The sequence below is a fragment of the Mesocricetus auratus genome, unplaced genomic scaffold (assembly GCF_017639785.1).
Source record: "Mesocricetus auratus isolate SY011 unplaced genomic scaffold, BCM_Maur_2.0 Super-Scaffold_100004, whole genome shotgun sequence".
Lineage (NCBI taxonomy): Eukaryota > Metazoa > Chordata > Mammalia > Rodentia > Cricetidae > Mesocricetus > Mesocricetus auratus.
Genome location: NW_024429189.1, coordinates 6,273,947 through 6,414,960, shown reverse-complemented (window position 1 = coordinate 6,414,960; position 141,014 = coordinate 6,273,947). Strand labels below are relative to the sequence as shown.

General features: G+C 50.8%; 2 protein-coding genes and 1 pseudogene across 3 annotated transcripts; 1 reads left to right on the top strand and 2 right to left on the bottom strand.

Moving 5' to 3' along the window:
• Window positions 1–2,179: 2,179 nt before the first annotated feature.
• On the top strand, window positions 2,180–5,570 carry LOC101841490 (annotated as a pseudogene).
• A 5,758-nt stretch (window positions 5,571–11,328) lies between these two features.
• Window positions 11,329–33,451, bottom strand: Ubac1 (UBA domain containing 1). Its single transcript, XM_005083666.4, has 10 exons — window positions 33,053–33,451; window positions 28,265–28,385; window positions 27,082–27,155; window positions 22,902–23,009; window positions 21,726–21,828; window positions 21,349–21,457; window positions 20,448–20,679; window positions 19,438–19,524; window positions 18,543–18,681; window positions 11,329–11,848 (listed from the first exon to the last, which is right to left on the bottom strand). Exons 1-10 carry the CDS (start codon window positions 33,188–33,190, stop codon window positions 11,733–11,735), a joined length of 1,227 nt encoding a protein of 408 aa, XP_005083723.1. The 5' UTR covers window positions 33,191–33,451; the 3' UTR covers window positions 11,329–11,732.
• Window positions 33,452–70,666: 37,215 nt separating this feature from the next.
• Window positions 70,667–134,280, bottom strand: Nacc2 (NACC family member 2). Of its 2 annotated transcripts, none has more exons than XM_040745223.1 (6): window positions 134,163–134,280; window positions 101,975–102,914; window positions 75,495–75,659; window positions 73,093–73,198; window positions 72,458–72,555; window positions 70,667–71,345 (listed from the first exon to the last, which is right to left on the bottom strand). In XM_040745223.1, exons 2-6 carry the CDS (start codon window positions 102,852–102,854, stop codon window positions 70,828–70,830), a joined length of 1,767 nt encoding a protein of 588 aa, XP_040601157.1. In that variant the 5' UTR covers window positions 102,855–102,914; window positions 134,163–134,280; the 3' UTR covers window positions 70,667–70,827. The 2 variants fall into 2 exon arrangements, with proteins under 2 accessions (XP_040601157.1, XP_005083722.1); XM_005083665.4 differs by lacking the exon at window positions 134,163–134,280 and adding an exon at window positions 104,163–104,458.
• Between the last annotated feature and the right edge of the window lie 6,734 nt (window positions 134,281–141,014).

Below are 141,014 nucleotides of genomic sequence, written 5' to 3'. Positions count from 1 at the left end.
AGGTGGCCCATAGAGAGCAGGCTCCCTTTCCCCCTCCTGGGCTCATTCTTGTTAAATCTGGGCAGAGTTGAGAGGTGAATCCGGAGGGAGGCTGCTCCAGACCCCAGTGCAGACCCCTCTGAGGTCTCCAACCAAAACCCTCGTGATAATTCCATATGCAAAGCCAGATAGAAGCTGGATGAGGTGGTACAACCTAGGTGATCTCAGCACCTAGGAGACTGATGCAGGAGGATGACAAATTCAAGGCTAGCCTCTGTTACATAGCCAAAAGCAAAACAAACAGACAAAAAGTCCGGCAGACACCAGCTTGGATACCGAACTCAGAAGTGCTTCCTGTCACCCGTTCTAAGGACGATTTCCTGTTTACACGTATTTACTGGATAGAGTTTGAGCATCACTAAGTTTATACAGTCATTTCTTCTTGTGAGGGCACAGTGAAACTGGGTTAAATGGGCAAGCTGGGTTGGATGAGAGACCTTGTCTCATAAACGAAGGCGGAAGGGCCGAAGAGATGACTCAGTGGTTAAGAGCTACACTGGCTTAGTTTTATGTCAACTTGACACAAACCAGGGTCATCTGAGAGAGGGGAACCTAAGTTGAAAAACTTCCCCCATTTTCTCCTGTAAGGCATCTCCTTAATTAGTGATCAACAGGGAAGGACACAGCCCATTGTGGGTGGTGCCATCCTTGGGCTGGTGGTCCTGGGTTCTATAAGAAAGCAGAGTGAGCAAGCCATGGAGAGCAAGCCAGTAAGCAGCACCCCTCCATGGCCTCTGCATCAGCTCCTGCATTCGGGATCCTGTCCTATTTGAGTTCCTGTCTCCCTTCAGTGATAATCAGTAATGTGGAAGCATAAGCCAAATAAACCCATTCTAGCCCCAGGTTGCTTCTGGTCAAGTTGTTTTGTCACCACAACAGTAACCCTAACTAAGACAAGAGCAATGGCTTAAGTGACCCGGCTTCAATTCTTCAGCACCCACATAGTAGCTCACAACTGTCTTTGACTCCAGTTCCAGGGAATCCAGTGCCCTCTTCTGACTTCCACAGGTACCAGGAACACATGTACACATGTGTACATGAAAAGCACCCATACACATATAAAAGTAATGAGTGGTTTTTTAAAATAAGGTGAATGATTGAGGAAGACACCCAGCATTGCCCTCTGGCCCTGTGCTTGTGTATACACATACACTGACAAGAAATGAGACAGCAGCACATCTTTATGCTATTTTGATTTTGTTTGTTTTGAGCCAGGGTCTCTATTGTGTCTGATCTTAAACTAACAGAGATCCACCTGCCCCTGCCTCCAAAGTACTGAGATCAGAGGTGTATACCACCACACCAGGCCCTATTTTGACAGTTCTTTGTTTTGCTTTGTTTTAATGTGGGGCTGGCATAGGCTAGTAAGATAGGTCAGTGGTTAAAAGCACTTATTGCTCCTACAGAGGACCCAGATTAATTCTCAGAACCCACATAACAGCTCAAAACCACCTGTAACTCCAGTTCCAGGAGACCCAACTTTCTCAGTGTCCTGCACATACATACACTCAGATGGCTCACACAGGCACACACACATAAATCTTTAGAAAGGGAGGGCTGTACAGGTGGTGGTGGTGCACATCTTTAATCCCAGCACTCCAGAGGCAGAGGCAGGTGGATCTCTGTGAGCTTGAGACCAGACTGGTCTACAGATCGAGTTCCAGGACAACCAGAGATACCTAGAGAAACCTTATCTCGAAAAACCAAATAAATAAATGCAAAAGAGGCCGGGCGTTGGTGGCACACGCCTTTAATCCCAGCACTCGGGAGGCAGAGGCAGGCGGATCTCTTGAGTTCGAGGCCAGCCTGGTCTACAGAGTGAGTTCCAGGACAGCCTCCAAAGCCACAGAGAAACCTTGTCTCACAAAACCAAAAAAAAAAAGCAAAAGAAAGAAAAACAGGGCTAGGGATATGACTCTGTAGCACACTTGTCTAGCATGTGTAAGGCCCTAAATTCCATCTCTATTGTGGCAAAGGAAGAGAAAAAGAAAAATTTTTTTTGTTTTTTCGAGATCGGGTTTCTCTGCATTGTTTTGGAGGCTGTCCTGGAACTTGCTCTGTAGACCAGGCTGGCCTCGAACTCACAGAGATCCACCTGCCTCTGCCTCCCGAGTGCTGGGATTAAAGGTGTGTGCCACCAACGCCCGACAAGGAAAAGAAATTTAAAACAGTGAACTGTCTTTTAATTTGTTAGGTATAATGACATATACCCGTAATCCCGACTGAGGCTGGAGGACTCAGAGTTTAAGGCTAGCCTGTGCCATATAGCATGACCCTGTCTCAAAATAGGGGTGGCGGGGCTGGAGAGATGGCTCAATGGCTAAGAGCACTGGCTTTTCTTCCAGAGGACCCGGGTTCATTTCCCAGCACCCACATGGCAGCTCACAACTGTCTGTAACTCCAGTTCCCTAGGATTTGGCACCTTCACACCAGTGCATATAAAATAAAGTTAAACTATTTTAAAAACAAAAGCATGGAGTAGCATTCTCTCAGAACAGGTCTGGGTTTTACCAGATTATCCAAAGGGTACATAGCACAGAAAGGACTAGTTGTGGTCACTTGTGCCTAGTAGGAATGTGGAAGGAACCCCACATACCAGCAGCATTATTCCCCGCAGCCAAGAGACAATATAGTCAGTTGTCCACCAATGGATGAAGGATAAACACTGGGATCCAACTGTCCAATGGTCTGTGACACAAAGGGTATCGGCTTAGTGAAAAATTGCTGAACTCCTATAGAGAATGAAGCACTGGGCCACGCTAAGTGCTGATGCTAAGTGAGAGAAGCCAGAGCAGAAACTGCACTTTGACTCAGCAGATCCAGAGTAGCTGAAGTGCTGCAGCCTGGTGAGCATGCAGTGGGAATGCCCTGCTAGACAGATGTGCCAAGCATGCTAAAACAAAATAAAACCAAAAAAAAAAAAAAAACAAGTCTGGTGATGGTGGTGCATGCCTTTAATCCCAGCACTCGGGAGGCAGAGGCAGGCAGATCTCTGTGAGTTTGAGATCAGCCTGGTCTACAAGAGTTAGTTCCAGGACAGCCTCCAAAGCCACAGAGAAACCCTGTCTGGAAAAAACAAAAAACAAAAGAAACCAAATCGCACACTTCAAAATAGTGAATTGTATGACGCAATAGTATATCTCCTCAAACATGTTTTTTTAAATTTTTGGGTATAAGGATGTGCATGTACCACACTGTGCATGCGGAGATTAGAGGACAACTTCAGGCGTCATTTTCCTCCTTCCACCCTGTGGGGTCTGGGGATTGAACTCAGGTCATCTGGCTTAGTGCAAGCACCTGTATCCACTGAGCCATCTTGCTGGCCCTATTTCAAAGAAGTTGTTAGAAAACAGATAAACAATTCTATGCATCAACCAAATAGGACTGACCAAGAGAACCAACAGACTTGAGGATGATGCCTTCAACATAATGGAACTGCAGACCATTCCCAGGACAGATCTTAGGGTTCTAGGTTGAGTACTGTGTGTTAAGAATCTGATGAGACCCTACAGCAGGCCAACTTCGTTTATCCAGGAAAAGTTCTCCATGTTTTGGATGCCTAGGAGTTTTTCCCAGGGCCATGGCTGACTCAAAGGTTCTGGCCTCGGCGCTAAGAGACACCGAGTCGATGGTGATGAGACTGTGGTTTTAGGAGGTGCTGCTGCCGGCTTCCAAGGAGCTCCAGCAAGCCCGGATAGCCAGGCCAGAATCTGCAGAACTAGCCCCAGCCTGGTTTCTGCTATCTGCCCCTCTACCACTCCCACAATGGATGTGACTGAGGGCAAACTGCTTCAGAGGCTGGAGGACCACCAAGCTGGCTTCCAACTCCCTATGAGCCTGGGAAAGCACACAGTGAGCTGGATACAAAGGCGGGGTTTGTGCTGCCTGTGATGTTGCTGTCAATAGGAACTTCTACCCAAGGATGCAGAACAGGCAGTTTGGGGGCGGGGAGCTGGTGGTTACCATTGCCAGGGAGGAACTTGGGGATGAGGATGACTTATAGCTAAATCCAGGATGGCAGTGGCTTAGGTTGAAGTACCAGCTTTCCTGGGCTCCATCTCACAGCAGCTCATCTATTCCTGGCAGTGATCCAGGAGCTGGGGACCCTGGATGTGAATGACTCACTGCAAACCCCATCAAAGCCCAGAGTGGCCTCACTGGAACCTTTGGCTGGAATCCCCTAACCTCTTCTTGGCTGACGTTGACCTCCCAAACTGGACAGAGCCCATGGGCTGACAGGAAAGAACTGCCTGGTGACAGGAGTTCCCCAGCAACTATGTCACCTCCATGTCTCCCTTCCCCTGCTGATCAACACTGAGGTGAGCAGGCTGCTTTCTGCCACAGGAGAAAGCAACTGATGATGTCCATGTCCCTCTTGTCAGTGACTGCTTGACCAGAATCCCCTTGTATTTCCAGATGTGGAGATGTTGGTGTGTCCTCTAAAAGTGAAATAAAGTTTTTTCCAGTTTAAAAAAAAACTGAACAAAACGATGCTGCTGAGGGAGAGATGATATTGGGGCCATGTCTGGGTGGACAGCAGGTGCTGGGCCATGTAGAAGACTTCGGTGCTAAGTAAATCCTGCCCGTAGTAAGATGCACAGCCTTGGAAGCATGTTTAGAATCAAAGGTTTACAATGTTATAACCCTTCATCCTGACTCCCAAATGAGGATGACTCCTCATTAGTTCCTATGGTGGCACGATTTTCATTTTATTCACTGTCGGGGGAAGAAATGGAGTTGGTCCTGCTTATAGCTTATAGTCGGCCCAGCATGGGGTGAAGACCAGAATGTCATTTCTCAGCAGTAAAGGGCCCAGTGCACACACACACACACACACACACACACAGAAAACCCATCATCTGTTTACTGTAAACACAGGCCACTTCTGTATCTACTTCCAAAACAAGAGGAACTGAATTTTAAATATTCTTAGAAGTTAAGGGAATTATTTCCTCAACACAAACATTTAAAAAATCAAAGTTTTTGTTTTTGTTTTTTGCTCTTTGAGACTGCGTCTCACCATGTATCCCATACTAGCTTTGATCTATAAGCTGAAATGCAAACTACAGACATAAACACAAAACAGCAAACAAGCTTCCAGAGGTGACATTCAGCTGGTGGTTCGAGGTGACAGACCTTGCAACTTAGACAATGGCTCAGTTCATCAGTAACCTCTCAGAGAAGACCCAGCACTGATAAACTCAAAGCCATGATTGGCCACATTTTGGTAGTACACCAAGGTTGACCTGATTCTCCCAACCCCTGCTTCCTATAGGTATGCAGAGCTTGAAAAAAAAAAATTCCAAGTGCTAAAGCTGGTAGCTTCAACAGTTAACAGTTAAAGAAGATGTGCTGAATAGTTTGTTGGCCACGGAAGTGTGGCTGTGATTATATTGGAGAGATAGTAGGATCACTGGCTATAACATCTGGATTGATTTGGGTTCGTGTTTGAATGTTCTTGACCACTTATGGCGAGACTGCTATCCAAATAAAAGAAGAGCTATAAATAAAAATCAAAACCCTAAAAACCATCACCTGCACCCAGCTTCACTTGATGTGTGGAGTCTCATCTGGGTGACTGAGGAATGCTTTATTGAAGCACTAACGGGACTCTACAATGGGACACGTATGGAAGGGGCCAGAGCCTCTCACCCAGCACAGGGTACCAGCAGAGCCCAGTGAGCATGAGCACAAGGCTGCCTCTCTGCTCCCCCAAAGAGAAAATGCTATTTAATATTTAGCTTATTGCTAAAGTTAGCAAACTCATTAAATTCAAGTTATCCCTCTCAGAAACTAAACAGTAGGAGTGCCTGTTAGTTGGGCAGGACTAAACACTGGACAGTCATAAACCATAGTATCAGCTAAGATTTCTGAGCCACCCAGGAGTTCCAGCTTGTGCCCAGCCTCAACTTCCTTAGGGTAACCATCTGTTCCTAAATCCTACAGGATGCAGCCCATAAGCTCCAGAGGATGTCCAGTTGTCCTCTGCTTAGATGTCTGCTACACATTTACTGACTAAAGCTCCTTGTATAGCCACTAGGCCTCCAGAGACAAGTGAGCCTGCCCTGGTTTTTGTGCAGCTGGGGTTATAGTTCCTGACCTCCTGAGACAGCATGGCCCTTTCCCAGCTCTGGGCCTACTGTGAAGCCCCTGGCATGTCTGCCCTCCTGGAACATGTATCTGTCCCCCACCCTACCCCCACCCAGTACACGCTGTGCTACCAGCATCTGCACAATGGACTCAGTGGCCCGGATGCTGTCTCTTTATTAGTCAGCTATCTGTGAATTGCAGTGCAAACCAAGGATGTAGCTGTGTTTTCACCCTTGCCAGCCCAGGATTCCAGTCTTGTGGTGAATCAGAACACTGGTCTGGTCAGTAGCAAGTAGAAAAACTCCATGATACCCCAAGTCCAAGTCTGGGGTCTGCCAAGTCCACGGTCAAGTGCCTCTGGTCCCACCATTCCTGAGTGGTCTTCATACAAGCCCAACTGCTTCTGGGACATAAGCACTGTTTACCTGTTGTCATCTTTGGATCCTCTGAATTCTGGAGCCGGGGTTAGTGCTGAAGAACATACCCCAGGCTTGACTTTGTGTGGCCATGAGTAATTGTATCTCTGCACACTGGAGATGTCTGGGACCCACATTAAAAATATGTGTGAAGAGGCAGGGCAATGGTGGCACACACCTCTAGTCACAACACTCCGGAGGCAGACACAGATGGATCTCTGTGAGTTTGAGGTCAGCTTGGTCTACAGAGTTAGCTCCAGGACAGTCGGGGCTACACAGAGAAACCCTGTCTCAGAAAAACAAAAGTAAAATACAATAGAATAAAACAGGTGTGAAGGAAGATAGGACTCAGCCCAGCAGAGGCCACCAGCAGTTTCCAAACTCCTGTCCATGTAAAGGAAGAAAGTGAGACATGGCCTCAAGGTAGGGAGGACAAAGTCCTCACACACAGTGCCCTTGGTTCCAAATGATAAGACCATGCCTGGAGCCTGGCCAGCAGTGGCAGCACATGCCTTTAATCCCAGCACTTGGGAGGCAGAGGCAGAGAGGCAGAGGCAGGTAGATCTCTTGAGTTCGAGGCCAACTTGGTCTACAGAGTGAGTTCCAGGATAGCCAGAGCTAAACAGAGAAACCAGTCTCAAAAAACAAAAAACCAAACCAAACCAAACCAATCAACAACAACAACAAAAAAAGGCCATGCCTGGAAAGAGGTTCTGAGCAGCCAAGGAGACAGCTGGTGTGATCAAGGGTCTTACCTTGTCTGGGGACAGTGAAGTCCATGGGGTGGAGGGACTCCCTAGGAAAAAACTAGGTCTTATCTGTCCCTGTGTGGCCAATGGTGGGGGTGGGGAGACCTCACACGTGGCATCACACTTCTTTATTTTATTTATTATTTATTTATTTATTTATTTATTTATTTATTTTTTGGTTTTTCGAGACAGGGTTTCTCTGTGGCTTTGGAGGCTGTCCTGGAACTCGCTCTTGTAGACCAGGCTGGTCTCGAACTCACAGAGATTCTCCTGCCTCTGCCTCCCGAGTGCTGGGATTAAAGGCATGCCACCAACGCCCGCTGGCATCACACTTCTTAACTGGAAAACATACCCACAAGGGACACTGGCCAGGGCAACAGTACATACCAGAACAAAGCTGTGCCCCCAAAGCCAGGACAGAAGGCAAGCCACAGTCCTGTGTGGAAACCACACTTGGCAGACCTGGCTGCTGTCATCCAGGAGCTGGCTGGCCAGAAGCAAAAAATGTAACAAAAAGAACTGAATCCAAGGCGCTGGCTGGCCTGCACAAGCCAGACACCACCAGAAAGAAGCTAGAACCAGGGACAGGCAACTAGGGGTTTCTTCCAGGGCACCCACCTGTGCAGGTTTTTAGACAGGGTTTCTGTGTAGCTTTGGAGGCTGTCCTGGAACTCGCTTTGTAGACCAGGCTGGTCTCGAACTCACAGAGATCCACCTGCCTCTGCTGGGATTAAAGGCGTGCACCACCACCTGGCCTTCAGGCCCATCCCCCTCCCCAGTCCCTTCCTCTGCAACCCCTCATGCCAATTCTCCACTCAAGATCTTCACCTTTCACAACTTACAATGGTTCTCTGCCTCCCTCTGTGCAGACAGCTCTGCAGCTGACGGGCACCTCCCACTGGGCTCCCATGGCACCCTGCTGACAGGAACATGTAGGTACTCCAGGCCTTCTACAACCAAGCAGGGGGCAAAACCCCAAAGGACCAGTCTCAACATCACCATGTTGGGGTCAGAGGGTATGTATGGAGGTCAAGGCATCCTAGGAGAAGGTGGCAAGGGTCTAGAAAGGATGGAGAGCCAACAGGACAGCTGACAAAGGAGGATATGGTTCATGCTCTTGCCTTAGCACAGCATGCACGCCTTCTGACCCACCCCTTTTCCTGGTCCACAACCCACAGCTGCCCAGAGAAACCTCTAAGTCTGGCCTTGAGTGCCCTGGCCACTACTCATTCTGCCCCATGGCATGCCAGAGACAGGGTTTCTTTGTGTGTAGACTTGGCTGTCCTGGAACTCCCTCTGTGGATCAAGCTAACCTAGAACTCACAAAAATCCATCTGCTTCTGCTTTCCGAGCGCTGGGATTAAAGATGTGTGCCACCACCACCCACTGTACCTGGGAGTCTTAAAGGCCATAGTTAGAAACATGCCATTAAGGCAGATCTCTGTGAGTTAGAGAAACTCTGTCCAGGGAGGATAAAAAAAAAATTAAAAAAAAAAAGGGAGAGAAGGAGGGAGGGAGGGAGATGCCATTAAATACAAGTATTTTACAATGAAACAGTGAAGTCATTTGATCACAGCAGAGCTTCAAGCCCAGTGTGGAAATTTGGCAAGTAAATTCTGGGAACAGGATCTACAGCTGGCTGAGAAACTACCTCCCACCCACCCATCCCATTAAGTATTTATCTATTATCTATCTATTGCTTGCTGCTGCTATAGCCTGCCAGGCCTGATCCTGGGATCTCAGCACAGGTCCTGCCCTCAAGAAGGTTGTGGGCCATGGACCCCATGGCCTTCCCTGTATCTAGTTCCTCCACTAGAGTTCCCATGCCCCCCCCCTTAAGTGTCACCATGGATCTGCACAGAGACTCATTCTACAAGTTCCCTAAGAGACACAGATGTGCAGAAGTTGAAATGACACAATTGCCCTGTGTTCAATAGAATGAATGCCCTACCTAGGCCAACTGGGCAAGTGTCAAGCCTCAGTGTCGCTAGACCTATGTCCATACCTCATCAATAATGGCTACAACTCAAGAGTCTCAAAACCTACTGGCTGAAGTCACTTAGCTATCAACAGTTGAGACATAAGCTGAGCTTAAAGCCAGATCAAGGCACAGATGTTTTTATTCTCTCTGGGTCCCAGATTTCAAATCTACATATAGAATGACAAAGTCCATGCTTTGCCAGCCATGCAACACCAGCCCTAAACAATGACTACCAGACAGTGTTCACCCAAAAGGCTCCACAAGAGGCTGTGTATCAAGCAGCAGGCAGCACGATGCCTCCTGCACTCCCCAGTAGCCAAAGCAGGAGTGGAAATCTGGCACTAGTACCCTAGTTACTCTCTGAGGCCCCAGGGCAGCCAGTGGTTACCATCATTGTGGTTCTTTCCAGAACCCCATGGTGTATTACAACTACCACCCAGAGCTGGGGCAGGGGATTGGTTCAGCAAGTGAAATGTTTGCAGGTGGACTTGATGACCTGAGTTAGACACCTGGAACCCATATAAGGGTGAAGGAGAAAATGGACTCCACTAAGCATCCTCTGACCTTCATACATGCACGGTGGCTTACAAACACTCTCACACACATACCATTAACAACTCGACATTCTTTTTAACATCTAAAACCTACAACCCAATAGAAACACTGTTCTATGCATACCAGAGGCTGGGATTAAAGAAAGTGTGCTTCCAACCTCAGGCCTTGGGCTAATAGTGGGCCACATAAGGCAACACTAACGGGAAACAGTCACATCAGTTGGCGGTGGCGTACACCTTTAATCTCAGCACTCAGGAGGCAGAGTCCAGAGTTCCAGGCCAGCTTGGTCTACTGAGTGAGTTCTAGGACAGCTAGGGCTACACAGAGAAACCCTGTTTCTAAAAAAACAAAAAACAAAAACAACAAAAAACCAGGAAGTCCATTCTCTCCAAATGAAGACCCCATTGCAGAGCCAGTTTATGTTAGTTTCTCAAGCTGTCACATGGACACAGAGGATTGTCTACTTGGTCACTCTGAGGGCACCAGTGTTGTAGAAAACACACACAGAGAGATCCTGGACAATAGCGCAGAGCATCAGGACCTATCCCCAAGTACAAGGCACTCCCATGGACTCCATAGCCCCTTTATTTATATTTGGATGTGTGTGCAGAAGCTACAAGAGGGACCCAGATCTCCTGGAGCTGGGGTTGGAGTCAAACAGGTGGCTGTGAGCCACCCAACAGAGATGCTGGGAATTAAACTTGAGTTCCAGGCCAGAACAGCAAGTGCTCTTAGGCACTGAGTCATCTCTCTACCCTCCCGAGGAGCTTCTGATCCCTGGCTCTTCAACTCACCAAGCAGATAGGCAGATCCCCCTGGGATGGGACTGGCAGCAGTAATGTCTTTGTTGTGTCTTCCTCTATCACTTTCCAGCTTATTGTTAGCCACCAGGATCAAAACTCCACTAACCATCTCCAAACACTGGGATTACAGGCATGTACACCACACCTGGCTTTTTACCTGGGTGCTGGGGATTCAAATCCAGTTCCTCACACTTTCATAGCAAGTACTTCACCCACTGAGCTACTTCTCCAGCACCTAGAAACATGGTCTTAGAGCTTAATGGCTCGGCTGCAACAAGGTGAGCACCAAGGCTGTGGCTATGTCTACCTGGGAGGTGTAGGTCAGGCAGGTGCAGCTGCTGCATTGATACTTAAACACACTTGAGAGTTTTACACAGTAATGCTGAGCAAGGGACTTCTTCATGGCCAGCAAAATGAGTCAGAAGGTGTTTTAAAAAGTTACAGCCAGGCGTCAGTGGCGCACGCCTTTAATCCCAGCACTCGAGAGGCAGAGGCAGGAGGATCTCTGTGAGTTCAAGGCCAGCCTGGTCTACAGAGTGAGTTCCAGGACAGCCTCCAAAGCTACACAGAGAAACCCTGCCTCCAGAAAAAAAGAAGAAGCGGCTACGACACCTGCTCTGGGCAAAGGTGGCATGCAAACAGCCTAGAGGAATACATATGATGTCCTTACTGCCATGGAGTAACACAACTGAAAATAGGAAAAGGGTTTATTTATTAAAGTCATCTGTGAGTCACTCTGGTTAAATTAGCACACTTGACATAACACTTTGGATCAGAACATGCCTTCTTTAAAACACAGTGGGCTCCACAAGCAAACACCTAAGGGTCAATTCAAGTAGCACTTCAGGAGCCCAGCAGAGCATCTGGAGGGGATGGGGCAGCAATCATTCACCTTCCCAGTGCAACAGCCACTCCCTGTAAACACCTGGCAGAAGCTAGGACTGCGGCTTTCAAACCACGTGGCAGGAGTTGATAAGCAGTAAGGTCAGGGAAAGAGAGTCACTGTAGCTGTGATCCAGGCAAGGTCCTGGCTGGGCCCTGTGCCCAATGCCTCGGAAGCTGCTGAGGCTGCACAGCCAAGGAGCACAGTAGGCACCACCTACGTGCGATTCAGTGTCTGGAAGATTCTAGAGATCTGCAGCATGACAGGGCCGGTCTCTGGGTCGTTCATCCACTGTGTGCTGTTGAGTGGGTTCTCCAGCATGTCTTCAAATGCTGTGGAAAGACAACAGAGCTGAGTGGCGGCACCCAAACACCAACGAGCACACTGAGCCTTTCTCAGTGGTCCTGTAGTGAAAGGCGGCAGGGACACAAAGAGCTCACGGCTGACCCTGGCACCCACCCTTAAGAGCCAACCACAGTGCCTGAGCCGTTGACCAAATAGATCTGAGAACAAAAGACAGACCTCAGGGGCCATCATCAGGGAGGTAAATTGTGATCACAGCATCCCCAACCTATGGTCCATCAGCAGGATGGTCAGCTGCCTTTGCTTACACCTTTGACAAAGCCATGGACTACCTGTGTGCTCACAGGACTCCAGCTCATAGACCATCTGTGAGGCAGTCAACAGTCTGGTCACACAACACCTCAACTCTGGAAAGCCACCAGCAAGACTCAAAAGTCAAGTCTGCAGCCCTCTTTTCCAGACACCCCAGGAAATGGCCATGTGCAAGGACCATGTGCCTTTGCACAAATATGCTCCAGAAGATTTAACACCATCAGCTTGGAAAACCGGCATGTTCAAGCTATCTATGACTGGAGTACAGCTTAACAGTAACGATTTGCTCAGCACGCACAGGCCCAAGGCCCATCACTAGACCACAAAAATAAAAATGTAACAAAGCATTTCTTCAAAATGCAAACTTACTTTTTTTCCTCCTGATTTTTTGAGACAGGGTTTTTCTGTGTAGTCCTAGCTATCCTGGAACTCACTCTGTAGACCAGGCTGGCTTCCACCTTAGATCTGCCTGCCTCTGCCACCCAGAGTGCTGGGATTAAAGGTGTGCACCAACACACCCAACAAACTTTGATTTTCTAGAGTCTTACAACATTAGGACTGGGGAGATGGCTCAGTGGATAAAAGCACTTGCCATGCAAGCATGAGGACCTGATTTACTTGACAGCACCCATGTTCAAAGCAGGCCATGAGAGCACATATTTGTAATCCCAGGACTGGAGAGGTAGAGACAGGAGGATCCTGGGGCTCACTGGCTAGTCAGCCTAACCTACTTAGCAACTGCCATGTAAATGAAGGACCTTGTCTCAGAAAACAAAATGGTTTAGCAGGTAAAGGAATTTGTCACTAAGTCTGATGACCTGAGTTCAATCCCAAGGATACACAAGGTGGAAGGAAAACCCAACTCTGAAAACTGTCCTCCAACCTCCACACGCCCATGCATGCCCGCCACACACACATGAATAATGTTAACAAACATGGTGGGCGGCGAGGAATGACACCCCAGGCTGACCTCCAGCATCACAGGCACAGACACATGTTCATCTGCACATACAGGAATGCATACACATGTAAACAGGGGCAATACATAAAAGAAGTAATGCAGGAACTGGAGAGATGGCTCAGTGGTTAAGAGCACTGGCTGTTTTTCTAGAGGTCCTGAGTTCAATTCCCAGAAACCACATGGTGGCTCACAACCATGGGACCTGTTGCCCTCTTTTGGAATGCAGTGCAGGTGTACATGTAGGTAGAACACTATGTACATAATAAGTAAAAAAAATTATTAAAAAACTGATGCTTGCCAGGGTTGGTGGTGCACGCCTTTAATCCCAGCACTCGGGAGACAGAGGCAGGCTGATCTTTGTGAGTGTGAGGCCAGCCTGGTCTACAGAGCGAGTTCCAGGACAGCCTCCAAAACAATACAGAGAAACCCCGTCTCAAAAAAACCAAAAAACAAACAAACAAAAAAAAACTGATGCTTGCCGGGCAGTGATGGTGCATGTCTTTCTTTAATCCCAGCATTCTGGAGGCAGAGGCAGGTGGATCTCTGTGAGTTCCAGGCTAGCCTGGTCTACAGAGCAAGTTCCAGGACAGCTAGGGCTATTACACATAGAAACCCTGTTTCAGAAAGAAAAAAAAAAGTGATTCAGACAGCCAACAGAAAGTATTCCGCAATGCTAAGACACAATTCTTAGATGGTTAGTTAAGCAATCAGGCCTTTGACAATGGAGGAAGTAGGTGTTTTCATGGTTGGTGGTGATGGTAGAGGGAGAGCATGCAGACAAGACAAGCAAGAGCTCAGATGCCCAGCCTCTGACTTGGTCATCTGATGCCGTTCATCCTTGGGAAATACGAGCTGCACCAAGTATAGGTCACGAGAAAAGCTTGCTGCCACAGCAGGTCCTACAATAGCCAGACAGAAAGCAACTTAAGTGGCCAGAAACAGGAATCACATTGCCAAAAGAAGACAGTTGTCTCCACAAAGGGTAAGGACAAAAGAGAAGAGCAGAGTGTGATGTGTTAGTGAGAGTCACACAAGCAGCACTGCAGGACCACTGTCCCACTAGCACAGATGCCCAGTGCCCAGGAGCCAGACACAGCGGCACACCTAGCACATGGGAGGCTAAGGTGGGAGGAGCCAGCCCAAGCCTCATAGCGAACAGATCAGCAGGACCTGGTAAACAGCAGCAGCACAATGACACACACCACAGCAGGGTCAAGATGGCTTCTACTTACACATTTTCTAAAATAAACATTTCTGGTAAAACATAACGGTCATGGGTTTGGGGATTTCTTAATTTTTAAAGTAAATTTCTTTACCTATTGGGAGGGCAGGCCCAGTGTGCAGAGAGCTCAGAGGGCAATTTGAAGAAGCTGGTTCTCTCCTACTCTTGAGTTCCGGGAATTGGTCTCAAGTTGTCAGATTTGGTGGCAAGGATCTTTATTTCCTGAGCCATCTTGCCAGCCCGAGGTAGTTGTTTTAATTTTATTATTAAACACTATCAAAAAATACCTAATTGGAGCTTTAGAGAGGTGTGTGATCCCTGCAGAGGATGACGCAAGCAGGCCATCCTGGCTGCTGTGCACTCCGCAGGAACACTGTGTGGATAGCCCCACCCTGCGGTGCAGATGCGGCACAGCCACGTGCCAGAGCTGCACACAACTCAGCCCTGGTACGAAGGGTGCTGCTTCCCCGCCCTGTGAACAGGCTGCTCAATCTACGCATCTGGGTTCTGTCCTACCGGCCCAGACCCCACCAGGTACAGACTAAGGTGCTCACTCTGGGAGGGTTATTTCAGAAAAGGAGGAAAGGGGTGACACTAGCTAAATATATATGTGATGGTCTAAAAAAGACAAGACTAACACCCAGTGCCTAAAATGAAGGATTGCTGCTTTTATCTACCAAATACACCTGAAAACACACTAGCCTCCACGCAGCAAGATCCACAGTGGCATGTGAAAAGAAGGCTGTCAGAGTATGTACTTAGCGTGCCAGGCCCTGGATCCCCAGCACACACATAAAAAGTCCTCTGGTCGGCCGGGCGTTGGTGGCGCATGCCTTTAATCCCAGCACTCGGGAGGCAGAGGCAGGCAGATCTCTGTGAGTTCGAGGCCAGCCTGGTCTACCGAGCGAGTTCCAAGACAGCCTCCAAAACAATACAGAGAAACCCTGTCTTGAAAACAAACAAACAAACAAAAAAAAGTCCTCTGGTCAGATCCCAAGACAGTACCTATTAATTTCTTAAGATCTGCAAACAGCCTGGCAAGGTTTGGGAGGGTGATGCTGTGAGAGGACCAGTGACAATAACACCAAAGACACAGCCACAAATACACAAGGGAAAACTCTGTACCTCACACCCTGAGTGCTATAACCACACACCTGCGTGTGCACAGGAGAGACACAGGAGTCACGATGGAGGACGCTGGAGAAGTAACATGCCTGGACCCTTCCTTCGGTAAGAGTAGACCACATGGAAACACTTAGATTAGCAATTATGGGCTAATACTTATGTCAGAGCTAGCCAGTAAGAAACCAAGCAACGGCCAACATCTTCATAATTAATATACCGTCCTGTGAGTTATTTGGGGGCTAAAGCGGCAGTGGGACCTAAGCAGTTGGCAGGAAGACACATTACATATGGTGACAGAGGTGGGACATGAAATTTCAACGTAGAATGACAAGAGCTTAAAAGGGATTTTAGAAACAAAAAAACAGAGAGAAGCACGGCTTCTTAGTAGCAGCATTTTTCTCAGGTGGGCTCTGTTTTGCTAGAGACAAGTAGAGACTTGCACTACCAGTGCTGGCAGTAAACTTACACCCGCCATCTTGGGAAGACAGCAGGTAAAAAAGCCATGGCTGTTAACAAATAACAGACACGTGGCCAGAAAAACAAAGATTTACAGTAAAGTCAGATTCAGATGCAGTAAAACTTCTAAAAGGTTTGCAGTGTGTTTAAAAATATATGTAGGCTTGGGAGAAAAAAAAAAACAAGATAAAGTGGTTAAGAGAGAGAGAGAGAGAGAGAGAGAGAGAGAGAGAGAGAGAGAGAGAGAGAGAGAGAGAGAGAGAGAGAGAGAGAGAGAGAATGGTTGGGTGGTGGTGGAGCACACGCCTTTAATCCCAACACTCCAGAGGCAGAGGCAGGCAGATTTCCACAGAGAAATAAATAAATAAATAAATAAATAAATAAAAGTAAAAGAAATAGAGTAATAAAAAAGTCACACAACGATGGCAATCCAGCACCTGAGACAGCTGAGATGATGCAGCTTTGCAGACTACAAAAACAAGGACTTGGCCAGGTTTCTGTATTTTGTCATGATCCCCATGGTATGGATAGCACCCCATCCAGCAGGAAGCAGTTTGGAATGAACAATGCCCAAATTCCCAAATATTGTTTAAATGTTTGTTTTCATTTATACAGGGTTGGTTATAAATGATAATGATCACAGTCAATTTCTTTCTAAAGGGAAAAAAAGGAATATATATAGTAATGAATACATTGTATTGGAATGGATTTTCATTTATTGATACAAATTTAAGGTAAATATTATGATATGTATATTTCTCCTCTTGTTTAGGTATTGTGTCTGTATAACTCACTTAAAAATTTAATGCATAAGTAAACACAGATTGTAGATAGTTACCTATTCAAAACTTAAGTTAGTTAATTATTCTAGATATACAGAGATATATTTGAGAGAGAGAGATAGTCTTCAAACCTTTTAAAGACCTTCAGAAAATGGCATTGAAATGATTTAGGGTTTTTCTTGACAATGGGAAATGTCTGCTCCTAGCAGTACCAATTATCTCTGAGAGGAAGATGGGCATCGAAGAAACTCATTATGGAGTTTGCTTTCAACATGGCAAGATTAGCCATTTGGGCAAGAAACTGCCTTTGCCTGGACTGTTTGACCATTGCTGTAGAAACTGGACGTGCAGGACCCACAGGAAAGTGACTGCTGAACTTGGGACAGTCCTACAGGGTTCCTGCTTCATAGAAGAGTCTGCCAGACATTCTGCAGGACACAGAAAAATTACTGATAAACTGCCAATGCAGATGGACAGTTTAAAATTTCCTGCTTTGCTGAGAAATCTGTCAGGCACACTGTGGCCTATGGGCTAAAGATAGATGACCCCAATGTTACAGAAGAACTTCAGGTAACTGTCCAGGAAGCAAGATGTCTCTGTCATATCTAGTGTTTATCTGTGGTCTTTGATGGAGTTGAAGACAGATAGTTATAGTTTTCCTGCCTAAGATTTATCTATTATGTATATAATGTTCTGCCTGCATGTATACCTGCACACCAGAAGAGGGCACCAGATCCCATTATTGATGGTTGTGACCCACCTTGTGGTTGCTGGGAATTGAACTCAGGGTCTCTGGAAGAGCAGCCAGTGATCTTAACCTCTGAGCCATCTCTCCAGCTCTCTATTGCTTTTTAAAGGTACAAACTTAGATTTTATTTATGTTTGGGCATTTATTTATTTTTATTTGGGGGGCATGCACATACCACAATATATAAGCAGAAGTCAGTTCTCACTTTCCACTATGTGATTTCCAGAGGTCAAACTCAAACTTGACAGCAAATATTCTTATCCACTAAGCTATCTTACTAGCCCCATTATGTGAATTTTTTTTTTCTTAGTTTTTCAAGACAGGGTTTCTTTGCTAGCCCTGTCTGTCCTGGAACTAACTCTGTAGACCAGCTTGGCATCAAACTCATAAAGATCTGTCTACCTCTGCATCCCAAATGCAGGGATTATAGGTGTGTGCCACCACCACCTGGCAGATTTTTAATGTACATCACAAGTGAAAATAATTATCAGAGAAATGTCTTATAAATAATAAGCAAAAGCCTAATGTAAAGGGAAGCTTTTTCCTTGAGAGAAGCCTTCCCGCCAGCCTGGTTCTAGAGCCGCATCAGTCCCAAATAAACACACAGGAGGCTATATTAATTATGAAGCTGTTGGCCTTGCTTGTTTCTTACTGGCTAGCTCTGACTTAAGTAATTACCCCATAATTGTTATTTCTCTTACCGGAGAATAGTTCCAGGCTTCCTACCCCATGGCGTTACATCTTGACTCTCTGTCTTTTTTCCTTCCCAGAGTTCTCCTGGACTCCTAGTCCCACCTATCTTGGTTCCCTATTGGCCCAACAGTGCTTTATTGACATATACATAGGACTTCCCCCATCAGCCTAACCACACCATCTCCTCATCCACTATCCCCATGTAGGCCACCACTCTGCAAAAACCATCCCACCAAGACAGAACCCAACTTCCAGGGACCAGGCTTTAAGCAGCATAGCTAAAATGCCTAAAAATGCCTTGCAGAAGCCAACCTGCATGGCATATTAGCATTGCCCAAACCATCTCACTAGCACCTGTGTCTTGTATGAGGGGGCCCAGCCACCATGTGCCCCTACCCAAGCTGGCCTAAGTAGACACACGTACCTAGCAATGTCTTAGGGTTCGTCAAGCCCAGCTGCACCACCGGGTTGTCCAGGATGGCCTGGAAGAGAGGGCTATTGGGATCGATGCCCTGGTCCAGCTCCTCAGGGGATGGCTTCCGGTCTCCTAGCAGCCATTCACACTAAAACCCAACAACATCAGAGGAACTGTTAGTCCCTTCTCAAGTGCCTGAGGCCTACCTGTCCTTCTCTGTGGTCCTCCGCAAGCCTCCACTGCTGCAATACCAGGAAGGGGCCCTAACATGAACAAACCCGGTCCACATTCAGCCAGGACAGAAACAGAAAGAAGTATCAACCTGGCTTTTTTAGCAGACCTGGCAATGCAATTCAACTTGATCACTAACATGGTCTTGGTCACAACGCAGTCCCTAACACTGGCTTTACTTGAGGGAACCCCAGTATGACAATCTCTCTCCACAGCCAATGAGCTTGGAAAGTCTGGATCCAGAACTGTGTCTCAGTTATCTGAGCCTCAACTCCACACACAAGTGAGGAGGTCACAGGCCCATCACACAGTCCTCCCTGGACAGAGCCTGGCAGCAGCTGCTGCTGTGTGTTCAGGGCATGGTTTTCAATCTTTTCTGTTTGAGACAAGGTTTTTCTGTATAGCCCTGGAGACCTGCCTCCAAGCGCTGAGACTGGAGGTGTGAGCCAACAAACCCATCCTATGGAATTCATAACAGTTAAGAACCCACACAAAAGGCATTGTGGGTCCAGGATTTTCTCAGTTTCTGTTTGAAACATCTGCCCTAGTATTTCACATGAGAAGTGCCATCACCAACTATGTGTGGAAATCCCAACACAAGGGACGTTCCCACCGCATGCCGCATGAGGTAAAGGCGACATCAGATGCTCAGAGTGCATTGGCTGGCACTCACAGCAGCATTCTGCTGGTTGTTGTTCACTCGGAGTGCATCAATCACTTCCTTCTCATCAAAGCCCATCTCCATCAGCGAAATGACAGCCTAAGAGGGAAGAGCAAGCTGGTCAGCACTCACCAGAGGACACTGCCCCTCCGAGGAGCACACCACATGCAGTACAGGTTTGCTTCAGTCAGTCACCGGCGGTGGACAACACTTAGCACACATGAGGTAGGAAAGGGCACTGGGGCCCTTGCTTATAGCAAGGGCAAAGCAGGGAAATGTTTTGTCTTCACAGTCAAGGGTAGAAGCCAGAGTCTTGAAGTGCAGTTATACTGCACATGACTGCAGCAGGACAACTGACTAAACACTGGCCCTGGCTGACAGTTTCCCTCAGTCCTGCAGAAGTCAGGTCCCCATTTATCTCTAGACCCTCTCAACCTGACAACGGATTGCTAAGGAAAACACAAGCCTCAGATGACGCCCTGAGAAAACCATTTATTCAGCATCCAAAATGTGGAGAGCAAGCAGCATGAGCCCCGAGTGGGCATACCTATAACCTGAGGGCAAGTGAGAGGCCAAAGGAGGAATGAAAACTCCAGCGCAGAACAGGAGAGGGAATAAAGAACACAAAGACAAGGAAGTACCAGCCTGTGGTAAAGATGGGGTGGGGTCCTAAGTGTGCATGTGTGGCAACTGAGGGAGAGCAGACAAATCCTGGATCCTGAGTCCTTATCCCGTAGCCAGCCGGCATGACGCCCTCCCACTCCCCTGCCAGCCCACAAGATGCTCCTCCAGCTCTCTGGATACTGCCCGCCCAGCCCAAAGGCCACAGCAACAGGTGCAGGAGCACACTGGCAGACAGAAGCTTGCACACTCAGCTTTTCAGGAGATGTCACTGAGCAGAAAGAAGCCAACTGGACCCAAAGCTTAAAATGGGAACTCCCACCCAGACTCCTGGCCGCCCAGCTTCCCCTTGCACAACACAACCACAAAGTCAACCTCATGCTGAGGCCCCCATCACTTACCCGAGCGTCAGCTCGAAATTCCCTTTTCCTGCGGATCTTCTTGAAGATTTCTGTGAGCTCATCCCGGACCTCCTCATCTCCAGCACTAGTTCCCACAGCAGCTTCGGGGGAGGCAGAGGTGGTAGCTGCAGCGCCTGCCCCTGCTTGGGGGACATGGCCTGGAAGAGGTGTGTCAATAGACGGATCTTCTGAGTGTTCAATTAACCACTCCATGGCCTGAGGCACTGACATGCTGAAAGGGGACAAGAGAGATTCTTCTCAACTCCCCCAGGACAGTCATTAGAGACTTCCTGATCCCATGTGCTCCAACATGTTTCAACAGAGATAGCAAGAGGAGCAGCAGCAACAGTGGCGGACCATCTCTTGGGATGGAAACCTCCACACAGCCCTTGCCTCAAACTCCCAAGACCCAACAGAGCCAGCACAGACATGTGCCCAAAACAGAGACAAAGGAGTCTAGGTCTACAGCACAAAGAACACAGGGGTTAACCAGCTCTGGTCTACAGCATTCATACGGGATCTGAGTAACTGAAACCAGAAGTGCAAGAAGACTATGAAAGAACTCCTGTCCACACCAGGGGCAAGTTTGGCTTAGAGCTCTCCCAACTTGAGGGTGCAGGGCACATTAACAGATTGATTTTTAGCTCTCTTAACAGCCAGGTATGGTGGTTCATACCTTCAGTCCCGAATACTCAGGAGCCTGAGGCAAAAGGATTGCATGAGTCCAGAAGTTCAAGAGGGTAACAGAGACCATACACACACACACACACGCACGCACGCACGCACGCACTCTTAAATAATAAAAAAAAAGTATGACTCCATCAGAGTCTGAGAGGAGGGAATCGCATCGCAGGGAAGCCCAGGCCAAGCTCCAAAGAGGGAAGAAAGAGAGCATACTGACTGGTTCAACCGAAGGGCCTTTGAGGCTCTGCTCTCAGGAAAGCCCATTTCTGTGAGCTGCCGCAAGGCAGTCTCATCCACTCGCTCATCCTCATCTTCATCCAGCATAGCTGAGAAACAAGAGAAGACCTGTCATGAGGGGATTCCTAACTCCATAGTCTCGTCTGCAAAGGCTCTTGACAATTACTGATGCCACAGAAAACTCGGGCCCTAACACCAGCTCTTACACACTGGGAATGGCCACACAACAGGCCAGGAGCCACACCCCCAACCCGTATCAACAGAAAGCAGAACCTGCTTTCAGTGTGAGGGAGGGCTGGGGACACTTCTGAGGTTTGGGCAGACAGTTGGCGGGTACAGGCTAGGACCCACTCATACCATTGGCCTTCTTGAACAATTCAACTGCATCAGGATTCAGTGCTAACAGCTTCTGTGCCACTTCAATGAGAGACACCAGGATCTTCCGGAGTTCGGTCTGGAACTGCAGTAGAATGAAGAAAGAGATCATGCCTGCACAGTGATGCACACCTGTAATTCCTGCTCTTGCAAGGCTGAGGCAGGAAGAGTGCTGGGAGTTTGAGGCCAACCTAAGCTATGCGGTGAAACCCTGTCTCAAAAAGAAAGAAAGAAAGAAAACATCATTTCTCTGAATGTTCAAACCTAATTAGATCTGCAACTCCACCCCTGGACATAGCCCTCCAAATCTATGACAGCCTTTGCCCTTCACCTTTGCTCCCAGCGCCTGGCTGGCAGAGGCAGACAGATCTTTGTGAGTTCAAGGTCACCCTGACCATAATTAGACTCTGTCTCAGAAACAAACACAAACCCTAGACTGGTGATATCAGAGACCCCTCACCCCCACCCTGCCATCAGCTCCCTTCCTGAGCCTGGAAATGGGACTTTACAAGCCTAAAGCCTCCTGAGATCCTATCCAGGGTTGGACCTACAGAAACCAGGGAGGGACACATGTGCCAGTCACTGCAGAAGAATTACAAAGCTCTTATGAAATGGAACTCTTCAAAAAAAGATCCCAGAGAGGTTTGGCTCTCAGCAGTACCAGTATGGATCCAGAACTGATAAAGTTTAATGCTGGCCACTTTCCCCAATTCCTGCATACACAAGCATACTTTGTCATGGACTAGCCCACATAAGCATGCTATAGGCTTCTGACTTTAACTTTTCTTATCCAAAGTAATTGGGAAACTCAGACTCCTCCCTGAAAGCTTTCTTGAATTCAGAGCAAAGTCACTGCGTTTCCCTATAGCTATCTGTCTGTCCAGTGCTATTGATATGTCATCAACTTTGCAGTTTGAAAAAAAAGTGTAATTTAGGGAACAGTTCAAAAGTAGTAAAGAGTTCCTGAATATTCCTTTTTTTGGGGGGGGGGGGGGGTGACTATAACATCCATGCTATTCGCCTCTAACCTGAGCTCAAGCCATCCTCCTGCCTCAGCATCCTGAATCGTCAGTCACCACACCAACCCCAAGCACTTTTAAAAAGCTTCTTGTTATCCCACAGCACATGCCCCCAGTTCCACAGCAGGCAGGTACTCACGTCTCTCATGGTGGTCTGGACTGCAGTCCGGTCTGTGCTACAGGCAGGCAGGTTGGCTGTCGCCCGGAGGATAGCATCTTTGTCTGGAGCCTTTTGTTCTTGTTTCTTCTGAAGAGAAAATGATTCAAGTCAGAAAGGAAGAACCCAAGAACATGAGGAGTATGACAACCAACTTGGACCAACAGGCCACAGGGAGAACAGTAACCTCCTAACCTTTAGCTGTGATGCCCTTGGGGCAGAAGATTCTGGAAAGTTTTGGGCACAGCATTGGAAGCAGAAGCCTAAAAAGATGCTTAGGACATGACCGCATCCGCTATAAACCATACGCAGTGAAGGCAGAGGCTGGGGCTGTGGAGTGGCAGTCCTGTAGTACTTTGGTGGGGCTGGGGCACAGGCCTCCAGAGGAAGCACATGCTGTAGTGAAGCCTCCCAAGCCTCCATGAATGCAAGTAAAGGACGAAGGTGGCAGCTCACAGATAAGGAGGACAGGAAAGAAAATCAAACCAGCAGAGGAAGCAGCACTTGGCACGTTCAGAAGGTACGGGAAGACACACAAAGGATGGGTTAGGGCCATAGCTGCCGCTGAGAGCCCACAGGACACAACCTATTAAGAGCAAGGCCATACCAACCTACTGAAGGGCACTGGGATACTGGTGCCAGAAAAGACAGGCTGGGATCCAAGAGCCAGAATGATACTCTACCTGCTGGCCTTGGCCAACAACAGTCCGGAGAAACCTGAGAGCCCAGAGGGAGAGGCTGTTCTGAAGAGAGGGAGGGGAGAGGGGGAAGGGGAGAGTCTTCCTGCACCTTGCTACTGCTTTGCTTCTGTTCACTTCAGCTACTCACAAAGTCATCAAACCAACCAGAATAGGTGAGACTGAGGGTAGGATGGGAGCAAGACGTTCTCTACCCCAGAGAGCTCAGCAGCTGGCACAAAGCACCAACAAGCTTGCAGGGCTCTCAGCGGCTAGGCATGTAAGTAGTGAGGAGGAGGAAGAGGAGGTAAGGGAGGTGGGCACCTCACTACCTGCAAACAGAAGCACAACAACCCAGCTTGTGCACACCAGGCAAGAGCCAAAACAGCAAGGTAAAGGGGCTACAGAGTAGTTAAAAGATACAGTCAAGGAAATCCACAGGCTGCAAGCCCAACAGGCCAGCCAACAAAGCTGCAGAGAAAGAAATTATCAAGAACAATCAGAAAACAAAACAAACAAACAAACAAACAAAAACAGGTGTGGTGGCACGTATCAGTATTACCAGCACTTGGGAGCTGGAGTAGGAAGATCTCCAACAGTTCAAAGTCAGCCTAGTCTACACAGAAGTACAAGCTAGCAAGAGCTATATAGCAAGGCCTGTCTCAAATATACAAAAGATCCAGAAGTAGGCCAGGCGGTGGTAGCACACGCCTTTAATCCCAGCAGAGGCAGAGGCAGGCAGATCTCTATGAGTTCAAGACCAGCCTGGTCTACAAGAACTCAAGAACTAGTTCTAGGACAGCCTCCAAAGCCACAGAGAAACCCTGTCTTGAAAAACCAAAAAAAAAGATCCAGAAGTAAATTTCTAGAAATCAAACATCTGAATCTCCAGAACCTGGGAAAAGTCTGCTTCAGAGTCCAGAATGAAATTCCACAACTCCTCAGGGCACAGGGACCCGAGGTTTCAGACAGCCAGACAAAGCGGAGAAAGGAGGTGATTACTGACGGCCATAAGTGAAACTGTCAGTTCCGGTGAGATGTGGGACCCCAAGCCTGAAGATGAAGTCACGTTTCACCTACCCCTGTGAAATGATTACTCTTCAGTGTCAACTGTGGGTTGAGAGAAGTTAATATGTCTGAGAGGCTGTTTCCAGTGAGAATTAGCTCTCGAGGGCTATGACCTAACCAATGATTTAATCTACTGACGGGTTCAAAGTGTAAGTAGGGAGATAGCAGAACTGTGGAAGGCAAGGCTGGCTAAAGGAGTAGCTGAAGATGTATCTTTTTTGTTTTGCTTTGTTTTTTGATAAAGGGTTTCTCTGCATAACCCTGGCAGTCCTGAAACTCACTCTGTAGACCAGGCTGGCCTTGAACTAGAAATCTGCCTGCCTCTGCCTCCTGAATGCTTGGACTAAAGGCAGGTGCCACAACTGCCCAGCTGAAGACATGTTTAGTCTTTTTTTTTTTTTTTTTTTTTTTTTTGCATTATATGACTATAAGCCTTTGGGGGCCAAGAGAGTGGAACGTGGTAGTTTGAAAGAAAATGGCCCCCAAGGGGAGTGGCACTGTTAGAATATGGCTTGTTGAAGTGTGTCACTATGGGGGCGGGCTTTGAGGTCTCTGGGAGGGAGGACTGTCAGTTGACTTCCTGTTGCCTGTAAGATGTAGCACTCAGCCCCACCACATCTGCCTGCATGCCACCATGCTCCCCATCATGATGAAAATGGACGGAACCTCTGAAACTGTAAGCGAGCCACCCCAAATTAAAAGTTTTATCTATAAGAGCTGCCATAGTCATGGTGTCTCTTCACAGCAATAAAAACCCAAACTAAGACAGTGAGTAAACACTAAACAGACTTCACCCAATCTTCCATTATCACTGAAGGGAAGCCACAAGCTAACATTGGTAATGGCAGACAGAGAATGAATGCAGAGTATGTAGAAAGCAGGGAGAGAACTGCCAGAGGTAACAGCTGGAAGACTAGAGGTGGGTTGGAGTGGGTTTCAGTGGCAAGCATAAGACAGCCAGATCTATCCCCAACACTTATAAATAGTTGTGAACGACTTCCTTTAGGAAACTTTTTTTTTTTAGATTTGTAGTACTCTTTGACTCTTCATAATTGCATTGTTTTTACTTAGAATTTTCAATAATGCTATGGTGTTTCACTTTGCAGTTATGTATTATGTCAAGGCAGCTCTAGCAAGTAACTAGGTAGGTACTCTGAGTAAGTACCCTAAGCCAGCAGCAGGCCACATAGTTTGTAGCCAGAACTATGTTCTTAATAGTTACAGGAACTTCAAGTCCAAACACCAGAACTGTAATCTGAGCTCTGCCATCAGCTCTGGAAAGCAGGGGGTGGCCCAGGATCTGTCTTGTGAAGATGGATGGAGCAGCCTGCCCATGTGCTGCCTGACTGTACCCACACCCACACCACCATGGCCAGGTGGCCAAAGATAAGGAGGGCGTGAAGCCCAGGCGCTCTCCTATATCCCTGACCCCAGAAGAGACTCCAAAATAACTAACTCATCTGCCATCAGGCCATGGATCCAGCCCAAGAGTTGACCTGATCCTTCCCTGAGATCAACACTCTCCCTGGCATTTCAAAGCACACACTAGAAAGTCCAGACCCCTGAGACAGGAAAAGGTGTCAAACAAAGGTGATTGCCCTTTAAAAGAGCACATCCTGGAACTGACAGCTCAGCAGCTAAGAGTGCTTGCTGCTCTTCCACAGCACCTAAGCCCAGTTCCCAGCACCCACTTCAGGAGGCTCACAACCATCTGAAACTCTAGCTCTAGGGCGTCAGATGTCTTCTTTGGCCTCTGCAGGCATAGAAACACAGACTCACACAAATACACAAATAAAAGTTTAAAAACTCATCTTTAAGATATCCTTTCTGCCCACCAGGCACAGGTGTGTGACCTGGCGTTGAGACAGGCTACTCAAGGATGCATCTTGCACTGCGGAAGAGAACCTTGCTGGAGGATGGGCTCTGGAGCAGCCCCTACACAAGTAACAAAGTGGGTAGTTTTCTGAAGGCCCCAGATAAAGGGAAGGTGCAAGGCGCTGATCATCCTCTAACACGGACCCCAGGACATCGACGTTGACGTTCACTGCAAGAACACACACAGGTCTATCCCGGTGCACAGCTGCTTGCCACCTCTGCATGCCTGCTCTTTATGTGCAGACATCTAGCTACAGCTGTCGCTACTACTCTTCTGGGAGGAGGGGAATGACGGGAGCAGAGGAGGGAGCACCCACAAAGGACGATGTCCTCACTCTCCTCTGCTTCCAGACCAGTGGCAGTGCTTCTGTCACTAGACACCCATCACAAACACACTCAAAGCAGAACAGGCTCGGCTCAGAGCACACACACTGTGAAGGGACTATATAGGCCCAGGAAGTACATCAAGCACTTTGAAGTCTGAAGCACAGAAACACCTAGCAGTGAAGAGAAGAGCGCTAGTTCCAACCTTTGAAGCTTACCTTTTCTTCTGCTGAGACATCAGCCATCTTAGGAAGTGGAGAAGGAGCACGCTTTTTTATCAATAACAAGACATCTAGAAAAAAATGTAACAATTATCTCTATGAAGTCAAATTATCACTTCATAGCCATAACTGACATAAAAGGTATCAGATAGTGTGGTTAGGGGAGATAGCTCAGTGGGTTAAGGGCTTTCTATACAAGAGTGATGACTGGAGTTCATCCCCAGGACCACATGAATGACAGGCGGGCATGGCAGCCAATTGAAGTACTTGGGAGGCAGAGACAAGAAGTACCCAAAGCAAACTGGCTAGCCAGGTTCAGAAAGACGCCCTGCCTCAATGAATAAAGTAATGTCAACCCCAGACCTCCACATGCATATTTATACATGTATACACATCTTTGCATGAATGCACACATGTACATACCCCACAAGAATGTGCTAGATGCTTCATGTCAGAAAGCAGGAGTTTTCTCTGGTCCCCTCCTAAGCCAAGCTCTCCCTCTTCAGCTCTCAAGTGACTGGTGGGTCACCACAGATACCCTGTGGCTTCAGAGGTTGCCACAGTACATTCCTGACTACCATACAGAGCACTGGTGGACATCTCACACAAGGACTCAGTCCTAAAAATCTGTGAGTCTAACCCTAACCCTGAACACCCAGAACTAAGCCAGTCCATAGTTCACCTTGGGCGTGTGTGTGTGTGTGTGTGTGTGTGTGTGTGTGTGTGTGTGTGTGTGACCTCCTGCTCCATTTTGAGCTTTGGTTATAGCTCATCATAAAGGATGATAGTCTGAAGTCCTCATCTGCATGATGTACAGAAAACAAAATTTCTCCCAGAGCCAAGCATGAATGAAGAGGGTTCGCAGAAAGAAGTATCTCACTCAGACCCTGAAACAGCCACTGGGATGAGCACTTCCAACACTAAAGTAAAGCCACCGAAGCTTCAGAGTCGGCTTTGTTCTGAAACATGATTAAACATAACACTCTCATTTGGCTTCTCGGATGTCTGTCAGGTTTCTGCTACTTTCACAAGTACACCAATACCATTAATAATAAATAAATAAACAAAACCAGAGTCATTCTGGTTCTCCTGCTCTTGTCTAATTCCAGAAAAGCACCATGTGGGTGGCACTGGGACACAGACTCCCTGCTCTGGGTACTGTCTCTCAAGGCCTTCTTACCTTGGTCCTGGATGTTTTCTTCCAAGATAGTTTTGGTGTCACTCAGCACCCTTTCTGAAGCTGCATGTATTAACTTATGGTGAGTCACACTCTTGGGGTCTTCTACGCTCCCATGAGCACCCTGGAGGAAGAATTAAGCCATAGATATATAAATAGGAATTAAACTGTGATAGGAGTAACAGAGCCTAACACCTCAAGCCACACCTGAAATTATCTAGGCTTCTTCTGTCTCTGTGTCTGTCTATCTGTGTCTCTTCCTGTGTGTGTGTGTGTGTGTGTGTGTGTGTGTGTGTGTGTAGTTTATATGTGCCGTGAATACATGTTTTCATGTGGGTATATATATGTGTGTGTCCACAAGCACATGACAGACAGAGGCTAATGTTGGGGGTCTTCTTCAACTTCTCTCCACTTTATTTTTGAGACAGCGTCTCTTATTGAACCTGCCTCATCAATTCAACTATAGTGACTGGCCAATGAGATCCAGAGATCCTCCAGTCTTTGCCCTGCCCCTACCCCAAGTCAATGCCCAGATTAAATGTGCTGCTGCCGCTGGTTTTTACATGGGTCCTGGGGATCCAAACCAAAGTTCTCATGCTTGTACGGCAGACATTTTAGTGACTGAGTCATCGCCCCAACTCATGGAATTATTGTGTTTTCTTATTAGCCCAGACGTTAAAGCATAAGTGGCAGTAAAGAATCCCCACAAGTGAGTTTAAAAAAAAAAGCTGAGTGAAATGTCAGCAAGCATTGATCCCTCCAGGCCTTCAAGCTTATCACCAGTTCACAGTAGACTCCTGGGATGGCTAAGGCCTTGGAAACACAAGATCCTACTGACAAGCACTTGCAACCCAAATCACTTTAGTTTGCAAAGATCTGGAAAATGAATTTTAGATGGAAATATGTCTGTGATCTCCTAAGAATCTGAAGATCCAGTTACTTTATGCATTTGCTTTTCCTTCTTCAGCAGACACAGGAAAATTAGAGGAAGTGCACAGACAGAAGACTGCTTTCCAGCAAAGACGACTCCTGCCCAAGGAATACCACAGAGTCCTCAGTGGAGCACAGAGCACAATTGGCCTCAGCTTTGCCTTGGGTCCAAGGAATGCAGCTTACAGTGGACCAGGGGACTCACAGCTGCATCTGTGTCCCCAGGGCCCTAGAAACCTGGTAACAGTGTCAGTCAGAGGAGGCAGCCAAGAATGAGAAAGCAAACATCAGCAGTACTGCGGAAGACAGCATCTGCAAAAGGACCTGCAGGTGACCAGAGCAGCTGCCTAAGTGGAAGCTGGTGCAACCCCTTCTAATCTTCCACCACAGACTGTAGGCAGAGGCGTGGCAAACATAGCTCATGGTCTCAGCCAGGCTCCAGCACTCACCATACAGAATGCAAACATACAAATCTCCAACAATAGAGTCCTGCTTGCCTCTCGGCTGTACCTGACCATCAAGCAGACAAAGACCAAGAACACACTGTCGGTGCCACATGACAAAGACGGTGATTCCCTTTGCCTATGTGTACTCACCTGAGTTTGTACAAGTTTCCACAAGTTCACTACCACTGCCCAGCATCATACAGCCTTCCCAGGCCTGGGTACCACATCATGCTAAGTCAGCTGCAGGCTCTCCCCAAACTCAGAACAAAGCAAAGGGCTAAATCTGTTTCTTGATGCTATAGGTCCCTTGCTGTTATATTAAGAAAGGAAGAAGCCCAAGAAACCTAATGAGATGGCTCACTAGTGCTTTGGCCCACCCCTGAATAGGTCACTTAGCACATTTGGGACACAGAGTTCTTCAGGCCCTTCCTGGATGTTCTGGAAGGCATCTCTGATACCATGATACACACAATCAACAAAGGGCCTCTATACATATGGCTGCTAACCAGAAGAAAAAACTGAAGCATGTGTCTCTCCTTAGATCCTCGCATTTTTGAACACTAGACTCTTCCATCAGTCTCAGATTGAAAACAATCTGTGCCTAACCCCACCCCCACACCCCGACCAGAGGACAGGATTTCTCTATGTAACAGCCCTAGCTATCTGGACCTAGCTAGCTCTATAGGCAAAGCTGGCCTCGAACTCACAGAGATCCACCTGCCTCTGCCCACCGAGTGCTGGGATTAAAGGCATGCGCCATCATCACCTGGCTGAAAACAGTTTTGAAAAATGGGCCATGACACACAAACAAAGCTGTCAAGGCTAAGGCTAAGGGACATATAAGACGAAACCAACCTTACATCAACTACATACTCAACATTGTGAAAAGGCAGAGAATCCCAACTTCCCTTGACCCTAGAAATGGCTGTTTGATAATTAATTCCAATGTTTGAATTAAGAAGGCTAGCTGGGCGGTGGTGATGCACGCCTTTAGTTCCAGCACTTGGGAGGCAGAGGCAGGCAGATCTCTGAGTTCCAGGACAGCCTACAAAGATACGCAGAGAAATCCTGTCTCAAAAAAATCAAAAAAAAAAAAAAGAAGGAAGGAAGGAAGGAAGGAAGGAAGGAAGAAAGAAAGAAAGAAAGAAAGAAAGAAAGAAAGGAAGAAAGGAAGGAAGAAAGAAAGAGAAAGAAAGAAAAAGAAATGTCTAAGTTCTGGGTGACTTCGAGGGATTTTCCACAGTAAATTAGGTGAGGGGGAAGAAAACCAATCCTGAATGTGATGGCTTGGGAGGCAGAGGCAGGCAGATCTCTCAGTTCGAGGCCAGCCTGGTCTACAAGAGCGAGTTCCAGGACAGCCTCCAAAGCCACAGAGGAAACCCTGTCTCATGTGCCTATCCATTCTGCTTCCAGAAACACTAAGTGCACTGCTTTGAAATTCTAAAATCTGTAGCTAATTCTAGTGGATTTGTCAGGTTCAGAATACGGTCTGAAACACAATTTAAAAAATAAAATAGAAATAACCATATTCTGAAGCATGTCACCAGCACACCAGAAACAAGACACAAACGCAGATCATCACACTACAGACCACCACAAACCATATGTTCACACACACATATCCCAGAGGTGTGGCTTCTGCTCATGTCTGATACTGTACAGCACAGAAAGATGAGTGTGCCTGAATCCTCACAGGACCTGGGACGGTTTGGCCTTTGGACAAGCTCTGTGCTTCATTCACACTGCAGAGCAGTCCCTCCACAATGCAGCCCTCTCACACCACACCACCACAACGCCCTTTAGGAAAGTCGGCTTGCTGCGTCCCTTTCCGAGACCTAGGCGCACACACACACACACACACACACACACACACACACACACACACACACACACAATTCAAAATGATATAACTGCAATGCCAACTGGAATATTAAATATCACAAATAATTAGCATCATATCAAAATCAGCTGCCTAATTTACCCCACTGCTCCTGGAACTTATTAGTAAGCATTTGTGAATCATTTCTCATCCTTCATAAAATATTGCCACACTGATTATGTAAATGCACACTGTTAGTGAGTTAAGCAAAATGCCACACCAATGGAGAGGACATCCCATGTTGACGTGGTCTGGGTTTGACCACATTGTCATTGACTTTCTCTCAATCCCTACCCTGGCTTTGGAGTTCCTCCAAGCTTAGTCCTGAGGAACCCAACCAGGTGGCAGAGGACACAGCACAGTACTAGTCAAGTATAATGCTAGGGTACAGTCTAGGTGCCCAAAGAGTCCCCAACTTTTCAGCTGGTGCTGAACCTGTGGGTTTTCTAGATAGCACTGCCACTGGGACTTGTTCAGAAGAAAAACAAGGAAGCGGTCTAAATACATTTTGCCCTTGACCATGTGAGCCTCCCTGGGGGGACCCACAGAAGCCAAGACCCATGGTTACTCAACATCTAGTGTGTTGTAGAAGGGGCTCCAACCAGATCTCCTGGTGTCCTTTCTCCACAGAGGAGACTTTAAACTGCCCTTTGCAAGGAGCTGCTATGAAAACTTGAAGACTGTCTTTAGAGGCAACACGGTACTGCATTTCACAGCCTTCCAGAGTCCCCACTGAAAAGCTGCGGCCACCTTTAACAAATTCCGGCTAATCGTGTCAGGTATGGCGCTTCCATAGGCCACCGGGATCTAACAGGCATCTGTCTCACCTTTAACTGAGAGCAGTTAAGAGACAGAAAAGTTTCAAGAATTAGTCCCAAGACTTAACTACCTAAACTAAAAAGCTAACTACAGTACAAGGCTCACACCATGTAAGTAAACCTTACAAAAGCCATTTGCTGGTGAGAAGACCCTAGTCCGGGACCTTGCCACTCAATCAACTGTTGCCCCAGCAGAAAACAGAAGCCCAGGGACTTGTCCCAGAGTGAGACTATTTTAAGTGACTACAGCTAAGGAACGAAGCCCAGGCCAGGGAGGAGCTGGCCCTCTTAATAAAGGGATCTAGTTACTTCTCAGCTTCTGGGGAAAGCTAATGTAAAACAAAAACCTCAACCCAACATCAAACAAGCCCTAATACTAGAAAACCATGAGCTTTCTCTCTCTCTCTCTCTCCCAGTCTCCGTTCACTCATTGCCTTCACTACCTCCGGATGTTGCAGAAATTAAATAAAGCTCGCCCATTAACCGGGCCGGACTCTATCCTAGGTTTGCGGCTCGCTCCGAAAAGGACTCGGAGGAGCGACTGGCTGGGTGCTGCAGGTTGCACCGCCGACTCCAGGGTCGGGTCCCAGGCGGAAGCGAAGGTCTGGTGTCTAGGTGGAGATGGGACTCTGGGACGGAATCCGGGACAGGAGTCTAGGTTTCTGGTCTCCAGGAAGGAGGCAGTGGTGGAAAAGGGTGGTAAGGGGCTCGGCCTTACGTGCTTGAGGCAACTCTCCTTGAGCTTCTCCACCGACGTGTCCTCGGTCGCCTCCTCCAGCCACTCGGTGCCGTCAGCCGCGCAGATGTGCAGCCGAAGCACCTTGCCCGCAAAGATCTTCTCCTCCTGCACGAACATCGCGCCGCCGCCAGAGCCTGCGCCCGCCGCCCGAACCCGTGAAGGTCACCGGGGCTGGAGGGAGGACCAGGGGCGGGGCCGGGCCGCCGCGCGCTCCTTCGCTGGCCGCCGCCGCCCCGCCCCAGCTCCTGTCCGCTTGGCCGCCCGTCACTGAAGGGGCCGGAGCTGTCCCTCGCTACCGCTGCCCCCGACGCAGTAGCCGCCAGGGGCGCGCTATCGCAGCCGCACCGGAAGTGCGTAATGTGCACCCGTGTGTATGCCGGGAGATGTGGTTTTTTTTTTAAGTAGGCGCTCCGCGGTTGCCTCCGCCGCGCCGGAATTACGTAAGATCACCGAGCATGCCGGGAGATGTAGTTCCCAAGAAGGCTCCCGGCTCCTTTACCAGAAGTGTGTGAAGCAGGTCAAGCGCCTACCGGGAGTTGTAGTTCCCCATTGCCTCTTTCCTTCAACACCACCAGCCTGATACCTTGTTGAGCTAGCCTGTCAAACACACACGATCAGAGTTAGCAGGAAAAAACATGAAACGTCTCGGTACTATCTGTGACACTAGGAATGTGTCACAGATAGTAAGTGCTTGTCTGGCATGCACGAAGTTCTGGATTTGATCTCCAGCACGGCATAAACCTGACATGTGTTTATAATTCTAACACTTAGGCAGAACTAGAAGGACCAGAAAGGTCACCCTTGATTACATAATGAGTTCAGAGCCACCCTGGAATACATGAAAGCCTGCATAAAAAAAAAAAAAGGCACACACACACACACACACACACGCGCAGGAGCGATGGCTCAGTGCTTAGGAGCACTTGCTACTCTTGCAGAGGTTCCAGGGCTCCTTCTCAGAACCCACATGGTAGCTCACAACCACCCTGGAGATCGGATGCCCTCTTCTGATTTCCAAAGGCTCGCCTATAATGTTAATACATAGATGCAAGCAAAGTACTCACAAAATCTTTTTAAATTAAAAAACAAACAACAAACAACTATCATTGAGCCAGGAATGGTGGTGTAAAAGTAGGAATAGAAGGATCAGAAGGTCAAGTTCATCGTTATCTTTGGGTACGTGAGATCTGGTCATGAATAATATTTTTGCTGACCTTAGAAAGTCCCAGGAGGGTTCATAGGACCTATGTCTAGCTGAGTACAATACAGAGTGGTGTGTTGTACCACCCTGGGGTCTCCTGTCCACAAGGCCATGCAGGTAAAGGCTCTTGCCACAGATCTGAATCTTGGCAGGTGGTCCCAGAACTGAGCAATGGGGGTTGTGAGCAATGGGTCTAAGGCCCCTCTAGTTGATCTTCAAGTCCCCTGGGCCTCTCCCCAACCAAGCCCTTGCTCTTTTTCCAATGCCCAGGCAGCTCAGCTCACTCTTCAGACCTTAGGACACTTTTCTCGTGGAAGCCTGTCATGGCTGTGTCCCCTGGGCTACCCATTTGTGTACCAAGAGTGTCGGCAAAATATTTCCACAGAGCCAAAAGTCAGTATGAGCATCCTGCCACTGGAGATGCTGAAGGGAGTACCCAGTGGGACATGGGACAAGTCTCTTCCACGTGCTAGATCTGGCTCTCCAGGGTCACCCCTCCACCCAGGGGATGTGGTAAGCAAGAGAAATTGTGGAGACAGTAGTCTTTGCAATGTATGTTTATCGTCCCTCCACAGTGGACAACAGCAAGTTCCCTTCTCCAACAGCCCAGTCTTTCATGTAGGCACAGAGATACCACTCAGCCCTCTGAGGAAGAATAGGCTGCCCAGCCTCCCAAGTCAGCCTTGCTATAGAAGCTAAGAGGTCACAGCTCTCTTGGTGTGGCTAAGCTATGTAGATGCTCATCCAGTATTGGAGGAAGCACCGACTTGGTCCTCCCCCTTCTCACCAGCGTGGCTCAGGCATGGGGCTTGCATGGAGGCTCAGTGTCTCCCCCACCTAATGCCATTGCTCAGTCTCAGTGTCTGCTTCAGAGAACATGCTGCTCCCCTCCCCGCCAGCCCACAGACAGGCATGTGTTTATCGAGCACCTGCTATTTATGGCAGGGGTGCAGCAGAGTTAGGTAGATCCCCGGCTGGTAGATCCTGTGTTCCTAGGGTGGCCCAGACAAGGCTCTGAAGTCTCTTGATTAAAGCAGTTGAAATCAGAGAGGAAAGGAGTCTACAGAGGGGTTCTTGGGCTCTCTCAGAACCTCTATTAGCCGAAATCACACTATCCAGGCCTTCCTAGGCAAAACCACTGCTACCTTCACACTGAACACTTACCCCAGACCCTACCCACAAAACTTGATGAGTAGGATTCGAGTAACCTGTAGCTTGCAACATTCACAGTCTTAGGGACACCCTCCTACCCATATGGTTTTTAAGGAGAGAACAAGTTAGATGGGTACTCTCGGAGACTACCAGCTCCCCACCTCAGTTGGTCTGAGTGTAGCAGGCCCCAGGGAGGGCTGTGATTAGGGAAGAGGTAGCCCTGGCCGGAGACCTGTAGCAAGATGGCTGCCACAACCAGGTAATGGATTCTGCCACAGCACCAAGAATTCACTGGAGGAGGTTGGCATCCCTGAATGGTGACGGACAGATATGGCCCTCCTTCCCATGACCTCTCCATCCCCTACCTTGGCAAGCACCCTAGGGAGACCTGCCCCAAACCACTAAGCCCTGTGTGGTGTCAGAGTACATATTATGTTGGCATTAGATATGCTGGACAATCTGGGCAGGCTCTCCCTGCAAAAAGGCATCAAGTCTGACCCAGATGCTCCTGCCAGCCATGAACAGGACAGAGTTCCCAGGGTGCAAATTTTACAAAAAGGGGGATACTGTAGTATCCAGAAGAGGCCACTAGACGGCGCAGGTAAGCCACTGTCCAGCTCAGAGCAGGTATTTGTGAGTTGGCTGGGTGTGTGGTCTGAGTGTGTGCATACTGTGCAAGCATGTATGTGGATGTATACATGTGTATATGTTTGTGCACATATGTGCATGGATGAGTTTATATGGGAATGTGCCTGTGTGCATGTTTGTGTCTGCAGGGATGCTAGTCACCATGGGTGTGAATGTGGTGCACGTAAGTGTGTGTGTGTGTGTGTGTGTGTGTGTGGATGACCTGGGACCCTGACTCTTGGCATGGCCACTTATAACCCATTGATACTCTTGCAGGGCCCAGAGCTCGAGCTGTGGGAACAGTGTCACATTGCAGGAGCAGGAATATGCAGTCCTGAGGAACAGCACCGCCAGAGGAGGGTGCTGGGAATGGGCTATGAGGGATGACTGTGCCTCCTATTTCTTTCACTTTCCAACAAGGGAAGGAACTAGAAGAGCAGACTTTTAGCTTCCATGCTCCCTTAGGGTGCACCAAGGGGATGCAGTTTGAGAAGTATATCTCTGGTTCAATCCTTTACAATGGGAGACTCAGACCTAGAGAGAAGACCAAAGTGGTGTTCGGTCACTTGTCCTGCTCACTGCAAAAGCCAGCACCAGGTCCCCCGATCCAACTCCTAAAGAGTTTCTATTCTTCCCCCTACGGCCTCCCTGAGCTGGCCTAGACACTGGTCACCACAGTCAACCATTGTTAGAGTGTCCTGGGGTAGCTACAGCTCCTCGAGGGAGTATGTGGCTCCAAACACCAGAAATGCCTTCTCACCTGTGCTGGAGGTTAGTCGTCAACATCAAGTTTCCAGTAGGACTGGACGTCCCAGCACCCCAGCAACCCCGCCCCAGGTTTCTGTGGCTCCTTCAATCCTTGGTCCAAAACACTGGCCTCATCCCTCCTACTCCTTTTGTTTACTCCTCTTTGGGGACACCCATTGTTGGATGTAGAGCCACCCAAACTCCAGACCCAGGTCATCTGAGATCCTAAACCAATGTACCTACAAAGACCCTCTCCTGAAAAGAGTTCCAAGTGGATATGAATTCAGAAACCCTCAATTTGCAGCACTAAGGGAGAGGCCATGGGCATTTACTAGCACAGAATTGTGTTCCTGTCCCCCCGTCCTGCCTATGCCACCCCATCCTACACACACACGCCCTCTCTCATTGTGATTTGGGCTCAATTGTGACCTCTCAGCTCCTCAGGAGGTCAGTCCCAAGGATCAAGTGCCCAGGGTGGACAGGAACCGGGCAGAAGAGGCTGTCTCCCCACCCCCAGCCATAGCATCAGGAGCTGTGAAACGTGAGTGATCCCCAAGGTTAATTAATTATTACATTAAAATGCACCCGTTAAGGGGCCGCAAACAGGAAGTATTAATCACCATCTCCTCAGACTGACAGGCACATTTCCCTAAGTTCTGCTGCTGCTGACTTAACCAAATGATAATCTCCCTGCGGCTGCCATTTCCCATGAAGTCACAGCTCATGAATATTCCGACATCGCAATTTGCTTTTTAAAAGGACAGACTTATTATTTCATTTTTAAGTTTACTGTCATGAATAGTAATTTCCCAGCTCCCAAAAATAATGAGATGAGAGCCACCATTCCGGTCATCTGGGAGCTGGGCCCTCAACTGTGCAGCAGGGCCCTATTCCTTCCTCGAGGGACCAAGGGGACACCAGGTCATCTTGCGTCTCTGTCAGCTTAGAGGAATATCATTATGGAGCCAAAAGCAGGCTACCCCTCCCCTCAGCACAGTGGGTGCTGTCCACTCTTTGGTTCCTGGACCTTGGCAGCCACTCTGTATCTTGCTTCTATGATTGGAGTGACAGGAAACGAAGCTTGGCCCAGACCGGCGTAGACACTGAATTCAAATCCTAACTCTGGCGCAGGCTAGTCCTATGTAACTTTAACCTCCACAGACTTTTCCATCTGGACCAGGACTGAACACCAAGGCGGACTTTCTGCATCTGTTCTGTGTCTCCAAAATGAAGAGACAGAGAGCAGGGGACTGGCCCGCTGTCAATCTTCTGTTTTGTGCTGGTAGAACTGGTGGCACTCTGGAGCGGCATAAAGGAGTCTCCCGGGCCTCCCTGCAGCAGCTCCCCAGGACTATTCCTGCTGTTTAAGGCAATTATAGGCTGGCCCAAGTGCCCGGTAAACCATAGCAATTCACTAAATTCACAGTAAGTGAAAAATCAGATTTCATGATGTCCTTCCCTGACTGTTCTTGTGGGAAGGAACGCATTCCAAGATGCCTCCTTTCAAGGGGGGGGGGTGACAGCGGACAGGAGGGCTGCCCAGACTCCCCCCTCCTGACACTATCTTCTGGACTGCAGCTTTGTCCCAGCCTGTCTGGGGAAAACCAGGTTCCATTTGCTGCCTGATGTGTGGGGCTCCCTCTCCTCTACACCCAGGCTTTTCTCTCTCACCTGGCCCTGTGACTCACCCAGGGCAATATTTATAACGGAGTCCACAGGCTCAGGATTAAGCCCCACCACCTCCCCAGACCTCACCTACATAGTCCTCTGGGATCCCATGTGGCCTGCCCCTCCAGGTCCTACTGTGCCCTCCCCACCCCCAGTGTGTCTGCGAGCCAGTGGGTGGTCACATTTGCTCTTGGCTGTTTAGAAAGAGTAGAGGAAGAGCTGGGGATTTAGCTCAAGGGTAAAATGTTTTCCTAGCAAGCACAAGACCCTGAGTTTGGCCGGGCGTTGGTGGCGCATGCCTTTAATCCCAGCACTCGGGAGGCAGAGGCAGGCGGATCTCTGTGAGTTTGAGGCCGGGCTGGACCGATAGCCTCCAAAACAATACAGAGAAACCCTGTCTCGTAAAAACCAAAAAAAAAAAAAAAAAAAAAAGACCCTGAGTTTGGACCTCTCAACCCTAGAGAAAGAAGGGCCATAGGAGTCCTAGGGACGGCCATGACCTAGACCAACTCTGCACAGGAGGGGTACGAGAGAACAGCTCCCTAGGGAATGTGTCAGGACAATAACACAGAGGCTGTGTAAAGAACAAGGCCTGGCAGTGATGGCACACACCTTTGATCACCTCCGAGTTCAAGGTCAGCCTGGTCTACAGAACAGCCAGAGCTACACAGAGAAACCCTGTCTCAAGAAAAAACAACAACAAAAGATTCTCACCTGGGCATGCTGACAGGCCTGTAATCCCAACACTTGGGAGTCAGAAACAGGAAGATCGCTACAGTTCCTAGGGAATCAGAGACAGGAGGATTACCACAATTTCCAGGCCAGTCTGGGGTACGTAGTGAATTCCAGATCAACCAATGCTACATATAAAGACCCTGTCTCAAAAGGAAAGAAACAAGTGGAGGCGAAGAAAAACACTGGAGGAGGCTGGGGGTGTACCCAAAATGACCCATGGTTCGCCCTGATGGTTTGGTCTAACAGGTCTGAGACAAACATCTGGTCAACCTCAGAGTAGGCAGCTGTCTGTGCACCTTGTACCCATGGAAATCATTGAATTGGGACCAAAGTTTGCCTTAACCAGTGTCTTTAACCATCCCTGGAACCATGCTACTGGGAATCTGATTGCCTGGGGCCTCCAGAGGCTCGGTTTACTGGAAGGCTCCATGCTTTTCACTGAAATGGGCCTTGTGGAACTTGTGGTGGTTTTTCACAGCAGCACCATGAGTAAAGGATCCTTTATGGGGTGAGGCTATTGCACACACAGTGGTCTTTAGTTCCTGAATCCTGGGCACCCACATCCATCACTGGACACTAACCTTGGCCTCCCTTTGACAAGCATGAAAACTCTCTTAGGGGTTCCATCCCCACTCACAGATGAGAAGTCTTGGGCCAGGTATACATAAGCAAAGTAACAGGAGGAGCCAGAGTCCCCCTCATCTGGCCCTTCCTGCCCTGACCAGGCTTTGAAGGCCCAGGAAACCCCTGAGAACATGGAAGGAATCAAGAAACCCAAAGATGAGCACCAACCTTCTCCAGGACACTGTGGCACACCAGAATATGAGACCCAGGCCTCCTGAGGCCCCACTGGGGACTTCCTGTCCTGCAGAACCACCCAACATGCTCCTCCCCTCTTCTGGGCTGGGGTTCATGCTGTGAAGAGCTCCCAGAGGTTCATCTCCTGTCCCCTTCATCAAGGGAACCGTGTGAGTACCCAGCCAGAGGGATAAAGTCCTGAAGAATCCTGGGAAGTTTCACCAAGCATCTGCCCTGCTTTTGCCCTGACAAGAAGAGACAGAGTCCATTTCCTAGGCAGACTTCCCCAACTCCCCCCAGATCCATCCCCACTCCCTCACAACTTCATGCCCTCTTTTTTTGTTCGTTTGGTTTTTGTTTTTGGAGACAGGGTTTCTTTGTGTAATATTCCTAACTGTAGAACTAGCACTGTAGACCAGGCTGGCCTCGAACTCACAGAGATTTGCCTGCTGGGACTAAAGGCTTATCCCACCACCACCACCACCACCTGGCTCATGCCCTCATTTATTTATTTGTTTGCTCGTTTGTTTATTCTTATTTCATGTGAATTGGTGTTTTGTATGCATATATGTCTGTGTGAGCCTCTCAGATCTTGGACTTACAGACAGTTGTGAGTGGCCATGTGGGTACTGGGAATTGAACTAGGACCCTCCCTCAGTCAGTGCTCTTAACCACTGAGCCATCTCTCCAGCCCTTTCACTCCCTCTTCTTTTGGGGGGCATTTAATCATGCCATCTTTTTAAAAGACATTTATTTTTTATTTTTATGAGTATTTTGCCTGTGTGTGTGTATGTCCACTATGTATGTGCCTGGTGCCCATGGAGGCCAGATGAGTGTATCCTAGAACTTAAGTATATTTATAAATGCTGGATGGTGGTGGCACACGCCTTTAATCCCAGCACCTGGGAGGCAGAGGCTTGAGTTCAAGGCCAGTCCAGTCTACAAAGCAAGTTCCAGGACAGTCAGGATTGTTGCACGGAGAAACCCTGTCTCAAAAAAAGAGTGTATATAAGCAGCCATGTGGGTGCTTGGAACTGAACCCAAGTCCTCTGGAAGAGCAACCAGCGCTCTCAACTGCTGACTCATTCTGCAGCCTGGCGGCTGCCTTTCTAGTCATTCTCAGGCAGGGGTATGCATTGATGGGCCATCCAGGGGATTTCTGGTGAGGCAATTGTCACTCTAAGTGACACACGGGGGAGAATAATGGTTGTGGCCCCACAACACCTTCCCCCTCCTGTTAGGTGAGCCAGGGCAGAGGCCACTGCCTGTGGGATGAGCTGTGGCTTCCAGTTCAGCACTAATGCATAGGAAGATGTTCAAGAGCTGGTGTTCGGCGCCCGGATGCAGGAAGAACCCAGCGCCACTTCTGGGAACACAAGACATTTAAGTGACTTCCTTGATGAATATTTCATGATTTACATTAATGGCTTTCTGGTGTTTTTCATAACAAAACTCTCCACATTATGATGGGTTAAATGTGGTTATTCCGGCCACTCTCTCTCTCTCTCTCTCTCTCTCTCTCTCTCTCTCTCTCTCTCTCTCTCTCTGAAGTCCCTCTCAGGGCAAGCAACAGTGCCCCTCAGCCCTCTGCTAGGCTCTCCCCCAGACTCCCCTTCTGTGGTGAACGGTGCTATGTACATCACAGCTGGGACATACGATGGGACAGTTATAACAGCTCTGTGCCACACAGATGGCCAGGGCCAGGGATATGACTCAGGACAGCCAGGATCTGGTCCACATGTCCCAGCCTAAGACCACTCTCAGGAATCTAGTCTTTTTTTTTTTTTAATAACTGAAGCTGTTTTTACTTGCTGTCCCATCCTGTCCTAGGACACATGCTGTATCCAGTGTCCCCCTAGGTTTCACTCGGTTGCAACAGCATCTCAAGAGTCCTTCCCTTTGGTGGCCTTGCTGGCTCAGAGCCCATCCGGGCAGGTGTTTTATCTCCCTTTGACTATGGTGTTGTCCTGCGGAGGCCACCCTCACCCCACCCTGCCAGGGCAGACTGTCACCGCTGTTCTCAGCCTGGATCGCCTGGCAGACCCTGTGCTGGCTACTCTGTGTTAAGCTACCATCCTGTTCCTGGCCTTAGGAAAGTAAATCTCTGTGCCCCCATCATGCGAGGATGAGCAATCAAGTGCCTAAATGACTTGGAATTTTCTTCTGTGTGACAGATCTGCCTCTGATCCCCTGCTCACATCTTCACCCACTCTGTTTAGCACGGACACAAGGTGCTAATGCACTCCAGTCACAACCCAGGGCTTCAGTTACTCTGGCCTCCACCTGCTGACCCTTGGCCTTTCTGGTGGATTCCTGTGCCCATTTGACACAGACATAACTCTCCACGGCCCCCTAGAATTTCCTAGATACATAAATTTGATAGGTTTTTCTTTTTTTTTTGGTTTTTCGAGACAGGGTTTCTCTGTATTGTTTTGGAGGCTGTCCTGGAACTCACTCTGTAGACCAGGCTGGCCTCGAACTCACAGAGATCTGCCTGCCTCTGCCTCCCGAGTGCTGGGATTAAAGGCGTGCGCCACCAACGCCCGGCTATAAATTTGATAGTTTTTTAAATTTAAATTGTTTTACATGTCAGTCCCAGTTCCCTCTCCCTTCCCTCTTCCCCTGCCCCCCACCAACCTCCAATCCCACCCTCTTTCTGCTCCCCAGGGAGGGTGAGGCCTTCCATGGGGGATCTTCAATGTCTGTCATATCATTTGGAGTAGAGCCTAGACCTTCCTTTGTGTGTCTAGGCTAAGAGAGTATCCCTCCCAAAGTCCATTCATATATTAGGGATAAATACTGATCCACTATCAGAGGCCCTATAGATTGCCCAGGCCTCCTCACTGACATCCACATTCAGGAGGTCTGGATCAGTCCTATGCTGGTTTACCAGCTATCAATCTGGGGTCCATGAGCTCCCCCTTGTTCAGGTCAGCTGTTTCTGTGGGTTTCTCCAGTCTGGTCTTGACCCCTTTGCTCATCACTCCTCTCTGTCTGCAACTGGATTCTAGGAGTTCAGCTCTGTGCTTAGCTGTGAGTGTCTGCTTCCATCAGCTACTGGATGAAGTCTCTAGGATGGCATATAAGGTAGATGTCAATCTCATTATCAGGGAAGGGCATTTAAAGTAGCTTCTCCACTACTCTTTAGATTGTTAGTTGGGGTCATCCTTTAGATCTCTGGGCATTTCCCTAGTGCCAGATTTCTTTTTAAACCTACAATGGCTCCCTCTATTATAGTATCTCTTTTCTTGTTCTCCTATATTCTTCCCCCAACTCAATCTTCCTGGTACCTCATGTCCTCTTCCCTCCTCTTCTCCCCTTCTCTTTCTCCTAACTCTCTCTCCCCTCCCCCCATGAACTTTGTTAGTTTTAATTGCAGCTATGCAAAACACACACACACACACACAAGCAAGGTATTTGTTCTTGTGACTGCAAAATGTCCTCAGAGTTCATCGATGTTGTACTAGGCATGAGAACGCCTTCCTTCACAAGGCTGACAATCCCCAGGAGACCCCCAAAACTCTAATAAGATATGTGTATTCGGCCTTTCTTCCTGGTTCCAGACACAAGTTCCTCAAAAACAAGCAATGCCACAGAGGTGAGAATGACTTTGGGAGGATTAAGGAGGTGCCTGCGGTTTGGGGACCCTCCTTCAAAGTGAGTGTTCTATGAAGAAGGGCTGCTTATTAGAGGGTTGGGACAGCCACCCTCTTGAGTTCAGTCCCCAGGACCCATATGCTGGAAGGAGATAAGCGACTCCCACAAGCTGCCCACTGAACTCCTCTCGTGCACCATGGCGCAGCATGAATGTACCCACACACACATATTAGGGTACCCGTGAGCAAAGCCCTGCGAAGAGGGTGTGTGGGCACAACAGACATAGGCGGGGCCCTTCTCCGTGACCCTACTAATAGCTGCACAGGGGGAGTCAGGGGTGGCTTGTTGTTGTCTGGGTGGGAGTCTGCCAAAGCCCCCACCTTTGTCCCTGGACAAGGTCCCTTCTTTTCCTCCACCAAAATGCTTGCGAAAGTCACGGCTGGTACAAAGACAGCACTCAGTCACTGGAATGAGAGCACAAAATAGTCACTGTCTATGACTCTATGTTTGAGTTGAGCTTCAGGGCTAGGCAGAAACCTGGGCTTCTCATTAGTGAATCTTGGGGGACCTGAACCAGGGAGGATGGCAGGGATCTGCCCCCCCCACTACAGGTGTCAGTAACCTATTCTAACCAGAGGCCACATGAGCACACCTGCTCTTCCCCCGAAACACCCAGAGGCTTAGTTTCTAGAAATGTCTCTGCTAGGCAAGGGTCAGGTCCTCCCATTGGAACACTGAGGGATCCATCACCTTCTTGGTGTCCAAACTGCCCCCTCCTCGGCCAAAACCCTTGCTGGACATCAGGTGTCACCATCTTTACTGTCCCCACAGTAAAGATGCTGAGGCGGACAGGACTAGCTCACAGGAGGCACCGGGAGGGTCCGGTTTCCATCTTTAAGCGACCACATATCCCTCCCATACCCTGGGTTCCCTTTGAGAGCTCATGGAGCAACTGAAGCAAGTGTGTGGGCACTGCCAGTACAGCCCAGCACCCAGGGTCTTGGTTCCCACAGTGACCACAACAGGCACCCACTTGGTCCCCGTGAGAGAGTCTCTAGCCAGGGCAGCAGAAGTGTGGCTGTCCAGTAGAGCCACACTCTCTCCTGTGAGATAGGAAACTGAGGCTAAGAAAGTGTAGGATTGAGCCGGGCGGTGGAGGCGCATGCCTTTAATCTCAGCACTTGGGAGGCAGAGGCAGGTGGATCTCTGTGAGTTAGAGGCCAGCCTGGGCTACAAAGGGAGTTCCAAGACAGTCAAGGCTGTTACACAGAGAAACCCTGTCTCAAAAAACAAACAAACAAACAAACAGACAAATGTATAAGGAACGGGTAGGATTGTTTTCCTGGGTAGTCCCAGGTATTTATTCCTCCACCCACCCCAGCCACCTTATTCTTCCAGCAAAACCAGAAGTTTTGATCAGCTGGCCCTGCCCAGTTGGCACTTCAGGCCTCAGATGGGATGACCTAGGCCTGGTGGCCAAGCTGGAATCACCAGCCTCTGCAACTCGGGCAGGCCAGGACACACAAGCTGCATCCATGCTCCCTGCTGAGGAGGTGGCAGGGACTCAGTGTTCTCGTGGTGCCCAGCCAGACAGCATCCCGGTCCCTTCCTAACTCAGGCGTTGAGTCTCAGGAACTGCTCATCTTCCAGATACACACAGCTCACAGCCCAAGCCCCAGGGACACCCTTGACTTGAAAAGGAGCTTATGCAGGTGGGGGACCTCCAGGCTTGAAGGAGGAGATCAGGGGCCCCCTGTGGTAGAGCCAGGCTACCACTGACCCCTGGTCTAGGCAGTGGGAAATAGGAACTGAGCACCCTCCACCCCACAGGTTGTCATAGAGACAGTCAGCACTCAATTTTTGGCTCTGAGTACAGCTCTGTGACTGTAACCAAGGGTTCTCTGGAAATGCCCCCCTGGATACCCTTTACTTCAACTGCTGGGCCCCATAGATCTGTGGGCAATCACTTTCCTTCTGAGAGGTCACCCTGGGAGGTACTGCCACGTCTGTCCTCTTCCAGTATCTTCCATCTGCCTTTCCTACTGCACCATCCTCTCCCATTCTCCTGCCTTACCCTGCCCTGGCCTGTCCTCCCCTAGCCTGTCTCTTGTGGTCCTCTTAACAGATGCTCCACTTAATGGGGCCTTCCACAGAGCCCAGCCTCCACCATCACCCAGGGAAATATGCCCAGGGTATCCTTCAGGTCCAGGTACACAGATTGAGAAGATAAGGTTAGATGTGTATGAACATTCTACTCTTGATGCTACTACATTTTAGACATGAGGCAGGGCTTGTCTGGGTCACCAGGCCCAGGATCGCAGGGTCAGTGCTGACACAGGTCTTGACAGTTGTCCACTGTGGAACAGTAGCTTTGCCTTCTGTTCAGGGAGGGAGAGTACACCCCAAAGTGGGCAGATTTTTGCCATTCAAGAGGCAGACTAGGGCTGGACAAATGTCAAGGCCATAGGACTTGTGGCATTCCAGAGGTCACAACACCTTGGCATAAACACACACACACACACACACACACACACACACACACACACACACACACACACACACACCATGCCTTTGATAATGAGTTGACTCTACATCATGCCCCCACTGAAGCCAGGAGACACTTGGAATTCTTTTTTTAACTCCAGGCCCAGCCATGTGCCTGGATACTGAGGACAGCCTTCCTCCCTTTAGTCAGATACCCCACCCAAGAGCAGATACATCCAGACTTCCCAGACAGCAATGGCCCCAGCAGCTAGGAGTAGGTAACCGCAGAGAGGTCATCTCCGAGCTGAGTGGTACCAAGCAGCCTCCCTAGGGAGAAAGACAACTAGGGAAGGAGGGATGCTGATGAAAGAGACCCCATGCCTATAGCTGTGACTAGCTCTGAAATGTGTCTATAGCAGAGCCTGTAAAGAAAATGTTCCAGCAAGAAACTGTGCCCGCTAATGATCCTAGCCCATTTCCCTCACTGCGTGTCTCCACCATGGGAAGAGAAAACAAACAGGGTTGAGGTTAGGAGTCAGTCAGCTAGGACTGCCTCATCATCCCCGCCCACCCTCAGTGGCCACTGACCCTCCCCTATCAAGACCAGGGCCACTGTTACAGTATGACCCTGGCCATAGCCCCCAAATACATCTAGGTCCTGCCCTGTGACTGCCTCTCTCTGAGGTTCTGGGGGACCCCTTCCTTCCCAAGCCTTGCTGGGGTGGGGCATTTCCCAAGCCGGGCACAGAGTGAAACCAAGAGTAATTTCTAATTCAATAGAGCACAAGCCAGGGGATTGCAAAGTGATTTCCCAAACCGGTTGGATCCTGAAGAACAAACATCCCGTTTACTGTCACTTGTGCCAAGTGTACACATCCACGAAGCAGAGCAGACAGGAGCCAGTGATGGAGCTGGACCTTTCCGGGCACTGTGCTTTGCCGAAGCTACTTTATGGAGCTCCTACCGGCAGAGGGAAGTGACTGCTGCCAGCCTGATTTATTTTCCCCGACACTTTGCAGCACTTCAGATTAATAAAAATATTTAATAAAGAATCAAGATGGTTTATCTGTAATGCAAAGAGAACCACATTGCCTATATTTTTATTACCGAAAAATTGGAAGCAGGAAGAAATAATGATATAAGCTACTGTGTAAATGACAAAATATACCCATTCCAGTGGCGCGCTTACACGCAGCAGCCTCGCTCTGCCCTGTAAACATAATGTATGGGTCGTCTCTTCCCACGGATTCCGCAGCCTGCTCACTGTGGAGTTAATATCGCCCTGCTCTCTGCGGCGCAGGGAAGTGATTAAATAAGAAATAAATTTGGCTGTCATTGCATTTAAAATCAAATCAAGGATCATTTGTTACCCCAAATGAAGCTGTTCTCCTTCCCTGCCCATGAGCAGGCTGCTGTTTGCCGAACCATTTAGAAATGTGTGTACAGTAAACTGGCGCGTAATGGCTTGTACTATAACATGATCTTTATGGGGCTGCCACACCAGGCTGCAGCTGGAGCCCAGAACAGCACATGGCTTTTTTTAAATTTAAAGTTATAGGTGTGAGACCGGGCAGGCTCGTTTCGGATCCATCTGACTCTTGTTGGCAGAAGTCCCAGGCAAGATGGCGGGAGGGCTACTGTCCCGGTACCCCATCCCTCCCCCTTTATCAGCTAGTGCTAATTGAGGTTCTAACTGGCCTGCAAGGAGGGAGGAAGGCTCACCTCCTGGGGCAAGAGCCAGGGCAGTGGCATGAGTGGCAAAGACGTCCCAGGACTCGTGTCTACCAGGTGCCTGGTGGTGACTAAGCGGCACATCGCTCCAGAGTTCGGGGGTCCTAGTAGGCCCCTCAGGAACCAGGGCCCCCAGACTCTCACACAGTGGGTAGGGTAGTTCCCATCCTGCTTTCCTTAGTTTCCAATGGGCATAACTGGGCTGGCTTTAGCATACAGAAGGGTCAAGTCTGAGGAAATGTGATGAGCCTATCCATACCTTGGGCTTGCCTGTCTCTAACTGACGGTGCTGGGTGAGAGCCAGAGAAAGCAGACTCTAGGACAGGTCCATATCCTGACCCCCAGGGCCTCAGAAAGTGCCTTATCTGGGTTAGGTTGTTGGGAATATCATTAATTAGTTGAAGTCCAGCCACACTGAGTATAGAGGACCTTGACTCTGCTGTGACCAGTGTTCTCAGGATACTGCCACACAGAGACAGGGAAGCCACTTCCGGACAACAGTGCGCAGACAGGAGGCGGAGAAAGCAGGGTTCCCCAATGCCACAGAGAGCTGGGTGAGGGGGAAGTGCCTCCTCTGTAGCTGTAAGGGAAACGCTCTCAGCAGTGGCGTTGACCCTGGTAGCACAGGTCTCTGGACATTAGATGTCCCATGCTGCTAGCCCCGTCTGGCTCAGGCCTTGAGAAACACCACCATTGAAGGAACGAGTGAATGACGACTCTGTGAGTGAATTAGTGAATGCATTAGTGAGTGAATGAGTGATTTAGTGAGTGAGTGAATGAATTAGTGAGTGACTCTTCTTTTTTCAGCCCTCTGCCCTCATGTCCTCCATGAAGCCACCCCTTCCTGCCCAGTCATGAAGTAAGTAGAAACAGGTTCCTGCCTGGACCAGGCAACAGGCAGGGACAAGGGACAGGACTCAGCTGAACTGAAGGTGCCCTTGCTGTGGCCTCTGCTGCTTTATTCAGATGCAGGGAGCCCTAGGGTGATCCCCTTTGCTGAACTCCAACCACACAGCTTTCATCCCCACACGAGAGGCACAGAAATTGGGGTGGGAGGTGCTTTGCTTGGCAGCCAGGCTAGGAAAGCTTCCTGGAGGTAAGAGCCAGCCCATTCCCTAGCTGACAGCAGAAATGACTCCGTCACCAGCCCCTAGTGTGACGTAGCCTTCCCAGGCCCTCCACTCTATGCATCTTTGAGATCTCACGTCCTTACCTTTTCCAAAGTTGTCACCTTGCTCAGTGGAACACAGGTGTGGTCCGTCTCCACACCTCCATGCTCCAAGTTTCTCCCTCTGCTTGAGACCTGGTTAGACATCTGAGTTGGGACCTGAGGGCAAGCCTCACACCAAGGAAAAGATACAGCGCTGGTCTAGTTCCCTGGCTTGTCCTCCTAGGGCAAACCTTCCCCTGCCTTCTCCTGGACATCACCCTGCCCAGCCTCTGCCAGCTACTCCAGGACCAGCCACAGTCCACACCTCCTTGCCAGCCACTTCCAGCTGCAACCTTGGTCAAGAGAACTGGCTAAAAGCCTACGAAGACCGGATGGAGCAGAAGCGGGCTTGTACCCTGCCTTAGCCAGGTCCCCAGCTAGCCTCACTGTTGTGTTCCTTGGGATGGTATGGATCCTCCAAGTAGTCTGAATGACCTGTGTGGCCTTGGCTACTCAAACCAGCTGAAGAGTCTTCTCTTTCTCCCCACTCCTTGTTCAGGAGATGACCCCAGGGCCTCCCGTGTGCATACTAGGCCAGGGCTCCACCCTGGAACCGCAGCCCTGCTAGGATGCTTCTTTCAAAGACGAACAGGGCGGCCAGTGGCAGTAGTCGGGATGTATGAGGGCCTGGAGGAAGGGTGTCCGCACTGGCTCTGGCATCCCAGCAGGCAGGAATGCCAGCCCTGCCTCACGCAGAGTTGATAAAGACGTATTTCCCACCCCTGCACTGGAACTTTTCCTGGAAAGCAGGAGCACCCTGGCGTCCACTCTGAGGGGCTTTTGTGAGAAACTTCTCAGGCCATGGCGGGGACGTGTCTCTGCCCTCTGACCCTAGCTGCAGACTGAGCTCTGATCTCTGATTCCCAACCCACACAGAGTCTCAGGGCTCACTGGACCCTCACCAGCATCCACCAAGGGTATCTACCTTGTGGGAGAGTCTGAGCAGCCGCTTTCTCCCAAGGCCTGGCCCCAGAACGCTTTTGCCTTTTCCCTTGGGGTGGACAGCGTCCACTGCCACCAGTCTGGTGGACTTGGCTGGTGGCCTTCCCGCTGGCTGGGGAAGTGGGGTGAAACCCCTCAGCCCTGGCCTGTTGGATGTCCCGGGTCTAAACAGCTCAGGAGCCTGTCCAGCCAATGTCCACAGCTGTCTTTGCCAAGTACATTAAGGTTAATGTTGCCATCTTGTTAATGGCCTGCTGTGTTATAATGTGTAACATAAACTTAAAAATTAATTGCCTCACCTTCTGAAGTGACTGTAACTGCTCCTGAAAGGAAGCGTGGCGTTATTAACCATCATTTTGACATCGATTCTTATTGGGAGATTATGTTTGACCAAATATCCTTTGTTAATTCATGACTTTACATTTTCTCTTCCCTCGAGGAGGGGGTCGGGGTGAAATCTTACTATGTATGCTTTGGCCCTAACTTGAAAAAAGCTCCAAGTAAAATAAATCCGTCTATGTGTACTCATTGTGAATCATGGCTGCGGGTGCCATGTGTGATTACGGAATGCCTGAATCACCCTGAGACACAAATCATGAATTAACAGAGTGCCAACACTGGCCTCATGAGAGCAGCTAGCGATAAGTTCCAGGTGGGCAGGTGCCGCCCTTAATCACACAGAGTCCATGGGGTGCAGAGGGGGCACCCCTCTTTCCACTGCTGGCACCTGCCAGCTAGAGTAGAGTCCGTGGGGATGGGAAGGAGTGGCCAGCGGGTGACCTCTGTGGCTAGCAGCTCCAACGGGGCTTGTGCTTGCAGGCAGCTGTGTGTGGAGTATAGGATCTCGGGCCAGGCGAGGTTCCTGGTCCTGCAGGCCCTGAGCCACTGGGGCTGCTCCCAGTCACCTGTCTCACAAGACGGCATCCGAGTAGGCAGCGATGCCTGCTTGCCGTGACAGAACATGGCCCGGACAGCGGGGGAGGGTTCGCTGGCCCAGAGTACCTTAGGGTCCCCTGCATGGGGTGGGGGCAGGTACCGGAGACAGGCTGTGTGCACTGTAGTCCCATCACCTCTCAGTACAGCCCCACTTCTCAGAAGTGGGGGAGGACATGGATCTGTCCCACATTATGATGACGGAGACAATGAAGTAGGAGAGAGAAGAGTTAAGAGAGGAGGCCACAGGCCCAGGCCTGGAGAGACACAGCTGTGTGTGTGAGTGAGCGTGCGTGCGTGCGTGTGCGTGCGTGTGTGCGTGCGCGTGTGTGTGTGAGTGTGTGTGAGTGAGCGTGCGTGCGCGCGCGTGTGTGTGTGTGTGTGTGTGTGCGTGTGTGTGTGACCCAGCACCCCTGGGATCATCCACATTGTTTTGCAGCATCTCTGCTCCCTGTGGTTTGTCCGGTGGGGTCTGCTAGATAATAAGCCCAGGGCCAGGCCATTGCAGCCCTAGCTTCAGCTCCTGAGATCAGTAAAGAAGTCCCAGGGGTAACTCTAAGCCACAGAATGTTTGGAAAGCTAAGGCAAAGCATCCCTGGTCCCAGAAGTGGGCATCCCATCCCTTGTCTCTGGCAGTCACCTGCAGATGGGGTGCCAGCCTCCCTCAGTAATTCCAGCAGAGCTGCCTGCAGGCCCTTGCCTTAGCAGGTGGACTTTTATTGCCCAGAGAACAACAAATCATTCTGATGATAATGGGGATGAATAAGCACTTAATTATGAGGCCATGAGACAGCATGATTATTAATCTTAAAGGATGCATCCCAGTCCTAAGGCCAGGGTTGGTGTTTCCTGGCCTTGGGGAACACTGGACCTGTGGCATGGGCCTCAGTGAACCAGACAGAATAGAGCTGGCTGAGCTCAGAGGTGAGTAGGGAACATGCTGTGTTGAAATGGGGTCTCTGAGAGTGCCAGGACTGGGAGGTTGCCGGAGCTCTGACATCTTTCCCCCTCATCAGGAGACCTGGCAATATAGGCCTGGGAAGACAGGAGTCCAGTAGGGTTAGAGCTCTTGGACTAAGGATTGGAGCTAATAGGAGCCCATCAACTGCCAGTACCTCTCCCAATGATGATGATCCACCACCCCATGCACGCCTAGGGCCAGGAAGTTCAGGCTGAGGAGAGTTCACATCTATGGCAATCTCCTAGCCAGACTGATTGCTGGTATCCAGGGTTTGTAGGGTTAGGAAGGAGATATCTCAGGGCTGCTGAATGTGCTTGTAACTGATTGACCAGCATCACCTAATGAGAAGGCCCATGGGGCGGTCGTGCCCCCAGCCCCAGGTGACCCACAGAGCCAATTCAGAGGATGACAGCTCTTGCCTGGACACAAGGTACTGCACAGGCGGCACATACCTAAATCTCAGTGGTACTGTATCTCTCTTACTAGGATCCCGAGGGATTCCAGGGTTACCATCTCCCCAGAGTTCTTTAATCATTTCCGAGGCGTCACTGAGCCTTGGAATCCCCCATTTCCTCCTGGGTTTAGGGGTACTCAGAGACTGCAGCAAAGGTGGCTGGAGAGAGGCAGCCCTTGGCAGATGAGGACACTAAGGGATGACACCCTGGGGATGCTGCCAGCTCCTGGGGGAGGCCGGCTAGCAGCCTGGTGCCAGGCCGGGCAGCTTGTGTGAACCGCCTGCGAGGCAAGCTGGCGGCTGGCGGCGCTTGGCAGGCAGCATCGGGGGCTGTTTGCAGACTGCCGCCGACAGCTTCGCAGCTGAAATCGCCCTGGGTAAACACAGGAGTGGATCGTGCCCACAGAAACTGGGGGGCAGGGAACAGGCAACGGAGAGGGCTGCTCTAGGGTGACTGGAGCCTTCTGGGGCCTCCATAGCATCTGCAGGCCCTACCTGAACTGGGCTTGGGCTCTGAGTCCTGGGTCTAAGACTGGCATCCAGAAACTCAGCTTCCCATCTCAAAGTTGTGGGCCCAGGAAGATTGCTGGGGCTGAGGTGGCCTATCACCCTTCCCTCTGTATCTTAGAGCGATTGCTCTCCTGTCCGTCACACTTTTGTCTAGACTCTTTTTGAGGAGCCCTTGGCCTTATCACACTGACCAGTGGGAACCCATCCCACTGTCCTCCTCAAGGAGGGGACCTGAGTGCTTTGGTCACCATGTGTTTGAACTGACATGTATTTACTCTTCTGGGTATCACCCCATGTTCTATGTCCTAGGGCCCAGGGAGCCCATTTTAGGAGCTCTGCCAAGAGAGGAAGTCGGGAGAGGAACAGAGAAAGCAGAAAGGAAAACCCTGATGCTGAGGAAGAGGAGGGAAGCCTTGGGGCCTCCTTGGAAGCCTACCTGTGATGTAGTCCACACTCCCGTAGGGACTGCCTGCAAGGTCTCAGCTCCAAAGATTGGGGTCCCCTGACCTGGCAAGCCCTCAGAGGAGGCCTGGGACCCCTCGGGTTGTGTAAGCACAAGCAGGGAATGTCACTGAAACCATAGAGCCATCATCATTGCTGCAGTGTTGGGAATTAAACCCAGGACCTCATGCACGCCAGACAACTGTTCTACCATTGAGCATGTCCCTCTGCTTAAATGCAGGAAAAATGCAGTGAAGGACGTAAGGACCACACCTTGCACATGTGACCCTTGGCCTTCCTTACCTCTCCAAGTGGCAGTTCCCAGCCTTGGGGTCAGGCCATCCCGTCCCATCCTGTCCATTTGATCCCAGCAACCCAGGATGCTGCGTTCAAATAGAGGTCTCTCACCTTAGCTGGTGGGGCTCCCATCCGGGCCAGGGATGTATGTGGCTCTGCACAGAGAAGCCACTAACTCTCAGGGCTACCTGTCAACTCCTGTGGAGGCCCCGAGTTGCCCAAAAGAGTTGATAAACGTCGGGCCAGATTGCTTATTAATAGCACAAGTGCCCATTACAGGAAGTGTGGCGGGAACACAACTGTCTGTGGGGGAGACCTGATGTTTGTCCAGCCCAGAGGCGGAGGCTCCTCCTTTTCCGGGAGGGATAGAATGATTAGATTTATTGCGGGCATAAGATCGCCCAAGCACTTAGCGGCCTCCTGGCCTGATGTGAGGGAGGCAGAGGAGAGGCTGAGGTGGGCTGCTCAGTGGGGCAGCGGAGGCAGCTCCAGGAATCCCAACCCCCCTCCGGGGTGGACAGGCTTGTGGGAAGGAAGAGTGCAGGAGGACAGCATAAGAACACAGGAGGGTAGACACCCAGAAGCACTTACATCCTGCTTGGGCAAGATTTTTACCCATTCTTGAGACCTGGTATCCAGGGAGACCCCAAGCTCCTCATCCTAGGCCGGATGCTCCCTGTCAGAAGGTCTTCCTCGCTCGGTGTGAGCTACCCACACAGGCCCCACCCTGACCCCTACCACTCTGGCCAAGTGGTTTCTCTCTCAGCCTCCGTTTCCCTGCCTGCTAAATAGACAAGGGAGAAAAGAGCGGCGTCAGGAGGATCTCACGATGTGTGCCAGGCCAGCAGGACCTGACCATATGAAGCTACTATGACTGGCCTCTGCCCCGGAGCGCAGGAGGGAGGGGAGGAGGGAAAAGGAGGAGGAGACATGGAGGACTGAAGGGCAGAGCACGCTGGCTCTGGGGGCTGGGAGGAGACTCTCTATCCGTTCGGTATGTGCAGCACCTCTGGGCGGATGTTGGGTGCTTGATGCAACCAACACCGTTTTGAAACTGTCAGACACCAATATCCACAAATAACCGATGAGTCCTTAATTTCCATACGATGACTATCATATTAAATCTTAATTCAATGTTTGTGTGGAATCATGAGTTTGAAGTGTCTCTGCACAGGCAGAGGTGGTGCACACCTGAATCCCAGCACTTAGGAGGCACAGGCAAGTGGATCTCTGTGAGTTCAAGGCCAGCTTGGTCTATGGAGGGAGTTGCAGGACTGCCAAGGCTACACGGAGAAATCCTGTCTCGGGAAGAAAAAAAAGTGTCTCTGCATGGCTATCTGTTCAGTGGCTCTTCTTTAAATACAATAGCAGTAAGCATGCTCCTCAGAGTGTCCCTGTCACCTCAGCACCTGGATCTGGTACAGCTCCAGGATGGCTGGTTCTATGGGAAAGGCTTGACTGGACATCACCAGGCTGGTGGGTGGAGCTAATGCCTGATATGATATCTGAGTGTCTCAGGGGGCCTGGACATATAAGGCCATGACCACAGCACCAAGCGGTGGGCCACCAGAGCTTCTGGAGCACGGCGGGGAGGGAGGCCACCACCCCAGAGTGCTATGAGTCTCAGCTTGGGCCTCTATTCCTCCGTGGCTCCCTGGCTAGCTTGAACTGGTGCTGCTAGCGGGCTTGAGGGGGCCACTGAGAACCCAGCCTTTCGTGTAGGTACACTTGGCACTGCCCACTAGCAATGTGCTGTGCGTTGCAACACCCAATAAATACTGAATGACCAAGGGACTTCCAGCGTCTATCACACCCCAGTCAGGGAGCCACTGCTCTGAGATCTACAAGATCTCAGAGAGTTCACACCACTCCTAAGGTCTCCCACCCAGATGATGGAGACGGGGTCCCCCCATCGCCGGCAGCTCTGGCTTCTGAGTGCGGGGCTGCAATGCGCATGTGCGCGTGTGGCTCACGGCACGAAGACATCTGGCTGAAGCAACAACCGGGGCAGCCCGTAGTCTCTATGATCTCTCTGCTCCATCATGAGCCAGCTACGCTCAGCGACATCTCGTTGTGATTCCTACAGAGAAGGCGGCACAGAGTAGTGTTAGCTCTCCTGTGGGACAGAGGGTCCAGACTCAGTGCATCCCAGCTCTCAACAGAAAGGAAACCAGACAAGAAGGCCGTGGGGACCCTGTAACAGCGTCGCTCCTTCCTTGATCACCCGATGGAGGTGTTATCGCTCTGTTTACAGAGGAAGAGTTTGAGGATCAAGGCGGGTCAGAGTCATGAACCGTGGCAGGCAGGTGTTTGTGGCTGGACCCAGCTTTCCCTCAAGTCTTGGTACAGAATCATCCTGAAATCCTTTTTTTTTTTTTCTGAAATCCTTTTTTAAAATAACTTGTTTGTTTTATGTATATGAGAGCTTTGCCTGTATATATATATATATATATATGCGCACCACCCGAACACCTGCTATCCGTGGAGGTCAGAAGAAGGCATCACATCTCTCAAGAACTGGAGTTCCAGATGGTTGTGAGCCACCACATGGGTGCTAAGAACCAAACCCAGATCCTCTGCAAGATCAACAGCATAGCGGTTGGGGTCCTGTGGAGTCCTGGCGTTGGGCAGCTGACCTTTGGCCCAGTCTTCCCGCCAACACATTTACCAAGTACTTACTACTCACCAAGCACTAAAGAGCACTTTGCAAAAATTGCCACTTAAGCCTCCAACACACTCACAATGGACATGGGTGTTACCTCATCTAACTGGAAAAGCCAGAACCAAGAACTGAACCAGAGCCAAGTACAAGGGCAAAAAGAGTGGCTGGGGTATCTCCATGCCTCTCAGTCTGTGCGAGAGCTGCGGACACTCCCGGGGAGCCTTAGGTCTGGCACTCCTCCCCCAGGCAGGCCGTTCCTCTGAAAGTTTTACACATTTTTTTTTTCAGAGCTGGTTCTCTGCCCGGATCACAGCCGTGGTCTCCACGGTAATTGACTACTCTCTAATCAAATTGATTTTCATTCCAGAGAGTCCTGCTGTCCGCCTCCGTTCCAGGAATGGTATTTTGAGCAGTCGGCACTCAGTACAGATGTAGAATCCAACAGCAAGAAGCAGAGGGCATCGTGGGCCTCTGCCAATCCAGTGAAATCTAAATGGCTTGAGCTTCCAGGCCTAATAATTTATGTTTCCCACTCGGGAAGGGTCACTTGCCAGCCTATCTGCTGTGGGAAGAGACGGTTCTATATTGTCTATAGGATAGCTCCGGAGCTCACTTACTGCCCAGCCTGGCTGCCAGGCATCCCTCTTTCCACCCCACCCTGAAAGGCCTCCAGGATAAGCTGTCCACACCCACAGTGCAAGCCCTTTGCAGTGGCCCAGCACAGATCTGAGAGTGTCTTCTCTGTAGGTCTGGAACTCTTCTGGAATCCCAGCCTAGGCAAACTCAAGGCCATCCCAGTCCCAGATTCTTGTCTTCTGACTCCTCCGACCCAGAGGCTAATGACCTCCCAGTCCTGAGGCCTAAGAACGGAGGACACAGTTCCCTCCACACGGCCCAGGGCCTCTTTAGTCAGGGTCAAGGCCAAGGTCTGTCAGATATCCCAAGTTCTTCCAATGGGCTTCCTGTAGTGTCCTCCGTCTGCCCCCAGGCCCAGCAGGGCCAGAGTCCGCTACATTTCATTCTTTGCATGATTCTAGGTAGAAATGAGAGCCACAGCCAGTTCTAGGCCCTGATCCCCTGCTAACCCTCCCTGCACCCATTGGCCCTGGGTCCCTGTCCTCTAACACTCATAAGCTGAGGGACAGGACACCTGCCAGCATCACAAGGGCTCCCTAGGCCGGAGCAGAGCAAGGTCCTCCTTTTTGCTCCTGTTGCTTCCTGGCTGGGTGAGAGCTGCCATTATTTCTAAGCTTCAGTTGCAGCATCCGTGTGGTGGGGGGCGTGGCAACAGAAGAGACTTCAGTTTTGTTTGTGTTTTGTTTTTCGAGACAGGGTTTTCTCTGTGGCTTTGGAGGCTGTCCTGGAACTCGCTCTTGTAGACCAGGCTGGTCTCGAACTCACAGAGATCCTCTTGCCTCTGCTTCCTGAGTGCTGGGAATCAAGGTGTGCGCCACCACTGCCCGGCCCAGAAGAGACTTTTTTTTTTTTTTTTTTTTTTTTTTTTGGTTTTTCGAGACAGGGTTTCACTGTGGCTTTGGAGGCTGTCCTGGAACTCGCTCTGTAGACCAGGCTGGCCTCGAACTCACAGAGATCCGCCTGCCTCTGCCTCCCGAGTGCTGGTATTAAAGGTGTGTGCCACCAACGCCCGGCTTCAGAAGAGACTTAATTGTAAGAGGCTGGGTCCAGGTAATTCAGGTGACCTCCTAGGACTACCCAGGTTCTTTTGGGAACTGTCTATACAAGCCCAGTGATGGGCTTCATTCCTCTATTCCCTGAGCCTTCAGGGGGGGTCTCAGAGTTCATAAAATTGATCCTTGAGGCTTCCACAGCCTGGGGCTCCAGCGTCTGGGGGCACCTATCCTGCTGTCCTACAAGTATGAAGCCTAGCACTCAAAGGAAATGAGGAACTCATCCAAAACCCCTGGACCCAATACCAGTCACCCACTGATCCCATGCCCATCTTCTCTCTAGCTCCAGAATCCTAGATTTACCAGGGCAAGAACAGTCACTGGCCTGACAAAGAAGAGATGTTGTACCTGGGTGTCCTAGTTACAGTTATGATTGCTGTGGTGAAACACCAGGACCAAAGAAACTTGGGAGGAGAGGGTTTGTTTGGCTTGCACTTTCTTTCTTTTTTTTTTATTGGTTTTTCGAGACAGGGTTTCTCTGTATTGTTTGGAGGTTGTCCTGGAACTCTCTTTGTAGACCAGGCTGGCCTCAAACTCACAGAGATCCGACTGCCTCTGCCTCCGGAGTGCTGGGATTAAAGGTTAAAGGCGTGCATCACTAACAAACACCCTGCTGGCTTGCACTTTCAATTACTGTTCATCATCAAAGGAATCAGGACAGGAACTCAAACAGGGCAGGGACCTGAAGACAGGAGCTGATGCAGAGGCCATGGAGGGGAGCTGCTTTACTGGTTTGCTACTCCTAGATTGCTCAGTTTGCTTTCTTATAGAACCTAGGACCACCAGCCCAGGGATGGCCCCACCCACAATGGGCTCTTCCCCATCAATCACTAAGAAAATACCCTACTGCTGGATCTTATGGAGGCATTTTTTTTCTGTTGAGGTTCCCTCCTTTCAGATGACGCTAGCTTGGGTCAAGCTGACATAAAACTGGCCAGGACGCTGGGTCTCCTGCCTTCATGTACCAGTGTACCTTGGTGGTGCAGCTCACGGGTTAGATGAGACCCCAGCCAGAAGCCAGGTCCTCCCAGGTCATTCTCGTTGAACCTGGCTGTGGCTTGTCAGGGGTCACAGCTTCAAGATCCTGAACCCAGAAATCCAGGCTGGAGGCACTGTGGTTGTTACAAGCCTGTCCTTGGAGCAGATGGCTCAACCTCCTATGCTAGGAACTTATCCTCTGTGACATTAAAACAGGTTTGGAGCAGCCCCCAAGATGAGCTGGTCTCCCTGTCGCACCCCCACATTCTCACAGGCAGCTCTGGGTCTATTGGAAATGGTTTCAGGTGGCCAGGTATGGTGGTGCACACCTGTTATCCAGGCCCTTCCAAGGCAGACACAGACGGATCTCTGTAAGTCTGAAGCCAGCCTGGTCTATGTAGTATTCCACTCGGGTTGTCAGTCAGCCTTAGTGGAAAGTGTCTTTACCTGGCCAGGGACTGATTTTTTTTTTCCTCTGTCCATGTAGATCAAGTAAAAGTCCCCAACTCCTAGTGCTGGTGAGCACCATGTTTGCGCGTGTGTGAGCGCACGTGAGCATGTTGTGTGTGCACGCGTGTGAGCATGTGTGTGCGCACGTGTGAGCATGTGTGCACGCACATGTGCATGTGAGCATGTGTGTGCACGTGTGAGCATGTGTGTGTAAGTCAGAGGACCTTGGGTGTCAGTCCATGCCTTCTACCTTGTTTCACCAGGCTAACTGCCCTGTATGCTTCTGAGAATTCTGTCTTTAACCTCTCATCTTGCCATATGAGCAGTGGGAGTAAGATGTGTGCTACCATGTCCAGCTTGATACTGCTTCTGGAGATGCAAATTCTGGTCCTCAGGCTTACACTGCAAGCTAACTGAGCCATCTGCACAGCCCCGCTGTAAACACCTTTAAGTTTGGTGTATCATGCGGCCACACACCTGTGCAGCCACTGCCACCATCCAGCTAGAGACCCCTCATCTTCCCAACAGACCCTAAGTCCCCACTAACATTGACTTCTCAGCCAACCTAGGCCCTGACACCAACTTCCTGCCATCTGTGTCTATGAATCAGAGGACTGTGGGGAAGTCATTTCAGTGAAGTCCCCTAGGACATGTCCTCCCATGACTGACTCACTTCCCAGCATTTTCAGGCTCCATCCCTGTGGTGGCAGGTGGCTGACTTCCTGACTAAGTGGTGCTGTATGGTATGGACTGACCTCAGGTTAGCCCTCAACACGGATGGACACTGGGCCCTTCTTTGCTGTTGGAAAGATGCCCTGAGAGTTCATGCAACAAGAGCTCTTCGGGTCCACACTCTGGGAACTCGGATCCACTAAAGTTCCTTCTGCCTAGGTTTGTCTGACTGAGTCCCAGCAAAAACTCCCATTGCCAGCACCCAGCCTCCTCTTACATGGAGGCGATTATAATGAGCCAGGCTGCCTGACTCAGATCTGCCAATTCCAAGAAAGGGTCTCTTGAGTGCCTTACCCCTCTGCTAGGTGTCCAAGGTTCAGCCAGTGATGTGCTGACTCTCACCACTGTCCACCTCTGTGTTCCCTCCACACCCAAGGAATAGGGCTCATAGCTTATTCTTCCCCTCCTTGGAGAAAGATTAGAGAAATTCCCTTGTGTTGGGATGTGTGTGGCCTGTCCATGCTGGGCTGACCAGCAAGAGAATGTGTAGGTGGCTTCACAGAGACAGGTGCCAGAGAAAGACACCAACCCCAGAGTGGGAGCCCCAGTCACCAAACCATCTACATAGAAAGTCCTATCTGCTCTTGACCCCTTTGCCCATCACTCCTCCCTCTCTGCAACTGGATTCCAGGAGTTCTGCTCAGTGTTTAGCTGTGGGTGTCTGCTTCTGCTTCCATCAGCTACTGGATGAAGCCTCTAGGAAGAGTGATGACCAAAGGGGTCAAGACCAGGCTGGAGAAACCCACAGAAACAGCTGACCTTAACAAGGGGAGTTCATGGACCCCAGACTGATAGCTGGGAAACCAGCATAGGACTGATCCAGACCCCCTGAATGTGGGTGTCGGTTAGGAGGCCTGGGCAATCTATGGAGCCTCTGGTATTTATCCCTAGTATACGAATGGACTTTGGAGGCCTATTCCACATAGAGGAATGCTCTCTCTGCCTAGACACACGGGGGAGGACCTAGGTCCTGCTCCAAACGATATGACAGACTTTGAAGATCCCCCATGGAAGGCCTCACCCTCCCTGAGGAGCAGAAAGGGGATGGGATGGGGGTTGGTAGGGGGCAGGGGAGGAGGGGAGAGGAACTGGGATTGACATGTAAAACAAGCTTGTTTCTAATTTAAATTAAAAAAGATAAAATAGAAATATTTTTTAAAAGGCCAATATGGAAAGTCTGGAACCCTGAATACCTCCTAGACCCCACGTCAGACCCTGAATCAGGCCCTAGCTAACTGACAATCAGAGACCAGGAACCTGACCTTCAAAGAGCTGTTAGCCAGCCACCCAGGTGGGCAAGGTTAAACTCTCAGTGGAGTCCCTGTGACTGCCATCACTGTTCCCAGTTGGGTATCACAGCTGCTTCCTTGGGAGAGGTCTGTCCCTTATTTGTATCCCAGGGTAAGAGGTCAACAAGGCAAGGGTGAGGCCATGGCTGCCTCGTCCTCAGGGAGCACAGCCAGAAGCAGAAATGGCCTGTGTGTATGCCAGGGGCTATCCAGGGCGTCTGTCAAGAGGGACAGATCCTGCCCCTCAAGAGGAGACCAGATGGTCAAAGTACTGAGAGAGAGAGAGAGAGAGAGAGAGCTGAATGCTCTAAGTAGGATGTCTATATCAACCCCCAACCCCCCACCTTGCATAGCTCAGGAACATCACAAAAGCAGAAGCTATCCGTGGAGTAAGGGAAGGAGTATTGTGGAATGCTGTCTTCTGGGTATGACACGGCTGTTGTACTCCCTGCTAACTCATAGCACCTATGATTGCCTGCATAAAACCTGGATTGAGGGGAGGCCCTAAATCCCAGAAGGGTGTTCCCACACACACCGTGTGTGTGTGTGTGTGTGTGTGTGTGTGTGTGTGTGTGTGTGTGGTGTGTGTAAGCATACACGTGCCGTATACACACATGAGTACAAGGCCTGTCAGCATTCTGTCTAGAGAGGGGAAGGGTTCACAAGGCCTCGCCTCTCCCTTAGGGTCTGTAGGTGGTTGATGGATGCTGGGGGAAAGAGACACCACCTTCAGTGGTGCAGCCACTCGTGAGTTACCTGCGCTCCTGTGGATAGCCCTTCGCCCATGTCTGGCTTTATTTTTTAACCTCTATCTTTATTTTGCAGGTATGGATGTTTTGTCTGCATGTGTATTCATGTACCACATGTGTACAGTGCATGCAGAGGCCAGAAGAGGGCACTGGATCCTCTGGAAAGTGAATGGATGTGAGTTGACAGTGGGGTGCTGGGAACCAAACCCAGATCCTCTGGGAAAGCAGCCAGTGCTCTGAACCGCAGAGCCGTCTTTCCTGCCTCCTCACCTATGTCTCTGTAAGCAACCCCAACGGAACTCAGCAGGTCACGTACACACAAAAGGCATCGGGTAGAAGGGGACTAGCTGGAAAGAAGGGAGCTGTGGGAGTATGAAGAGAAGAGAGGGTGATGGGTGAATCAGAATACACTATGTACATGAATGCTATGAAACTCATTATTATATATAATTCATACATGCTAATAAAAAAGACCAGAGGACCATGACTGGCTGCTTCTAGGATGACTTGTATTCTTGGGGTGACATTTTTTGTTTTGTTTAGTTTTTTTAAGACAGGGTTTCTCTGTGTAGCTTTGCAGCCTGTCCGGGAACATGCTCTGTAGACCAGGCTGGCCTTGAACTCACAGAGATCTGTCTGCCTCTGCCACCTGAGTGCTGGGATTAAAGGCATGCGTCACCACCTGGATGTGATATATTGTTAACTACATTGAGAGAGAGAGAGAGAGAGAGAGAGAGAGAGAGAGAGAGAGAGAGAGAGAGAGAGAGAGCAGAGACAGAGAGAGACAGAGAGAGACAGAGAGAGACAGAGAGAGACAGAGAGAGACAGAGTGTGGGGGGAGTCAGGATAACTTGAGGGGTCAGTTTTCTACTTCTACTATGTGGAGTTCAGGAATTGAATTTAGGGCATCGGGTTTGGAATCAGCACCTTTACCCACTCATTAACCCTCCTGAGATAATTTCTGTTCCTGAGGCACACTCCAGGATAGAACCACATACCCACTGGAGATACCCCACATAGAAATCCTGCCTCCCTGTCCCTCACCCTGTTCTGTCCCAACCCTGTCCAGACAGTCACCCTAGTCCCTGAGGAGGCAGTCTGCCTTGCTGGAATTCCTCCTGTCCACCTGTCAGTTAAGGACACAGGAAGACTAGCAGCAGCTTCTTGGTGAGTCCAAGGGTGGTAGGGGCCTGGCTCAGTGGCCCTGCTGGCTCTGACTGAGTCCCCCAACCCCCAAGTCACCTGGCCACTGAGCCCCTTCTACTCAGCAAGGAGCCTGCTCCATATCCTTCTGGGCCTGGTCTCTCTGGTCCCTTCTAGTCTAACCCCCCCACCCCCAAGAGAGGTATTAAAGGTCCTAAGGCAATGTGGTAGCCCTGTATTTCTGTAGGGGCTTGGACAGCCTCTCCAGGCTCCCCTGCTGCCAGCCCTAGGTCCTTGAATCCATCTCCTCCCTTTAGCCCTTCTACAGAAGCCTGCGGGGACCCAGGTTTGGGGGCTGGGGACTGTATCTTTAGGGCAGAGTGGACAGGCAGGCCTGTCCCTCCTGATGCTGCAGAGCTCTACCCTAGCTGGATAAAAGGGAAAGGGGTCCCGCCTGCTTCATGGTTCTCCTCTCTTCCCTCTCCTCTGTGCAGGTCCCTTGACAAGTGGCCCATGACTTTCCACAGGCAGAGTTGTGATGGCTGAAAATAAATACCTCCACCTTGGTGGGGCCAGCTCTGTCCACAGCCACAGTCAGGCCCCTCTTAGAGTGGCAGGCAGGGAGGGGGCTGGTCCTCCTTTGAGCAGTGCAGGAGTATGTGGCTTAAATGTGTCGTTCCCCAGCCACCCTCTGCAGGCCTCCCTGGGCCAGCAGCAACCTCCTGCTGGACCATAAAAGCCGGACAAAGCCAGGGGCCTGCTGATTCAGCATCTCCCTCCTTACCGCAGTACAGAGAGAGGGATGGGATGGCAGGGTCTGTGTTCAAATGTAAGATGCTGACCCACATTTTGTGAGCATAGCTAGATTTTGTCAGAGGCTTCAAGGTCACAGGGTCATGGCAAGGCAGGTTGGAGGATGTATCCCTGGTGGTGACTTCACAGCTTTCTGGGAAAGCCAGGATTACTCTGGCACTAGGCATGCACCGAGCGACCACTTCCTAAATTCTTGATAAGACAAAACCTGTCTCACACCGACACTCCCTGACCCTCCCATGAGGTCATCTGGTGGCCGGGGGCCTTGGCAACCCTTCTGGGTGGGGGGTCTTGGGGCCTTCTGACTATGCAGTCATTAGCCCCTTCCAGTCTCTTGACAGCCAGGGTGTATGGCTAAGAATCCACCAGCCCGGCCAAGCAGTGGTGGCACACACCTTTAATCCCAGCACTCAGGAGGCAGAGGCAGGCGGATCTCTGTGAGTTAGAGACCAGCCTGGTCTACAAGAGCTAGTTCCAAGACAGCCTCCAAAGCCACAGAGAAACCCTGTCTCAAAAAAAAAATCAAGAAAAAAAAAAGAATCCACCAGCCCCAGTGGATGAAGGTTAGGTGGTGGTGGTGGCAGCAGGGGTGGGGATTTTGGAGCCAGACAGGAAAGTGCCTCTAATAGTCTCCTAGAAGGTGGGCATGGACCCACTGACTCCAGTCTGAGCTGAGCTTGATGGCAAGAGTGAAGGCTCAGTGCTCACCTCATATCTGTGACCTTGTCCCTTGGGCATTTTGATGGGGACACGGTGTGGTATTGTGGTTCCCATAGATGATGGGTCCAGATGACTCTACCTCAATCCCTCTGAACCACTGTCCACTTTTTTGAGGGGGGTTTGAGACAGGGTTTTTCTGTGTAGCCTGGCTACCTAGGAACTCGATCTGCAGATCAGGATGGCCTTGAACTCAGAGATTCACTTGCCTCTGCCTCAGAAATGCTGGGATTAAAGCTATGTGCCACCACTGTTCACCTACTGTCTATCGTTTTTGTTTGTTTTTTGAGACAGGGTTTCTCTGTGTAACATTCCTGGCTGTCTTAGAACTCCCTTTGTATACCAGGCTAGCCTCAAACTCACAGAGATCTGCCTGCTTCTGCCTCCCAAGTTCTGTGATCAAAGGTGTGCGCCATCACTGCCCAGTTAGCAGGTGGCATAAAAGCCTATGTAAAGGGATACAGAAGCCGGGCGTTGGTGGCACACACCTTTAATACCAGCACTCGGGAGGCAGAGGCAGGCGGATCTCTGTGAGTTCGAGGCCAGCCTGGTCTACAAAGCTAGTTCCAGGACAGCCTCCAAAACAATACAGAGAAACCCTGTCTCGAAAAACCAAAAAAATAAATAAATAAAATAAATAAAAAAAGGGATACAGAACCTGGGATACAGAAGCCGGGTGTTGGTAGCACACACCTTTAATACCAGCATTCAGGAGACATAGGCAGGCAGATATCTGTGAGTTTATGGCCAGCCTGGTCTACAGAGCAAGTTCCAGGACAGGTTCCAAAGCAATACAGAGAAACCCTGTCTCGAAACCTCTCTGCAAAAAAGGGGAGCCAGAGACTGGGATGGGCTCCTGTCAGGTGATCAGAAGTGGCCCTGGGGAAACCCTCACAGGCTGTAAAAAACAAAAAACAAAACAAAAAACATTGAGCCTGCCATGTATGCAGGGGTTTTGGGTGTGGTCATCTTTTGTTTTGTTTTTTGAGACAAGGCTTCTCTGTGTTAACATCCCTAGCTGTCCTGGAACTAGCGCTGTAGACCAGGCTGGCCTCAAACTCAGAAATGCACCTGCTTCTGCCTCCCAAATGCTGGGATTAAAGGTATGCACCACCACCACCCTTCAGGAGTGGTCATCTTCTAGAGCAGGATGCACATAGCCAGGGTTCAAGGTAAAAAGACCCTGGAGGCTGCTTCCAGAGACTGCCAGGCCAAACCCTAGAACCCCAGCTCAACCTGGATAAGCTCCACCCACATGTAGTTGCCCCTCTGCCCACTTGGGGGCAGGCCTGACCAAGGGGAGGGGACAGAAGGAGCCACACATCCAGAAGAGGACAGGTGGGCCAGGTGAAGAGGAAGGGGCACTTAGTTGACAATAAGTTGAACAAAACCATGACTCGGGCTGGGCAGTGGCACACTCCTGTAATCACTCAAACAGGGACTTTTGGAGTCAGGCAGCGCCATGTTCTTCCACAGACAAACCTCTTCCTGGCTTCCCCCCAGGACCCTCACCCCAATCCCACTGGTCAAGCAATGTCCTGGAAAGCTGGGTTTGAATTGACTTTATTATTCTGTAAATGTGAATTTTACAAAGCGCTTTACAATTAATGATGACATCCTTTTGTTTGACATGGACTTCCACCTCTGAAACAGCTCTGAGCACAGGCTCACAGCTCTTGGGTTTCCCTGGTCAGCTTGCCCACAATTGCCGTGGTTTTAGTTATTGATACAATGTTGTCAGCCATGGCTACAAAGTAACAGTCTTGTCACTACAGGGTCACAGCACAGAAAAGAGAGAGAGGAGGATGCTAGAGGGACAAAATAAAGGCTTCCTCCTCCCCAAAACAAAAGAAAGCCAAGATGTGGCATCTGCTCTAGCTCAGTGGTTCTGTGAAAGCCCTCCTTAGAGGTAGGGGAGCAACTGATTTTATGAACTTAGTTTCTAACAGTCATGAGTTATACTACTTTAACTCCTAACAGTGCCTTCAAAACAACCCTTTCTTGGGTCCTTATCTCCACACAGCCCACTGAAGGAACGAATGTTCTCCTTGCGCCCACAGCCACCCAGAATATTCAAGTCAAAAATATTTATACATTTTATACTTTCTCTTTTTGTCTGCTAAAAATAGTATTGCAAATTTTGGCTTCTTTTGACATAAAAATCACAATCGTGTGCAAAAGAGTGCAGGAGACTGATGGGACACAAGCAGAGGCTACTCAGTCAGAATGCTTTAGATCCTGCATCCTTTTCCTTTTCTAGGAAAACAAAATAAACAAAAGCAAACACCTTTGCCATTCTTGAAACACTGTCTCCAGCAGCACAGGCTGGGCTGGCTGACATCACGCAGAACACAGAGCAGCAGCACCATTCGAAGCTGTGGTTAAAGTTGAGATGTTGCATGCTCACCATCCCAGTTGGGGACCACAGCAAGCAGATTCTAAGAGTTTTCAGCTGGTTGGTGGGCCATCTGCCCTTCCTACTTCAGCTACGAATGACCACCTTTGGGGAACCCAAGCAGGGCACAATGGGATGGGGCGGGGCGGGGCAGGACAGGGGTAGCACTGGACGTAGGAGGTTCCTGCTATTGAACCAGGTAGCACCAGGCACCCCACAGTCCCTGGAGGGGACAGGCCCTGCCAGCTAGCCAGTCTCTCACAGGCCCTTCCTTCTACCTTCCTCTCGGCTCTAAACAAATGCCACACAGCTAGTTTTCCTGGAGGCCCAGACCTGCAGTCACACCATGCAGGACCCTCAGGGTCTTGCCTCGATTGCCTTTCACACACCGCTGCATCCACATTCAAGGGCAAAATAAGACACCAAATCAGACACTAGCTGAAGCAACTGGTATAGAAAACAAGACAGAATTCAAGTACTGAGACAGCCAGGCAGGCAGGCAGCCCCTCCAAGCTCACAGTATCAGCCCTGTCTCTGGTCCCTTGCCCTGGACCTGCTGTACTTGGTCCTGTCTGCCTCCAGGACGGTTGTGTGCTTGGGAAGGGCAGAAGAGTGGCGGCTCGATCCAGCCCTGCCGCAGCAGCTTCAACACAATCCAGTCCCAACTGTCCTTACGGCAAAGATGCTGATGGAGCGATAGTTTCTACAATAGACTCTACATAGGATATGTATATTGCTAGTAGTCAAGCTAGGAACAGAGGTGCAGACATCCGACGAATACTGAGAGGATCTCATTTGTAGGGTCTGGACAAGTCAGGGTCACGTGGCAGGACAAGACAGCCCCGATTCTGGAATTAGTCATCTTGTAAACAAAGGAGGGGGAGTCCGGTTTTTTAAATTAGTTTTCCTTGGAAAAAAATAATCAAAAGATGCTAAGGCACTCTGGAAGGCCCCTCGGAGCCCAGGCCTGCCACCCGCCTGCCTCGCATGTACATTCAGGATGCAGAGGGAGTGCCCCCCAGCAGGTACAGTCATTGGCCATGCATGTCTGCAAACGCTCCCACCACGTCCACCACGGGACACATTAGTGCAAAACGCTCTGCCTGGCCCACCCGGGGCACAGGGAGAGCTCAGAATCCATTCACATTTAATTATTATTATTGAAGTTTTACCTATAGCTCTTGCCTTCCTTACCTAGAACGAAACAGATGGCAATTATAAACATTAAGGGACAGAGGTTGAGGACATTGTGCTAGCCCGAGCAGTGGTCAGGCATTCTGTGAGGCCACCGTCTCCTCCAACGGCCAGCGGCACCCTCCCAATGCTGGCCCAGGGTGGGGACCAGGCCCATCTTGGAGTGGAGGGATGAGAGAGAGCCCTTCTGCCACCAGCCAAAACAGGTGGGTCTGTCTCCCAAAGGTCCGCAGGGATGGTCAAATTAAAGTGCAAATTTGGGTGGGGAAAGCAGATGAGGGAATATTCCAGAGGCGAAGGGCACAGCCCCCGGCCCCCCAATCCTGCCATACCCTCCACAGTTCTATGGTCTTCTCCCAGCACCAGGAGGGTTTGGTCCAAGTCACTAAGTGGCTGAGTGAGGCCGCAAGCTACCTGGGACTAAGATAGGAACGGGTGAGGCGAGGGACCCATCTCCCGGTGGCTGGTTCCAGAGCTGGATATTTGCTAGCCTTGGACTTGCCCCAGGAATGCAGGTCTTGGGTCACCAAGGAGCAGGGGGAGGGGCTCAGGTCAGTTCCCATGGTGCCTGCCATGATGCCCCTTTTCCCTTACCACAGGTCTTTCAGAAGAGAGGGAAGACATGTGCTTAGTGTCAGCACAGTATGGGGGTCACCTGTGAGGCCACTCCAAGGCAGGGAAGGGCCAGCAAAAAATAGGGAGGGGGGGACACAGGAGTCTAAACTGCACCTCAGGCTCTCCTACCACAGCCCTCCAGATGGGAAAAGACTGCCCAGCCTGTGGGTGGGGTATGGGGTGGGGAGTCATAGGGCAGCAAATTCAAGATGTATAGAGGGATAGGGAACATTTTAGACTTTTCAAGTTTGGAATAGCGGGTGTCCTCGGGCACTTCAGGAGCTGCTAGGCTTTGTGGGTAAGCAGGACAAGAGTCCAAGAAGAGACACTTGGGTAAGTGGCCTCAGGAGCATATCCCACACAGCTTCAAGCCAGCCAGCTGTCCTCAAAGCTCCTCTGTTAGGCACCACCCTCATGATTTTCTAACTTTCTGGTCCCCAATGAGATCCACACCTGCCTACCACCCTAGCCCAGGCCTGTGCCTGCCGCCAACTACACAGGTACCCCAGTAAGCGATAAGCCTGGCCCAGGCAGCAGAGTCCTGCTAGCTAGGCCCACAGGTGCTCAGCCTGGCTGCATATGGCTAGCTGTTCTTTCCTGGGCCCCCTCTGCCTCCAATGGAGGCCAAGCTGGGGGTCCGTGGGCATGTATTCACCCCAAATCTGTGGTAGGCTGGGGAGAGGGACATTAGTCCCTCACTGATTTTTTTCTCTGTTGGTTCTGAAAGTTTCCAAACCACAAGCAAAATAGATCTGAACTAAACAAGCAAACAAGCAAAATCCCAGAGTGGCTGGGGAGGCAGAGGGTGGTGAGGGCAGCCATGGCCAGGGGCATGGAGACCCTGGGGGGGTCAGCAGGCCAGCCGCTGGGGGTCTGGGTGGAGCAGAGTGAGGACATGGGTATGGGGGAAGAACACCTTGTCCCTCCCCCCACCCCCAACCACTGCTGCAGGGCCATCATTGGTCTCTGCACACACATACATCACACACACACACTGTATCACATTCTCCTCTCTCTCTCTCTCTCTCTCTCTCTCTCACACACACACACACACACTCACTCACTGTATCACATTCTCCTCTCTCTCTCACACACACACACTGTATCACATTCTCCTCTCTCTCTCTCACACACACACACTCACTGTATCATATTCTCTCTCTCTCTCACACACACACACACACACACACTGTATCACATTCTCCTCTCTCTCTCTCACACACACACACACACTCACTGTATCATATTCTCTCTCTCTCTCTCTCTCTCTCTCTCTCTCTCTCTCTCTCTCTCTCTCTCTCTCTCTCTCTCTCTCTCTCTCTCTCTCTCACAGGTGGCTTCTTGGGAGGAAGGAAAACAGGAGAAATCTGGCCTCTGGGGGCCCAGCACTGCCCTGGCGGGATCCTTATGGGTGGGAAATGGAGTGTCATGCCTGCCTCTCCACCCACGCACTACTACCCCAGCTTCCGCTTTCAGAGCAGGAGGAATAGGAAGGGGTAGATGAGGCAGGGTTGGGGCCGGACACCAAGGACTTTGGTGGCCTCTTCTACCTCCCCAAGAAGGGGGAGGGGAGCACTACCATGGGAGACTGAGCTGAGGAATATCAAAAAGTTGCCCTGGGACCTTCCTCCCAGAGCGTGGCCAGCGGCCTAAATGTTTACAGTATAATGAATGCGTTTGTTTCCTTCATCCATTTTAAATACAGGCAGAATAAAAATCACATTTTTGTCAGGCAGCAGTAGCAGTTCAGTAGGTAAGTGGCTTGATCACATTGTTTGTATTAGTAACGCATGCAAGCAGCTTTAGTACTCTGTCCCTTGTGAGTCGGCCTTGCCGGCCCCTTACAAGGTCCCTGCATAGGTGCCCTCCGGCCTTCTTGTTGCTGCGGCCACTGGTGTCTGAGGCCTGCTGGAGCTGGTGTTGCCCTGCTCAAAGGCCTGAGGGGGGCTCTGGCCATCAGCAGGCAGCGACTCAGGGGCAGCCACCTCCTGGATAACTGAGCCTGCCCCATCCGCCTCCTCACTAGCCTCAAAGGCAGGGTTGGCTGAGGTGCTCAGATCGACGTTCACCGCGTCAGTTCTCAGAGCCACGATGGCGGCCGCGTCGCTTCGACGCTGCTCGGCGGCGTAGATGCGCTGCTCAAACACCTGTGAGGCCGCAGGCGGGAACTCGGGGTCCAGGGGCAGGCTGGCGGCCGAGGCACCCATGACGGTGCGGTACATCTCCACACCCTCGGGCAGCATGGACTTGATCTTGGGCAGCCAGCGCTTGCGGACACGGCGAGCGTTGGTACACATGTCTGCAGCGATCACGTTCATCTCACTCTCCTTGAAGCTGGGGGCGAAGTTCTGACAGTACACTGCAGAGAGAAGCGGAAGGGGGGGGTGAGAGAGCAGCCCCACCCCTCATGGCTTGGCCCACCGCTGACCAAGAGTCTACAGGATCCAGGCGCCCAGGGCTGGACTGAATGCAGTTTGGTTCTCACTGGGATCCTTTGATTTAAAGTATCAGTCCAGAAGCCACTCTGTCTTTCCTTGGCCCAGAGTCCCCACGTGACTCTTTGGGAAGGTGTGTGTGACAGTAAGATTAGTGAGCTTGGGTGCCCGCCAGGTTTGGACCTGTGTCTAACTTCTCTGGCCCTCCCGCCTCCACCTGCAAACTGGGACAGGTAGAGGGGTCTTCCCCACATGAGGAGCTACCGTCCCGACACCCTCCCTGGTTTCAGACACAGCAAACAAGGAGGATGGATGGTATCATCACCAACTAAACAAAACAAAAACCTACCAGGAGCTGTAGACCAAGGTCAGGCCCAGGTCCCCAGAGAGCAGGAACAGGTCCCTAAGAGCCCAGCGTCACGACCATCTAGTATCTCTGGGTCCTGCTGTCACTCTGTTCCTCAGGACTACAATTACCCACTGCTAAGACTTCTCTAAAACAGAATTGGTATCACGGAGGGAATTTCTAAGCAAGACAATAAGACATTTCTTCCACTGGCGGCTGTGCTCTGGGCCAGTCTGTGTGTGTTGGGTGGCACAGCTTTTTCTGCATCTGAGGGTACAGGGCTGGGCGGTGGCTTGCCACAGAGATGGACTGGGCTCCGCCCCACCACGCAGGAGCGGGAGGCAGAAGCCGGCCGAACAGATGGCAAAGGCTCAAAATAACCTCAACATGTAAATAAGGGGTTTTGTTCAAAAAGGAAAATTAGATCTATTTCACATATTAAAATAGTTTCGCAGCTGAATTCATCACACTTGGAAACCTACCAAGGACGTTAACACCTCGAGACGGTTTTGCTTGCTGCTCTTTTCTCTCTCCTGGTCCTAGTGCTGCAGGTCAAAGCAAGCCCTCAGGACAGGAGCCCGTGGCCCAGAATAACCCGGGGCCTAACTTGGCCTGCTACAGGCCGGGATCTTAATTCCAGATGGGATTCCTAGTTTCCCAGACCAGGTGACCCCCACATCACCCACTCACATTTCACAGCATTCAGGACTCGGCTGTCCAGTGGCTTTCGGCTCGGGTCACTGGTAGACGAGCGTATGCCAGTGCCACAGCTATTGGCCAGTGTGTTCCTAGAAAGGACAGAAAGGAGGCGGGCTGTTGGTTCAGAAGTGATCTAAGGAATGGGGCTTCCCACCCACACACCAGGTGAAAGAACCCATATCACCACGCCCGCCTGCCTACCCACCCTGTGTCTCCCTTGAGTCATAGTCAATGCGGGGGGGAAGGCCCAGTCTTTCTCTAAGAGACAGCACTTCCGGCTACAGTGGGCAACCTGAGTGACCAGCCCAGGCACTCACAGTCCACGGGAAACCCTGAGCCACCTGAGCAAGCTGTTCTTCCCCGGGGAAGGGGCTCTGCTGACCCACGCACATGGTAAGTGTACATTCGGCTTTTCACTTTGTGGGGGGAGGGGGCACTGCCAGTTTTCTCTTCTAGACTGAGCTCTGGAATAAGAGGGGATGCTCTATCTTTCTGGAGCCTTATGCAGGGCGTCTCCGGGCCCAAATGTCCACATTAGTGTTAGGAAAAAGCTCGACCCTTTGATGACCAGACCACTCACAGCTGGAGGGAATTCTAGAATCTCCTGCTGCCCCCTACACGCCTACCTGTCAAAGAAGGTGGCCAGGAGCCTCCGCAGCAGAACCTTGTGCTTCACCCCTGCGCACAGGTGGCAGTTCATGAGCTGGCCACGCGTGATGTAGACCCCGGAGCCTAAAGCCAGCAAACATCAACGTATACGGTGTTTAACCTTATAAACCAACCCTGGGCTCCTGTCCACTAAGGGGATGGATGCCAGGGTCTCAGAAGACTCCAGGGGAGCCTGGAGGGGGCGGGAGGTGAAGTGGGGCCTCTAGGACAAACGTGATCTCAGTTCTCACCTGCTGGAGGATGCTAGGGCCCAGCCCTTCCTACCATACTGCCCTCCTCAACTGAAACCCAGCAGGGGTGGGGGGCGCTGAGACAAGCCCCACACCTTCAACATCTCCTAAACCCCCAGCCCCCCCCCACCGGCAAAGACAGGGTTTCTCTGTGTAAACAGCTCTGGCTGTTCTGGAACTCACTATCTGCAGACCAGGCTGGCCTTGGACTCACAGAGATCCGCCTGCCTCTGCCTCCTGAGTGGTGGGATTAAAGGTGGGCGCCACCACCACCCAGCTCTCCAGCTTCCTCTGTTGTGGGCAAGATGAGAGAGACTACCTCAGCCCTCCCCACCACCTTAAGAACTTTCTGGGGCTAGCTCTGGCTTTGCCTTTCCACTTTGTCCCTTTTCACATACCAAAGAGCTTCGGGCAAAAATTGTGAGAGACGGATAGTGGTCTGGAGTCTGTGGGGACCAGAGGAGCAAGTCAGGGAGGCCTTGTTTACATGGCACTGGCACAGGGGAGGAGCCCATCGTTTGACTTTAGAGGACAGCACAGGTGACAGCAGTAAGGGTGCCCCCAAATGGTGGCTCTAATAATGCACCCCCACTTAGGGGTCTCCCTCACCTGCCTTGGTTGTTGTTTGAGACAGGGGAAGGGCTTCTCTTTGTAGCCCTGGCTGTCCTGGAACTCACTCTGTAGACCAGGCTGGCCCCAAACTCAGAGATCTACCTGCCTCTGCCTCCCAACTGCTGGGATTACAGGCGTGCGCCACCACCATCTTGCTTGTTTTGTTTTTCAAGACAGGGTTTTTCTGTATAGCTCTGGAACTCACTTTGTAGACCAGACTGGCCTCAAACTCAAGAGATCCACCTGCCTCTGGGACTAAAAGCATGTGCCACCACGCCTGGCTGCTCTTCCTATTTCTGATGAAGCACGAGCTAAGCCTTTTTTGTTTTAAGATAAATCCTTACTACATAGTCTAGGCTGTCTTCCAATTCTCAAGTCCCCTTCCTCAGTCTCTCAAACACTTGGTTACAGGTGTTCACACCACCCCTCGTTCCTAGTTCTTCGATCAGCCCTGTCTATTAGAGCTTAGCAGAAAGAAGGGCCTAGGCGATGACAGAAACCAGCTCTTGCCTAAAGAACAATTCTGCCCTCTTAAAGGGCATTGCGGCACTCTGAGAGACTGTCTCTCTAGCTCTCAGAGAGTCTACCCTGCCCCAGGATGGGGCTGGGGCAGCCCCACTCACACCACCTTAGAAGCTACACTCCTGCTGCCTACTGTAGCACTGGTAATGAAGTCTCTAAGGAAGTGGTTTCCAGGAGAGGGGGACAATTGGACAGAATCTGGAGTTCCTGTTCTATTGAGAGAGTGGACCACAAGATGCTGCCCAGGATGTGGCAGTAGGAGGTGTCGGGTAGAAACAGGAGAGGCTGACTCAGGGAGGCAGGGCTTAGAAGCAGGACTGAGGAATCTGCCCACCTTGCTTGGGGCTTCCCAAGCAAACAGAAAGAGCAATTAAAAGACCAGACATGGTGGCTCACACCTTTAATCCCATCACTCCCGAGACAGAGGCGAGAGGATCTCTGTGAGTTTGATGTCATCCTGGTCTACATAGACTTGTCTCGAACAAACAAACAAAAAGGCAGTTAGAGCAAACAGTGTGTGGGGCCCGTGCCACCCATTTGGATCTTGGTGAATACTGCCTTACAACATGCAAGGGCACCGACACTAAAGGGATGATTTTTTGAAAAAGACACTGGCCTTGAGGGCTTCTGGACCCCACCCTGGACTGTGAGCTGCCATTTAGACACTGCGCCTGGACAGTGGAGCAGGAGGGACAGTGGTAAACTATGCAACTCGATTCTACCTGTGACCTACATTAAAATGCATCATGTATATAGCCCCTGCCAATCAGGAGCCTGGCCAGCTCAGGGGACTCAATTAAAATGCTAAATTAATTCAATTGAATAACTCCTCTTAATGACACATTCTTCTAAAAGGAAATTAGAGGAAATTTAAGATGTTCTTTTTTTTTCTTTCTTTTTGACTGATTGGTGATGAGTGCATTGTTCATAGCTCTGAAAAATAATGGATAGGACATCTGCACGCAGTGATGACAGTGGGTGGGGCTCTGCCTCACCTGCCACAAGCTCCAGTTTCTCTCCGGGATCACCCTCCGAGTAGAGCTTCGGGTGGCAGCGGTACCCAATCTGGCTGATGAGGCTGGCAGGCAGCGCCACCAGGTCGCGACGGATGAGGACACAGGAACGGCTTTCCAGGGGCACCGGCTCTGGCTTCTCTTGCACTATAGGCGAAGAACTAACCCAGTCAGGTGGAAGCCTGCGGGTGCACCGGGGCTGCTCTGTGCCTGCCCACCACATTCCCCGAGGCCCAGGTTAGAAGTGTTCTGCATCCGTCTGGGGCTGCCCCTGAACCCACACCAGCCAGCCCTCCACACTACACACGCACTGTGTCCACACCTCCTCGTCCAGCCTGTCCCACAAAGACGCTTGATAGCGTGAATGGGAAGACAGCCGGGCAAGAATGCCTGCCTAGGCCTGACTACAGGCTGCCCAGGGTGAGAAGTGGTTCCCTGAAGTGTCCACCTAGTGGGCTATGGGTTCAGTGGGAAGGCAGGCTGAAGGGGAGGCCAGGGGCCATGTGCTGGACAGCCTGGCCAGAGACCTCAAAGCTGCAGATGGAGTTTGAACTCAGTAACCTGCACCTTTCAAAGTGTGAAGCTGCCTGCTTTGTTGTCAGAACTCGCGGGAGAAGAGAGGCGAGGAAATATAACAGGGTCCCAGGCTCTCCTCAAAGTGGCTTTATGCAAGAAGTAACCAGATATGACTAGTCCTACTTGGCAGATGAGGGGATGGGTAGTCTTAGCACATTTGGAGATACAGCCCCTTGGACTATGTTGGCCTGGCACAAAAAAAAAGTGCCACCAAATATTTGTCAGCAGCAAAGCCAGTCAGGCCAGCATCCTTGCTGTCTGGGAATGTTCTGGCAAACTACTTCAGGATCAGGCAGTTGTGCCCAAGAGCTCTTCTGGACCTGAAGCTCTGAGGTTGTACCCATGACGCTGGTCCACAGAGGTGGCCCACAGGTATGAGTGTGCTCCAGGATACAAGTTAGCCAGCAACAGTCCCTCCTTCCCCCACTGCCTCTCCAGCTCCCTTTCCCAGGAGGCCTTGCACTTGGGTTAGCCTTTCAGCTAGTCCTTGGTCCATGCTCCCATAGGCTACAGAGACTGATAGTAACACATACAGTCACCCTGCTCAGATAGAGGCCACAAGTGTCATATCACTCTCTCCTGTGTTCCCAGAGCACAGGCTAGGTCCTAAGAGGGGGACCTGTCCCTAGCCAGCTGTCCCCTGCTGTTTGTATTTCTATATTTGTGTGTGCTATGCATGTGTCTATATGTATTTATGCGTGTGTGTTTGTGTATCTGTTTGTGTCTGTATCTATGAATGTATGTGTCTGCATGTGTCACGTCTGTATCTGTGTGGCGCAGGTAGGACTTGGCCCTAAGACAGCTAGAACCTGCTGGCCCCACAGGTTTAGAGTCGGGTAGGCTCAATGCAGGTGGCTCAGACTCGGGTCTTGCTCTGAGGCAATTCCTAGATCTGACACAGGTGCACCTGGTTGTTCCAGATGGGCTAGCTTCCTGTCCCTCCTCACAATGACTGCACAATAAGGACTCAGCACTTCTCAGCAGGGGGCCACCCTGTAGGGGCCCCCATGAGGGCGGATGGCAAGAGAGGGTCCTGCATAGGAAGGACTTGCAAGTCATCACGACACCCTGCTCCTGAGGGAGATGTCGGGCACCCATCCCCAAGGGCCAACATCTGTGTTCTGAAGTGACCACCCACACCCTAAGGGGCAGTGAATCACTACAGGAGAGTGCAGAAGGGGTTCCGGCCAAGAAGAAGGGGGGGGGAGCCTATCTGTAGCTCAGCCTTGTCCCCAGTGTCTGGAGTCACAGGGCAGGGTCTCTAGGGTGTCTCAGGCTCACTACTTTCGCTGCAGCTCAGGATAAGCACAACCCCACCTGCATCTGAGGGAGCCTCCGAGTCCCGCAGGCATTCAGAGAAGTCAGAAAAATGGAAGCTGCTCAGATGCAGACCCCTGCCTGGTACCCACTGGTGGTCAGGCTGGCCAGGTGGCATTTCCCAACCAATGGGGCAATGGAGATTCGTTACAGCCCGGAATTACCCAGAGACTGAGGGAACACATCAAACAATCCGGATGGTATTTTAAAACATAATTATCCGCCCCCCGCCCCCCCTGCCCCGCCTGCTGTGATTACACATGCAAACGAGCAGAGCCAACGCTGTGCGCTGTGCGTGGCATTTACATAAAGAGTGTTCACCAACAGAAATAATTCTCCATCCGCAGCCAGCGCTCTCTTGAGATGTTTTTCTCAACAGCAGAAGTTGTTTGCGCTCTGCGTGCACACCCCTCCCCAGCCCGGCTCCCCAAGAGCCAGAGACTGTCAGCCCAGAGCCCCAAAAAAACCTCTTCTATTTCTGCCCTGCCAAGTGCTGGATGCTGCTGGCGCTAAAAATACCCTAAACTGAGCCTGAGCTCACAGGCAAAGGTGCTCTGAACTCCTTCAGGTGCCTCCGCTCCTTTCCCAGGTCCTCATAGGGTGGCTCTGGTCACCACCCAGGCTACAGCGGCGTTTAAGATGCAGAGACTCACTCCCAAAGGAGATTGGACATTCTTCCCCAGTGGACCTCAACAGGACTGGTACTGTACCAGGTTTGCTGGGAGTCAGTTGTCCTTGCCCCCCTGCCCCCCATGGAGGACTGTAGCTGAGGAGAGACCCTGTGATCACATGACATTCCCTGCATCCCCATCTCAGGTCCCAGGAGACTTAAGTCATCCAGGACTGGTCCGTCACTTTCACATTCCCCAGACCAGGTGACAAGACTCTGGTTTCTAGGACTGAGCATCCTAGGGAGAGAGCATGTGAGACATACTTAGCTCTCTATGAAGTGCTGACTAACCACTCAGTGAAGCGTAGTCACCTCCCTGACAGCAGAAAGACCTGTTACCGTGGTGCCCGTAGACATCAGGCACCGCTCTCTCCAGGATCAGTAATCCATCCTCTTTGGGTTACACCAGGGAAGCAAACTGGATACTGGTGGTCACATGACGTGTGGGTTACATTCCAGGGCTCTTAACATGGTCACCTGGGAAGCCAGCTAAGCCTCTGAGGCCCAGCAGCACCAAGCCTGGGTGGTAGACACACAGGGACCCAACTCTCCACGAAGGACTCCGAAGGTCAAACCTGCTGTTAAGATTTCACTTTTGTGAGGTTCCTGGGTGCAAACCACATGGAACCAAAAGGCAAAATGTGGATATTAGAAGTGGGGACTCTGTGTCCATTTGGGAAGATCTCAGGGAGTTCTGTGGACAGGACGATAGTGATGGCTGAATAACGTGAACAGCACGCTAAAAGTGACTGCAAAATATTACCTCATATTCCTGGTATAAGCACATTTAAAAGGAGGAAGAGGCTGAGCTTGGTGGCCTGTGCCTATAATCCTGGTACTTGGCAGAGACAGGAGGATCAGAAGTTCAAGGTCACCCTCGGCTACACAGCGAGTGTGAGGTCGGCCTCGTGAGACCCCGTGTTAAAAACAAAAAACAAAACAACAATAACAAAAACAAAACAGAAAATAAGCACTCTGGGGTAGCTTGGTGGTAGAGCATGTTTAGCTGAAATGAGGCCCTGCAAAAGAAGGCAAGGGAGATCTCCGTAGGAGACAGGGAGGGGGAGATCCCACAGCCTGTTTCTCTCCCATGGGATCTGCCCCCAGGAGGCTCCCCAGCCTCTCCCACCCTGGTCCACAATGTCCTTGGGACTCACCCTCAGAAGCATCCTAACAACCCCACTGTTGGGAACCCCATCAAGAAACCCCATGCTGATCTAAACAGCTCAGTGAGTGGCCACTCAGGTCAGAGCTACACTGAGGCTTGGGGAAGGGGAGTCCTACCTACTTCACAGACTAGATGCACACAACACCCCTCCAAATACAGAATCAGAAAGTGAACACTGGTTCCTAATTGTGCGCAGGAGAACAGGAGCCCATGCTTCAAGAAAAATGCCGGCTCCCTCTGGAAGGCTCACTGTGACACGGCAGTCGTCAAGACCACAAGGTACAGGCAGACCAGCTGCCACAGGTGGTCTGCACAAGCGCACTCTGCTGGCTTACACCGGTGTGAGCCGGTCAGCAGAGCTGACTTTTACAGTCGCCCCAAACCAAAGCCAGGGCACCCTCATTCCTCACACAGAAGTGGAAACAAACAGTAGGAAAAGCCTGTTATTGGGTTTGGCTAAGAGTTCTGACATGATCCCCATAGCACAAATCCCCCAAACCAAAAATGTCAGTTCTTCTTCAAAAAAAAAAAAAAAAAAAAAAAAACCAAGACAAACAAACAAAAACTTTCGTGAAAGAGTAACAAAATAGGGTGGCTACAGATGGGAAGGAAAAAGAAAACACTCTGAAAACTCAACACTTAAAAACAACAACAACAAAACACGGATGGAGAGATGGCTCGGTGAGAGAGGGCCGTTCTTCTAGAGGTCCTGAGTCCAATCCCCAGCACACGCATGGAAGCTCACAACCGGCTGGAACTGCAGTCCCATGAATTCCAATGCGCCCTTCTTGTGTGCAGATGGACTCGCAGACAAAAGAACCCATAGGCATAAATAAATAAGTAAATAAATAAATCTGTAAAAACAAAACAAGCCTCAGTTTCCAAAGTGGGCAGGCATGTGGGATGAACAGATGGGAATCTGCACTGGTAAAGAGCTTGCTCAACATTTCAGCCAAGAAACGAAACCGAAACCGCAGCAGAATACTATCCCGTTCTTTGAAGTCAGGACCTAGGACTAACCACCAGGTCAAGGGCTCGCGAGGGTAGAACATGAAATCCTTGCGGCATCAAAAAGCAAGCTACCTAAAAAAGCAGCCCCATGAGCCCTTAAAGCAGGAGACCAGGAGCCGGGCGTTGGTGGCGCACGCCTTTAATCCCAGCACTCGGGAGGCAGAGGCAGGCGGATCTCTGTGAGTTCGAGACCAGCCTGGACTACCAAGCGAGTTCCAGGACAGCCTCCAAAGCCACAGAGAAACCCTGTCTCGAAAAAACCAAAAAAAAAAAAAAAAAAGCAGGAGTCCAGGAGAAACCACTGTCCACCTCTGCAGGCCCCAGCTGGCACGGAACCAAAGGACGTCCACTGAACGCAGTGATCTTAGGTCTCAGGAACAGGTTTGCAGGGAGGAAATAAAGAGCAGGAAGCCAGGAGGAGAGGCCTCACAGGTGGTGGCTGAGGTGAGTAGGCTGTTAACAGACACCAGGCCTTGGTAACTGATGGCTGAAGTCAGGGTGGGGGAGGTACTACCTGTGCACCCAGGCAAAGGGAACCCCACATGTCCTGTGCCCCCGTCCCCACCAAATACACACTTCCTGCCTCACAGCAGCCAGGCCTGGCCCACTACTGTCTGACAGCCAGGGCCTAGGCCAGTCTCTAAGATCAGAGACACTCAGTGTGGGTCTCCTTCCTCTGGGCGCCACCCCTCTTCACCCAGGGCTAAGGGTGGGCTCTGTGGTTCAGCTGGCTTTCTGTCAGCAACATGCTCAGCACAACCTGCTAGTCCGTGGCCTGTCATCCCGTACAGGCACTTCGGGAAGCACTGTCCCTTCCACAGCTCCCAGAGCCCTGGAAAAGGAGAGCAAATATACTCTAATCACCAGGAGGGACTCTGTGACAAAGGTCAGAGATACCAAACAGTACCTGGACATGCCCATTTCACAGATGCCAAAATGTGGGACAAATCCATCTCAGATCCAGGGCAATGAATGTGGCAAGTTGGCTACACAAGAACACGAGCTGGGTAGGAGAATCCAGAGAGGACAGCAGATGTGGGCCCAAGGGATGTACACATGTTCGAGGCTGATGTGGGTCCCAGGTAGAAAACAGAGTTGCATGAGGTCTCTAAACTCACTGTATTCGGCTGCCAGAGAAGACCTAGGCTGTGAGGGTACACACTCAACAGCACCCACGAGGGACCTGTGACCAGGCTTCTGGATCTAAGTGGCCTCCTGGGCTGTTTTCAGCACCCTTGTGGCTTCCATGAGTGACCTGTGTTGTCCGTCCCGTTCCTCCCCCTACCCCCATCCCCACCCCTGCCCTGCTGGCCAGACTAACATGGCTGGTACAGCCTTCATACCCATGGTTCCAGCTAATGCTCCTCCTGAATGCCAAGCTTGCCCACCCCTGGTAGGTAGGGTGGCTTTATTTAACCCAAGAGTCTCTCGCAGCTGAGTCCAGCTGAAGATGGCTCTCTGTCTCACTGCCAAGCCTCCTTCTTGCTCTCTATCCTCCCGTGAATGTTTTCCATTTTGCCTAATGACACCCTGAAGACGCGCAATGTCACCCACGTACAAGACAGTGTGGCTTCCTTGACAAGCGGCACAGAGAGAACAGGCCACGGTCACACAGAGGGCAGAGATCAAAGCGAAGGTTCCTCTGTGTGTAGAGATAACCCCGGGACACTTAGTGAGTCAAAGCCAGGCACAGGGCTTAGCTAATACCTCACACTTACATGCATATACACACATACATTTTGGGCTTGGAAAAACACCTAGAATGTGGTACCTATGGGTGCCCCAGGGAACAGACTAGCAAGCAAGTAATCCACCCCGGAGACCTCGCTTCAGCTACAGAGTCACCAGGGCAAGAAGAACGTCTATGTGGAGAACAACTGTAAGAACTGTGCTTAAGGGGGATGGGGGTGGGGGGGAGCTTGCTTCAGTGGCTGGGATTAGGAACTAAGACCCTAAAGAGAGGAAGGACAGAGCATGGCGGAGGCACTACACACAGGGCAGGGGGACCTGGAGGAGGCATGGGACTCAGGGATGACATTCTGAGCACCATTCCACACCATCCCTGGTGTCTCTGTAGAATACTAAACAGCAAGGATGCAGGACAAGACTCCAAAAAGCAAGAGCCAAGACACAGCTTGGCGGTTTCTGTCCTGGGAGGCAGACTAGATGTCAGAGCCTGCCAGGGTAGTTCTGGCTTCCAGGTGCAACCCAGAACAGCCACGGCTGAGCCTGGGGCTCAGAACACAGCCTGTGCTGGCCCACCCAGGGCCTCTCACCACACCCTGGGAGGACCAGTCCAGGCCCTCCTTGGAACAGCTGCTCAGGCTTCTAAGATGTTTTTAAGCGACGCCCAGTTATCAAGAAAACAATACCAGTAAGGCCAGAGAAATCAACTTACAAAAGACATTAGACCTGACAATCGGCAGATGTGGGCATGCGGAAGGGAGCGAGGAATAAAACCAGGAGCCTCAAAGAAAACAAAAAACAGAATCAATACGAGAATAAAAGCCGGCAGCAACTAAAACCATGACGCAACGCAGAAGGATGGTTTGGGGAAGAGCTGCACAGAGCAGACACGACTTGTGAACTAGACAGTGATTCGATATGAAATACCCAGACGTAGGAAGGAAAAGAAACAAGAAACAGAAGTGGCAGAGAACAGGGGCTGGAGAGGTGACTCAGGGGTCAAGAGGACCAAGGTTCAATTCCCACACCCACATGGAGCACACAACCCTCTGTAACTCCAGTTCCAGGGGCACCCTCTTCTGGCCTCCGTGGGCACTGCATACTCACGGTGCACAGACACACAGGCAAAACACTCAAACACATTAAAAACAATTTTTAATCTTAAAAAAAAAAAGACAGAAAGCAGAATAGGTGACGTATGGAGAAGCCGGGCCTCGGCAGCAGTCTGGCACTGCTGGCAGCGGTGCCCCTGAGGGACGAAGGAAAGAGGCTGCTGTGCTCCAGGCCGGTGCCAGGGGGTCAACAACGGCTGGAAGGAACACACGCCCCTTGGAAGAAAGCGGCCCCGGAAGGTCTGCCGGAGTGCAGGGGAATGGAGGATGAATGCACAGGGAGACACCAGAAAGCCACTTCTAGAACAATAAGCCGAACGGAGCTGAGACTGCTCACGGAATTAAGACACACCAGGGCAGGGGCAGAGCAACAGGTGCGGGAGGCTGTCAGGCAGAAACGCTTTGCAGTTCAGGGTGGGTGGTGAAGGCCCCAAGTCTGTAAAATCCTAACGCGAGGGTGCTGAAACCATTCGCCCTTAGAAGGACAGCATGAAAACTCACAAGGCTTATTCACAGAAAACAGGGACCTTGATTAACTCAAGGGGGGGGGGCACAGCAGGGATCAGGGTTAGTATGAATTAAACCCCGGAGATGGAAAGGAAAGGATGGCAGGCCTAGGCCCCCAGGCCTGTCTGTGCAACACAGAAACCCTGTCACAAGATAAAGACAGCTTGAAAGCAAGAGGCAGAAAGGATAGACCAGGTGTACGCTGCAGAGCTGGGAATTATTCAAACGTCAGACCAGGAGGCATCGATGCAAGGGAACATTGTCTGACTTAACAGGTTTATTTCATAACAGGAAAGCAAGCCTGGGATTAACATGCATTCGGTACAGTCGGCAAGACAGCAGCAGGAACTCAAGAGTCACACACTGCCTCTGTGTCTGCCCAAGACTAGGCCAGCCTGGAAGAACTCCCAGCTCTGCCTGGAGCCTGGGTGCAGCTTATAAGGCAGCCTGTGCGACCTCTTCGCAGCACATTTGGGACTAAGTAGGGCAGCAAGCAAGTCTCCACAGACTCCAGAGAGGGAGGAGGGCTGAGCGCATTCCAGGACCACACAGGATTCAATTCGCTAAGACAAGCCTAACCCTGAACCTGTTTGGAAATTAAGCAACGCCATAAACCCAAGGGCCACGGTAGGGGGTGTGCGTCATGCATCAAATGTCTATGGGGGTGATAATAAAGACAATAGAGCACAACAGTATGTTGTGATAAAGACCTGGCACCATGTGGAGCCCCACCTGGCATTTAGGGCAGGGTGGGAACACCCGGGCCCCATCCCAAAGCAGCACGGCTCACAGGCCTAACAGTATGGAGCTGTTAGCCTATTTTATTATTTACTGTGGGGTTTTAAACTTTTTGATTTATGTGTATGGGTGTTTTTGCCTACATGCATGTCAGTGCGCCATTGTATATGCCTAGACCCCTGAGATTGTAATGGTTTATGTGTATGGGTGTTTTTGCCTACATGCATGTCAGTGCGCCATTGTATATGCCTAGACCCCTGAGATTGTAATGGTTTATGTGTATGGGTGTTTTTGCCTACATGCATGTCAGTGCGCCATTGTATATGCCTAGACCCCTGAGATTGTAATGGTTATTGATGGTGATGAGCCACCATGTGGGTGCTGGAAATTGAACCTGGATTCTCTGGAAGAGCAGTCATGTGCTTATCCACTGAGCCATCTCTCTAGCCCCGAATTTTGGTTTCGTGAACTGAAATTAAAACATATGCAATGTAGCAAGCCAGGCATAGAAGTACATGCCTTTAATCCCAATAGGCAAATGATCTTTGTGAGTTCCAAGCCAGTCTGATTCACACAGTGAGTTCCAGATAAGCCAAAGCTAGACGGTGAGATCCTTAAAAACAAATAAACAAGCGCATGTAGGGCCCAGAGATGACTCAGTGAGTAAAGGTACCTGCTGCCAGGCTGGACAACCCAAGTTTGACCCCCAGAAAAGAACCAACTTTTACTAGTTGCTTTCTGATCTTTATACATGAGCCATGGAACATATACAACCCCCCCACCATCACACACACACACACACACACACACACACTCACACACACACACACACACACACACACACACTAGAAGAGACACACAAAAAAAGTTAGGCTAAAAGCAGATTCTATGCAGAGGAGAGATCAAGAAGATCTGAATAACATAAAATCTGAGCTAATGGCCACCCACGGTCTGCACAGTGTGTCAACAGGCTATGGGGCAGACACAGTAACAGACCTGTCACAGACATTAAGCTCTTGAGAGCATGTGGAACTTCATTCCAGTAAAAGTGAACTTAGATGGAACTGGAAAGGTCTATTAAAAGATGCAAACTATGCTGGGCAGTGGTGGCCCACAGCTTTAAAGCCAGAACTCAGGAAGCAGAGGTAGGTGGATCTCTGTGAGTTCAAGGCCAGCCTGGTCTACAGACCTAGTTCCGGGACAGCCAAGGCTACACAGAGAAACCCTGTCTCGAAAAACCAAAAGCAGAAAAAAAGAAAAAAAACAAGGCAATTTATCAAAACTGGCACAAGAAGTAGAAACTGAGTTGTCCTGTTGCAAAGAAAATGAATCTGAATAAAAACCTCCCTGTGAAGAGTACAGGTGGCTTTACACACACTCTTCTGGATTGTTAATCAAAAACATTTTTAAAAGTAATTCTTGCCAGGTGGTGGTGGCGCATGCCTTTAATCCCAGAACTCAGGAGGCAGAGGCAGGCAGATCTCTGAGTTCAAGACCAGCCTGGTCAATAAGAGCTAGTTCCAGGACAGCTTCCAAAGCCACAGAGAAACCCTGTCTTGAAAACCCCAAAACAAACAAACAAACAACAAAAATGTAACTCTTGATTTTCTTTTTGAGGACAGATACCAAACCTTGATACCAAACACAGAGTGGAGCCTTATAGGAAAGCAAGGGACAATCTCGCTCCTGCAAAATAGTCACAAAGATCTCTAAGAAAGTATTAGCAGCAGGGGTAATGACTCACACCTGTAACCTTAGCACTTGGCAGGCTGAGGCCAGAGGTCTGCCTCAAACTCAAGGCTAGCCTGAGCTACAGAGTGAGACTTGCTCACAAAAACAAAACAAGGGACTGGAAAGATGCCTCTGCAATTAAGGACCCAGGTTTGGTTTCAAGGACATACACAGTGGTTCATAATCACCTGTGACTCCAGTTCCAGGGGACACAACACATAGTGTACATATATACATACAAGCAATACTTCATACACATACATATACTCATACACATACATTTTTAAATCTAAAAACAAACAATCCCTAAATCACACACACACACACACACACACACACACACACACACACACTGAAAAACGTGGCCTGGGAACATTTCACATTTAAACCAAACCCCAGGCTGCTGGACTCAATCCACCTGTCCATGGCACAGCTCCAGGACTTGCTTTTGGACCTCTACATTCTGGGATCCTGGGGAGTCATGGGCTATGAGCACATCTCACTCTGGTCTAGAGCTGGAGACAACTAAAGGCAGAGCCCTCTTTAACACACCTTTGGGGCTCTGGGTCAGATCTGGTTAGTGGGGCTCTGGGTAAGATCTGGTTAGTGGGGCTCTGGGCTCAGATCTGGTTAGTGGGGCTGGCTTCCTTGGTCCGGCAATCGCTGGCCACTAGCATCCCACTGAGCTCTCATGCCTAAGGCCCTGTTGCAGAATATTTGTTTACACTCTAAAGATATGTTTCTGCCTACAATGCCTTCTGATTGGTTTAATAAGGAGCTAAATGGCCGGGCGTTGGTGGCGCACGCCTTTAATCCCAGCACTTGGGAGGCAGAGGCAGGCGGATCTCTGAGTTCGAGACCAGCCTGGACTACCAAGCGAGTTCCAGGACAGCCTCCAAAGCCACAGAGAAACCCTGTCTCGAAAAACCAAAATAAAAAAAAAAAAGGAGCTAAATGGCCAATTGCTAGGTAGGAGAGGATAGCAAGGATTTCCAGGGAGAGAGAGGAAGAGGAGGGGGAATCTAGGCATTGAAGGGGTGCCAGGAAATGCAGGAGGAGAGGTAATAGCCACAACCCACATGGAAGAACATAGATTAATATAAATGGGTCAATTTAAGTTATAAGAGCTAGCTGGAAACAAGCCTAAGCTAAGGTCAAGCTTTCGTAATTAATAATAAGTCTCTATGTCATTATTTGGGAGCTAGCTAGTAGGACAGAGAAAGACTCGTTAAAAGGCCCCTTCTGAAAGATGACACTAGCAAGTTGGATCCTGAGGATATGGAAAGATGCTACCTCACAGCTGGGATGAATTCATCCCAGGAATACAAAGTTCTTCTAAAATTAACAGCACAAGGCAAGGTAAGGTATTACATGACTTTAATCTCAGCACTTGGGGGCAGAGGTAGGCAGATCCCTACGAGTCTGAGGCCAGCCTGGTTTACATAATAAGTTCCAGAACAGTCAGGAGCTACCTACCTAGTGAGACCCTGTCTCAAAAACAACAACAACAAAAAGTAAATAAAATTAACAAAACACCAGAGGAAACTCATACATAGCTGTGTTCTGTGTAAAGATGCCTGCATACATGGAAGCTGCACACAGGACAGTGTGTCGCTGCAAATAAACCACACGCGGAGTGGGCGTGGCTAGAGATGGAGTCATCTAAAATCTCTCCCTACAACGGTGGTCCCTTAAGATCACACTACTCAGCGACATGGTCTCAACCTTCGTTTTCAATGTGCCTTCTAGGATGCTCACACATGGTGAGGTTGCCCGGTGCACCCCAATATTAAACAGTATGATGACCTGAATGAGAACGTTCCCCATAGACTCAAGTATTTGAACCCTTCAGTCTTCAGCTGGCGGCACTGTTTGCTGGGTGTCATGGAGGAGGTCTTGCTGGGGGCAGGCTTTAAGCGTTTATAGCCTTGCCATACTTCCAGTTTCAGCTTCTTCACGCTTGCGGTTGAAGACGTGAACTCTGCATTTCCTGCATTTCCTGTCCCAGTGGTTACCCGCAACCCCCGCTATATTATGGAGTAGCCTTCTGGAACTGTAAGTCCAAACAAACTCTTCTATCTTACCACAGCAACAGAAAACTAACACGAGCGGCTCTAGTTAGGGGAAAAACAGAAAGCTTTTCCAAACTTCAACTTATTTATGGGGGAAAATATCTTAGTCAAGGGGAAAAAGGAAAAATATCCTTAATTTGATAAAAGAAACAAAAACACGTCACAACAGGCCTAGAGAGTGGTACCCCACATGAGTCTGAGGTATCAAAAGCTTTTCCTGAATTGGAGAATGAGAAGGATACAAGAAATCCCAGCTAATGCCACGAGGCAGGAGAAGGAACCCAAAGGTTAACATTAGAAATAAAATCACAGGCTGGAGCTGGGGCTCAGTTAGCCGAAGGCTTGCTTAGCATGCACAAAGCCCTGAGCTTAGTCTTCGTCACCACATAAATCAGGTGTGAGGCTGTGCATGCCTGAAACAACAGCTATTGGGTGGGGGAAGAGTCAAAGGTTCAAGGTCAACCTCAGCTTCATTGTGAGTTCAAGGTTACACTGCTGGGGGAAAAAAAAAAAGAAGCAACAAGGACAAGAGCCAGCTAAAAGTGGTACCATACGACTGCAGCTGCCGTCTTTGGGAGGCTGAGGCAGAAGGATCACAAGATCAAGGCAAACTGGGATACATACCGAATACTTGTCTTCTAAACAATTAAAAGTAAATAAACATATAAACAAGCAGATCAGTGTGCGGCTCAGTGATGGAGTACTTGTGTAACTCCTGAGGCCCTGGGTTGGAAGGAGGAGGAGGAGGAGGGAGGGAAGGGGAGAAGGGAATGAGTCAGGGTTAGCAGAGGACTCCAGGTTATACACAGACAACCCAAAAGAGACTGCAGGTAAACCAGGAGAGTAAATCAGAAAATGTGTCATCCAATTTGTTTCTATATATTATCAAGACCAAAACACAACTACAGAGAAACTTAAACATCACGTAATTAAAACAAGAAATGGATTTCCAGGAATAAATGTAATGGAGGATTGCATAGCATCATGAGAAAAACTAGGACATCAGATGGCCACAGCTGGACTGAAGGAGTCCATGTGACCTCGGAGCCCAAGCTGCTCTTATGAGAGGCAGTTGGCACCTTGATTCTCAATAGTACTTGGAAATGAGGCCAAGGTCAGATCAAGGTCAAGGGTGAAGGAAACAAAAAGCCTGAACAATTTTCAAGGCAGAGAAATGAGGCTGCCCCCAAGCCTCGGGATAAACAAATCAATAGGCAGCAAAGCTTGACCTAAGTCCTTACAGTTTACAGATACCATACCAGCTACTAACAAAGGGGACACTAGCACGGGTAGTGTGCAAAATGTTCCTCTCAATAATAAGTGACAAAGTGGCGGGGGCAAGTGTGAACCCAGAACCCAGGGCCAGGCCACACGTGGACAAGAGTGTACCTTTTAAGAGGTAGCTTGGAGCCCAGGCTTAGCGGCCTTTACATTCCAGCACTCAAGAGGTAGAAGCAGGTGGATTTCCGGATGCCTGAGGTCTACACAGTGAGTTCCAGGGGACATAGTAAATCCCATCACTATAAGACGTGACAGACAGACAAAAGGCTTTGGAGACAACAGCTCCGATTCATGAGTTTGTTGTTCATCTCCCGCCCCTCCCCCCAGGGTCTCACTATATTCCCAGGCTGGTCTGATTGCTAAAAGGAGACACAGACAGAGAGAATGCCATTGAGCAAGCTCAACAGGAATGAATAAATCCAGCCCGAGACCTTCATTCCTAAACACCCCTTAGGCACGGCTGGCTCAGCAGCATGCCACTTAAGAGTTGTAAGTAAAGAAGGGAGGAAGGGAAGAGGGAAGAGGGAAGGACGGAGGAAGAAAGGGAGAGAGGGAGGATAAGAGAAAAGGAAAAGGGAAGGAGGGAGGAAGAAAGGGAAATTGGTCTCCACTGAAAGTTAAAAACAACTAATTCTGGGGTAGCCATCAGGAATTGTAAAATAAACCTGGAATGTTCTTCCTGAATAAGGCAGTAAAGAAAATGTTTTTATAAAGTAATAAGATAAATAGTCCGGTGTGGTGGTGCACGCCTTTAGTCCCAGCACTCACTTGGAAGGCAGAGAGAGGCAGGTCTCTAGTCCAGCCTAATCTACAGAGTGAATTCCAGGACAGTTAGGGATACATAGAGAAACAATGCCCCCTCAAATTATATCCATATACGGTAAATAAATCACAACAACAGATGAAGGAAGAGAATACATCAGCAGGCAATGTCAGTGGGAAACCCTACTATACAGGCTGCTAGCGGTAAGTGTAGGAGCTGTGGTGCTAGCCGCCACTCCTGCAACAAGGAGCAGCAATCCACCCCTAGCACCACCACAAAAGGGGAGATGGCCTATACATGGGGCAGGAGACAATGACTTCTCCTGGCAGCACCCTTCTCAAAACTTCCCTAGGCAGTCTCGACAGTGCTGTGCCAAGCTGTGTTCAAATCCTCTACTCAGCAGGACAGACATGAAGGCACAGAAGAGCTGGGCTCTGTGGAACTGCAGAGAAGCCCTGGCCCCATCCTGGAGGATGCTCTTCCAAAGGAATTGAGCTGCCTCTCCAAGGCTATCGGTGCCTGGCAGACAGAGTGTGACGCCAGCCAGGACTGAAGTGAGTAACCCGGTGATACTGATGCTGGGGAACCGCAAACACAGACCCTAGACCAGATCCCAGAGCTGGAGGACAGAAAGCTGGAGGAACACAGTGACTCTGCAGGGAAATGTACTGCTTGAGACCTGGTGTCTGTAGTTCGCTCAGACCGCTCTGGAAAAACTGTGAAGGCACACACCGTGGAAAACGGTGGCGGCAGCTGTGCAAAGGGCAGAAGGATGCAGCTCTGAACTGGTCTCACGGCTTTTAGGTGAGTTTAAAATAACTTCAAATTGGAGTGGTTTCATTCTTTACAAGCATGAGAGGACACCATGTTAACCTTAAGACAGCACAGACGCTAGCTTAGCAAAGCATGGTTGTGCATACCTTCCATCCCAGTAGAAGCAAGTAGATCTCTGTGAGTTAGAGGCTAGCCTGGTCTGCACAGCAAGTCCCAGGCCAGTTAGAACTACATGGTGCGATGCCCCCCCCCCCCCATCTTTTAAAAAAAGCTAACACAGAGGAAAAAACTTTGGGAAATGGATGAAAACCGGGTAAGTCTTTCCATAGGGAGAAAAAAAAAAGGACGAGCTGGGCACAGCAGCTCATGACTGTTATGTAGCACTTAAAAGGCTGGAGCAGGAAGACTGGCCACAAGTTCAAAGCCAGTCTGAGCTATATAGTGAGTTCTAGGCCAACCTGGAGAGAGACTATCTCAATAACAACAAAAATGAGACAAAGTATCTAAGTATCCACTTCACAAGGAGGATGTCTGAAACTATGTTCCACTGTTGAAAATGCGACACCGCTGAAGAGACTCAGACATCATTCAGACATTGTACTGCAGATGCTCTACATCTACAATATCTGGCATCTACTTAAAAATTAGAAGAGCTAGCCAGCGGTAGTGGTGTTCGCCTTTAATCCCAGCACTCGGGAGCCAGAGGCAGGTGGATCTCTGTGAGTTTGAGGACAGCCTGGTCAAAAGAGTGTGTTCCAGGACAGTCAGGGCTACACAGGGAAACCCTGTCTCGAAAACACAAAACAAAAAAATAAATAAAAAGATATGGAGAACCACAGAAAGAAGGAAAATCAACCACTGAGAGCGAGCCAGGAGGGGTAAGACGCTGACATTCGCAGACACAGGTTTAACTGCTTTAGATAAGCATGAGCGGAGTGCTGGAAACAAGCGAGGGAGGCATTCCAGAGGACAAGACTGAGTGCAGAAAGGGAGACCCGTGGGCACTGGGAACTCCTCACCTCACCTAAGGGCACTGGGAACTCACCTTACCTAAGGGCACTGGGAACTCACCTTACCTAGGGGCACTGGGAACTCACCTTACCTAAGGGCACTGGGAACTCACCTTACCTAGGGGCACGAGAAGGGAGAAAAGCCAAAGAGCTAATAAATAAGCGAGCAGGGCCTGTGGGACCATCACAGCGGTCACCGGAGTGCAGGGGACATGCAGAAAGTAGGCTAGACAGACAAGCAGAGTAGAATGGGTAAGAACTACCACATTTCTGTACAAGACAAAAGCGCATTTCTACAGAACTAAAACCTGGTATGACCAACCTAGGATATCACCTCCAGCAAAAGCAGCCTTTGAAAACAAAGGCAATGACAAACTACACAGAAAACACATTTAAAGACTATATAAATTATACCTAAGTTGTACGATTTTCATTTTATTTATTTATTTTGAGACAGGGTCTCTCTATATAACCCTGGCTATTCTGGAGGTCACCATGTAGACCAGGCTGGCCATGAACTCAGAGATCCTCCTACCATGCAAGGTAACCTAAAGATAATTTCTAATTTTCAGAATTCATCACTGGCTGAACTCTGAGAGCCACTGAGAGCAATCTTCCATCAGAAAGTAATACCTGATGGAAATGCTAATCTTTCCCGAAGATGAGTATGAGAGGGAATATCCAGGCAAAAACAAAGCTATGTCCACTCACCTATCCCAGCCTGACTCCTTATCACTAAGATCCTAATGCCGTTTATGGAGCAGTGTACACCAAACTGAGAACTCAATGCAATGAGAAGAAACTTGCTTAGCCATAAAAAGAACAAACCTTTAACGTGTACCACGTGATCGAACCTCAAATAAGTATGGTTCTAAGGGCACAAGCTGCACACACACCACTTGACTGAACCTCAGCTGTGTAATGCTCTAAAGGTATGGGCTGCTTAGGGGTCCCATTTACAAGACACAAAACAGGTCTGTGGTTGCCAAGAGACAAAAGGAAAGAGAAGCCTTTGAGGGGCCATGAGAGCCAGGCGAGAAGGGACATCTCCGTTGTGAGACTCCACTGCAGATGGGCTCACTCCCAGGACTCCTGGTACCCGCTTAGCCTCGGCGAACTATACCCCAGAGAGTAGCTTTTACTCGTATAAGTGTCAAAAGTTACTAAAGAGAGGAAGGATAAATCATAGCCAGCCATATAAGGTAAAAATAATAACCTATTTCAAGACTCAGAGAAAGGAAGGTCTGTGTGACCACAGCGGCGTCACAAGCCGGAGGATGCAGGGAGGAGAGGGGGAGGTGACTGTGCAGGAGGGCAGAGTCCATGACAAGTCACAGATGCCAGCTCAGAGCTGCAGAAACAGCCAGAGCCAACAGCGGACAGGAAGGGATGCCAGCGAATGTCCAGGGAGGGGAAGGGCGGCGGGGAGCACGAGGGCAAACAGCAGCAGGATGATGGCGGGCTGAACCCAACACCTCCAACTACACAAGGCAGGGTGTCAGACAGGGTTAAACTAAAAATGTACACCCAGCCATCCACCATCTACAAGAAGTGTGCTTCAACCGAGTGAGTTAGAATGGGGGATGGGCAACAGTGCGCCCTAACTAAGACAGGCGGAGCTACAGGTATGTGGGTCAGTGATGCTGCACCTGCTTAGCATGGGCGAGGCCTTGGGGTCCACTCCTAGGGGAAGAGGGGGAGGGAGAAGGGACGAGGGAGGGGAGGAGGGAGGCTGGAGTGGATCTATTAACACCAAATTAGACTTTGGAGATGGATAAATTCCATGAAATACATAAATTAGCATGACAGGAACAAGATGAAAGGGAAAAACTTGAATGGTTCTATATCTAAAGTAATATTGGTAATTAAAGGAAATTGTAATTGGTAATACACTGGCAATTAAAATAAATTGGGAATTTAAATCCTTCCCACAATTAAGAGCAACAAACACCAGGCTCGAGTGGGCTCACCAGTGACACAACCCTACCCACACTTTAAGCAGGAAATGCCACTAAACTTATATGAACTCTCTCAAATAATAAATTAATTCATTCATTCATTCATTAATAGCACTGGCTGCTCTTCCAGAGGACCTGGGTAATTCCCAGCACCCACACAGCAGCTCACAACTGTCTATAACTCTAAGCTCTGACGTCCTCACACAGATATACATGCAGCAAAACACCAGTGCAAATAAAATAAAAATAAACTATAATATATATATATGAGTGCTTACTGTTCTCTTAGAACACAGAGTCTAGCTGCCAGCCCTCACATGACCTGTAACTCCAAATCCAGAGGATGTACCGCTCCTGACCTCCAAAGGTCATCTGTACTCAAGTACGTACACACACACACACATACACACACACACACACAGACATAGACACACACACAACTAAGTAAATCACCAGGCAGTAGTGGTATATCCATTTAATGCCAGCATTTGGGAGGCAGAAGCAGGTGGATCTCTGTCCTTGAACAGCTTGATCTACAAAGTGAGTTCCAGGTCAGCCAGGGCTAAACAAAGAAACCCTGTCTTGAAAAATAAAAATAAAGGCCAGGCGTTGGTGGCGCACGCCTTTAATCCCAGCACTCGGGAGGCAGAGGCAGGCGGATCTCTGTGAGTTCGAGGCGGGGCTGAACCGATAGCCTCCAAAACAATACAGAGAAACCCTGTCTCGTAAAAACCAAATAAATAATTAATTAATTAAATAAATAAAATAAATAAGGTAAACCTTACAAAAAAATAGCTGGGTGTGATGATCCATGCTCTAATATCAGCACTTGGGAAGCAGAGACAGGGGAGCTTTGTGATTTCTAGGCTAACCTGGTCTACATAGGGAATTCCAGGACAGCTGGAGCTACAAAGTGAGATCCTGTCTCAAAAAATAAAAATAAGCAAAGAAACAAAATTAAAAAGCAGTGAAGAAAAGAAGCATAAAGCCAGCATTTCCCAGCTTCTGAGTCAGGTGACACATGAAGCAGGCCCAGTTCTTTGTGAGTATGAGGCCAGCCTGATCTACATACTTAGTGAGTTGCAGGCCAGGCAGGGCTACCAGGCCCTGTCTCAGACAATCAAACAGACAAACAGATAAAAACACAAAGGAAACATAGATCAACAGCTTTCATGAACACGTGTGAACTTTCCTCAGAAAAGTTAGCAAACTGAACCTAGAACTGTGTAGTCATTGTATCATGTTACAATAAGGCAGTTAACACCAAAAACACAAAGATGGGTCAACACGGGAACAGCAGAAAACAGCAGGGGAGGAAATCTGTCTGAGGAAGGAGGCAAGGCTGCCTTATACACCCTCAGATACCTCTTCCTGGGGGGAAAGGGGAAGGTTTTGTCCTCAAGGCCTATACCCCCACCACCTTATCCAGCCTGGAGACCCAGAAGTGAAAAGATGCTTGAGGTTAGAAAAGAGGCAATGAAATGCTGTCTCCAGGGGTATGTGACATTCCAGGGAACCTCTGGACAGTCTGGGGCTTGGAACACAAGATGGTAGGTGTAAGACTAACATACAAGACTGGCTTTGCTTCTGTGTGTTAATGAAAATAAAATCATAAGCAGGGTAACTCAAAAAAAGCAGCGAATTAAACCATGCCTTAGGCCTGTAGCCAAATACATAAGAACGCAAGCCTCCTTGGGCTGCTGCACACACGGTCTGAACTAACACTAAACATCCATGAACTCATTCTCAACCTTCAGGGAAAGCATCGTATATCCATCTTAGGAATCTTACTCCGAAAGAAAAAAAAATGAAGTATCTATCTGTCCCTGAGTACTGATGGCTCTTGATGTCAAATGTAGGAAGCTGGTCACTGAAGACTTGACACTGGAATGCTGTGGGTCTGAGATGCCCAGACAACACCAATACACAGATTGGCAGGGGGTGGGGAAGCAAGGTGACTGTTCCATGCTATGGTGTTTTTCTAAAGAGAACCATGCTCTAAAATTGACTGCAGGGATGGCTGCAGCACGATTGGGAACAAACCAAAGCCACTGAGCTGCAGTAATCTCAGGAGCAATGGCTATGGCCCATAGGCTCTACCTCAGCAAAACTGCTATGTGCATGAATGGCCAGTGACCAGAAGCCACAGCGGGAGGAGAGGCAGGATGCAGGAGGCTTGGGGATCAGAGGTGCCATGTTACACAGAGGTTGCTCCTGCCCGCTCTGCCTAGAGCTGAGCCCTACAGACACCCATAAAGGCTAGGAGAGCAAAACAGTTTCGAATAGGAAAGCACAAAGGGTTTTACAGCGATGTGGGGGAACTTACTTAAAACTACGGTTACTCAGCCAGCGGGGAATTTGGCAGAAACAGAACTTCAGAACAGGCCCTATCAGAGGTGTGAATTCGGTACAGTTCCAAACATCCATATGGAAAATAACAAACTCTTCGCTTACCTCATATCTCACACAAAAGGGAGCCAGGGACCTGAATGTGAAGAGTAAATACATACAAGCTCTGGGTCAGACAGACAAAATCTTAGCAGGCCAGACTCCTGGTGTGTGAGGCTACAGCAAGACTGTAGCAAATCCGAGGCCCATCCTGGATACACTGAGAGACCATCTCAAAAAATCAAATCAAGCCGGGTGGTGGTGGAGGTGGCGGCGGCATACACCTTTAATCCCAGCACTCGGGAGGCAGAGGCAGGCGGATCTCTGTGAGTTCGAGGCCGGGCTGGACCGATAGCCTCCAAAACAATACAGAGAAACCCTGTCTCATAAAAAAACAAACAAACAAAAAAAAAACAAAAAAAAATCATATCACACCTGAAGTGCCTCATGATGTATCTTTAGTCCTAGGACCCAGGAGGCAGAGGCAGGCAGATCTCTGTGAGTTCAAGGCCAGCCTCATTTTCATGGTGAGTGAGTTCCAGACTGGCCAGGGATATATAGTGAGATCTTATCCCGGAAAAAAAATAAAGTCTTCAGTTGACAATAAAAATATGAATAAACTGGTCTTGCTGGAAATAGCTCATACTTTTAATCCCAGCACTCAGGGAGCAGAGACAGGCAGAACTCTGGGAGTTTGAGGCCAGTTTGGTCTATACATTGAGACCCTGTCTCAAAAAAAAAAAGTAAATAAACATGAGTTTCCAACAAAACTTTATACCCCTGTCTTTGCAATACACATCATAATAGACACACTGAGCTACAGAAAACAATTTTATACATATATCTGACAGAGAACACCTTTAAAAAATGGATAAGGGGTCGGGCGTTGGTGGCGCACGCCTTTAATCCCAGCACTTGGGAGGCAGAGGCAGGCGGATTTCTGTGAGTTCGAGGCCAGCCTGGTCTACCGAGCGAGTTCTAGGGCAGCCTCCAAAACAATACAGAGAAACCCTGTCTCGAAAAACCAAAAAAAAAAAAAAAAAGGATAAGGGGCTGGAGAAACGGCTCTGTGGTTAAGAGCACTGGCTGCTCTCAAAGGCCCAGGTTCAACTCCCAGCACCCACATGGTGGCTCACAACCATCCTTAACTCCACTTTCCAGGGCATCCAATGCCCTCTTCTGATTTCCGTGCCTACCAGGCATGCACTGGTGTATATATATACATACTCTCAAACAAAACACTCATACACACAAATCTAAAAATTAAAAAAAAAAGAGCAATGGTGACACAAGACAAAAAACCTGACACCATATTGATGAGAGCCCAGCACAGCGCAGACACCAAGAAAGCCAAGAGTTCACCCAGACACACCTGCAGGGGGACTGAGATTCCAGGGAGCAGGCTGTGCTCCAGGGAGGCAGTGGTGCCACCACTGAACTCAAATGCATGTGTTACCACAGGTTAGCCACACCTCAAAACTGGCTTAACTGGCTGGAGAGATGCTCAGAAGTTAAGAGTGTATGTATGCCCTTGCAGAGGACTCAACACCCATTCTAAGCCATTCACAACTGCCTGTGACTCTAGCTCCATGGTGACTGGATGCCTCTGGCCTCTTGGTGTTCATGTGTACATACCCACACAGAGAGGCACACGGATACACATAATTACAAAAATAAATCTTAAAAAGAAATAATAAAAACTGGTTTAGGTGTAGTTAATATCTACAATCCCAATACTTGGGAGGTTGAGGAAGGAGGCATAGGCCAGTCAGGGCTACACTGTGAGACCCTGTCTCAACAAAACCAAACAACTGCCTAAAGTGGAAATCTCAGGATTCAAGGATTCAAGCAAGGAAGCTATGGGGAAGAGTCCTGCCAAAGCCAGGGATAGGACAACCCAGGAGGCCACCACCGTAGGTGTCCAAGGACCTTCAGGGCAGCCATCTTGTTGGGCCAGAATGGCCTTCGCTTAGCCCCAACCTTTTAAATGGGAAGGAGACCCCCACTGCAGCAGTTGGCAGGACCCCTACCTACACTGAATTTTCTTCTTAGGCTCCATCTACCCTGTGCAAACCAGGGATAAAACCACCCCTGCTGGGTCCCTCTATGGGCCAAGCTGGACTACTTGTCCCTGCCCAGGCCATGAGTGATCAGTGGGGCATCTGCAGACTTAGTACCCTAATCCAGCCCCTCTCCCTTCTCTAGGGGAGCTCCGACAGGAACACTCTCTTAGAGGCACCGGGCCAGTTAGCCACGCAGGAGAGTCTTTCAGTAAACTGCATCATGCTAGGAAAATTGGGGGACTGTAAGCAAGACTACCCACACAGGAGCCCTCCTCATCACTTGGGCTCTGCGAAGGCCTGGGGAGCCCAGCCAGCTCAGGTACGGGATGACTGAAGCCCCAAACGACCACACGGATCTTACTCTGTTCCATACAGATCCATGGCAGCAATCTGCCCCTTTCAAACCGAGCACTACCTTCTGGGTCTCTTTTGGTGGGCAGAGTCAGGATAATCATGCCACTATGCACTAGGACAACTCCCCAGTGGTATCCATCTGTGTCCAGAAGTGGGGATAGTGGTGGGGCCTCTGTGAGTGGCCCCAACTCCCCCTAAATTTAGGCAGCCCTCACATGGTGGCCCACAGAGATGGATACCAGTTCTCCTGTCTCAAAGAACAGAGTCAGGAGAATGGGCAGAACCAAGTAGTGGGTACCGTCAGAGGGAAGATGGTATAAACAGCAGGCAGGGCTTTGGCTTAGACTTCTAGAGAGCAGCAGCTGGCAGCAACTAAGCATTTCCCAGGGCAGAGAGGGGCTGGCCTTGCCATCAGCACCTACTGAAGGCTTGGGGGAAGGCAGAGCCTGGGGAATTAGCTTTGTGGCCTGGGTCAGGATTTCCCACGGCACAGGACAAGAGGCCTACTGGTACTGGTCAGCGCCATGCTCTCTTGGGCTAACTACCCTAACCTCATCCTGCCCTATCGTGGAAACCTCCTTAAGTTGGTATGACCTTGACCCCAACCACAGCTCAGTAACTACTCATGGTCCCCAGAGAGCGAAGCAGTGTTTGTCTCTGCCACTACGGGAGTGGGAGGGGGTCAGATTTGCCCCCTGAAGGCTATGAACAGAAGGCCTTGGAAATAGAACCTGAACACAACCAGGGTCCTTTGTCTCCCCAGGCCAGATCCCACACTGCCCCACTGGACCTGCTGCCGTGACTAAGGCAGCCTCTCTCTCTTGGGCTGTTTGTGTGTAGACAACATGACCCAGCCTGGAGCCCTGAGAGCTCAGATAAGGCTTCCTGTGCCAGGGAAGGATGGGGCCGGGGGAGGGCGGAGAAGGGAAGCGGCTTGGGCTGTGGCTCTGTCTGTATCCTTGGCTATGTGGGAGCCAGGGCTGGGTGCATCAGTCTCCTGCTCTTGAGAAGCACTGGCTTCTGACACACTGGAGGCAGGCAACCGACAGCCTCTCTGGCTAGGGGAGCAGTGGCTCCAGGGTATAAACGTGTGTGCTGCACTCCTGGAGAGGGGAGAGACGCTCGACATCTGTCTTCTGCTCGTCCTCTCTTGTTCTCCCTTATGCCGGCATGAGTATCCCAAGTTCCCCTGCCCGCTGCCCTGCTACAGACGCCTCGGGCACTAGAAGGGCTACCCTGTGTAGGCTGTAGTAAGCGGGGTGGGCAGGAAGCAGAGATGAGTATCCTGCTGTGTAAACTGAGAGGGTCAAGCCTCGGAGGGAGGAGCTCCGTCCTGTCACTGAGCTTCTCAGTGGCCTTACTTCTAACAGCAATGCCTGACAGCTAAGATCAGAATAGGAGTCAAAGGGAAGGGACAAAAAAATGGCTCAGGGCACAGTACGGCTGGGTGACAAGGGTGACACATTATTTAGGGAGGAGGTTAAGACAGGGTCTAATGTGTCGCAGGCTGGCCTCAAACTCCCTATGAAGCCGATAACCTTGAAGTTCTGAGCCTCCTGGTGCTAGAATGGCAGGGTGGCTCATCACGCCTGGTTTTAGAGGGCGGGCGCTGTTTCGAGCGGTACAGCAAGGCACACGGGGAACAGCTGCAAAAGAACAAGGCGGCAAGGGGGTCCTAGCAGCCATCACACACAGGGCACACACCCAGTGGACAGCAGCCATTACAGACCAGGACACCCAGTGGACAGCAGACTGCGGGTCCCTGGGTGGCACTGGCCAGCCCCTTGCTGGGGAAACTGAAGCCAAAAAGACTTTGTAGGAGCACCTTGAGAACAGTCCAGAGTCTAGCAGCTCAGACTTAGGCATCTTGCAAGGAGCAACGGGTGACCAGCCCCAGGTAGTGGACATGAGGCTATCCCCAGACAAAGGCAGACCCAGGGAACCCACAGCTCCAGGGCAGGGCCAGGTCTTCCCTACCTGCTCACCCCATAGCTCCCTTCCCAGGGTAGCAACGTCACGGCCAATAACCTAGATTTTAATCAAGAAACTGCACACCCCCTTCTCTGCCCCACTTACAGGCCTGCTGAAGAGAAAGACACAAGGAAGCCTAGACTGCACAGAGGCCAACCCCACAGCCTGTCTGTCTTCCAGTACACCCCATAACAACAAATGGGTCAGGTAGGATTCCCTCCTGACACCCAAAGCCCCACAGAGCAGCCTCGGTGAGATCCCTGCCCCACAGTCCCTAAAACTGGGAACTATCTGTAAACCAAGGGAGCTGAAGTGTTCACCTGGCCTGACCAAGGGTGGCTGAGAGCTGCCCAGCCTCCTTTCCACCCTACACATGCCAGCTCTGCAAAACCTTCCAAGGCCACTGTCCAACTGGCTCCTCAGAAAACCTGTTGAGGCAATTGGGCTGTCCCTGTGCAAATCAAAGAACGGGTTCAACACATGGGATACTGAATCCACTCTGCTCTGTTCCCACTCTCCCAACAAGCCACAGCCAAAGTCACCCTGGAGAGGCAGGGGCTGTGCAAGAATGGCCCTGAGGGCTAAGCAGGGACTGGATCCTTTCCTGGCTCTGTGGAGTCCCAGTGAGCATCCTCTGCCCTCAGCTCACACTGCTTCTGCCCTGACCCCAAGGCAGAGTTGTGTCAGCCATCAATACGGTGTGGAAAGAAGACTAGTCACAGCCCCTACACTGCAGAAACCTCCAAGCCTTGAGCACCAGGGAACAAAGGGTCTTTGATCCTTCCCTGTCCTCCTAACTAGCGGTCAGCAGGGGTGGAAGACCCTACACCCTTGGTATAGATTCCTGGCACACTGGTGGATTCCATGGAGTGAGCCTGCTCACCCTGACCGACTCAGTGGCTTACATGTATCTTGTTATCAGGAGAAAACAGCTACAGTCCTCCCCATGAAGAGGAAACAGAAGCTATCTACACAGACCCAGGAGGGCCAGAGTCCTATTCTGAAGTACTCATACAAGAGTGCAAGATTCATTAAACCCTAAGGAGACTCCAAGGCCAAAGACCTTCAGCTCCTTTATTTGTTCAACGTCAGGCAGAAACTCTCTGCACACTATGCTACAACTCTGGCAGACCAGTGCCCATCGCCTCACGCAAAGGGTCCGAGCTCCTGCCCAACTCTTCCAGCCCACATACCTTGCTTGAAGCATAGTGACCTGCTATACTGGGCTGCAATGCTACAGGCCCACTATGCCACATGCCCTCTGTAGGCTGTCTGCAAGGACGGCATAGTGCCAGGCCTTGCCGTGTGTTACCTGCATAGTTTCCTGTGGCCTTAATGTACATCTGGCCGTACTGCTCCTCCACCATGGTGTCATAGGCTTCGTCATCCTCCTCATCCTCCTCATTGTGGTAGGAGGTGGGGCTGTCAGTGGTGGGCAGGCTGCTGGCCCCAGGACTGGTCCGCTCCCCCTGGGGATAGGGTACCTGCTGGATGCTAGGGATGAGAGTGGCCAGGCTTGGCACACCATAGTAGGAGACTCGAGGCAGCTTCAGAGGGGCCGTGCCAGGTGTCCCTGCAGCACCTGTAGCCACTGCCACACCATCTCGAGGGCCCGCCTCCAGTGGGCGCTTAGAAGCCAGACCCGGGCCAGCGGCAGGTGGCATCTCCATGGCTTCATGCTTTACACGGGTCAGAAGTGGGATGGGCACAGAAGGGGATGCGACATAGGCAGCAGTGGCCGGTTGCAGCTGGTTGCAGGGACTCTGGGGCTCTGAGCTGGCATCCTCAATCATGGCGGTCTGCGAGTCACAGTGGGGTGAGCTCACCTTGAACATGAGGTCTGTGCCCCGCTCTACAATGTGCTGGATCTGCAGGAAGCCTGCCGTGTACATGACCACGAGCTGCTCACTGGCCGCCATGGTGAGCTTGCCTGTGTAGCAGAAGGACAGAATCTGCTGGAAGCAGGCAGGCGGCACAGTGCCTGGCAGCTCGAACGCACTCTTGCTATTACCGCTGAAGAGGTCTCGGAAATAAAGGCTGCTGGCGGCCAGGACTGCTCGGTGGGCCTTGAAGGCCTGGCCCTTGACCACAATGGACACATCACAGTAGAGGCCCAGCAGGCGCTGCTCATTCAGACAGCCAAGCACTGTGTTCCCAAAGTTGGGGATCTCGATGTGCAGCATCTGAGACATGGCGGGTGCCGTGGTGGGTGGGTTTCAGACTCAACGTGGGACAGACTGGATGAGGCACATCTGTGGAGGGGACATTATGGTCAGTTAGCTGCCAGATGCCCCCACCCCATCAAGTAACCACTCCCAGCCTCTGGCAAGGCAAAGGATGGTGCCCTGCTCAGGCATTCTCCCTAGCTAGAACGACCCCACCCCCAGGGGCTTGAGGGGCGGGATTCTCAGAATCCAGATCCTGGCTTGGAAGCAGGACAGAGAGATCCTGAGCCCCTACACAGACAGGCAAGAAGCCCTGTCACCTGCCCCATCCGTGGCCCCATGGACTGCTCCCAACAACTCTGAGGGCAGGGTTTCCTTCTCCCAGCTCTGCAGAGGACACAGGACAGAAGCCTGAAGCCTCTAGAGAACAAGGCAGGAGTGAACTAGACAAGTCACCCACTGGTTGGGATGAGAGGGGTAAGAACGGAGCCCAAGAGCTATGTCAGGGACCCTCTCCAGAGGGAAAAAGTTCCCTGAGCCAAGAAACCCCTCACGGTGCAGTCTTCCCTGGGAAGGACGTCCCAGAGCAGGGAGGGCTTTAGTTTCAGGTTTGTTTTCTCTTTGCTGGCTGAGCAGCCTGCGGAGGGCACTCTGAGGAACTGCAGAGCAACTGTCCCCCCTCCCATATCCCTTGCTCAGCTTCAAGCTTCCTCTGACAGACAAGGAGGGATGAGGAGCAATAGGAAGGTAGAGTAGACTAAGACCGGGAGAACTCTGTGGGCTTCCTTCCTCCACTCCTTCCTCGGATGGAAGGGCTGTGGGTGCACTCTGTGCTTTGTGGAAGCTCCCGGCTCCCCAAACCCAGACCCAGGTCCTGAGCGCCCTCGGGGATGCAAAAGGAGTTGGCGCTTGTCGCAGAGCAGCCTCGCGCCTGTGCGCCCTCCCTCCGCCCCACTTCCAAAACTGGCCAATCCCTGCTGGCTTGGTCCCAGTCCAGGTAACTAGAAGGGTCTCAGGACTAAACCCGCCAGGGGGCAGGGGTGGGGGCAGGCCGCCACTGTTTATCAGTACAGGACTCTGCCGATGGCGGGTGGGGGTGGCCGGAGAAGGCGCAGGCCCTGGCCCAACTCTGCAGAGCCGCACAAAGGGCCGCTGTGTCCCGCGGAGGAAAGTGCGGGCAGCCGCAGAGGCGCCGGGTGGCTGGAGAGGAGGGCGGAGCCACCCTGCGCCAGGAGTTGGGCAGGTGGGCGCAGCGCTGGGGCGTCCCGCAGTGCCCCCGTGGCAGAGAAGTTGCTGGGCTGGCCCGCAGGCACCAGCCGGAGAGGAAAGACCTACCTTTAGCGGCTGTGGCCGGCGGCAGACACTGCCCGCTCAGCCTGGCAGCAGGCTCCCGCACGCCGGCCCGCCAGCTGCTCGGGGAATGCAGCAAGGAACCCTGAGGTGGGGAGGGTGTGAGGAGCCCTGCAGGAGGGGTGGGGGTGGCTGAGAGCTGGGCGCTGGGCTCGGCGGCCGCAGCTCAGCTGCACCCAGGCCGGCTCTCCCGGGCAGCGAGCAGCATCTCAATGAAGCAGCCGGATGCAGACGAACATCCAGGCAGCTCTTGGGAATGAATAGCCGCCTTTGATTTGGGAGCTGAAGTAAATGCCAGCTCCCAGCCCCAGCTTTAAAAACAGTGGCGCGTTGGTGCCAGAGGAATGCACGGCTCCGGGTGTTGGTGCAAGACAGACTTTTGATGACTCACTGCAATGCAAACAAAGATGGCAGAAATACTGTACTGTACGTGGAGAAATGCTTCGTGGTGCCACGGCAACTGAGACAGCTTGGAAATTTATAGTGCAGTTTTGCATATGAATTACCCAGTAAACTGCCTCTCTGCCATCCTGTACAGACCCAGTGTCAAAGCATTTAAACTATTCCAAACAGTCTGCAGAGCTGGCAGAGCGTCTAGCTTAACTCTTCCTGGGTAGCAAGAGGCTGGGCAGGAGGCAGGGCAGGGGGCTTCAGGAGCCAGGAAGGATGGCAGCACCAGGGTAGGGAAGAGGTTCAAGCACATCCAGGAGAGGGGGGAGCAGGAAAGAGGATACCAGAGAGGTACCAAAGAGGCACAGATCGGAAAGGGGAAGGACCCTGGCGCTATCTCCCCCACTTCTCCTCAGGGCCTCAGAGTCATGCACCTGGGTACCCTGACTGGTTATAAGCTATGTAACAATAGGTCCTGTAGGTCCAGAACCCTGCCCCCACCCCAGCCCCACCCCATCTTCTTATCCCTGACTGGTTCTTTAAGAAAGGAGCAACTAACTCTGAGGCCAGGCAGACCCCTGTAGAGGTGAAGGGTGCCTGCTTTTTGGTCACTTCTTGGAGAAGAAGACCAGCTGTGTGCAGTGTCTCCCATGCCCTTTGAGAGGTCTTTTTTCTGGGAAGGAGCAGCCATGCTCTGCTTGTGCAAAGGGTAGACTCCTTCCAGGTTTACACCATTTGCTTAATTGCAAGGGCCTCAGGGAGAGCTATTAGACAGCCTACCTCAGTTTCCCTCACCTGTCCCTAACTGTGCTTCCAGAAAAAATATATATTCTATCTGCAAGGCTGGACAGGGTCAGGGCTGTCAATGGTGATGTCTACTGAGCAGCGGTACTATCAAGGTGACACAGGCTGGAAAGAGGCGGTGGCATTAAAATGGTCCCTCATTCCTGGTGTACCCTCCAAGGCACCAAGAGAACAAAAAAAAGAGCCATCTGGCGCCTCCCTATTTACACACTGTGGGCTCCAGACAAAAAGCCGCTGAACAGGGATGGGAGGAAATCCAGGTGCGGAAGCTGCCAGCAAGCCTAGCCTGCAAAGTCCTCCAAGCCTTTGTCCTAAAGGAGGTAATGAGGACCCTCAGAGTGGCCATGAGACTCACTGGGACTTGGGGGCTACAAACTATTGCAGAAGGGCTCTTCCCCACAGACTAGGAGACCAGGGCTTTGCAGGGCACCTCTGGGCCAGACCCTACCCAGAACAAACCCTCCACTTTCCTACGTGGTGGCTGCTTTCTTCCGGAAATCTAACAGTTAGGCCTCACAAGCCCATCTTTGGCAGGAAGAGGTGTGCTCAAGGCTGTACAGGTCACTGACTGACTGCTGGGCCTGGCTGGAGTGGGACTGTGCTACTCAGAGACACACAGCATGTAAGAGACAAAAAGGCTCCATCCCCAGATCTACAGCACCCACCACAAGCAACCCCAACCAACCACAGCTCTCCTGAAGCCTGGCCAGGGGGACAGAAGCCAGTAAAGCTGCAGTAGGAGCCAGATCCAGTAGGGTCCCAATACCCGGGGCCTACGTGCACGCCTTTAATCCCAGCACTCAGGAGGCAGAGGCAGGCGGATCTCTGTGAGTTCGAGGCCAGCCTGATCTACAGAGAGAGTTCCAGGACAGCCCCCAAAACAATACAGAGAAACCCTGTCTCGAAAGAATCAGAGGGCAGAGTAAGCTCCTGGGACCAGCCCCTTCTAACAGTGGGCCTGGCTTGTGGGCCAAGTTGAAATTCTATGTCGTGCCAGCATCAGCCGTTTCCTATGACCCGCAGTCTCGGGTATCGGTTGTGTACCGGGGGTCAGGGTAGACTCTGGGGAAGTTACTGGGCACAGAACTGACAGGATCTGTAAAGCCTGCAAGCTTGGGCCTGCTACTGCATACGCTGATGATGTCTATGATTTGCTCTGACCTGAGCAGGTGAGGTATTTGTATCCATACCTCAGGGGCTGGTGCCCAGGACCCGAGCCAGCCAGTCCAGCTCATGCAGAAAGGGGGCCATTATTCTCCCGGAAGGTGATGAGGCCGACTTGGTCCCTAGGGACTGGGGACAACTGGCTGGTTTGCTACCTTGTCCTCAGGCCACCTGTGCTGGCAAGGCTGATGCCTGCACCCAGCCTGCGAGAGCCGGACCGGAGCTGGTTTTAGGTTGCTTTCTTAGAAGCCTTGGCTGGGACAAAAACAAAGCTGAACTTTAGGAGAAAAGAATCAAATAAAGGCTTGGCTTACACTCTAGGACCATGAAAGTAAGACTAGCCAGGGCTGACCCCGAGGCTGCAGCTGGGGGATGAGGGAGCCTTGCACCTAAGTGGGCCAAAGGGCGGCCGTGGGAGGACAGAGTCAGGCTCCAGCACCAAGGGTCTCTACACTAACCAACCCTCCCCAGTGGTGTCCAGCTGTGCTCTGCAACCTCCGGCTCCCCTGCAACTCCATTTCCCTGTTTCCCTCCTTGCCCAGCAGGGCTCCTCTCTATGGTGAGCTCTGCTATATTCATTTGCTTATGGAAGTTTCTAGAGTCAAGTAGTAAGTTGGCAGTCTCTGCCTTTGCTTACCCCATCCATCCTCACAGCATCTGTCCTGAAAAATGGTCTCTTCATAACAGCCTTCTGGACGGACCTGACTTTGGGAAACCCATGAAAACATCCCAAAGCCAAGTACAATCCCTACTGCTATTCTCTCACCTTTGGTAGCCCTGCCCCACATAGCAGAGGCTCCTGGGAGTTCCCAGACATCTCCAGAGTACGAGATGGGTGAGGTCTGTGCATACAACTCCCCAAGGGAGGCTAGCATCCTCACAGTCCCTTGAAAGCACCAAAGCCAATAGGTCGATGTGAAAAGCATAATGGGGGGGGGTACTGGGGTGGGGGCGAAGGTTCTGGGGCCGCATCGAGATACACCTGTACATGGGGGCCAGGCAGTGTCTCGCCAGAGCTCAGCACCCAAGCAGAAGAGATTTACTTCCCAGGAAGGATTCAAGTGAGAACACAGATTTCAGCCACACAGCACTCCAGGTACACCTGGGTCTTAGAACCACATCTCTGGGATGCAAAGGCACAACACATCTGGTAGGCACAAAACCACTCCAAGGATATCGCCAGGGACAGGACAAGCTCACCAATAAGCAGAGACCAGCCTTCCCATCACCCCCAAACCAGTCTCAGCCCCAGGACCTGTGGGTCCTGTCTGGGATCTGGCAGAAACTCTTCTATCCCACCAAGGACTCTAGGAACTTGCTAGACAGTGGCACGGCATTGGGAAAGATGGTGCTTGGTGTCTGCATGATGACTACCAGCAAGGAAAGGAAGGAGAGAGAAATTAAATTATTTTGCAGGATTTAATTCTGTCAATTTAATAAGAAGCTCTGGACCTCAACAAACACACATGTACCACCACACAGTTGCCAAGGAAGGAAGAGGGCACGGAAAGGGAGCCCCGCCCCAGGCAGTCTCTCCATCCGCCAGTCAGGCCAGAAGCACCAGGAGGTTTGTACAAGGCATCAGCTCTAGGAGGGACTGTAGATGGAGGCTGCCAGCAGACACACAGGAGGAACATGTGGGGTTCTAGAAACACAGGCTGGCATGAGCTCAGTGAAGACAGCAAAGAAACCCCTTTCTGCCACAGTGTAGGCTAGAGGGTCTGCTTCCTTCCCAGCAGCTGGCTAGGCATGCCATCACCAGGGAACAGTGGGGTGGGCACCACAGCCCTGGGTCAGCCCTCCCAGGGTCCTGACTGCTGGCTTGGGAGTGTTTAGGTCTCCAAGAGCTGGGTGAGGCACCAGGTTGGCCCTGAGGTTTGCATTAAACTTTTAAAATGCCATCAGGCAGAGCTGGGCTGCCCTGGCCTTGCTGCTAATGGACTCTTCAGCATCTCACACAAGGCAAGTAGAAGCAGGGGCTGCAGAACGCGTTCTGGGCTGCCAACGCCCCTTCCCACAGTGCTCACAATAACTGCATATGCTGCTTGCCTGCCCGTCTGAACCCCTCTAGATGGTACAATGGGAAGTCTGGGATCACAGACCTGGGAGCTGCAGGCCCAGGGCCTAAGTCCTGGACACCAGGTTATCAAATTCCCCGACTTCCTACTTTTGACATGCAGGGTCATGGGAGTCTTTGTTCATCAAATGACAAGAGCAAGAAGGTAAGAAAAGTGCCCAGGGTTCTGCCACAAGAGAATATATGTCAGCCTCCGTACTTGGAGAAAGAGAGGAGGCACAGGGACATCCCCAGCTCTAGGTCACAGAAGAGGAGGCAATTCCCCAACATGACAGGTCCTTTTGGAGAAACATGGAGGAACCACATAAGCCCCTTTACATGAGGCTCTTCCCTTCAACAAGCCATGAGCAGCTTCCACCCAGACCATAGGCCTGGGCCAGCATCAGCCATGAAAGTCTGTTTTAACTGAACAACCCAATGTTTGCCTGGAAGCTTTTCTCTTTCCTTTTTTCCCCAGAATGAAAAGGGAGGCAAGTCGATTTAAAAGTTGGCTTGTGAAATTTTCTCCCCTTGATGCTCTTTTTCATTATTTTTTATTATACTTTTTTAGAAAAGAGCTTGCTTCACATGTCAATCCCAGCTCCCTCTCCCTCCCCTCCTCCTGCACCTCCCACCATCTCCCCTAGCCCTTGATGGCTCTTTGCTGGTCCTTACAGAGAGGACAAAAACAAAGTGCGTGCGTGCGTGCGTGCGTGCGTGCGTGTGTGTGTGTGTGTGGTGGCCTGAGCTGCGACTGCCCAGCAAAAGTTGTCCATGGAGCACAGGCTGTGCTTCTTCCCCTCATGATGGTCGGTCTTGTATGACAGCTCTGGGCCTTGTGGGTTAGTAGAGCCCAGTGGAATCATGTCCACAGAAACAGCACAAGCAGGTAACACCTTCTAACGTCCACAGCACACCTAGCAACCAATGTCCGTTTGGTCTATGTCCTTTTGTTGTTGTTTTGAGACAGAGTTTCTCTGTAAAACAGTCCTGGCTCAGCCAGGTGTTGGTGGCGAACACCTTTAATCCTATCACTCACTCGGGAGGCAGAGGCAGGAGGATCTCTTTGAGTTCAAGGCCAGCCTGGTCTACTGAGAGAGTTCCAGGACAGGCTCCAATACAATACAGAGAAACCCTGTCTCGAAAAACCAAAAAAAAAAAAAAAGTTTAAAAACAGTCCTAGCTGCACTGGAACTCACTCTGTAGACCAGGCTGGCCTTGAACTCACGGAGATCCTCCTGCCTCTGCCTCCCGAGCACTGGGATTAAAGGCTAACTGACCCGCTAACCCGTGCTCTTCTAAACCAGCAGTTCGCAACCTGTACATGGCAACCCCTTTGGGGTCACATAGCAGATTTCCTGCGTGTCAGATATTCACATTATGATTCACAACAGTGGCAAAAGCACAGATATGAAGTAGCCACGAGAAAGACTCTATGGTTGGGGGCCACTACAGCATGAGGAACTGTATTAAAGGGTCGTGGCATCAGGAAGACTGAGAACACCGCTGTAATATGCACTAAGGCTTTCTCACATGATAGAGGCTGGGGCAAACAAAACACCACTTGTCTTGAAGAATAGGTAAGTCATCCAGAGATGGGGGTGCGGTGCACCAGGAGTGCCCCCACACAAGCCCAACACCGTTCCTGTTGTATCTGACCCCTGGCTTCCCAGTCCTGCAGACCGACTGCAAAACTCTCATGAACCACAGGCTGGTTCCAGGAGGTTTCCAAAGAATGAAGCAGTGTTTTGAAAAGCGCCGACAATCTTCCCTGCTCGTATTTGTAATTTAAATAACGTAGGCTTGAAGAGTGTCTCCCTCGGGCATAGTTTAATAACTTAAAAAGCCAGTGCCAGCTCGGCGTGCACCTGCCCTCTCGGCCCTCCCTGAGAAGCAGCCTCCCTGCTCCTGGCCCACCAGGGGCACTCCACAGCCGACAGCAGGGGCAGCTGTCACTGCTCACCCCTTTCACTTGCCGGCCTGCCGGAGGTCCCACGGTAGCCTGTAACCTTGACCCTCGCCACCAGGGCACCTGGGGAGGGCCACCTGGATCTTGGGAGCTGTGAGGGAGCTGGGCAGGGGGTGGCATAGATGCATGCTGGGCCGTGGGTCACCCAATCAGTACAGACAGCCACTTCCCGCACACCCCATTTTTAATATTCATAGATCTCCTCATCTGCATATCATGCCATAAATAGTCAGAGGAGGTAAGACACAAAGATCCCCTGCATCTCTAATTATGCTTAAAAAGCTAATGTAAATCAGAGACACACAGAAGCACTAAATCAGCTGAGAGGACACAGCCCAGGAGTCCCTACCTCCACACCCAAGGTAGCTGCTAGTGGCAGAGGACCCAAACATGACCTTGGGGGAGTCAACCTCACCTGGGTGTGTCCCCAGAATAGGACCACAGGCATCCCTCCCATTTCCTCCCCAATCATCTGGCCCAACACAATTCCTACCCACAACAGATGCATCTTGACAAATCTAAAAGGAGTAGAGAGGGGTGGCCTGAAGATATCAGGCTTGAGAGCCAGATTCAAGTGTCCTCTGACCTTATTTGTCATTGGTCTGCTGGAACCTGGTAGACACTGGATAAGACACATCTCAGGTCTTTCAGCAAAGCGCCAGGGGTCAGTCAGTAGTCCCAGCCACCAACCCAATCAGACAGAACTGATTCTCAGCCAGCATGGTGGGCCTCTATGCAGGGGGTCTAATGTGTGCAGGGGGTCCAGTGTGTGTATGTGTGTGGGCGCGCATGCCTGTGTGCATACACACACACACACACATACACACACACACACTTTTCACACTTCCCCAGACCGACTTAAGGCCCTCAGTCAAGACTCAACCTGACTTCCTCCCAGGAATGGGATCTGCACACTTCCCCTCTAGGAGTATACTGGGAAGGCCAACTTCGAGGACCTGCTGGAGGCACAGACCCAAAAGACACAAGGGTTACCCCGCTCTCTGTTGGTGAAATGACTGCCGCCCGCATCTGCCCTGGCAGTAGGCCCAGAACTATTTTTAAGCCCATTTACTAGAAATCCCACAAATTAAAGGAAATATGGATAATGCAGCAGGAATCCTGGGGGGGCAAATTAAGGCTGTACAGAGCTGTGTTCATGTTCCACAACGGAGTCTTAACTGGGAAACCCGTCTGCTATGCTCGTGCATAGCACCCACTGAGTCCCATAGGAGGGCTGGGTACTTGCACTGGGCTCAAGGACTACAGAAAACATCCAAGCGCCCAGGCTGCTGCTGTACACCGGGCCATAAAAGGTAATCGCTGATATGAAAAACGTAAGTGCCCAGTTCACAGGAGTTCCCAGACAGAGAATTCTAACAGCAAACAGCAGCAGCAGCAGCAGCAGCCACTCTTTCCGGAAGTGAGGTGTCTCTCTCGACTCTAAGAGTCAAGTCCCAAGACTCACCACCTGTCCACCCCTGTTAATGAGGTTCAGGAACCCCCCCAGTCACATCCTACTCCAGTAAACAACAAAAGCCCTTTGGAAAGGCTGTGGATGATGCTCTCACTGGCCACTCCATGTGGCTCTCACAAGCTGGAGGGTCAAGCTGTCATCTCCAGACTTTTCAGACAGTGAGGTTCAGAAAGCTGACTGCCTAACATGAGCAGGTCGGGAGATGATACCAGGGATGGCCCAGGCTACCAGGACAAACATCTACTAAGTTGTGAAAAGACCTGGAGTGTGCTGTCCCAAGCTGGGTGTAGTGGCGCATGCCTTTAATCCCAGCATTGTCGGTGAGTTCCAGGCAACCTGGTCTACACAGTGAGTTCCAGGAAAGCCTGGGTTATGTACCAAACAAGCAAAAACAAGAATTGGACCCAAACCTGACCGCCTCCAGAGATAGGCACCAAGGCTGGATACCTGCAAGGGACCTGTTCTGCCACCAAATGTTCAGTGCTACCAGGTCTAAAAGGTGCAAATTAGGGCAAGACATAAAGGACACCATGGGGGGCTGGAGAGATGGCCCAGTAGTTAAGAGCGCTGGCTGCTCTTCCAGAGGACCTGGGTTCAGTTCCCAGCACCCATAAGGCAGCTCACAACTGTCTGTAACTCCAGTTCTAGGGAGTCTGGCACCATCACACAGACCGTGCCTACAGGCAAAACACCAATGCATATAAATAAGGAAGGGAGGGAGGGAGGGAGGGAGGACAACACAGACATTATACCCTCACCTACACAACAGATAGACTAGCCAGCCCTTCGCACTCATTGTAGCCATACGGGGTACTTTCCGGCTTGAGGTAGAGAGGCAAGCTCATACTCTCCTAGACGAGAGAAGGGGAGGAAGGGACAGGCCTGGGGTGGTGGGTGTTGATCACAGGGGCCACACCACACCTGCATCCTATCCTGGGTCCAGGCAATCTCCTCTGGGGATGAGCCTGCTGGGCTGACGACACGCAAGAACGCAACAAAGGAACCATGTGACACCAATTCCAGGTGTTAACAGACTAAGAAAAACTATCAAAAACACTGGGGCTCACCAGGCCCTACACACCCATGCTCTCAGGATCACCAGGAGGGACAAGCAAGATTACCAATCCAAAGCAAACCTAGGCTACTTAGTGAGACCCTGGGGACAAAAGTGAGTGGAGGCCCATCCAGGGCTGGGCCTTCTCCAGGGAATCTCTGGCTTGCTGAGTACTTCTGCACAGCCACCCACCCCGCCCCCACAGAGCCCCAGACTCTACTGCCGAACCTGCAGCTACCTCAGACCCTAACTTAAAAAGCATGGCTTTCTCCTTCCCCTCATTCCTTCGGCAGCTGCCAAGATTATAGCTTACCTGCTTCTGTTGTTTTTCTCTCAAATAAAATTGTCCTCAAGCTTCCTTTTTAGACCATTTTAATTTTTACTTTTTGTTTTTAGAGACAGGGTTTCTCTGTGTAGTCCTGGCTGTCTTGGAACTCACTCTGTAGACCAGGCAGGCCTCAAATTCAGAGATTCTCCTGCCTCTGCCTCCTGAAAGCTGTGATTAAAAGTATATGCCATGACCACCCAGCTTTTAAAATTCTTTTATTATCAAGACTAAGAATTTCAAAAAGGTCTGATGGTACACACCTTTACTCCTAGCACTGGGAGGCAGAGGCAGGTAGGGGTCATAGTTCAAGGTCATTCTCAGCTACAAGAGGCCAGCATATGCTGTAGGAGACTACCTCCAAACAAGACAGACAGACAGAGCTGGGCCCTCACTGGCTCACAGATCGAACAAACTTTTTAAATATCTACTATCATATGCCTGGGTGTGGTAGTGCACGCCTTTAATCCCAGCACTTGGGAAACAGAAGTAGCTGAGCCGGAGGTCAGTCTGGTCTACACAGTTAGCACCGTGAGTTCCAGGCCAGCTAGATATGTACAGTGAGACCCTGTCTCAGAACAAACACATATTCCTACTCTATAGTAATTTAGATTGTGTGGTACTGATAAAAACAGGTGTAGATCAATTCAATAGAAGAGTCTTTAAAGGACTTCATATGTGCATAGCCGACTGATTTAATTAAGATGCCAAGACCTTTCAAGGGAGGAAGAACTTTCTCTTCAAATTGTGGCTCTGGAACACGGGGATAAGCACACATGTGAGGATGAAGGCAGATGTTACCTCACAGCACAGACAAACATGAACTCAATGCATCAGAGGTTTAAGTAAGGGCTGGGGAAGCCAGGCTGTGGTGGCACACGCCTTTAATCCCAGCACTCGGGAGGCAGAGGCAGGCGGATCTCTGTGAGTTCGAGACCAACCTGGTCTACAAGAGCTAGTTCCAGGACAGCCTCCAAAGCCACAGAGAAACCCTGTCTCAAAAGATCAAAAAGGCCCGGGGAGACGGCTAAAGTACTTGCTGCACAAGCATGAGGATATGTGTGGGTCATGAAAAGCCAGGTCACTGTGGCACGCTGCCTGCAACCCAGCCCTTGGAGGCATGGAGACAGGCAGATCCCAGGGGCTTTCTGGCCAGTCAGTCTAGCCAAACAGAGCCCTAGGTTCAGTAAGAGACTCTGTCTCAAAAAGTGTATGATAGAGAGAGACTGGGGAAGACACTAGATATAGAACTCTAGCTGCCACACACACACACACACACACACACACACACACACACACACACACACCCCTGTATACACACATATGGACACACTACTCATCCAGCCACCCCTAAACACACATTAGGAAGAAATTTGTTAAGAAATACCTGCTAGTAATATTTATGAGGTGACTTATACCTAGAATATATAAAATATGCAAAGCATCTAAAGAAATTTTCCCCCAAAGGAGAGGCACAAATGTCCAATGTGCACATAAAACTCAGTATTGTTAGCCAGCAAGTGAAGTGAAAACCACAGTGAGGAGCTACAGAGATATCTGGGGGTAGAATGTGTGTCTAACATTTGACCAGGTCCCTGGCTTCCATGCCCAGCACCAAAAAGCAAAAAAAGAAGCAGGGGATAGCCAGTGGTGGGAACATGGTGGGGTGGGAAACTCCGCAACCACTTGGGAAAACAAGCTGCAAAGTCTTCCAAGAGTTAGACTGTATCTAACCTAGACATTCCACCTCGGGGAGTGTAGGCAAGAGAAAACACATTATGTACACAATAGTTTGCAAAGCACAGACTCCTAGAAGCATTGGTTACAACAGCCAAGAGGTGGAAACTGTCCAAGTATCTATCAACCAATGAAAGTTAAAACGAAATTTGGAAAATCAGATGGTAGAAGATGATTTACAATAAAGGGAAAGGAGTCTCACACCATGTCACGAATGACTCTTAAATGTCAGTAAGTGAGAAAAGCCAGTCACTCGAGACCACGCTGTCTGTCTGTACAAAATGTCTAGAACAGGTAACTGATAGACAGGGGAGATTAGAGGTTGTCCAGGGCTGGGGCTGGGGCCAGGGCTGGGGCATGCCTGCTAAAGAGTTTGGTTGTTTTTGGTTTTTCCAGACAGGGTTTCTCTGTGTTAACATCTCTGGCTGTCCCAGAACTTGCTTTGTAGACCTGACTGGCCTTGAACTCACAAAGATCCAACTCCTTTTGCCTTCCAAGTGGTGTTTGCCACCATGCCCCAGGGCCTGGTTGTTTGCTTTTGAGTGATAAAAATGTTCAGAATTAATTTCCATGAAAGTTACACTCTGATCATACCGTTACTTGGTTCATGAATTATGACCATATGGGCAAACTTTGCAGTACCTGAATAAAGATGTTTCAAGAAGGAAAAAACACTGAGTTTGGTGGCATGTGCCCTAGTGCTGATGCCTGGAAGACAGAGGCAAGCAGATCTATAAGTTTGAGGCCGTCTTGGTTTACACAGCAAGTTCCAGGTCAGCCAGGGCTGCACAGTGAAACCCTGGGGGAGGGGAGTAAAGAAAAGAGAAAAAGATACTGAGAGTTTAAGGTATAAAGATCACAAGTTGAAGGCAAGACTGAGTTACATGGTGAGTTCAAGGCCAATTTGGGCTACAGAGCAAGATCCTGGACTGATAAGGTCGCTAAGAGAGTAAAGGCGTTTTCCAACAAGTCTGACGACCTGTGCTTCATCCGAGACCCAAAGGCAAAAGAGAGACCGACTCCCACAGGTTGCCCTCTAACCTCCATAAGAGTACCGTGGCGCCTGGTGGTGGCGGCGTGGGGGCAGTGGGGGCGCACACTTTTAATCCCAATCAGGAGGCAGAGGCAGGAAGATCTCTGTGAGTTCCAGGCCAGCCTGGTCTACAGAGGGAGTTCCAGACAGCCTCCAAAACAATACAGAGAAACCCTGTCTCGAAAAAACCAGAGTACAAACATATATAAATAAATGGCGCGGCTGTTAAGAGTATGCATTGCTCTTACAGAGGAGTCAGTTTCTAGCACCACACGGAGCTGCTCACAACTGCTTATAACTTCAGTTCCATGGGATCTGATGCCCCTGGCCTCCATGGCACCTCATAGGCACATAATTAAAATTTTTAAAATCTTCAACAATAATAATATAAGCAGGTTAAAAAGAAATGGATAGGAAAAGATAAATCATGTGCACACAATCAAAAGAAGGCAGAGGCTACCTCATAATTAAAACAAATGAAGCAAATGGTAATACACACTGGAGGAGGCCCTAGGGTCTGCCTACAAAGAATACTCAGCTATGCTCTATGTGGATACCAGACAGCAGGGCTTCTAAGCAGGAAGTGGCAGAGCCAAAGGTCTCCAACCCTCTTACAACCAATACAAAAACTGAACAGAAAATCAGCAACAACAGAGAACTAACACCACCAACTATGGGGATGTAATCCACACCAGCAGACTACACCACCCAGCAGCAGCTTAGGGACTTCACTGTCCCAGAGCCTTTGGAGCACTCCACAGGAGAGGGAGCATCTCAAACCCAAAATGCAAGAAACTTGGGGCTTGAAACTGAGCTGGGGCTGCAGCGTACTGGCAGAGCCTTACACGGTGTTGTAAGAGTCTGGGATCAACGGGAGCATGCTGGCTCACCCCTGGAATTCCAGCACTTGGAAGGTGAAAGTAGGAAGGTCAGGAGCTCAAGGTCAAATCAGGATATGTAGCAATTTTGAGACCAGTCTGGCTACATAAAATTTTGCCTCAAAATAATAATAGTTGTAGTAGTGATAGCTGGGCAGTGGTGACACACACCTTTAAGCCCAGCTCTCACAAAGCAGGCAGGTCTCTGTGAGTTCGAGGCCAGCCTGGTCTACTATCTACTCATTTTCTTTTCCAAACAGGGTTTCCCTTGAGTAAACAATCCCAGCTGTCCTGGGGCTTAGTGGGGAAACTGAGTTCAGTCCCTGAAACCCATGTGAAGGCAGAAGATGAGCGCTATACAAAGCTGTCCTCTGACCTCCACATCCTGCGCACCATCTCCAAAGAAATACACACAATGATAAATAGTTTTAAGTTATAAATAAAATCAAAAATGTTAAATAGTGAAAAGGAAGAGTCCCTCTTGAATACAGACACCAAAATGTCTTTCACAAACATTAACAAATAGAAGTCAGTAATATTTGCACACTCACACCCGAACACTCTCTCTCTCTCTCTCTCACACACACACACACACACACACACTTTGTAATTTTTTTCTTGAGACAGGATACTTGGTATATAGACCAGTATGGCCCAAAACTTACAGAAATCTGTCTTCCTCTTGAGTTCTGGGATTATAGACTTGCACCACTCATACTTTTTCATTCTAATGTTAGGATTGAACCCAGAATCTCATCCTGGTTCCCCTCCTTGGCAACAGAAAGAAAACGGCGGTGGTGGGAGGTAGGTGCCAGGCATACACTGAAGCACCCACCTCCATGGCCAAGAGCAGCCCCATCTTGCGATACGTCCTGTGCCCAGCCCTGTTACCCTACAGTCCTGAGACTGCAGAATTCCAAACGCCGGGCTCTCCAAACCACACACCCAGAGCCTGTGGAGGGGACAGCACCAGTGGGCAGCAGAGCCTGGATGACTCTATTCCATCCAGGTGATGTAAAGGCCAAAGCGCCTTAACAACTTAGAAATGCACATGCTAGATGCAGCATTCCTATATCTTTAAGGGAAACTGATAGGACCCCGGGTAAAGGGCTCCTGGACTAGAGGGAGCTGAAGTTGCCAGAGTGCAAGATATTCAAGACTCGTGGGACGGGTGGGAACTTAGCTACTTTTTAATGGATGTACTAAGACACCATTTCCAAGGCAACTTATAAAACTAAGTGTTTAATCTGGGGGCCCGTGGTTTCAGGGCGCGAGTCCAACGCCATCACGGAAGGAAGCATGGTAGTTGTCAGGCAGGCACGGAACGGGAGCCGTGCCTGAGAGCTTACACGCTCCATAAATAGACAGAGGGGACTAAGTACGATTAGCATGGGCTTTCTGAAACCTCAAGGCCCACCCCTGGTGACACATCTCCTCCAACAAGACCATACCTCCTGCTTCTTCCTGAACAGCTCTACCACCCGGGGGCCAACCAGTCATTCACATATATGAACCTATGGAGGCCATTCTCATTCAAACCACACTGAGTCAGGCCCTGCGGGGCAAACATACAAGGCAAGACCTCGGCTTGAGCAGGCCGAGTCAAGTGGCCCTCAGGAGGCACTAGCATAGTGAGTGGGCTGGCAGGTAAGGGCCAGCTGTCTCAGAGGTCACCTCATGGCCCCAGCCAGGACCATCTGTAGACAGGAGACTAGTCCCTCACCTCGTCCAGGGAACCCTACAAGCAGCCAGGAAGCTACGGGAGAGGCTCGGGCACCTGTCCCCTGAGAGCTGCCATCCACGTCACTGTCACAAGCGCAACGCAGCCGCTGCACCTCTCAGATTCTCTAACGGTTCCCATGGGAGCACTGAAGGTAAATATGTTAATTTGACTTCAATCATGACTTAAAAAAAAAAAAGCACACACTATATTCGTTTAAGGCATAGATCCTAAAACCACTCAGACATGTGTGCGCTGCATCTACTCAGCAAGTGGAAGTCTGTGCTCCTGTTTTGGGGCCAGAAGGCAGGATGTTCCCCCAAAGCGGGCAATGAGGCCTCTTAGGTGGACGAGGAGATCAGGGGGAAGCAGGGTGCCTACCCAGAGTGCCACGGCATGGCAGGACAAGGCAGGATTCTTACTTGGTCTGGCTGGCCTGAGCAGTGGGTGCCATCTTTGGGTCTAAGCAAGGTACTTTCTCTAAGCACAAGGCTCAACCGCTCAACATACTGTGCCATCTGGGAGCCATCCAGGCCAAGCTAACAACCCAGGGTTCCTGGAAGTCCTCTGTGCAGGGACTGAGGGACACTCAGACACCCAGCTCTCAACTGGATGACGGGGACACTGTCACAGTACACTCTAAAGGCAGGGCTCGTGGTCAGCCCTCCTTACTTCCAGCTGAGGGGACCCTATGGTCCAGTAGACAGGACATGGAGGTGCAGATCCACTCAGGGGGGAATAGAAAAGCCACCCAGCCCTCAGGGTAGGAAGGTGGGGCCAGGCCTGAAGGCAACTGGAGCTGGGGGCCCTCTATCTCCTTCTATTGGTCTCAGGAGCCCCAATCCCAGCCCATGCTAGATGATGAAGTGTTCACTGAAGTCTGGAAATGGCTGCACCAACAAAGAAGGGTGGGTCTGAGGCCCCGGCTGCCTAAGAACAGGAAGTTTCTAAAATCTGGATGCTTATAAAATCCAGGGAAGACTCTAAAACTCAGAAAAATCCCTAAAATTCACACTGTGAACAGCCAGCCCCATGTGTCCCCATTTTTTAAATAATGTCCTGCAAGCTACTCAGTGTAGTCAGCTGTGGAGAAGGGAGTCCTGCTAGACAGCTACAAACACCCAATCCCAAACTGGGAGGACCCTCTGAATCCTCCCCGATGTCATTGTACCACCTGCCCCAGCTGGAGGTCCACAGTAACTAGACTTCAAGACATCTGCAGAACCCTAAGAAAACACCAGGACACAGGTCCCAGCTCCTCTGTGACAGCTCTGCCATCTGACCACAGGGTCACCCACCTCTCATGTCCTCCTCTATGAGATGGGAAAAGGGGTCACACCCCTCCCCAAAGATACTCCATCCTGAAGTACCAAGCACCTAACCCTAAAGCAGAACCAATGCCCTAGTACTCCCCACAGTGTGCGGACAGGACTCAAGTAAGTCCCCCTACCCCAGTGTAAACTGAGTGGAGCGCCTTGGGCCCCCAAGCCCAGATGGTAGCTCTACCCATCTGCTTGGCTTCCTTGAGCCAGTGGCTTGGCCTCTGGAGGCTAAGGTTTACCTGTGTCCTCCCTGCAAGGGAGGGGCGGGTGTGGGTATGCACTGCTGTGCCTAGGAGGGTTGTGGGCCACAGCACTGGGCCAGCCGAGTCCTACCAAACACAAGGGAAAGAGCCAGATCTCACTGGCCCTCTGCCAGCATCTCTCCCCAGATCATTCCTGTGGCCCCTGAATCCCTGCTGGGCACAAGCGACACCTTCCCAACGCAGCACCATCAAGCCACTCCACAGCCACACAACTCCCAGGGCTCGCTTTCTTCTCCCCTCAAGAAAAACCAGACATTGTCTCATGTAAGCAACTAAGTTAAAAATATTTTATTCACTTCCCATCACACACAGCCTACCTCAAACCAAGATTACCTACTGTCCTTCTCAGGCCCAACTAATTACAGAGCTCAAGGGAACACGCAGGTGTCTCACGGCTGTTCCGCCAGAGCAGACATATGCTAAGGACACAATATGACCAATTTTCTGAGTAGGACTGAGAACTTTGAAAGAGCTTTTCTGACTCTGTGATGGTTCTCAATTCCAGAAACATTACTACATCTGGGCTGAAGGCCAACACCCCCCCCCAGTACCACCTCAAGTGGCCAAGAATAAAGGGCTGGAGGGGGGCAGGGACCACTGAGAGCTGCTCTTGAAGGGTCAGGATTGGATTTCTGTTGTTGGGTTTTGTGTGGTGGTGGCACACGCCTTAAATCCCAGCACTCGGGAGGCAGAGGCAGGCAGATCTCTGTGAGTTTGAGACCATCACTGTCTCGGGGGAAAAAAAGGCAGGGTCTCATTCTGCAGCCCCAGCTGACCTGGAACTCACTCTGTATCCCAGGCTGGCCTGGAACTCTTGACAAACTTCCTGACTTAGCCTCTCAAATGCTAGGATTATAGGCATGAACTACCATGTCCCATTTCATTTATTTAAATTGTGTTTTCTGAGATAAGTCTCAATATATTACCCTGGCTGGTCTCAAACCCCTAGACCCAAGCAATCCCCTGCCTCAGTCTCCCAAGCAGCTGGTACAACAGGTGCGCAACACTTAGCCTGTTTTGCTAAAAATTCAGGGTCAACTGGGCATGGTGGCACACACACTTAATCCCAGCACCCAGGAGGAAGAGACAGGCGAACCTCTGAGTTCATGGCCAGCCTGGTCTACAGAGTGAGTTCCAGGACAGCTAGAGTAACATAGAGAAACCCTGTCTCAAAAACAAAAAATTAGGTCTAGGATAAACCCTAACCCAGAGGGCGGTGCAGTGAGTAGGACCCTGGGGAAGACCCCGAGTCATAAGGTAGAACTTCAAGAGTGGGTCTGCCACGGCTGAAGAAATGGCACAGCAGTTAAGAACACGGTCTCTAACTCCAGTTCCAGGGGTTCTGATGCCTTCTTTGGCATCACTGGGCACTGCATTCATGTAGCGCCCAAGCATGTGTGGACACACAATCAAACACAAAAAGCTTGGATTCCCACCCCAGTGTGTGAGCTCCCAATCTCAGTCAGGTTAGCTATGGGAGGGGGGGTCACAATGCAGCCTGAGGTACAGGCCCACTCATCCTTCTACTTCCCATGTGAGCTAGCGGTAGCATTAGCGTCCCGTCCCGTCCCGTCCCCCCCCACCCGCGTCATCCCCCAACCCCCGGCAACTCAGAAGCTATGAAGAGCAGGTACCAGTGCCAAGCCTTGGACTTCCCAGCCTCCAGACCTGTGAACCCAAGTGAGCCTCCATTCTTCGTAACCACCCAGTCTCGGGTACCCTGTTACAGCAGCAGAATGACACAAAGACTGAATGACGGTGGGGCCAACACTGGACTGATGTGAGCCTAAGCCAAAGAAGACCAAGGGCTGCTGCTTCTCCTGCAGGCTGACCGGGGCAAGAAAAGCTTTCCCCACAGCCGGAGCAGGAAGAGGGCAACTTTACAAAATCCCAACTATACACTCTAACCTTCAGAAGTGCTAAGTTTCCAGTCCCTAGTCCTTCACAACGGCAGTCCCAACACATGCACTAGCCCGTCCTGACCACACCGCCTGTCACAGCTCTACAGGGACCCTGTTAGTGTCAATCAAAAAGACCCAAGCACTTTGGGGTCAGGAGGGAAACAGGACTTACAGGCTTGCCGCCACAGGAGTAGGGATGCCAGGCTTGGGCACACCCCCTTGCCCCTGCAGCCCCACAATCTAAGGAAGAATGGGGGGACAGACAGCAGGACCGCTCAGTACTGCTCCGAGCTTCTCTACACAGACACACCACCTACCCATAGGCTCCAAGGACCCCAGCGGGGCCCACAGATGAGCACTGCCAGTTAGTTGGTAGAGCTCTGTGAGTTCACGGCCAGCCTATTCTACATATGGAGTTTCGGGTTTGACAGGGCGACCCAGTGGGACTGTGTCTCAAAAAGAAGGAAGGGGAGGGAGGGGGAGGGACCTGCCTCTACAGACACAGTGTTGGTCGGGACATGCCCCTAACGCTCCTCATCACTCTGAGTTCTACAGCTTCTTGCTTCTACCAAAGACTCAAGTACTTCACACACACTCAAGAGCGTGTGTCCGACCCTTCCCCCACTGAGCCCACACATTCCTCAACCAAGGCCAGTCTCAAAGAGACTCTGGCAACAAGCCGAGTGTGGTAACTCATGCCTAAAATCCCAGAACACAGGAGACTGAAGCAGGGGGATTATGATGACTCCAAGGCCAATGCGAGCTGCATGGTGAGTTCTAGGACATTTTGGGCTACAGTGAGAGACTGTCTCAAAACCAGAGAGAGAAAACTCAAACAACATATAGACATGTCCCCAAGTGACTAGGCGCACAGCTCTGAGCATGCCACCATTTCCGGCTGTAGAGGTGACACCAGAGGACACAGTGGTGCATGTATGATGTTCCTGCCCAAGACATAACAAGTATGAGTCAGGGAAACCACAAGCAGACCCAAACTGGGGGCATTCTTCCAACTGGCCTGGCCTCTGGGTCCGGATCACAAGAACACGAGACGAGACAATGGAACATTACGGGTTCTCTGGAACAAATACTCCCTAACCCCATTTACCATGCACACCAGGGTCCTCCAGCCGTCTGCGGGATGTCCATGCAATCAGGCTTTAACAGGTGCTAACTCGGCATTTGCCAGCACCTGCCACAAAGCAGATGAACTTGGAAGATGTTAGCACAGCCACCCACCCACAGAAGAACAATCCAGGCTGGGATCCTCTCATTGGAAAACTCAAAGCTTCCTGAATGCCATTCTGACACTAGGAGCAGAAAGAGCCCAAGAGATGGGTCAGGGTCACACCACAAGGCTTGGTAGCACACACCTGTAATCCTAGGGAGGGGAAGTTCAAGCAGGAGAATCAAGTTGGAGGCCAGCCTGGGCTACATAGTGGGACTGGTTCTTAAAACTAAAACGGGCTGGGCGGTGGTAGTGCACACCTTTAATCCCAGCACTTGGGAGGCAGAGGCAGGCAGATCTCTATGAGTTCGAGGCCAGCCTGGTCTACAAAGCCAGTTCCAGACAGGCACCAAAACAAAACAGAGAAACCCTGTCTCGAAAAACCAAAAAAGAAAAAAGAAAAACAAAACAAAAAACAAACAAAACAAAAACAGGGCTATTGAGATAGCTCAGTGGGAGTTTGTCACCAAGCCTGACCACTGAAGTTTGTGATGCCTGGTAGCCACGTTGTGGGAAGAGGGAACAAATTCTTCTATAAATTGTCCTTTGACCTCCACACTGTATAGAGTATGTTAAAAACAATTAAAACCTGCCGGGTGATGGTGGCCCATGCCTTGAATCCCAGCACTCAGGAGGCAGAGGCAGGCGGATCTCTGTGAGTTTGAGACCAGCCTGGTCTACAAGAGCTAGTTCCAGGACAGCCTCCAAAGCCACAGAGAAACCCTGTCTTGAAAAACCAAAGGAACAATCCTGAATAGGGAAATCTGGCTAATGATCCAGTGCTACTCTGTGTAAAAACTGATTTATTAAAGATAAATATATTATTAAAATATCTGTGGGAAGCTGGGCGGCGGTGGCTTTAATCCCAGCACTTGGCAGGCAAAGGCAGGCGGATCTCTGTGAGCTCTAGGCCAGCCATGTCTACAGAGCTTGTTCTAGGCCAGCCAGGGATACACAAAGAAACCCTGTCTTAAAAAAAAGACACCGTGACCAGCAGGGTGGAATTGAATACCTTTAAAGCCAGCACTCAGGAGACAGAGACAGGTGGCTCCCTGAGTTCAAGGCCAGCCTAGTCTATAGTGAGTTCCAGGACAGCCAGGGCTACACAGAGAAACCCTGTCTCAAAAAATAAAAAAGTAGACAAAATATAGGAAGCAGAGTTCTAGTTACTTCCTAGCCACTGCTACTATTACAGTATAGTCAATAAACTATTCTTCAAAATAAATAGGTAAATAAAAGAAATCCCTCAGATTTTTTTTGGTTTCACGAGACAGGGTTTCTCTGTATTGTTTTGGAGGCTGTCGGTCCAGCCCGGCCTCGAACTCACAGAGATCCGCCTGCCTCTGCCTCCCGAGTGCTGGGATTAAAGGCGTGCGCCACCACCACCCGGCGTAAGAAAATCCCTCAGATTTACTGAAAACAAAATTACCTTCAGGTCACACAAAAATGTAAGATGCAACAAATAACTAGAACATGGTCTCTGTACCAGATGTCTCACTATGAAGAATGTCCCTGAGTGACAGCTAGTGAGTGACTTTTTGCAGCATGCAGGGCTGTGGCATGTGGCCCTTGGCTCTTAAGAGGCTCTGGGGAGAGGTCTTTAAAAAATACATGTAATTCCTAAATTTGATTATCTTCAAGCTTTTCCTCAAACTTCTGAACCATATTCTCACCTGTCAACACTGGCAGCCTGCATGTCAATGGAGGCAGGGGTGCTGAGGGACAAGAATGGAAGCCAGTCTCACTCTGGAAGGGCAGGGGCACCTGACACAACCCTTGGCCTCAGGCTGGAGACCATGTCACCCCATCAGAACCCAAAGGGGATCATGTCTGGGTCATGGGCTACATGTTCTGTCAACCCTCAGAAGCAGTGCACAGAATACAGCTAAGGTCTTAAAAGCAACAAAGGCAATACCAGCCCTCCCAGAGACCCCTACCAGTTGGCAGAGATGAGGCAGAGGGGCATCTCCAACCCCTGAGGTGTCCCAGACAGTGTTGGGGACGGGCAATTCTCAAGGACGTTTTTTGGGGACCTCCCATCTTCCTGCGTCATGAAGAACCTGGTGAATGGTCCAGAGCTAAACCCCAGGGCAGCCTCAGGCTCTATCTTCCACACAGCTGGCCGCGTTAAAAGACCAATCACCTGGGAGCCTGCTGTGTGACAGGAGAGAAGCCAAGGCTGTCACTTGGGACAAGCCCACCCCTTGACACCAATGTCAGACCGGCCTGGCACTCAGGTGCAGCACTGGTGCAGGCAGGGCCAAGTGTGTCTGAACTGCAGTGTGCGGGCTGGCTCAGACCCCAAGAATACCTCGCCCTTTGAGCCTCCCTGCAGCTGCAGCTGGTGTGCACCCTACACTGTCCCTGTGCCAGCTGTGTCACCCCAGGACTTCGCTGTGACCCACGCGCTTCAGTTTCCAGGCCACTTCATGTGACACAGACTCACCGCTAAACTGGGTTACAATAATTAACACAATGCCTGTCTCTCCTATCCCAAAGCTTATGTAAGCCTCGGCCCCGTTTCCCTCCTCCGGCCCCTTCTGCTTTGCTCTTTCCAAACATCTCTAGCTGGACTGCCACTCACACATCCTCTGAGAAGCAGCGGACAGTGTCTGAGGCCCACCCTGCTGGCGAGGACTGCGAGAGCCGCCAAAGCACAAAGGTTTTCTGTCCTGGACCAAAACGTCATATCCCCTCTCCCCAAAACCTCCAACGGGGCCTTATTCACAAACAGGGCATTGACTGGTTAAGGAGCTGAGCTGAGCTCATCTAGAGTCAGAAGGAAGAGGCCGGGACAAGGAGGCAGCAGCTAGAAGGGTGTAGACAAGGTCAAGTATGTCTAGAACCGTTGAGCCATGAGACGCTGAGAGGGGCTGAGGAGGGTCTCGGCACGCACAGTACCTGTATTCCTGCGTTCAGCCTGGACGCCTGCTGTTGTTGTTTTCAACATGTGTTTTGGGCAGGGACAGAAGAGATTGCTCAGTAGCTAAAAGCACCGGCTGCAATTCCAAAGGACCTAGATTCCATTCTCAGCCCCCACACGGCAACTAGCGCTCTGTAACCCCAGTTTTCAACAGTGCCAATGCCCTCTCCTGGCCTTCAGACCCCAGGTGCACACACGGTGCACACACACACATTCAGGCAAAACACCAGCACATATGAAATACTTTTTTAAATTTCCAAGTACTCTTTAGAGACTTATTTAATGTGTGAGTGTTTTGCCTGCATTTATGCATCGGCACATGTATGCAGTGCTCATGGAGGCCAGAAGAGGGCCCTGAACCACCTGGACCTGGACATGGTCGGAGTCGCTGTGTAGATGCTGGGAACCAAATCCATACCCTCTGCAAGAGCAGTCAGTGCTCTTACCTGCTGAGCCATCTAGTCCTGAGTTTCGGCAGTCTTTGGTTTTTGTTTACACCTATTTGCCTTTAGTACTTTTTAGGTCAGTCCAAAGCTATCCTTTAAAACAATGCTCCCGCCAGGTGTCAGTGGCGCACGCCTTTAATCCCAGCACTTGGGAGGCAGAGGCAGGTGGATCTCTGTGAGTTCGAGGCCAGCTTGGTCTACAAGAGCTAGTTCCAGGACAGCCTCCAAAGCCACAGAGAAACCCTGTCTCGAAAAAAAAAAATGCTCCCCCCTGCAGACCACACATGCAAGTACTTCTCAGCAGATACTCTACATCCCAAATCCTACAGCAGCCATAGGTGGGAGGGGTAGGAGCACAAAGAGGTAACTGGCTATGTCATGAAGACAGCTCTTTGGGATACCCTTGGATATGACACAAGGTGATCTTCCCAGAGCTGACTGTGGATCAGCCCTGGCCAGTGACCCTGATAACAAAAGTGGGGTGCTGTATGCTACTCAGAGCTCATTTCACACCGGATCAGGACCCAAGTACAGTGGGGAGTAGGGACCATACCAAGAGGACCCTGCGTATGAAAACCTGGCACTATGGGCAACAGCCTCCGTCTACCCCCTGCCTCTGTAAGAGCACTGCCTGCTACAGCAGAGTATACCTCTCTACAGATGCCAGAAGCTACACCCTGTCCCCTGTCCCCTCACCCCGCACTCGCACCCCCTGCCCTTGGAAAGCTAAGGGCCTCTCCAGAAAGGTCCCTATTTCCTAGACCTTGGCTCTACGTCAGGAGATTTGGGGTACAGCAAGGAGATTTGGTGACACCCATTGGGCTTCAGTTTCACCACACTAGAGGGGGATATTTTGGGGGGAACAACTACTAGGGTTTCACCGGTACCAGGTGAACACTGTTTCTAGGAACCCACAAAACAGGTCTTTCCACTGTTTAGGGTCAGAGACATTGCTCTATGGGGATTTGGTACAGTGGAAGAGAGTGTTTGAAAGAAGTATTATCCTAGCCAGACCACACCACGCCCATCAGGATAAACTGGGCCAGTAGACACAGCAGAACACTTCCTCCTTGTAAGGGTACAGTTGCCATCAGACCCCCAAAGACCAGCACAGCAGTACATACTGGTGCCAGAGCTCACCCTTTCTTGGGTCCTGTGCCCCTGGAAGCAGCCCAAAGCGAGCGTGACAACTGCCTCCCCCTGGTCATGTCCATTCCTAAGGGCTACTGAGTCGCAGAAGCCGAGTGCCCATGTCAAGGCCCAGCCACAGTCACCATCACAGCACCGCCACCCCAGACAGATGCTACTCCACACCACGGCAAGCCTGCCAAGGGGCCTCCAGTTTCCTATCGCTGTAGCAAAGTGGAGTGAAGGGTGTGGGTGGGGCTGCGGCTAGGACTCGGGGACCATGAGGACAGAAGCCTGGGTATACAGGGTGAGGAGAAAGCCACAAGGACAAGGGCCCGAGTTCTAGGGAATCCAGACTGCCCCCCCAACCCGGCCAGGATTCCCAAGCCGCAGGCAATTTGCATAATATTCTTTGCAAGTTAATATCAGACTGATAATGATCTCCCTCACAGCAGAGTGGCTGAGGTGCTGTTACAACACTAAGTAATCATATTTTAAATTATGTTTCCCTTTATAGAAAGGTGTTGCAGAAACACAGACATGAAATCTGTCTGTTGCAGCCCACTGCCAACCACCTGACCAGCCCCGGCACTGCCAGGTGTCCACAGAGCTGTCCCGGGGAGCCAGTCCCAGGGACAGAGAGGGGCTGCTGGCCATGGGCCATGTGAGCACAGGAGCTCATGTATACACAAATATGCATATGTGTACCTGTGCGCACACACATCTAACCTGCCTGCCCAGAAGTCACACACTGCTGTCCTGAACTCTCAGCTGCCCTGGGAAGAAGACCTGGGAATTCCCAGCTTCCCAGAGCCCAAAACCCTAGCCAGAAACATCAGTGTTCCCTTAAACAGTCACAAGCAAACAGGAGTGATGGGATGGAGGAAGGAGGTACTATCATCCCCTACACACCTTGGCTCTCCCCAGGGAGATAAAAATACCCCCCCCATCCCAAACTGGCCCTCGGGCCACATCCTCATCCCTCCCAGCTCTTCCCCTTGCAAAGCCACACCCCAAATGTACATCTTATAGCCAAGCAGGGGATGGGTCCTGAGTCTGCCCCCAGTGAAAGAGCCAAGATTTCCCATTTTCCACTCTCTTCATTTAGGAACCAGGGCTGGCCACTCAACCTCTATTTTCTTAAAAGCTTTTCCCCCCTTTTTTTATTTAAAAAAAATCCAATTATAGCACAAATCTCTCAGCAGGGGTCAGTGTGGAATAAGAATAGCCAAAGTTAATGGACATGACACAGGCAAGATAAATGCCTGAAGGGTTTCAAAAGTTGTATGATGCGGATTTCATTAACATTTTAATTGTAATGTATCTTTTTAATCTTCTCTCACCCTAATGACTTTATATCCCAAAAAAAAGGAAAAAAAAAAACTGCTGACAACAACAAAAAGTATCAATATACAAAATTTAACAAAGGCGCTTAGCTTCGCAATAGTAACTAGATTAAACTAGCAAAAACTGTGTTAACATTGTGATTTTTTTAAAGAGCAGAGTCAAGAGTGGAGAGGGCAGAGGAGGAGAGGGAGGCCAAGGACGCAGGATGAAGCCCCAGGAAAAAGGAGGATGGTCCAGTACTGGGGTGCCCCAGAAGCCATCAACAGGACAGAACAGCAGGCCACCACACACACACACACACACACACACACACACACACACACACACACACACACACAGAGCAACACAGGCCATAGAAGGGAGAGATTCCAGAAACAGGAGCCTTCCTTCATGCCCTGGACAGGGTTGCTGATGAGAAGTTGCCGGCATAACAAGGGCTCGGGATTTCATATTGGAGAGACTGCCTCACCAATAGGACCAGACCCTACTATCCAGTCAGGGACCTCAGCCCACTCTTGACTATGGACATAGTGTTACCTCTGACTTTTAAAAACGGTGGTTTTCAAAGTATTCTTGGCTCTGATTACAGAGGAATTGGGAAATTTTTATTTTCAATCAACAAACATTCCTTGGGTGCTGGCTTTGCTGGACCCAATGTACTCTACCCCAGATCCTCCTGACTGTCAGACTGTCACCCTCCCCACTGGAATGCCAGGGGGCACTGGCCACCCCAGGGCCAGACATCTCAAAGGCGTTACTCCCTGCTCACCCCCAGTGACTATATATGGGCACTTTCAGGCCCCGTAGATCCCGCCCCACACTCCGCCCCACCCAAGCCCTGCCTGCCTCCCAGACACCAGTGAGGGGCGGGTCTGGAGCTAGAGGCCCATCTGTGGCCGGGTGCCCTCCTGGATGCCAGGCTTGATGCAGGGAGGAGGGGCAAGATTCCTAAGAGCCCCAGCCAGCTCTTCCCCGGGGACCTGGAAACAACTCCAGAGAAAAAGGCTTCTTCTCCCTGGGACTGAACCAGCCTCCCCTTAAAGGGCCAGCAACATTCCCACCAAGGGTCTGACCATCCCAATGGCAGCAGGCCAGGCAGAGCCAGCTTGGAGACCTGACATGGGACTCAAACAGAAAGGGCCACACAGCCTGGGGAGGGGGCAAAATCTCCAGTAATCTGACCTCAAGCAGCTTCCCAGAACCCAAGCCCAGCACCACAGACTCCAGCACAGGCAGGGCCCTGGGTCAGAGTCCACTCAAAGGACTCCCAGACTCCTGTCCGGGCAAGGGACAGTACGAGCTCCAAAGTGAGGACACAAGAGAGTCTTCTATGTTCATGGGCCTGTCGCCTGGAAGGACCAGGTACATGGGCCTCTGCTTCTAAAACCCAAACTCCCAACCTCAAAGACAAGCCTAGCCACCTGCAGCAGAGGCAACCCTGGCTCTCGGAAAGTGAGGGCTGCAGGTGATGCCAACAGGAGTGAGAATTTGCTAAGCCAGCAAAAGAGGTTGCCAGGATCCTTGTATTGGAGAACAGGCCAGAGTAGCTAGCTACCTCAGGCCAGATCACATGCTGCTTCTCCAGTAGTGTGGGGCCCAGCCACGGGTAGAGGTGGGGAGGTATAAGGCTGAAAGGAGAAAGAAACCCAGGAGGCAGTGGCAGGGGAGGCTGCGAGCAGGGCTACCCACATCTGAGAAACCAGGTAGAGACTATGCTAGCTAAGCTTCCACACCACCTCGTGATAACTCAGGGCCAAGCTGCTCACACTGCCTAGAGATGAAGTATGAGGTACAGGTAGTCCGGGATAGCCCAGAATCTTCAGGGCAGGAGCTGTGGGGTGAGGAGAGCAGGAAGTCAGTCCTAAACAGGTTCTAGTACCCCTTCATCACCTGACCACACCCAGGCAGAGCAGAGTCTACAGGCTCCCTCACAGGGCCAGAGCAGCTGAAGTCGGTGTCCCAGGAGCTGGTGGTACATGTCCCCTGTATTGAAGAGGTACCCTTGCATCACCACAGGGTTCTACTCGCTTCTCCAAAAGGCCAGGCCTGGAGCAAGGTGTAAGGACATATACCTGTTATCCCAGGTTTTAGGAGGTTGAAGGATCAGGGTTTCAAGGTCATCCTCAGCTACATATTGAGTTCAAGGCCAGCCTGAACTACATAAGATTGTCTCAAAAAAAAAATCAAGGCAAAAACAGGTCTCAGAGTCCAAGCAGGTTTCCTCAGCCCAGAGTGACTCCTAGGGACATAGCCATGGGTACCAGCATCCATCCCCATTCCAAGCAGCCAATACTCTCAGAGCCAGAAGACAGCCTTTGTCATCCCCAGAACCCAGGCCCAGTAGGAGGCCAGCATGGAAGCAGTTATCAAGGCAAGGGTGGGTACCAGCAGGGAAAGCAGAGCACACACACTGGGGGAGGGAGCGCAATATCAAAGTGACATTCCCAAAAACGCTCCTTACAACTGGGGGTTTATGACCCTGTGGCTGATGAGGGCAAGGGGCTAAGGTCTGACAGTGTGGTTCATGGTCACTGGACCCAACAAACAGCACAGCCTCAGCAGCTTGGGAGGTGCTTATCCCACCCCTACACCCAAGCTGACTTCAACCCACCGAAAGCTCTCCAGAGAACTCCCCGGAAGTCACCAGGCTGGAGACGCAGAGCCCACAAGATAGGGGATACGGTGACCTCACAGACTAGGACATGCAGAAAGCAGGTCTGGGGCAGGACACGTGCACTCTAGGACCAAGGATGTCAGAGAGGCAGGGACTCACATCTCATTGAGGCAATCACAACTGTCAGTTTCTGCCCCGTCAGTGCTGGACACCCTATGCCAAGACTAGACAAGACCCTTGAGATCACACTGCTTCCCCACCCCACCCCATCAGGCAGGAAACCACTACACTGATAGGACAATGTAGTTTCAAGAACTAGTCTGAAGAAAGACCTGGTGAGGCTGTCGATGCCATGTGCAAGCCCCTCTCCGGGGAAGAGGCGCTCTGGACAACCCCCCCCCCACACACACACACACTCAATGCCAGCAGTCTGTAATGCAAACTGGTGGTGGACCAGCATCTCCGGAGCAGCCTGGTGCTCCACTCTTGCAGCACAAGCGTTTCTGATAATGTTTCCCAGCACTCTAAATGGCTGCGAGCTCCCGGAACCAGCAGGGTTCAGATGGCAGGGTGCACAGCCTTCACCTAGCACCATCCTGCCACGGACATGACTGCTGAGAAAGGACCCCGGGCCACTGAGAAGTGACAAGTGATACCTTGTTCTACTTGTGCTAATTCCAACCAGCTGGCCCAAAAAACAGGGGACAGCTGCCCCGGGTCTAACCTCTTTTCTTTCCCTCATCTGGGCTCCAGCTGGGGTGCCACCCAATAAGGAAGTGCTACAGAGCATCCTTGAAGGAATGAAGAGTGAAGGACAGTGGTGGACAGAGTGGGTGGCACCATGTGCCTGGATAAGATTGCTGGGGGTTGGCACTAGAATGCTAGCTGTCCATCCCCTACCTGAACAAACCTTGTCTCCTCAACTGTGAAATGAAAAATCACAGTCAACTTTCCCAGGTCATCATGAGGTTTAAAGACCACACAGAGTGTAGAGCCCCACGGGACATCCTGCCCTCATCTTTGGTCAAAATGGAAAACAGACGGGAATAGCAGTCAAGAACTTGCAGGAGGAAGAGGACAGAAAAGAAAACCAGAGGCAGGAGAGCAGGGCCAGAGCGCTGCACCAGGGAGGATTGGGACGCGAATGTGCACATGAATTGCTCAGAAGGTAGGGCTTTACTGGACCAAGATCCCAGGCCAGGCCAGCAAGGATCATGCCCCAGCCCTCTCCACCCCTACATAGGCTCAGCTGCAACACTTCCCAGAGCTACACCTGAAGGCTAGTATAGAGGGCCCCAAAACATCTCCATCCGGAAGCTCCAATGAGAGGGAGCAGGGGACAGTGGGAGTTGCTGGTGAGGTCAGCTCCAGGGAGCAGAATGGGGATGCCCCACAAACCCTAAGGTTCAAACGGCAGTGTATCAGTAGTCAGCAGCGCTGAACGAATCTGCCCAGGAAACGAACCCAGAGAAAGGATGAAGCGATCCCGCAGATTCCCACGACATACATACGCACAGGAGTCCCAGCTTAGGATAAGAAGCCATTGAGACACCCAATCTCACCTCCCCCAGCCCCAAGCACCCCTAAGTTTTCTTGGAGAAGAGTCCGGAGACCTTAACAACTTTGCGGAGATGCAGAAACAGGGACAAGCCAAAAGCCCCCTCCCACCGCCGCGAACCCTAGTATCTCCCAAGGTTGGAGTTGGCACCAGAGAGAAAGGGAGGCAGTGACGACCCCTGCCCACCAACTGGCCCACCTAGCTAGGGAGGGCGGGCGCGGGCTGAGTGTGAGGCGCAGACGCGCTGCCTCTGACCTGGCCGGCCAGGAGGGGTGTGTCCCCTGTGCCCTGGCCAGGGGCCAGTGTCATCAGGGTTTCCCCTCCCGTCCGGGGCGGACCCGGGGTCTCCCGTGGCCAGAGGACCCCGGCGGGAAAGGAAGGCGCAAGCGCTCCGGGAGCCCCAGCTTTGGAGGAGTCGGGGCCGGACTCTGGGTCGGGACACCTCGGCGAGCCGGCCTCCCCGCCCCGGGGCCCACGCGCAGCTCCAGCGCCGCCCGCGCCCCACTCGGCCGCGCCCCGGGCGCGCGGCGGGCACTGCGGCAGGCGGCGGGTGCGCAAGTTGGGCGGCCGCGCCGCGGAGTTTGCGGGAAGTGCGGGCGGGACGACTGGCCCGCGGCGGAAACGGCGCGGCGCGCGCCAAGTTGGCCGTACCTGCGGGCACCCGGCCCGGTCCGGCCTGGGCAGCTGCGGCGCCGCCCGCGGCAGGAAGTGCTCCGGCGTCCCCGAGCTCCGGCGCCCGCGGACTTTCTCCGACCTCGCCCAGCACCGGCGGCCGCACCGCGGCGGGGGCGGGGCGCGGGGGAGGTGCCCGCGGGCTGTTTAAAGGGACAGAGCGCCGACCGCGCGCGCGCGCGCTCTCGTCGCCAGGTGGGCGCGGGAGAGGGAAGCTCAAGGGGGTCTGGTGGGAGATCCCGACACAGAGAGTTGCTGCGCCGGCCCTCCTGACCTCTTAGCGTTCGAGACTGAGCGAGGCATCGGAGGGGCTGGGATTAGCGGCCGGACAGGGGAAGGACCTGGGGTGCCCGGCCCCGGCCCCAACCTCTTAATTTCCTTTGGCCGCGCTCACACCCACCGGCCTAGGACAGGAAATAGCATGACCTAGCAACCTTGGAGCAAGTACCTCTGGACGCTGGCGCCTTCTGCCCACCAACTTACAGCAATCTGGAGGAGGCTCTTGTATTCAAGCCCGGTGGGATCAAGGAGTGTAACAGTCTCCAGTCATTGTCAGCAGGGCTCTCTGTTTGAAATCCAAGGCCATGCTCTCGTGGACAGAGATCTGGTCTTTAAGTCAAGTGTCTAGAAATAAAACCGGGCCACACTCCCGAAGTCCCCTTGTTTGCCCCTCCCAACCTGAGTTCCTTTGTGTGCTCAGGCACCAGTGCCCTTTGAGGGTCACTGCCATCCTACTCGACCTCATGCCCACACAAGGATCCTTTCAGGAAAATAAGACTAGCACCAGGAAAGGGGTCATGGGCAAGGTCACTGGGGGGGAGGGCACTGAGTGAACAAAAGTTGGCCTATCCCTCCTCAAGACCTTGACTGCTGGCTAAGGTCATTGCTAGACACTACCTTTCAGGAGCATTCTGGGCCCTGGCCTCAAGCTTAGTTCTTGCCTTGGTCATAACTAACTGACCTTGGCCTGAAGTTGGCTTCAGTTCTGCTTCTAGAAAACACCTCCCCCCAACCCCCACCCACTAGCTCATTCCCCTGCCTGCCCACGGGGAAGATGGCTATGGAACCCCAACCCTGGGCTTACATTGTCACCCAGTTGAGGGTAGTCTGCTGCATTCAGAGAAGCTGGGGAGAGGTGGCAAGAGTCTGCATGCTGGAGACCTCTCAACCACACCTGGCTGAGCCGGAGGTAACTTGGGCGTGTGGACTTGGCCCATGAGCACAGGAACTTATGCATTATGGCCACCTGCTCCACACAGGTGTGAGTGGAAGGCTTGGGCTTCCAAATGGGGAACAAGGCTCCGAGCAAGCCTGAGGCCCAGGCAGGAAACGGTAACCACAGAGGATTCCTTCAGGCTCCTAACCTTAAATACCAGCTCCAGTGCTTTAATCCGAGCACTTGGGAGGCAGAGGCAGGAGGATCTCTGTGAGTCTGAGGCCAGCCTGGTTTACACAAGGAGCTCCAGGATAGCCAAAGCTACATAGAGAGATCCTGTCTTGAAAAAAATATTAAAAAAAAAAAACCCTCGTCTCTAGAACTCCAGAACCAGAAGCAGTCCACTAGGCATGAAGTCCTCTAGTCAGCCAGGCTGCTCGCTGAGTACAGAAAGGACCCATGGATGGAGACAGTGCCAGGTACCCTTTCTACACTCCCCTAGGGAGACCAGCCTCCCAGCTAGAACCTCGCAGTCTACATGTTTGTTTCCTCCGTTTAGCTTGTGAATGTTGTTATTATTAACATTAATGTTTGGTAAAGCTAGAGATGAAATCTAAAACCCAGGGCTTCTTTGTATACTGGATGGGAGCACTGCTCCCAGCCCAAGAATATTTTTTTGTTTGCATTGGTGTTTTGCCTACATTTATGTCTGTGTAAGGATGTCAGATCCTTACCAACAACTGTGGGCTGTCATGTGGGTGCTGGGAATTGAACCCCCGTCCTTTGGAAGAACAGCCAGTGACATCTCTCCAGCCCTAAAAACATTTTCTTTAGTGATACATTAGGAAATGTTTTAGTAGATAAAGCACGTGCTATGCAAACATGAGGACCAAGGTTCACATACCCTGGGTCACATAAAAGCCAAGCAGGCATGACTGGTGAGCTCTGGGTTCAGGTAAAAACCCTACCTCAGTAAATAAAGTGGAGAGCAATCCAGAAAGAACCTAACATCATCCTCCGGCTTCCACATGTATGTGCACACATGTGTACATGCAGCCTGCACACGTGTGCCTCCATACATGCAAGCACACATACATGTGGAGAAAAAGGCAACAGATAGCAGTTGGTCTTCATGCATACACGAGCATTTGTTTGCCTCCCTGAACATTTTCAGTGCAAGCGTGGAATATTTACCAATCCTGGTCTGGCCTGTGCCTGTGCTCAGAACTTGAGCGCATTGCCTAATTCAATGTTGACAACAACCCTATGAGGTCAGTTCTCCTAATTCCTGTTTTATACATGAGAAGAATTAAGTTTAGGAGGAAGATGCAGGCTAGCTCGAGGCTCACTTCGTCGATGCTTGGCAGTAGAGACTCTGCAGAATGAGGACTTAGCAGAGTGTGGCCTCTGAAGTGCACCCCCAAGCTTGCTCAGTGTGGAGAAAGAACCCCACCACAAAGCAGTGGGAGGCAGCTTTATGGCAGAGAGCTCGGGTCCTGCAGGAGGTTTTGACAGTCAATCTGCCACACAAGCAACAACCTCTCCGAAGGGCAGGTTCACCTCCTCAGGGTCTTCCCCCTTTATCTGGAAAACAACAGGGGGGTCATAAATACCTCCCTAGTGGAGCATAGTAGCTGAACCTTTTATCCCAGCACTCAGGAGGCAGAGGCAGGCAGATCTCTGTGAGTTCAAGGACAGCCTGAACTACAAAGTGAGTTCCACGACAGCCAGGACTGTTAAACAGAGAAACCCTGTCTGGAGAAACAAACAAAAATCTCCAAACAAAGTCACAGAGGCAGGGCCCTAAGCATCTACATGATGGAAGCCCTTCCACACAAAACTCTTGTTTTCCTGGGAATCCTGAGAGTTTAGGAACTCCTACCCTGAGGACTAAAGTGCCCAGAGGCTGCAGAGTGAGGTCTGAACACCCAGGCCTGGGGTGAGACCTGCTTCCTTCCATCCAGGGCTTGTGTTATGGCTGCTTCCTCCACCCATGATGTTACTCAGCGGAGATGCACATTCCCCCCAGAATGGCTCTTTCCCCCTCGGCATGATAGCAAGTGTCGACTCCTCTGCTGGACTCCTGTTACCCATCTCACAATCCGGGTGAGCGCAGCATACCCCATTCTCCTCCAGATGAGAGCAGGCTTTCCATCCTCCCAGGCCCTCCCCAAATTCCATGTCACAAGGTCCTTACTGCTATGCCACATAGCTGACAAGAACATGGTGCACATGTTTAATCCCAGCACTGGGGAGGCAGAGGCAGAGGCAGGTGAATCTCTGTAAGTTCAAGGCCAGCCTGGTCTACATAGCGAGTCCCGGGACAGCCATGGTGAAACCCTGTCTCTTAAAAAACAAAAGCATCTCTCAGGGGAGGAAGGATTTATTTTCACTTACAGTTCAGGGATACTGCCCATCATGCAGGGTAAGCATGGTGGCAGGAGGTCCCTTGCTCACCTCTGTGGGTCAGGAAGCAGACTGGGGAATGTTCCCTCCCCCCCCCCGTAGCACACTCCAACTCCATGCTTGCCCAATACCACCCATTTATATTATGTATATAGTTTATGCCTGCACATATGCCTGAGCACCACAAGAGGGCACTAGATCTCACTATAGGATGGTTGTGAGCCACCAGGTGGTTGCTGGGAATTGAACTCAAGACCTCTGGAAGAGCAGCCAGTGCTCTTAACCTCTGAGCCATCTCTCCAGCCCCACACTGGGTTTTATATGGAATGTTTTCCACAATGCTGGGACTACTCTTGTGCCCCAGTGCCTTTGTTCCTTCTATCATAAGAATTAGCTACATGCTGGGCGTTGGTGGCGCACACCTTTAATCCCAGCACTCGGGAGGCAGAGGCAGGTGGATCTCTGTGAGTTCGAGACCAGTTTGGTCTACAAGAGCTAGTTCCAGGACAGCTTCCAAAGCCACAGAGCGACCCTGTCTCAAAAAACAAAACAAACAAACAAAAGAATTAGCTATGCCTAGCTACCCATTGCCCAATACAACAAGGAGATGAGTAACTGGACACGTTTACAAACATGCCTATATTCTTAGCACTCTACTTGTAGAAGCAGAAGAAGCAGAAATTCAAGGTCATCTTCAGCTACATAGTAAATTCAAGGCAAACCTGGGATACATTGGCATACACCTTTAATCCCAGAACAGGGATTAAAGAGGAGAGGCAAAGGCAGGTAGGTGAATCTCTGTGAGGTCAAAGTCAGCCTAGTCTACATAGTGATTTCAGGCCAGCCGGGCAATTTAGTGAGGTTCTTTCTCAAACACACACACACACACACACACACACACACACACACACACACACCAAGTAATACAAGAAAAACAAAGGAAATAATTCAATATGTATACATTAGAAAGAGAGACCAAAAAAGGAGCCCAGTGAGTCCCAAGACTGTCTTCAGAGTGCCAACAGGTTCAGGATTAAATAGAGGGCTAAAGGTATGTGGAGTTCAGGGTTCCTGGCCTACTGCTCCTGCTCATCACTCATCAGTGGCCCATCTTAGTTTCTGCTCTGGTCTATCTTGCAAGTCAGTCTGACAAGTTCTTAAATTGCAATGTATTCGTTGTCTTTTGGACCTAGGGTTTCACATGTGCTAGGCAAATGCTCTTCCATGAACTACGTCCCCAGCCCTAATTTATCCATTTCGTTTACCTGGGGGGGGGGGGGGTTATCTTCCTGTGTGGCTTTGGGAGCCAAGGAGAATCCATAGGGAAAGGTCAAGGACAACTTACGTCTTCAGCCAAATTAAAGGAAACAGACATCAAGTGAAGACAGATAGACCAGGCCTTCCTCCTGCTTTTGGTTACCTTGTGGGCCCTTGTGAAGTATCAATATCAATGCTTTTTAGCAGAAAGAAGTTTGCCTCCTCCTCTCCTTTTCCTTTTTCCTTTTTTTTTTTTTGGGGGGTGGGCTGGGGGTGAAGGAGTTCTCTATATAGCTTTGGCTGTCCTGGAGCCCACTTTGTAGACCAGGCTGGCCTCTAACTCAGAGATCCACCTGCCTCTGCTTCCTGAGTTCTGGGATTAAAGGCGTGTGCCACCAACGCCTGCCAGCTTCTTCTTTTTCTTTTTTTCCCAAGTGTTTTGGGTAACCCAGTTAGACCTTGAGCTCACTGTGTAGTCAAAAATGACCTTGAACTTCTCTTCCTGCTACGTCTACCCTCAAAGTTAGAATTACGGGTGAAGTATGCACCACTGTTCCAGGATCATTTTGGTGAATTACTAGTCAGGTGAGCACCACCGTTCCAGGATCATTTTGGTGAATTACAGGTCAGGTGTGCACCCCCATTCCAGGGTTATCTTGTCGGTGGAGGTCAAATCCCGTCTTTGAACAGCTCAGGCCAGAACTCTACTGGCTGAGCCATATCCTCAGCCCCCAAAGTGGCTTATGAATGCCTGTTTCCCCTCTGCATGAAAGAGGCACGGGGACTACCTGGCGCTCCCTGTCCCTGCTTGACCTACACATACGAGCGCAGCCCCATTCACCCACTGTCTGTCTCATCTCTGGCACAGCAGCCCACGGATGTCTGCAACAAGAGAGCCTGAGGCTGTTTGTCTCCCTGTCCTGGGAACTGCCTGGGGACATGGGGAGAGGTTCACAGACTGGTGAGGAATAGATCCTTTTGCCCCTGCCTGAGTTTCTGGCACCTCTAACTGCACTAGGTGCCCAGGGTGTCTTATCGGTAAGGTTAGACCTTTCCATGGGCCTTTGCCTGAGCGGCTCGACCGAGAAGGCTGTGCTCCCCGACAGCCAGCCTGCCAGAGCTCCCTCAAAATGACTGGCTTGGAACTCCCAGGAAGTTTGTAACTCCCAGTGCAAGTGGGCAAAGGCTGTTCTCAGCAAGACTGGCCCGGGGCATTAATGAGGGGCCTCACTCCACCACCTAGCTGGGGACCCACGCAGCTCCCTTACCAGAGCACGATCCTGTTGGTCAACTTTGGATACCAGCCCACATTTATCTTCACTCTGGGCCCGGAGCCTGGGTATCCAGCTCACCTGGCATGGTATACAGACTCAAGCCACCTGCAGGCCAAAGGAAGATATCCTGAGGTGTGTGGGTAGAGCCTTGCCTGCAGGCCTCCCACAAAGGGTCTTTCCCTCCCATTCCTTCCCAGCCTCGAATCTAGTCTCTTGGCAGTTATCCAGTGAATGGGTGTGGACCCTGGTTGGAGCCACAGGCCATGTCTCTGGCACCTGCCCAGGGTCCACCTCACTCGGGAAATCACCCTGAGCCTCAGGGTGCCTCCATTGGCTGAGATACTGGGGCTTCTAGTGCCTTTGAATGTCATTTCTGGGATCACTAGTGAGTTCAACAAGTCAGCCCTGGCTCTGAGGCCAGGCCCCAGAGTTCCAGCCCAGGACTAGAGGACCTGGTGAATGAGGCAGATCTGTGGGAAGGGCTTTAGATTCCTATGTTTCTTACTGTCCTGCAGACGCAGGTGCTGGGGAAGAGGGTGGCATGTGACTGCTGACGTGTGTGTGTGTGTGTGTGTGTGTGTGTGTGTGTGTGTGTGTGTATGTATGTATGTATGTGTGTGCGCGCGCGCGCGCGCTCGAGTATTCCTACTCTGTCCCTCCCATGCCTAGTGACTTTCTATCTGGCCACCACCCACTCCCTAGCCTGCCACCTGCTAACTATACTGTCCTTAACAGCCA

Excerpts from the sequence above, each read along its gene's own strand:
- Ubac1 (XM_005083666.4), bottom strand. The coding sequence starts at position 33,190 with ATGTTCGTGCAGGAGGAGAAGATCTTTGCGGGCAAGGTGCTTCGGCTG. Across the intron at positions 27,156-28,264 it reads AGAAAACATCCAGGACCAAG|ATGTCTTGTTATTGATAAAA; the intron begins GTAAGAAGGCCT and ends ATTTTTTTCTAG. Across the intron at positions 20,680-21,348 it reads AAGGCCCTTCGGTTGAACCA|CATGTCAGTGCCTCAGGCCA; the intron begins GTCAGTATGCTC and ends GTCCCCTTTCAG.
- Nacc2 (XM_040745223.1), bottom strand. The coding sequence starts at position 102,854 with ATGTCTCAGATGCTGCACATCGAGATCCCCAACTTTGGGAACACAGTG. Across the intron at positions 73,199-75,494 it reads GAAACTGGAGCTTGTGGCAG|GCTCCGGGGTCTACATCACG; the intron begins GTGAGGCAGAGC and ends TGCTGGCTTTAG. Across the intron at positions 71,346-72,457 it reads AGTCCTGAATGCTGTGAAAT|TGTACTGTCAGAACTTCGCC; the intron begins GTGAGTGGGTGA and ends TTCTCTCTGCAG.